Here is a 144,179-nt window from a genome sequence, read left to right on the forward strand (position 1 = left end):
CGTAGTTCAAGCCAGAAGCAGAACGTTTGTAGTTTCACCAAGTCCGAGTAGGGGGAAGTCAAGCCGTGGTCAGTTCAGTCCGAAATCCAAAGCAGGAGATGGCGTCCGTCAAGAAGACGACGGAAGGTCAAAGCTAATGAGATTAAGCACAAGTTTGCACAAACAAAAGCCCACACAATTCCTCCCGCCGTCTGACCCCAAATTCCAAAACAACTTACGTATCAGCACACGAAAACACACCAGTCTTCAGGAAAGCGTCCCACACAGATCCCAAGCGTTCGTCCAGATTACCTTGCCCAACGCAATTTGCAATTGCTCCCAAGCCTCATTTTATGCCAGTTACAAATCCTCATCACTATCAGCTGCCCTCCTTAACCCGGGCGTTTCCTCATCACTTTCCTCATCAGAGCTGGAACACCTCTGACTACGCCCCACAGCATCCCCAGCTGTGGATCCCGTCCCATCCCTCCAGCTTGTCCATGGGTCTAATCCTGAAGGTCCCCATTCATCTTCCATCCCATCATTGCCAGTGGCACCCAATTCCTCCCTCACCCGAGTCCAATCCATCTCATCCTCCTCCGAGCTAACCAGTCCCTCCTCCATTCTCTCCGTAAACCCCTCAAAAGACTCGTCAGATGGTGCTGCAAAGATATCTCGCAGTCTCTTTCTTTCTCGCTCCTCGAGAGTATCTGACTCTCGAGGAGTCTTACGCCCACGTCTGCCAGTAACAGAGCCATGAGGCTCAATCATAACAACAATATTAGCATTATATATTACTATATTGAACTATACCATTATACTATTACATAATATGTAATATATACCATATAATTAATATTATTATATGGTATTACTATTAGTAATTGTATAACGTAAGATTATTATCAATATTATATGTATATACAATATATTATATTATTAAAACTGATATAAAAATATTATATTATAAAACTGAGGGCGGGGGCCAGGTAAATGACCTTGGAGGGCTGCATCCGGCCCCCGGGCCTTAGTTTGGGGACCACTGATGTAGCCAATTGGTGTGCCAATCATAATCATATTTTCAGTGACCTCCCTTGGGCAAGTTTCAGCCTCAGAGAAAGCTAATGGCAAGCTACAGTGGGTTACCATCACAGAATTGGATTTTCACTTGCAATAGTGTCTTTGGTGGAAAATTCCCCCCTGGAGAGCTCCTTTGCACTATACTAATGGCCTTTGGTTTTGTTAATTCCTCAGGAAATGACACTTTGTCAATAGTTTTTTCCTGTTTTATAATTTGTATTGTTACCAAAGATTTAGTGTTAATCTTTTATGACTACGCTGTGTTTGTTACATTACCAGCTACCCTGGAAACTTTTATGTTGAGGAGTGGTACTGATCTCTTAGAACAGGCATCCACAAACTTCAGCCTTCCACCTGTTTGGGCCTCCAACTCCCAGAATTCCTGATCATTGAAGAAGCTGGCTAGGGCTTCTGGGAGTTGGAGGCACAAACTGCTGGAGGACTGGAGTCTGAGGATCCATGTCTTAGAAGGAAACAAAATAATAATATTGAGCCCTTCATATCTACTGGGGTTTGATTCCACCCCAAGTGACATTATGTATAGTGATATAGTAAAATGGGTATCATTTATATAAATCTGCAAAATAAAGCTCTGCTTTTTGAATTTTTTGGGAATACAGTATTTTCAAGCTATGGAGAATAGAATCCATGGAGAAAGAATCTACGGGTATGGAAGGCTGATTGTTAAATACGTACTAAAGGCCTAGGAACAGCATCCTGAATGAGAGGAGGAATGTAGGTAGGTATGGAATTGAGGAGAAGCTTGGGAGAAAGATGCAGTGTAGGTTTGAGGTGCATTTGTGAAACAGAAATGCTTTCTTTATGTGGACTATGGTAATCTTCACAGCAACCTTGGTGGAATATATTAAATACTGTAGAGTAAAATAAACTTAGTATATTTACAATGACATCTTGCAATTCAGGCCCCATCTACACTACCATATAAAATCCAGGTTATCTGCTTTGAACTGCATTATATGACAGTATAGACTCATACAATCCTGTTCAAAGCAGATAATTTGAATTTTCTGCTTTGATAGTCTGGATTATATGGCATTGTAGATCTAGGCTCAGTAACAGTGTGGATTATTTGGTCTTTTGCACTTCATGAAATCAAGGTTTTTCCTTCTCTCTAAATGTTATTTAATTCTTACATTTTTATTTATATTATTTGAATATATTTACTATGCATTATTTGTATGTACTTAGCTCTGTTTAATTATTAATGATATAATTGTCTAGAGTAGGTTTTCTGCTAATGAATCCATTTAAACTAAAATTAAATCCATCCCAATTTGTCTGGCGAACTGAGAACAGCATTTCAATTGAGTTTCATTTCTGCTGGCTTGTGTGGAATGATAGATATGTTTTGCAATATATTCAGTCTTAAAACAAATATTTCTTTACCAAACTGAGTCAAATTTCTATGAAAAAAATGCTAGTTTCCTAGAAAAGGAGAGTGATTATGATGAACTAGTTTTCTAAATCTTCCGTCAAAAGATCTCTCTCATAAAAGGATTCCCTAAATCCATCATTATCATAACAAAAGTGGGCAGGAGTATTACAACAAACACTGGGAAATGTTATTCAGTCACACTCAAAGTCTAGTCCCTACCATAACCTATTTCTATTCAGTGACAACAAAATGTAAAATTCTAGTAAAGACTGTATTGATCCAGTTGGCCCTCCCTATCCATGGATTCTACATCCACGAGTTCACCCAGCCACATCCTAAAAAATCCAAAAGGCAAATCTTTGTTTTGACATTTTATATAAGGGTTACCATTTTACTAGGGCATTGGATATAATGATTTTGGTATCCATGATGGGTTCTGGAACAAAGATGCAGTGAATACTGGGAACCCACAATATTTGGTTAGAGCATGTTAAATATATCATGGTTGAAACAGATATTTGAGTCAGAGAAACAAATGCAGAATGTCATAGAGGTTGTGCTTTGGAGGATTTCATGTTCTATAAACTATGGATCTTAGCTGTCCATGGAGATAGCTGCACATATCTTGTTTGTAGTGCAAAAAGGAAAGGAGGAGGGAACTGCAAAGCCCCTCCGTCTGCTTCGCGGAGCCCCAAGGCCTCCAATGGAGCACACCTGAGAACCACTGGCTTAGAGGAACGCTTTATGATGAACTGCTAATAAATACAAGACTGAAGAAATGACAATACAGTAATCCTTCTACATCTGTGGTCTTGACTTTTGCAAACTTGATTTTTCATGGATTGGATTTAAAATGTTTTCTCTAGCAATCTCGAGGTCCTTCAGTGTGACTCTATGATCAATTTCCTCCAGTCATGCTGGAAGACAGTTTCAGAAAGAGCACCTCTCTAGGAATTTCTAGATCTTCCAATGTGATTCTTTGGACATTTTCTAGTTGACCAAGGAGTTGTGCTGGAAATGACCTAGACATTCCTAGAGAGGTATCCTCAGATTAAAAAATAGCTATTTCTTTTTTGTGATTTTTCACTTTCATGGGATTCCTGTGCCCCTAACCTCAACAAATGTGGAAGACTGATTGTATACAGATCTCCAGATTACTCTCAGTTGATAAGAGACAACTTGGAAGAGACAACTTGGTTTTTGTGGCACAGTTGCAAAGGCAAGTCATCTGAATGATCCATTAAAATAATGCCTATACCTGAAATCTTAACTGTGAGTGCAGAGGGAGAGTTAAAGGATCAGGCAAAGAAGTTAACAGAAATGATGCCTTTCCTAAGAAATGAGAAAGCATCTATTTCTGTTATTGGTGTGGGATAAGTGGATATTTTGCGGCAACCTGCGCTAATAAAGAAAATCCACCAAGACTCTCCATAAGGTCTGGTATATACCACTAGGACTGTTGAGAGCCAGAAAAGATTATTGTAATCCACATAAAATAAGGGGTTTTGTCACAGAAGTACACATCTCTCTCCCTCTCCATAGAGAAGCTCCACAGTTCCTTACTCACATTCCCCCCCCCCTCCTATTCACGATGCATGTTCATGGGAAAGATCACAGGCCTTACAACAGTAATAACATAAACAGAGATTTAATGTCAACTGCTGCTAGCGAAAGAGGGGGAAAGTCTTCTGTGGAGCTGTCATTCCTAACTCTTTCCCCTTTCCTGTTCTGGCAGTGCCTTTGCAGTCTATAGCAGTATCCTTAGCAGCTGCAGTGTGCAGCTGAAAAACATATCCAAGCCAACCTGATCTCCAGAAATGGCTGTTCTTGCTACTATGTTCTGAAAAGGGAATTGCCTTTTTTTTGTCTCTGAAGCCACCCAATGAAGATGTTTTAGAAATTAGACACCTCTCAGAACATCAACTTTTTGCACCCTGCTAATTCTGTTCTTTTCAATTTTAAAAATCCACCAGGGCAATAGTAAGGCATTTCAATCTTAAAAATAGAACATGCTTCTGCATTGAAAGGTTTCGCTCCAGAGTTGACTCCAATTTATGGCTTATTTTTCAGTAAACTGAGGCTGTTGTATTTTGGATGTACCATGAGACTACATGACACACTGGAAAACTTGGTAACACTGGTAAAGTGGAAGGCAGAAGGAAAAGGAAAGATTGCACTATGTGGATGGATTCAATCAAAGAAGAATTATGTCTCAGTTTGCAAGGCTGAGGAGGGCATTTGGAGAACATGGAACACTTCCATTCATAAGGTTGCCGTAAGTCTAAATTGATTTGATATCAAATAAGAGTGAAAAAAACAATATTGATACGCCTATTTTATCATGAATTTAAAGTTAATTGCTCATTCTATTTTTAAATTGCTTGAATTGCGATTATTATTATTAACTTTATTTACTCCACCTTTCTCCCCATGGGAACGCAAGGCGGATAAACAATCCCATACTACACAAGTTTTTAAAATGCAATACAAAAGTTAAAAAACAATTAAATGCACTTACAATGTCCTTTAGAGCTCATCCCCCCAATTCCATCCAACCTTCCCAAAGCCTGCCCCTTATACTTCCATAAATGCCTGTTGGCAAAAGAAAGTCTTGACCTGCTTGCAGAAGGCCAGCAGGGATGAGGCTATCCTGGTCTCTCTTGGGAGGGAGTTCCACAGTCTGGGAGCAGTCATTGAAAAGGCCCCCTCCTATGTTTCCACTAGTAGATTGTAGATGTCTCCCAAGTTCATAAAAAGAGATACAGTAGAGTCTCACTTATCCAAGCTAAACGGGCCGGCAGAAGCTTGGATAAGCGAATAACTTGGATAATAAGAAGGGATTAAGGAAAAGCCTATTCAACATCAAATTAGGTTATGATTTTACAAATTAAGCACCAAAACATCCTGTTATACAACAAATTGGACAGAAAAGGTAGTTCAATATGCAGTAATGTTATGATGTAATTACTGTATTTACGAATTTAGCACCAAAATATCATGATATATTGAAAACATTGACTACAAAAATGGCTTGGATTACCAGAGGCTTGGATAAGCGAGGCTTGGATTAGTGAGACTCTACTGTAACTTGGACTGAAGCCATATAGGGCTTTGTAGGTCAAAACCAGCACTTTGAATTTTGCTCAGAAACATGTTGGCAACCAGTGGAGCTGTTGCAACAGAGGAGTTGTAAACTCCCTGTAGCCAGCCCCAGTTATCAGTCCAGCTGCTGCTCTTTGGACCAACTGAAGTTTCTGAGCACTTTTCTAAAGCAGCCCCATGTAGAGCGCATTTCAGTACTCTAACTAGGATGCAACCAAGGCATGTACCACTGTGACGTCTCCGAAAATGGGTACAGTTGGCGCACTAGTTTTTACTGTGTACTGTTCAGTCTTCTGTAACTCGCCATGAGGAGAGGCGGGTAATTAATAATAATAACAATAATAATAATAATAATAATAATAATAATAATAATAATAATAATACAATTAGTTCAAAGATCTGCAGCCAGATTGTTAACTGGGGCTGGTTACAGGGAGAGGTTAACTTCTCTGTTTAAACAGCTCCACTGACTATCATTAAGTTTCCGGTCCCAATTCCAGGTGCAAGTGCTTACCTATAAAGCCCTAAACGGTTTGGGACCGGCCTATCTTCGTGACTGCATCTTCCCCTACGAACCTGTGCGATCTCTAAGATATTTCGGGGAGGCTCTTCTCTCACTTCCTCCCCCTTTGCAAATGCGGTTGGTGCCTTTTCTGCGGCGGCTCCCTGGCTCTGGAATTCCCTCCCCAGAAAGATTAGGTTAGCACCAACCCTTACCGTCTTCCGGAAGCAATTGAAAACATGGCTGTTCTGTTGTGCTTTTGAGTAGACAAGTCCATTATAACCTGGTCCATATCTACTTGAAACTTGCCCTGTTTACTTTTTAGTTTGATTCCCGTTCAGATTTATCTTCACTACCTGTTGTATCTATTTGATGTATGTTCTATTTGTAATAGACACTCCCTAAATCAGTTTTGATTATCGCCCAGATGTTATCCTATATTGGACCTTGATGCCTGGATGATTGTTTAACATTTTAACTATGCCGATTTTTGCTATGACCTGTTTAAATTGTTTTTGAATTGTGCTGTCTGATGTCGAAATTGTTATTTTATGATTTTATGTGATTATATTGGGCTTGTTCCCAGTGTGAGCCGCCCTGAGCCCCCTGCTGGGGAGATGGAGGCAGCATACAAAAATAAATTTATTATTATTATATTATTATAATACATCTGGTCACTTCTGATACTTGGCCCTCCAGGTTCAGGTTGAAATTAGGTGGAAAGGAGTGATAGAATTGGGTGTCATCTGCATATAGATGGCACCACACTACAAAACTCTGGATGACCTCTCCCAGCGGTTTCATGTATATGTTGAACAGCAGGGGAGACCATACAGAGCCCTGAGGGACCCCACAGGTCAGTGGCCAAGGAGTCGAACAGGAGTCCTCCAGCACCATCTTCTGAGAACATCCCTCCAGGAAGGAAATGAACTTATAACCACCTGAAACAGCTATGATATGAAAAGATGGCAACTCAAAATGATAATAGTGAAGTTGATCTACAGCAGTAAGGCTTTGTCTAAAGAGGAAAAAACTACAGTAATATTTATACTCAGGGAGCCAAATGTGTTCTGATAGTTAGAGCATGGAACTGGAATTTGGAAGATCCAGGTTGAAATCCATACATAGCCATAGCTACAAAGGGTGCTAGCAGATAGGATTACCAGGCAAAATATTTGTGTAGAAAAGGTGATTTTAGTAGAAAGTGGCATTTTCCCCACAAAAGAGACTTGCTAAAATAGAATAATAGAATAATAGAGTTGAAAGAGACCTCATAGGCCATCTAGTCTGATCCCCTGCCAAGAAGCAGGGTGGGTACAGTAGCCCTCGGTCCACATGTAGAGCAAAGATACTTTTTATGACACCCAGGAAAAAGGGTATATTTTCTTGTTTTGAAAGCTGTTAGGAATGGTAATTCAGTTTTTAAATAGGTTTCGGCTGTTTCATCCTCATCTAATGTTTAATAGGCATTTTGGCAGTCCCTGACGCTCCCAACAGTGCCCAAAAATAGAAAACTGACCCTCAATCCTGCTCTTGCTCTTGCAGTGGAAGAGCATGTTGCCTGGGGGATACTGGGAGCTATAGTTCCAAAATGGCTTTTCTAAGTATTAGGCACAATATAGACAGGGTTGTGGAACTCATTTTATTTTTCATATGCATTAAGAAAAGCTAGGTGTAAAATACTTTTGGTGATAAGGCCAGATGCAAAATGATGGCCCAACTGGAAAACTCATTCCCTACTTCTTCCTAAGAACTACATTTACTATGATGTGTTGCATACACAAAAGTATGAATCTGTATTTGAATTACTGCTTATTGTGGAATCTATCAGCCCAGTTTCTGAGCACATTTGGAGGCTATTTTGAAAGCCTCAAGAACCAGATGGTTTTGAGGATCTTCTGCAAATAATCCAACTGAAGATCCCAATCTGTTGCTGTCGCCCCAATAGGAAAATTTTCCAACATCTTTTAACTGTTCCTAGTATGTGACCTTGGCTTTGATAGAAACTAGAGTCAGGTCTATATTGGGAAGGGAAGAATGAAGTAGGCTGCAGTTATGCTACTTCTTTCAAGTGCAAAGGAAAAATATGACCTAGCTATCAGGTATCTATAAAAATTCTTCCTTAGTCTGGTGTCTTTCAGATATCTTAGACCAGAGTTTCTCAAACTGAGCTCCTCCAGATATTTTAGACTTCAGCTCCAAAAATTCCTAACAGCTGGTAAACTGGCTGGGATTTTTGGGAACTAAAGTCAAAAACACCTGGAGGAGCACAGTTTGAGAAACACTGTCTTAGACTATAAACCCCTTCAGATAAGAGTTGTAGTCAAGCACATTTACAGGATGATGGGACAGGGAAAGATGCATCAACTCTTCAACTGGGATCAGCTTTGCTTGTTTTTCCTGCTGCTTCCCCACGGTCCTTTCCCTGCCTACACATTTTGTAAACAAAACAGATTCTTTTTGAAAGTAAAAACAAGAATACCACAAAGGTCTAAAGTCTCTGTGTTTCAGCTTGCCACACGCCTGTGGATAAGTTTCCAAGGAGAACTGGAAGGTATTTGTGTCTGTTTGGTCTCAAGATATAAACACCCAGCCTCTCCCGAAACTAGGTGTGAGAGATTCATCATTGCTGACAAGTGTAACCACAAAAGTACTACCACAAAAACAAATCTGGTAGCACTTCTAATTGGGTTTATGATTCACCCTGATTCCCAAATGTTGCCACAAGATATAAAGGCATTGGGTCATTGTGGAAATAAGGCATCGTCTGAGGAAAAGCAGAATGGCCCTGGAGTATGGTTGTGGCTTGTTATCAGACCTATTCTTTTTTTGTCTATTTCCAAGCACCAGATAAAACTACACTAAGCAAGCAAGAGAGTCTGTTTATCTTTAATGACATGTGCTGCATTTGCTCATTGGCTTGTGGTGACCAGTAGCTCTCTGAAGTTATGGGCTTCTACTCACACCTCCACAGCTGGACCCATTTAGATCTGGTAGAATCATGTGATGAACCTTGTACAAAAGGGACAAGCAGTTATATTCCTCCAGGAGTTTTTGACCTATAAATAATGGTAAAGGTAAAGGTTTCCCCTGACGTTAAGTCCAGTCATGTCTGACTCTGGGGGTTGGTGCTCATCTCCATTTCTAAGCCGAAGAGCCGGCGTTGTCCGTAGACACCTCCAAGGTCATGTGGGCGGCATGACTGCATGGAGCGCCGTTATCTTCCCACTGGAGTGGTACCTATTGATCTACTCACATTGGCATGTTTTCGAACTGCTAGGTTGGCAGTAGCTGGAGCTTACAGCGGGCGCTCACTCCGCTCCTGGGATTTGAACCTGGGACCTTTCGGTCTGGTAGTTCAGCAGCTCAGTGCTTTAACACACGTCACCACCAGGGCTCCTTATAAATAACTAGATATAGCCAATGATAAAGGATTATGGGAGCTGTAGTCCAAATAGATCTGGATTGGAGAACTATAGTTGCCCATGTATGTAGATCAACCAGTCCAACTCTCTGATTCTGGCAATCTACAGCTAGAGCAGAGGTAGACACGCATGAGCTGAAATCAATTAAGTTATCAATAAAGTTTGACATTTTCCAATTTTAATTAAATTTATTTTAAACTAAAGTGATTAACAAAGTGATACATGTGGAATTTTAGCATTAACTTAATTCTGGAATTAAGATATTAACTCACTTCTTGAGAGACAGTGTTAAGGAGCTAACAGAACGTTAAATTCCTTGCTAGTTATTTATCCAAAGATTAGTTCTCTTCAATTTTTGCAAAACTACTTGTTTTTTATTAGTCCTTCAAAACGGGAATTGCAGTGTTTAAGTCACAAGATCCAAACCACTTATTTCAGTTTGTGGTTAGATTATAGCAGATGGTTTAGCTAATTCCAAGGTTAAAAGATTTTAGACACTGAGGTAGTTAGGGCAGCTTGAAAGGGATGGCTTTTTGCATTTGAATGGTCCTCCTGTATTCCTCATCAGCCAATGCAAACCAGATCTTTATCCTTCTGTCCCAATCATGGCTCTTGGACTTTTTGGACACATGAGTTTCCAATGTTTACATATCTATTTCCTTCCCTCTAAAGCTCAAAATGGTGATATGGGGAATAAAATATAATGAGTGGTATGTTTTAGCTTCATTTTGAATTAGGCATTTAACTAAAATGAAAAAGGCAATATAATATAAGCTTAATACTTTTATTTTTCTAACATAAGGGTAGTATAGTGATTTCATTCTTGAACTAGGACAATGAGAAACTGGGGTTTGAATCCCTGCTGGATTGTGGTAACCCACTGAATGACCTTGGGAAAAGCACACACTCTCAGCCTCAAGGAAGACAAGGATGAACCACATCTGAACAAATTCTCCTGAGAAAACTCTATGATAGGTTTGCCCCTTAGGGTCACCATAAGTAAGACATGACTGGAAGGCAGACAACAATAAAAACAATAGAAGACACAACTGAATTGAATTTTTCGCTCACTAACAATGACACTATGTGACACATTTTTCCTGGGTTATAAATATTATTTCCTAATTGGTTCTATCATAAAAAAACATGGAAAAAAATTATTAAACTGCAAAAACTTTGTTTTTGTGGGACATCTTGCAGCAAATTTTGCTATAGTTTTTCAATTAATATCTCAACTAATTCAGCATACTTTGTGGCAGCCACAACAATGAAGTTTCTGGAGTATAACAACTACTTTCAAAGTAGGTACTGCACAATTAAACATGAATAAAACTTTAAAACCAGGAACAGAAAATCTTTCAAATTTTGTTCCACAGTGTTATCAAAACATATTCAGCATTTCCCATTAGTTTTTCTATCCCTGCATTAGAGGATCCTTGAAAGATGGCTCTCCAGCTTTTGCCTGAGGAAAATTGAGTAGAGATACTTCCTTGCATTTCCCAGTCCTTATTTCCATTAATGAAATGCTTTTAACATTTAAATCAAGATAGCAAACCTTTCTGAATTGATATCTTCGATTACAGCGCTTACAGTCCCTCACCATTGGCCATGCTGGCGGAACTGGTGGGACAAAGCATCTGGTAGGCCAAAGGTTGTCCTCCCTCTATTTAAGTTTAACCTAATGTTCAACCAATCTCTACCCTTCTGAGGAGCAGAGTATATTTTGCTGCCTCCTCTATGTTGACAGCCCTTTAGCTACTTGAAGAACGTTACCATATTCTTCTCTAGTATTTTGTCTCCTCCTCTTTAGGCTTATTTTCCATTTTGCCAATTGCTTTGCTGAGCCTGTTTCCATTTATCTATGTTCTTCTAAAAGTATTGTGTTCAGAACTGAACACACTTCTCCAGACTAAAACTTGAATTAATAATTAATAATTAAGTGATTCTTTTGCTTCTTGCAAATTAGTGCATGGTAAAATTACAGTTTAATCTCACTGTTGTACAACTTCAAGATCCTTTTCACACATACCAAAGCCAGGCTGAACATGCTCCATTTTAAACCTGTATATTTCCCCTTCTTTCTTGTTTAAATGCAGAATTTATCACTTATCTCAGGTGAATTGCATTTTCTTAGATTCAGGCCACTTTTCCATTTTATCAAGATCACGGAAAATGCTATTCCTAGCAAGCTGGCCCTCTCAGTTTTGTGTCTTGGGCAGATCTGATAAGCCATTGGAATATATGGAGTCCATGACAGAACCCCGAAGCACATCATTTAAAACCTCCCTCAGGTTTGATGAAGAACAACTGATAAAAACTCCTTTGCTATAGATTTCCAGCTGTGAACCCCCGAACTGGAACAGTGTATATGGAGAGGATTTGTCTCTGAACCTGACAGAACATTATTGGAGGATGAACAGAGCATGCTTCTGGAAGACCATTTTGACAGGGAAAGCATCCCACAGGACTCCTCTTTCTGTTTGAAATGGGTACTGGAAGATCCAATATTAGTTAGGTTCTCAGGGGAATCTCTGGGCTGGAAACAAAGGAAGGAGAGCTATACCAGGAGTCAGGTTGGTTTGTCAGCCAGGACATCAGGTTATGGGCAAAGTATTAAGGGCAAATCTCTAGGTTCACCAGTTTGACTCTATGGTTAACTTTCTCTAGTCATGTGAGAGGAACTAGAGATTTTAGAGAGAGCTCATGTCTAGAAATCTCTAGGTCCTGTAATGTAATTGTATTTTCAGTTTCCAGAATCATGCTGGAAGCCCTAGAAGTTCCCAGAGAGATGGTATCTAGGGTAAAAAATAGAAATGTATTTATTCATGTTTTTTCACTTTCACAGGGGGTGGCGTGGGTGGCAGTGGTCTTGCACTACTAACCCCAGTGATTGTGGAGGGCTGACTGTAGTACTGTGAAGCACAAAAATGTTTCACTGAGAACTTTTCCCAGTCTTTACAAATTTTAGTCTGTACTATAAAATTTCAAAAGATATACATGTTCTATACGTATGTACCCCAAACTGTTTTAATTGTCATTTTCCTTTTCTGGAAATGGCTGAGGGTTTTTTTTTAGTGTGAGGGTAGGATTAATAGAAAAATCCCCAACAGCCTCTCTAAACTATGCTTTCCCAGAGTTTCTTGGAGGTAACAATGACAATTAAAGTATAAAAGGTATATTAGTTTATAGTGTCACTCTGCCCTTAATATTCAGTAGTGTTAAGGAGAAAAGCAGAGGAAAATGGGATCAATTACTCTGGCAAGAATTGTAGCAAGCAAACACTGTACTGTAAAAGTTGCATTGTAAGGCTGGTGAATGCAGGCATTCTCAGTTGTTTCTTATCTTAATAAAAATATCTGGGAACATAACAAACTACATAAGAATGTTTAGGCTTGAGAGGTAGAAAATGAATGGTTACATATTAACTTGGCAGCTCTTAATACTGTCCTCTTGTGCAAATGCATAGATCTATGGAATAGCGTAATGGATTGGAAATCAGACTGGAAGGCTCTTTAACTGCATGGACGGAATTGCACAGGGGCTGAACTGAGGCATCATAGCTGAACCAAAGCATTTTGTGATTTTTAATGGTAGTGATAGTGCCACAGAGTCTTGCCTAGGGTGGCTACCTGTTCAATGAGTGTATATGAATTGTCGCTCACTGCTTCAGCGAGGCAAAGTCTCAGAGTGGCAGAGACTTTGCATGAGAGAAGGGCTTAAACATTCTCACAGATTCAGAAAGACACAGCACTACTTGCCCCTCTAACCTACCTTACAGGGTTGCTGTGAAAATGTCAAATGAATGTTGTCTGTATTGTGCCAAAGCACCTTTCTAGGCAGGGAGCAACAAGTTTGGCAGACTCTTAAAGGGCATATTTTAAGTACAGCAAATCCTGTGCCACACTAAATAAAACAAAAAACCTTGGGGGAGGGGGGAGCCCGCACTAAACCAGCATTACAGAGGGCAAACAAAGAATCAAATAATTTGGTTTTGATTCATAATTATAAATGGATGAATTGAAATTCAGTATAAATGGCATTCTTCCCTTTCAGTCCCACTCTTTGGGTGGCAGAGGCAAATAGGTAAAATAATGGAAGGGGACTTTAAGCCTCCTCCCCATGTGCAATGGTTCTGATCAGAATGGGGGATGCCTGGCTCAACAGCAGTACATGTGAAAAAGATCTTGGAGTCCTCATGAACAACAAGTTAAACATGAGCCAACAATGTGATATGGCAACTAAAAAAGCCAATGGGATTTTGGCCAGCATCAATAGGAGTATAGTGTCTAGATCCAGGGAAGTCATGCTACTTCTCTATTCTGCCTTAGTCAGACCACACCTGGAATACTGTGTCCAATTCTGGGCACCGCAATTTAAGAGAGATGTTGACAAGATGGAATGTGTCCAGAGGTGGGCAACTAAAATGATCAAGGGTCTGGAGAACAAGCCCTATGAGGAGCGGCTTAAAGAGCTGGGCAAGTTTATCCTGCAGAAAAGAAGGCTGAAAGAAGACATGATAGCCATGTATAAATATGTGAGGGGAAGTCGTAGGGAGGAGGGAGCAAGCTTGCTTTCTGCTGCCCTGGAGACTAGGACGCAGAACAATGGCTTTAAACTACAGGAAAGGAAATTTCACCTGAACATCAGGAAGAACTTAGTCGCTGTGAGAGCTGTTCATTAGTGAAACTCTCTGCCCCGGAGTGTGGTGGAGACTCTTTCTTTGGAAGCTTTTAAGCAGAGGCAGGATGGCCACTTGTCAGGGATGTTTTGAATGCGATTTCCTGTTTCTTGGCAGGGGGTTGGCCCACGAGGTCTCTTCCAACTCTGTTTTTCTACGACTCTATGACCAGATTGAGATTACACTCATGTCTTTCAGGAAGCAGCTGAAGACCTGGCTGTGGGATCAAGCATTTGGCCCATCCTAAAATATGAACTGATATGACCTGATGGATTCTATGAATTAATATTGATTCAAACGCGGACTGGCTCTGACTTTGCCTCAAAACTTCCCCTTTTGTAAAGGTCACATGGTTTTAATTGTTTTAATTTGATTTGGATACCGGCTTTTGTTCATGTTTATGTTTGGTTTTTACTGCTTGTTGTTTTGTTGTGGCATTGGATTCTGCCATTGTATAAAACCACTCTGGGTCCCACTGGGGAGAAGAGCAGTATATAAATTAAATAAATAAATAAATACAAGTACTGTTCTGAAGTAAAAAGAAAAGAAAAGAAAGTGATCTTAAGTAGCATGAAGAGTATTTAATATAGTATGTTTGTCCTCAGTTCATTCACACAATCATATGAGCAAGTAGCAGTCAGGCACAACATGAGTGCTGGTCTTTGCCCCCACCTCATGTCAACATGTAGTTGGAAATGCTGATATATAGGGATTACACAGCAGAGTCATGGACAGATGGAAGAGCTTCAAGTTCACATGTAGGGATCGAATCCAGAATTGCACCCTGTATATTCGGTTCCTCTGTATACACAGATGCTGCATGCATGGACTCAACCATTCACAGTTTGAATATATATAAATTTAAATATCCAAAAACCATTCTTGATTTTGCCATTTTTTTTAAAAGGACACAATTTTACTACACTGTTGTATACAGGACTTGAGCATCCACAGATGTTAGTATCCATGGGGGTTCTGGAAAAAAAAATTCCAGCAAATACCAAATACCTTCTGCATTAAGAAAAGTAGGGGAATCCTCCCCAGCATACTTGAGCCACTACATAAATCCTGCGTAACTCCAGCCATGCCATTTGGATCTTGCTGGCAACCCAAGTGGCCATGTGCCCTGCCCCTTCCCTCAGTCAACCAATGCCTCATGCCTTCTAGCAGCAGGACCCAACCCACTTCTGCATTCTGAAAGACCACTTGTCTAAGTGGGATCACTGAGCACAATAACCCACTTCCTTCAAAGTCATCCGGAGATCACCTGAAACCACCCTACTAGGTTGGGAAAAGGGTTCTCTAACTACAGTATGGCTCCCATATCCCTGGGACCAGTATTAATTTATCAGTATGTGACAAAATATATAATCTGTAGACATACAGTATTTTTGGACCATATGGGTTTGCTATGAGCTGCAGTTTTGCATAGCCATACAAAGTCCAGGAACATATTCCCTGTGGACATGGGGAATGAACGGTGCTTCTCCCTTTCCTTATCAGCATTGTGATCAAGAAGATCCTGAATGGAAGCCACAAATGGATGAATGCCAGCCTGCCCCCCCCCTCCCCAAAGCAGCCAGCTTTTGCCATGGGTTTTGGGTCCCTTATTGGGAGAAAGGCTGAATATAAACTCTCAGCTGTTAAATTATGAGGCTGGTCTCCATTGTAGTTTACATGGATAGGATGGATTCAGTGCTTGGGAGGAAGCAGGCTGTAGAGGGCAAAGAGAGATAACCAAGAGTTAGTGATCAGAATGCATATCTGCACTGTGGATATCTGCACAGGAGTGAAAGTGAACGTTGAGTGGTGGTACCTGAGTGCTTTGGGGAATGCTTCACCATCTCCTCTATGGTTCTTTGGAGGCACAGCAGAACCAACTTTTTCACAGGATTGCTCAGGTTGTCCCATGTCTTCTGTAGGGGTGAAGCCTCCTGTGTAATCTCAATCTTTTTCCTGCGATGAGCTTTTCCAAAGTTTGTGTTGGCTGGGAGCCTTGCTGTGGGACACAACCCTGGTATCTGAACCTTTTGAGTAAACTAATCACATTCTGGCCCAATATTGTGGAAAGGAAAGCTGGGTTGAATCTGAGGAAGGAGGGAAATTCAACCCCAACAAGTAGCCCTTCTATGTTACACTTCTATGTGTGTGGTCATGGAAAGATACTAGTGTCGCCAGAGTTGGCAAAGATCACAAGGGCCATCCAGCCCAACCCCATTCCGATATTCAGGAAAACATAATCAAAGCACTGTCAATAGATTACCATCCAGCATCTGCTTTCAAATCTCCAATGATGGAGACTCCGCCACACTTCCTCTGAAATGCATCCAATTCTTTGGTGTTCTTTGTCAATTTTTAGTCTTATGATGGGACTTCCCAAGTCTAATTTGTCAGGCAAACGCTCAGAAAATGGAACCACTCAAAAAGGATGCAGTCTGTTATTGGGCACAATTCAAAGTACTGGTCGTGACCTTGAAAGCTCTATACGGTCCAAGTCCAAGCTATTTGGCCGATCGCATCCCCTTGTATGAACATGCCCGGGCCTTGAGATCTTCAGGAGGCACTCTTCTCTCAGTCCCACCTCTATCTCAAGCTCGGTTGGTGGGAACAAGAGAGCAGGCCTTCTCACTGGTTATCTCTTGACTCTGGAACTCCCTTCTTCCCATAGGAAGTGAAAAAACATAGTAGTGGCAAAATTCAATAGGCGGGTTGAATGATTCCTGTACACCACTCCGGTGAGAAAACTGGCTGTCACTCGCTGGATCATTTGAAGCTCCCAAACAGTCTTCAAATGCAACCACACCTAGACTGCGTTGCAGTAGCCTATTCAAGATGTATCAAGAGTGTGGACCACCACGGCCATGTCTACTTCAGGGTAAATTCTGAGGATTGGGAACTCCTGGGTTGTTACCTACTGGCTGTTAGGAATTGTGGGGGTTGAAGTCCAAAACACCTGGAGGGCCGAAGTTTGCCTATTCCTGGTCCAGCCTCTGCTTAGAAACCTCCAGAGAAGGAGACTGCCACACTCCTCTGCAGCGAGTTCCACTGCTGAACAGCTCTGACAGTCAAGAAGTTCTTCCTAATGTTCAGGTGGGCACATGTGAATCTAAATCCCTCTACTTGGTACCTAAGCTGAACAGCTGAACCCCAATCCCCTCCTTGCTGAATTCTTGGACTTTTACATCTCATGTAAGTAACCACCCTTGGGGGTGTGTAAGCAGGACGGTTATTTCCTGAGGAGTTCCCCTCACTCTTAAGCCTCCCATGGGGCCAGCTGACAAGGTTGAGGGGGGCGAGCAGAGGCCTCAGGCGCAGCCATTGGTGAGACGCCCTCAGAGAGGGCGCGAGGGGAGACCGTTGACAGAGGCACCTGGGCCAGGAGCTGCGGGCCGTTGCCTTGGGAACGGAGGGGGCGCGAGAGGGGTGTGAGAGCGCGTGAGTATGTGCGCGCGACGAGGGAGGAGGCCGGGCACAGGGTGCCTGCCGTCTTTCTTCCCTGAGGTGGGCGCTGACGGACTTTTGCCCCTTTCTGAACGTCAACACTACTAGTCCTTACTGCCCCAGTTAGGCGCCTCCTCCCTCCCTCCCTCTTGCTGAGAGCAGCACCAGTGGAGGTGATGGTGAGGAGAGGGTTGGAAAAGGGGAGGCAGGGAGGGGAGAAGAGGAGGAGGAGGAGGCCGGGCTGGCTCGGCTCGTCCCCACCGCGCATGCTCCGGGCTCGCGGCGCCCCCGCTCGGGCGCGCTCGGCTCCGCTCGGCTATTTCCGCCTCTTTGTTGTACTAAACTCCCGACCGGAATAATTTTTCCCCCTTTTCCCGTCACCTTCTTCGGGGTCTTTCATTACTATTTATTTATTATTTCGGGTCAGGAAGAATTTTTTTGGAAAAAGGGGGGATAAATCTCCTCTTCCGGAATTGCCCCCTCCCTCCGAGTGTGAGGGGGAAGCGGGCTCTCCTTCTCCCTCAACCAACCCACCCACCCGCGTGGCCGGCGCCTGTCCTCGTTGCTGCTGCTGCTTCCTCCTCCTCCTCCTCTCCCAGCCAGGTCAGTGTCTTCTCCTTCCCCTCCTATCCTCGTCGCCTTCCCTTCAGACCCACCACCGAGGCCTCCCTCCCTCCCTCCTGCCTGCCTGCCTTTGGGCCAAAGAGGGTGGTGGGTGGAAGGAGGAGAAGGGGAAGGAGGAGGTGCTCCTGAGGCGCCCCCTCCACCTCCTGGGTGGCGGCTGAGACGCTGTGGGTGAACGTGTGGGGGTGCCTTGAGGTAAAATGGGGGGCTTCTTAGGTTGGTGGGTATTTCTGAGGGGCACAATGGGCCGACACCCCTTTTCCCTTTCCTCTGAGGTATTTAAGACATTATGGGGGGAGAATATGGGTTTGAAGGGTGTCTCTGGCTCTCTCTTTCTCTTTCGGTCTCTAACTTTCTGTGAATCCCCTCAAGGGGAAAAGGGGTCCCTTAACCTCAGTTGGAGACTTTCCTCTCTCTTCCTTGAGACCACAGAAAAAAGAAGCTTTTAATCCTACTTACCTTCAGTGAATTTCTTCTACTCCAACTCCTCTAACTCAAGGTTTTTTGGGTGTTTGTCTCTTCCAGGAATGCCTCCCTATCTATCCTCCACCTGACTCTTTAACTTGGGAGGTGGGGGATAGAGGCAACATTTAATCCTTGCTTTTCAAGGCAAAGTAGGGAGGGAGTCCTTAAAAGACTTTAAGGACTCTCTCCTTTAAGACTTTTAAGGACTCCCCTCCTGCTTTACCTTGAAAAGCTAGGAGTTCATAATCCTCAGAATTTACCCTGAAGAAAATTCACTTCTAAGGACTTCATCACACTAGAGCTTGGATCTACTTTAAATTCACTTTACATCTACTTTAGGGAGGGGGCTTTAAACAGCTCGGCCAGACAGGTCCTGGGCCTCACCAAACTACAAACCCCAAAATTCTGCAGTAGGCAGAAACCAGATTTAAAGTGGATTCATGGTCTAGTGTGATGAGGCAGTAAGAATGAGCTCAAGAATTAAGAATCAGCTTTGAAGCTGCAAGGCTATTCAGTGCTAATCAAGGTAGCCAATTGCAACATTCACACTTGCCTCAAGCAGACAAGAATTCTTTCTCCCACCCTGGACTTTCCACAGATATATAAACCCCACTTGCCTAGTTTCCAACAGACCTCACAATCTCTGAGGATGCCTGCCATAGATGCAGGTGAAATGTCAGGAAAGAATGCTTCTGTAACAGGGCCATACAGCCCAGAAAACTCACAGCAACCTAGGATTAAATGTTGCCTCAATTCCCATCTCCCCAAGTTAAAAGACTCCTTGCATGGTGTTCACCTCTGCATTGCCTGCCAAAAGTTTTGGTTTGTATATGCACTTTTAAAAGAGGGGGAGAAGTGTGTTGTCGAAGGCTTTCATGGCTGGAATCACTGAGTTGCTGTGAGTTTTCCGGACTGTATGGCCATGTTCACTGGGTTGCTGTGAGTTTTCTGGGATGTTTGGCCAGAGAAGCCACTGAAATCCACAAGCATGTGGACAGTTTCAACAGAAAGGAGGAAACCATGAAAATGAACAAAATGTGGCTACCATTATTAAAAAACTGTAAAATAAGGACAATAGATAAAGAACACCACTCAGAAAACAGAGGAATTCCAGACATGAAACGATCAGGGCCAGCTAAGCCTCCCAACAAAGGATGCCCCCGGCAGGAAGCAGCCAGATTTTGAAGCTGCAAGGCTATTTAATGCTAATCAAGGGGGGGGGGTCAATTGTAACATTCATACTTGTTTCAAGCAGACAAGAGCTCTTTCTCCCATCCTGGACCTTCCACATATATATAAACTCCACGTGCCTAGTTTCCAATATACCTCACAACCTCTGAGGATGCCTGCCATAGATAAAGGCGAAATGTCAGGAAAGAATGCTTCTGAAACATGGCCATACAGCCCAGAAAACTCACAGCAGCCTAAGATTAAATGTTGCCTACATCCCCTCCTCAAGTTAAAAGAGTCCTCGTATGGTGTTCACCTTGACATTGCCTGCCACAAGATTTGCTTTGTATATGGACTTTTAAAAAAAATAGGTGGAGAAGTGTTTTATTGCGTGGGTGGAGAAGGGAGTCCTGCCACAAGTTAACGATTGTGGATTTGCAAAAGAAAGTCTTGGCTCTGTTGGAGCAGCTTTGCCCACATTGAAACTGTGGGGACTTGCAAAGTGTCCATGGCTTCATGTGTCTCTGTGTTGTAATGTTCTGAATTCTGTAATCCATGAGTTCATAATCCATAGAATTTACCCAGAAGAAAACTGACTTCTAAGAATCAGCTAAATGTTTTTGTATAGTGGACTGGTTTTTACCATTTATCTTGGCTGTAGGGGGGAGAGCCATGACAGAAAGTGATTAAACCCAGAGGTGAGAAGAACTGTCAATAACTAATGAACTTTGTTTTAGAAATGGTTTTGATTGGTTCTGTTTTTTTCCGAAGATGAGCACACTGCAACCAAATTAATTCAATGCGGTGGTAACATTGGTTCACCTGAGAGTAACTGTGCATGTTGTGAACTGGAGAGTTCAGTTTCTAGTTATGGGATGTAGTTGCTGAACAAAGAAAATTTTATTGCCATTTCATCCTAGAAATGGAAAAAATCACTTTATGTTGGCGTTTAAATTTTGCATTGTTGTGGTAAATAGATGTTTTCACGACTAATTAAAAGTGCACTCTGTGTTTCATATGTTTTAGATAGATTGCTCCAAATCCTACAAACACTGATATATACTACATTTAATAAATGTATGTGCACTTTTTTGAGAATAATATTTGTTTTTCGTATGTCCTTTTTAATGAATTGCCAAATTTTATCTTGCCGCTTATCCCTAACGTGTATTTTAAATCAATACATCAAAACTTACATATTGACTTAAATACACATTTTAGGGATAAGCAGCAAGATAAAATCTGGCAATTCATTAAAAAGGACATATTAAAAACAAATATTATTCTTAGTAGTTTCTCAAAAAAGTGCACATTTTTGGATGTTTAGCATCCTTAGAAAAGGAACATATAAATAATTCTTATGTTTAGTGGTTTTATGACAAGCTACTCTTTAAGTTCTCTCTACTAATACACTAGGATTAATTCTAGCTTTCCTTTATACCTGATTTGCAAGTTTTATTTTACTTGTGACCGGTGGTGATTTTTTTGACTGAAAGATTTGCCATATAGTAGACATTACTGATAGTTTTTATTAGTTGTAGGTTAATCTTATCATTAGAAGAAGAATGACATTCACATTTACAAGGTGGGCCAAAAGGGTTTCAGTGTTTGATAACTCATTTAGTTTTAGTTTTTAATTTATAATACCATAGCATCATATACAGTAGATATAGAAAATACATTATACATTACGCGTGAAAGAGCTTTTGGCATAGCTTTTTAGAATCTTGTAATGTGGTCTTAATTGGTAAAAAGTGTCAGATACTCTTGCAACTAAATTTAACATATATTGCAGTGATATAAGAAATTGCCCAATTGAGGATTTTTAAAACTTTGTGCTCTGTCTACATGGCCCAGCTTGTCTCTTGTCTCCTCTAAACATTTCAAAATATTCTGGCCCTTGGTCTAGGTCAGTGGTTCTCAACAGTTTACCAGCTGTTAGTATTTCTGGAAGTTGAAGGCCAAAACATCTGGGGACCCACAGGTTGAGAACCACTGGTCTAGGTAGTAAGGTAATTCATGTGGTGTACTGGCCAGGTTGGTGTTCTGATCTATTACACGATGTGAGAATACTCCTTTGAACATCCTCATATGCCTGTCTGTGCCATGGAGAAGTGTCAGATGTCATTGAGCTGTCTTTCAAGCAACCTGACCCATCCCATGTCTTTTTCTGGTTGAGGAACTTCTGATAAGGCTGTACAAAATTAAGGATCCTCAACTATATGTGGTACACTAATCCAGTTGTGCTCACTGTCTGATGTGAAAGAAGGTCTCTGGAATTCTTTTCTGACTAGAATCAATGAGCTCAAAGCAGTCAAATGTCGTTGTTTAGGTCTCAGATAGTAGTGGGAAAATGCTTTTTGACATAGCATTGCTAGTCTTATGCTAACTTAATTTTCAGGTATCTTTTATGTGCTTGAAGATAAATGCAGTATACTTCCAAAGAAGGCTGAATTTGCTTAAATAAGGCTCTGCTACATACTCAGCATAGAAGTCCTGCTTGGGCATTGTGACTAGCAGATGGCATTAAAATATATTCTTAGCTAGTGAAACTAAATTATAAGTTTCAAATATATCCATAAAGCACATGCTTTAAAATTTGATTGTCGTGCTGGTTTTCATTGTTGCATGAGGTGCTCCATATGGGTGTTTGAGTGCTGACTAGCTTTGAACAGTACAGAGAGTGGTTTGTACTCGGATGGCCATAGAAACATCTGTCATAGGTGAGGAAAGTTCTGTTCTCTAATGCCGCATACGAACTGGACTCCCATTATAGCCAGTTCCAGTTCAGGCATACAGCTTTGTTCTGATATAAAAGACTGTATGGTATTTATACAGTGGGCAGTGTGGTGCATAGCCAAGGCCTTGTTAATGTTGCACCTAGCCCATTCCTACCACAGTTCATTTCTGGCTGCGTTTTGTCTATGAAAGGCATTTATAGGGACTAATTGTTAATATAGTGTTAATATTATGTTTCTCTTCTGGCACATTGTCTTGAGAGCTGATATGTAGCATTTTCCTAGTATAGCTTAAATAATGGAGTTGTTTGCCTACTTGTTTGTTCATAGGATTGGAGTCGGGGACATTGCTTTTCTGTGAAGCATTCTTGTTCAATATGAGAATATAGCCATCCCTTAGTTAATAAAGCCTCTTCCAAAGAAACTCCCCTTTTACAAAGTCTTTTTATGGGATTCCATCCCCTCCCCTTTTTGTCTACTGTCTAGCTGGACTTTTTTTGTAGCATGACATTGGGAGTATGATAAAAACAGGGTTGAAGAAATGCTGGCTTTCAGTGTTGGGCTGCAGCAGTGTGTCTGCAGTAAACAAAGAGACGAAATGTGGTCCAGAAAAGAATGGGATTCTATTCTAGGTGATTCTTTCATAACGGGGTGTACGTATATACAATAGGCAAGGTAAACAGCTGCCTCCAGAATCACTTACTGAGGAAAAAAGAAAGAAAAATGAATGCGAGTTAGGTTGCCTCATTAGCTACCCTATGAAAAAACATAGATCTATAGAAATCATAAGAAAACAGGAGGATCTTGAAAGAAAAAAACCATCATCCTGAAATATGTTTTGGAAGAGGCTTTCCAGTGGCTTCTAAAAGATTTTAAATATTTTGTTTCCACTTGCAAGGCTTTCCTAACCTGTTTTTTTCATTTCACATGTGGATATAAAGTTTGCTGAAACATGTAGAACTACTATTTCTTTTTTGTGATGTAGGAACCTGTTCCCATTCATTCCATGTTATTTCTGCCTCTGGTATCAAATTTTCTGTTGGAAAAGTAAAGCCTAGGAACACATATACTTTGTTTGTCGAGGTATACCTGTACTGAGATACTGAAACAGAAAGACGTTTAGCTTAGATAGAAATATTAAAGTGTTATTTTATTTTTCTTTACTTACAAGGAAATAATTAAGCCCATTTTTGCAAAATTTACCCCTAAAATTCAAAATGAAAACAATCCAGTAACTGCATATTTAAAATGATAGTGTAATTTTATATTTGCAATATACAATCACATGTTTCTTTATTGTTCACAATCCATATAATGTTTTTGTGTGGGCAAACTGACAGGTAAAATTCAAATAAAACCCTTACAAGCTCTGCTATTTAGAATGTCATTTCCCCATTTCTTTATCTCATTTTTACTTCCTACCAACAGATAATCTTGCCCAATAGTCTGACCTTGAAAAACTTTCCTGGACTTCCACCACTTCAGGCTGTTGGTGGTAGTGGGAAGTAATGCTTGAATGCTCCCTCAGGAATAAGGGTTGACCTACATTTTATGTGGAATTAAATGGTAGAACTATGGACAGTGTCATTTCAGACTCCCGATGAAAAGACTACATTTTTTATTCCTGTCTTTAAAGTTATGGCCACCTTTCTAACAGCACCTATGCATGAGTTAGGAGGGAAACTTTAATTATATTTTTGGAACTTTGAGAAGTTTTTTCAAAAATAAATGTTTAGTATGTGAAGCATTCCTAATAAAAGAAAGGGTATTCCTACATATTTCAGCTTGCCATGGTCATCTCCCATAATATTTTATATTAAGTTCTTGGCCAATTTTGAATTTAATATAAACCATTGAAAGCGAAACTTTGGTGTGAAAATGTAGTAGCTGTAAATGTAAAATGATTGTCATTTAAAAAGTACAATGGTTGTCTTCCCAGGATATTCAGATATTAAAACTCACTTTAAAAGTGAATTAAGAAAAAAAAACACACACACACACAAAACATGAGATACCTTACAGATCTGGGAATAGATGGTGAGATAAGACATTCATATTATGTTTCAAATGTTTAAATAAAAATAGTTAATAAAAGGAATTTTAAAAAATAATTAAAATAAAGAAAAAACACACAAAGTAGTCTGGAAGTACATATATGCATAGGATTAAGTCTGCATTCTTGCCAATTCCCAGGCCTGTAATCCTAGAGGCAAAAGCATCCCAAAGTAAGGGGAAAAGATACTGTGTCTGTATAAACAGTGGGTTGGGGCAGTCATGCAAAAAGGTTTGCTGCAGTATATATAGTTGTATACATGACTATACTGTACATTTATTTCCATGTGCATGGATACACACACTACATCTTGATCCCTCTGTGGAAATGTTTTCCAAGTAGGATTGTCTTGGCTGTAGAGTCCTTGAGATTTGGCACTTGACAGCTTTTACAGCAATATGCCTGAAGTCAAGAGCAAGGTATAAGGAGATGCCACTCTACTGTACTTTAGGATATAGATGTTATCTATGTTCCTGATGATGCTTCATGGTATTTTTGTCTCATACTAATGATCTGTGAAGTTGGCAGATGTAGATGCCTGGTTCTTTTAAATGTTTAATTTTATATATTAATCATTGGGTCTAAATACCCTAAAGCAGGGATCCTCAAACTTTTTAAACCAAGGAGCGTTACACAGTCTAGACTGTTGGGGGCCAGACTATAGTTTGAAAAAAACAAACAAATTTCTTTCTTTTTTTTTTTTTTTAAAATATTTTTTATTAATAACTTTTCCATGAAAGAAGGGAGGGGTGTAAGGAAGGGGGGGAGGGGAGAGAGGAGGGAAAAAATAGAACCCCCCCCCCAAAAACGTAATTATATGAACGAATATCTATGCATATTGCACATATCTTACTTGTAGTGAAAAAAACACGGAAGAACAATATAATATTTAAAATGAAGAACAATTTTAACCAATGTAAATGTACCAGTATTTCAGTGGGAAGTATGGGCCTGCTTTTGGCTGATGAGATAGTCAAGTTAATTAGGATTGTTGTTGTTGCCAGCCTTCAAGTTGTTTCAGATGTAGGGTGACCTAAGTCTAAAGTTTAGAGCGGGGCCCAGGTAAATCACTTTAGAGAACTGCATTGAGTCAGTAGGCCTTAGTTTGGCATTAGATCCACTCTGATATTGGAAGCTAGGCAGGGTCAACTCTAGTTAGAACTTTTCAGAGGCTATTTTTTCAGTGGAAAGAATTTGCAAAATAATCTCAGAATATTCCTTGCCTAAGAAAACAATGTGAAATTCATGGGGTCATAATCCATTGACAGGTTACTTGAGGTTGTGCTCATGCATGCATGCACATTAATAAAATAAATTTGTATAGGCTGTCTGAAGACGTTTTCTTGTCCAAGTGTGCCATAATCTCCATTAGTTTGTTCCAGCCTTTTTATAAATTGGCTTACAATGGGTTGGGCATATTGAAGAACAGATAGCGTCAGCTGTGAATATTTAGTATATGTTTTAACTTTTAAAAACACTAAACTTCCATAATGATGTGTGTCAATTAGTAAACTGGAAATCGGATCCTGGCATTCATTTACTAGATGGTAATGTGCTTCAGAGATTTAAAAAAGGAGAACGAACCAACATTCTACCCTGCCTTTCTCAACCCTGGAGGGGACTCATTGTGGCTTTACACATAGGCAACTATTCAGTGTATCAGCACAATGAACAATTAAAACAAACATTTTACATAGAATTATAAAATACATTAAAACATTTGAGAACATTTAAAATAATACCATCATTATTAACCACACTATCCACAGTTATAATTTGGACTGTTCCAAAAGTCATTGCTCATAATTCCCTATCTAGCTGTTGCGTAGTCTCAGAACTAAATTTCATGAAACCTATATAATTTATCATGGGTAAAGTCACTAAATTGGGTGTATATTAAGTGGCCCTCCCAGCAATCCTAGCCTAGCCAGTGTGAGGGATGCCAGGAATTGCTGTACAATAACATCTGGAGGACCACATTATTACCATGCCTGAATTAAATTCACATGAAAACATTATACTGTGGTATGATGTTGAAGGATATAGCTGTCATGCCAGCTGTCACACATTGCTGTGCTTAACAGCTGCTGACCACTTCAGATGCATATAAATGCTTGACCTAGCCATTGATATTACTTGAAATAAGTTCAATTTTCTGGTGTTTGATTTTTTTAAAAAACAGACAATTCATCAGTCTGTATACTTGTGCCTACAATAGGATCTGAGAAGGATGACTGAGAAGGTAATCTTCAAGTATGTAAACATATGTCTGATTTCTAGATAGGTTACCTAGTTAATGAGATGTAACTAACGGATGTTGCCCCTTCCTCTTAAGAGCCAGCCACTAGTTAAAGAAGTTCCTTTCAGCTGGTTATTGGGCTGCAAGGAAGTCAGTCTTTCTACCCTTCCATCAGTGAGCAAGCCTGAAAAAAAGACTTGTGATAGAGATCCTGCTTCTCAAGATTGCAGCCTCACTTGTGGGAGAGAAAGGGTGGAAACATCCTTGTATCCTGATAACTAGCTGAACAGATCTTTTTCTTCTCTTTTCATTGCTGGGTTGATTGAAGCGGCTTTTACATAGGTTCACAGTAAGACTATGAAGGCTTAATCTGTATGGATCAGTTACAGGTCCATAACTATACGTTAGGAATCTGTAACTGCAATCTGTGCTGTGTCTACTGAGTACTATCTAGAAGTGGAAAGAATTCATGTTTAGCTATCCCATGTCATTGACTCTAAGCCACTGCTTTATAATATAATACTTGAGGCTGTTTACTGAAAGACTCAATTTTGTATTAATCTTCCTCCTGTTCTTGAAAAGAGCTGCCTTCCTTTGTGTGTCAGGAAAGCATAGCCACCTTGATGCTGACCTCTGCATTCTCAGTTCTCCACTTCCAGGGTATCCCTTTTAGAAAAGTAGTATCAGAAAGATATAGTCTCACTTGGAAAATTGCATACTAAAATCAAATACAGAAAAGGTTAATGTCTTTCTTTTGGAACTACTTTTAACAACCATTGCTTAGCCCTGCAAATAGCCACACCTGGGATCAGGAACATTCTTTGTGGGTGAGTCGCTTGCCAAATCTGCATATGCATAGGTTCATACCAACAGGTGGCTTGGTAGAACTCTGGAGAACATTCTACTAATCTTCAGGGCTGACCTTGATAGCAATGATAGTTCAGAACTGAAGCAAACTACTCTTTTATCCTTAGGAAACTGCACAAATGCCATATAATAAGGGATTTAAGTTCTCAAGATAAGATCAGTGAAAGTAGAGATGTAAGAATGTTTTAAGTGAAGTTTTCAGTTTGAGCCATTTTTTTAAAATCATGGGTGATTTTAAAAAAACAGATAATGTAAAATACATTGGTGATTTGTAAAAGACCTACAGATTGCATTGTGCACTTTAGACAGGTTACATACATGACAACTGTGTGAATCCTGGGTACCAACCCTTCCAATTTTTTTTTTGTGTCAGGAGTGACTTGAGAAACTACAAGTCACTTCTGGTGTGAGAGAATTGGCCATCTGCAAGGATATTGCCCAGGGGACGCTCGGATGTTTTTGATGTTTTTACCATCCTTGTGGGAGGCTTCTCTCATGTCCCCACATGGAGCTGGAGTTGATAGAGGGAAGGAACTCATCCATGCTCTCCCTGGGGGGTTGGATTCGAACCGGCAACCTTCAGGTCAGTAACCCAACCTTCAAGTCATCAGTCCTGTTGGCACAAGGGTTTAACCCACTGCGCCATCGGGAGCTCCACCCTTCAAATAGAACAAATGCTGATTGTGCAAATAAAGCACTTTTTCTCCCATGACACAACAGGATACAAGTATAAACACATTATTAAAAGATAGCCCATACGATTTTTATATCCCTAGCAAGCAGCAGGCTTCTTTTGAGCTCTGTTATGGTGTGTGTATTGCTATTTGAAGTGATGCTAGTTGATGATGTGCCCTTACAGATGGCATTGTCTGTATGGAAGGCCTTACCAGCTGGAGTCACACTTTGATTTGGTTCATAACTTTGGTTTTTAGTTTCTTAATTTCAACCTTGGGGAATGTGGTTGTCTTTGAAAGAGGGTTTGATTCACTCATTGCTGAAGTGTGACAGATAGAATTGAGCATGCTTCTCATACTAGCTGATAATGTAAGCAGCTAAATTATCTGAGTTTTCATCATCATCTGTGAAAGGAGACAATATGACTAACCTGTATATGCATTGCCTCCAGTGAGTAAGTCTAGGGCAAATGATGATGTATAATTATGTGGCTTTAACTTAGATTTGTCAGATGTAGGAAATTGGTCAGTGTTGTGTATGAACCATGGAAATGGTATCTATGTAGTATGTGCATAGGCCTAGTGTGAGATTAATTGCATTGCTTTTGGGGTATTGGTAATTCTTCTGAACAAAGCAGGAGAACTCTTAGGACCTCGTCACACAGCTGGCGGCGATGGTCCTCTCCAGGGTGAGGCATGGCGTCCTTGTCTCACCTTGCCAGCTGGCAGGAAATCACATGGAGCGAAACGAGGAGCACTAGTAGTGAGCATGGCTTCACCCCATGGAGCTGTCATGAATCTAGCAACACAGGAAGGCTCCCATGTTGCCAGTTCCATGGGGGGAAGCTGCGCTCACTAAGGGCACTCCTTGATACCCTCCATGTGATTGCCTTGCCGGCCGGTGACAACATATCCCCACACCTGAAGAGGAGTCCTGCCACTGACCACCACTGGCTGTGTGACGTGGTCTTTGGTATGCTGTTCTTGCAGAAAGGTTATTTGTGGATTTGGTTTCCTGTGACAATGGCCAGTAAAGCTTTGCAAGACTTTCATTTCATTACTAGATGAAAACCTCACTGTTGAAATCTCAATCTGTACAGAAACTATTTCTTCTTGTGCGTGTTGATAGCTGAACTGTACAGAACTTGAAAGCAGTGCGTTGTATCATTAAGCATGCAAATCTAAACTCCAGATTAGGAAAAGTTTTGTTTCAAAAGTTACTTATAAATCTCTTAAATAATTAATTAGCCTTAAGTAGATACTGAATTGGTTTTGTATATTTTATATATGTAATTTCAGAAAGCAAAAACTTATCATTTGTTGTTCTGGATGATGTGATGTTTTGAGGATCACAGCTTACATGCACTTCTCAGGTCTCCCATCGAAGCTGCTTAGGAGTTTGTAAACTACTTTTTCTGCCTTTGCACTGTAAACTTAGTTCACTAATGTTTACACCATTTGTTGGACCATAGCTAAACAAGGATTTTTATGAAATGAACTCACTGTTGTTCCTGTTTTTGTTTTGTTTTTTAAAGAGAACTACTTCATTGATTCTTGTCAATATCTGTCATTGTCATCATAGGCTATCACTTGTGTTCAAGTATGATTGTCTTGGAAGGCAATCATACTTGAACACAAGTAGAATCTTGGTGGTGGGTTTGCAAATGACTGTAGAGGCCTATTCTGGATCCGCATAGTCTTTCGTAGTGAGGACACACATTTCCCAATGGAAGGCGGCCCCAACAAGGGTTTGCTTGATGCACCTTCCTCTTGGCACATTTTTCTCTTTCACCCTCTATTTGTGCCCCTTCAAAATCCACAGCACCATGGGTGATGACTGACCTTCAGTTAGAGTGCTTGAGGGCCAGGGCTTCCCAACTCTCTGTGTTTTTGCCACATTTTTAAGGTTAGCTTTAAGGCGATCTTTAAATCTCTTTTGTTGTCCACTGACATTCCATTTTCCATCCTTGAGCTGAGAATAAAGTAACAGCTTTGGGAGACAGTGATTGGGTGGTATTCAGAGAATGTGGCCAGTCCAGCAAATTTGATGGTGGAGAAGCATTGCTTCAGTATTGGTGGTCTTTGTTTTCAGAATGCTGACGTTTTTCCGACTGTCTTCCCAAGATATTTGCACAATTTTCTGATGGTAGTGCTGATGGAATCTTTCCAGAAGTTGAGAGTGATATTTGTAGACAGTCGGTGTTTTATGGGCGTACAACAGAGTTGGAAGGACAATAACTTTATAAACAAGCATCTTAGTATCCCTATGGATGTCCCAATATTTGAATACTCTGTGCTTCATTTGAAAAAGTGCTGCACTTGCAGAGCTCAGACGATGTTATATTTCGGTGTTGATATCAACTTTTGTGGGGAGGTAGCTGCCTAGTTAGTGGAAAATGATCAACATTTTCTAGTGTTGCATTAAGCTTAAGAAGTTTGGTGCCATCTGATGAGTGTAGAAAGTGTATGCCATGATTTGTTGGGATATACATTATCTTTGTGGATTTGAAGAATCCTTGTGCATCATGGACATCTGCAAAGTGTTGGATTTCTTCAGCCTTTTTAGTCTACTAGATGTTTTTGAGTTCTCTGGTTCTTCGGATCTCAGTTTTTGTACTAGCGTAGGTTCTTTTCTTAGCAGCACAGTTGATGTCTCTTTGTCATATTTTAAGTGCTTTTTTCTTATCAATTAAATATTGGCTCTCGTTATTTTTTATCAAGACAGTGTTGATGCTTCTTAGTTTGCTATCCTGTGGTTCTTTACAGACTGTAATGATAAAGGTCTTCAGTTAATTCCAGTGTTCCGCAAAATTTTCAGGGTGTTCCATGGATAGAGATTATCCTTAAGTGTTGTTTGAAGAAAGGCTAGTTTAGAGGATTCCTGGAAAGCTTGGGTGTTCATTTTATGCCTTATCTTTCTTCCTTGTAGTCTACGTTTAGGAGCAATCTTGATAGCCATTGTGGATCGAGTTAGTCGATCATCTGTCCAGCAGCCATCGGCATTTGTTATGGCTCTTGTGAGAAGTAAATCATGTCAGTCTCTGGCACGTATAATTACATAGTGTAAGAAATGCCAGGGCTTTGATTGGGGGTGCTTCCATGATGTCTTAAACTTATTCTTTGGGTGGAAGGGTGTTTGGAAATAACAAGGTTGTGTTCTGCACATTTGATGAGAAATTGGATGCCATTTAAGTTGCTGTTTTCAACCCCATCTTTCCCTATACCTGTGGCCGGGCTGTGGCGCAGCTGGTTAGTAGCCAGCTGCAATAAATCACTGCTGACGAGAGGTCATGAGATTGAAGCCTGGGTCGGATTAAGCTTCCTACCATTAATAGCCAGCTCGCTGTCGACCTAAGCAGCTCAAAAGACAGTTACATCTATCAAGTAGAAAATTTAGGTACTGCTTTATCCGGGAAGGCTAATTTAACTAATTTACAACACCATAAAATTGCCAGCAGCATGCGGAATGGAATGAGGAAGTACTACCATCAAGGACTCGTTGTCACAAGTGGACGATGAAACGGTAGCTCCCCCTGTGGCCAGAATTGAGCATACCCGCATGAAACCGTAAGCTGGAAAATATTAAATTGCCTCTGTGTCTGTCTATATGTCATATGTCTAATGGCATTGAATGTTTGCCATGTGTATGTGCATTGTAATCTGTCCTGAGTCCCCTTTGGGGTGAGAAGAGCAGAATATAAATACTGTAAATAAATAAATAATATAGTTCCTGGCCACAGGTTGAAATTTTACCCAACTCTTGCATTAAAATCACCCAGGAGGATGATTTTGTTCTCCTTAGGTATTTCAGAAAGGATGGTATCCAGCTGGCAGTATTTTTCCTTGATGTGTTTGTCAGCATCTTGTGTTGGTGTATAGACACTTATGATAGTTTCCTGCTAGTCTTTGGCAAAACTATTTCGGAGGGTTGAGAGTTGTTTGTTAATGCCGATGGGTGCTTAAGATATCTGTCAATATCTGTACCACATTGTTAATGAGTGAATAATATCAAGGGGAATGTGTTTTTTAGCAGATTGCCTCATGTAGCTCTGTTTAATAAGTGATTTTCTTTCCTCCTTCCCTTCCTTTACATCATTTATACCACACTCTTCTACCAAAAAGCTCTCAGAGCATTTTACAGATTGTGAATTTGATCTCAGGATTACAATCTAAACAAAAGGCGAAATAATGACTGACTGCTTTCTGGAGGATATTAGAGGCAAAGATGAAGTACTGTGATCACATAATGAGAAAACAGGAAAGCTTTGAGAAGATAATGATGCTGGGGAAAATGGAAGGAGAAAGAAAGAGGGCCTGACCAAGGGCAAGATGGATGGATGGTATCCTTAAAGTGACTGACTTGACCTTGAAGTAGCAGGGGGTTGCCATGGATGACAGGGAGCTCTGGTGTGAGCTGGTCCATGAGGTCATGAATAGTCAGAACGACTGAACAAATGAACAACAACAAAAGCCGGGCTGTGGCGCAGGCTGGTAAAGCAGCCTGCTGCAATAAATCACTCTGACCAGGAGGTCATGAGTTCGAGGCCAGCCCGTGGCGGGGTAAGCACTAGGCTTGAGCGATCCACGAAAAAATTGATTCTAAACTCGTTTCAAAAGTAGGGGGGGGGTAGCGTTTCGTTTCTGATGTCATTTCCGAATTTTGCCCTCAAAAAAATTCAAAAATAACGAAAATTCGTTAGTTTCAAAAGTAATTCGTTAATGGCGGACACGCATGCGCAGTGGCCCAAAACAGCCCGGGGGGGGGCTTTTATGGGGCTCTCCTGCACTCATTTTTTCAGCTATACTGATCAAATTTGGTACAGTGGGAGAACACAATCCACCCTGCTTTCTCACCAAATTGCAGAGCGTTTGCCCTTTCCTAAGATTTATCGCGCAATTTCATAGTTTATATTAAAAAACTTTATTTAACAATTGCAAAAATCTGTTCCTGCTTTTGAATTGTTATTTCCTGTTCAATAGGGGTTCCTTCACTGTGAAATACACCCTCCCTTTTCCCCAAACCAAGTTGTATTGCGGAGGATTATGGGACTTGCTACCTTTTGCCAGACTTTGCTAGGGTTGATAGGGAAAGAGAGTCACTGCTGCCAGCCCTATGAGCAGCTCAGAGAAAGGAAAGAGGGAAAAACAAATACACCCTCCCTTTTCCCCAAACCAAGTTGTATTGCGGAGGATTATGGGACTTGCAATCTTTGGCCAGACTTTGCTAGGGTTGATAGGAGAAAGAGATTTGCTGCGAGCCCAAATTGAGCAGCTCAGAGAAAAGAAAGAGGGAAAAACAATACACCCTCCCTTTTCCCCAAGTTGTTTTTCGGTGGATTATGGGGAGTTTTGCCAGACTTTGCAAAATGAAAATTGGTAAATTTGATTTCTTCTATTTGCAACTCACTTTAATGCCTATGCAAAGAAAAGTTTCCTAATCAAACGCCCAGAAAGCTGCTGAACTTCTCTTTGTCCGAAAGCAAAAAGCCCACCCCGCACCAGGCAATATGGCGCAGCAGAAAAGTTGCAGGGCTGCAGTGCTGGGCAAATGGCAAATGCCAAGCTGGTGGGGAAAAAAGCCCACAGGCCCTTTGGAAAAACACCCTGCACAAACACCCAACAGTTTCCCACCTCACCCACCCACCCTTTTCTCCCGGTCTTCTAATCTTTAGCTCAGCCAAGGAAGCTGTGACGCAGCAATGCAATCTTGCCTGCCTGCCTGCCTGGAATCTCACTCCCACCCTCTCCAGATTCCCGGTGCAAATGAGCCACGAGGCTCCCTGCTGGCTCTTTTCATTCAGGACGTACAAGCCCCTCCCCTGAGTTAAACGTACTCTCTGATTGGCCACAAGGTGGAAACAACACACTAGGTTGCCCCAGTGCACTGAAACAAGTTTGGGTGATTTGCAAAAGCTTGTTTTCCTAACGAAAAAAAAACGACGACATTAGAAAAAGGGCCTATCGCGGTTCGAAACGACTGGACAATCTAGGTCGAATATTGCTTCACAAGTTATAAAACTAACGAATTAGTAACGACAAACGGGGAAATCGAATTCTTTGAGCAAGCCTAGTAAGCACCCGTCAATTAAAAATAAAAAATAGCCCCTGCTCGTTGCTGACCTAGCAACCCGAAAGATAGTTGCATCTATCAAGTAGGAGAAAAAGTACCACTTATAAAAAGTGGGGAGGCAAATATAACTAATTTACAACGTTGGAATGAGGAAGTGCAGTCAGAGTGGATTATGAAGCAGTTGCTCCCCCTGTGGCTAGAATCGAACATCCCCTCAGGAAAAGGTTAAATTGCCTCTGCGTCTGTCTGTGTCTGTCTCGGTTCTATGTATATGGGCATTGAATGTTTGCCCTGTGTGTGTATCATGTGATCTGCCCTGAGTCCCCTTCGGGGTGAGAAGGGCAGAATATAAATGCTGTAAATAAAAGGGGATGGTCGTGTGGTAGGGCATAAGGTCCAGAATATACAGTCTCTTCTCTCCCTTTGAGGCCAGTGCAGTGACAGTTGGAATGGAGAGGGAGCCCTTGATCTGCCCCTGGATCTAGGTATGATGGATCTCTGTCTGCCATCTTCTCTTTCCTGCCAAAGCTAAGGCAGTTGGCAGGGAGGAGGGTCTTTTGAGAATAACATGTACTCCTAGGAGCTCTGGATTCACATTAGTTCATCAAAAACATCTTTTGACTATCAAAACTAGTATGAATTTTCCTGATGGAAACTTAATTTTTGGGTCTGTATTCCATGTGTGTTGAGAGAGAAAGAGGTTTTGCAGGAGTTACCTTCATACCTGACTGAATATTCTAGGGAGATCTCAGTTCAGAAGTTTTCTCTGTCAAAAAGCTGAAAAATTGTGTGGTGAAGATGTAATTGCAAGATAGAAGTGGCAGGTAGGAATAACTCTGAACTCATCTGTTATCTGCTTCCCTGTGACAAGTGCAATATAAACTGAATGATAACTGAGTGAAAAGCAGCTGCTAGTGAAAAACGGTGGATGTGGGAACGACTTGAGAGCCAGTGTTGCGTAGTAGCTTGACTGTTGAACTAAGTTGCTGGAGATCAGGGTTCAAATCCCTCACTCAGTCATGAAAACTCACTTGGTGATCTTGCGCAAGTCACACTCTCAGACTCGGGGAAAGCAGGGCCAAAGCACTTCTGTACAAATTCTGTCAAAACCCTGTGATAGCTTTACCTTAGGGTTGCCATATGTCAGTGTAGGAAGCAACTTGACGACACATAAGAACAACAATAACAAGAATAGCATGCACCTCCCTTCCATGGTTGAAAATTGCATATTTCTCAAAGTTTTCAGCCTTTGGGACACCTGATCTTTGAAACATGTTGTTTTGGCCTGATTTCTACTGCAAGATCAAGTATGTTTGTGTTGTATGTCTTCACTTTCTCAGTATTGTGATATTTATCTGTAATATGAGCAAATGACTTGAGTCTTAATTGTTTTATTCAGTACTAGCTTGGGGGCCCGGCGGTGCCCGGGTTATTTGAGAACGGAATTGTTTGCCTTTGTTCCAAGTTTAGTCTCGATCCAGTGTCAGTTGGCTTTAGTTGGTATGGGTGAACTACAACTCCCATATGCAAGTCCATGGTCGATCCCCCTCCAAACAGCTCCGGGATGTAAAGCAGGTCATGGGGACTCGATGTGTCAAGTTTGGTCTTGATCAGACATTGGTGGGGGTCGCAGTGGTCTGGGGAAGTGAGTGAAGATACTGTCAATCCCATCATCCATGGTCTGTTGTTCCCTCAAATGATAGGAGGACGTAAAGTGGGCCACATTGCCACACCAAACCACACCAGGACATAAATTGTGTGACATTGCACCTGTTGCCAAGTAAGGTACAGTTTCGTCTTTCATGGGTATCACAGTGGTCCGTGGGAGGTGAATCGGATAAGGGTACTGCAAATCCCATCATCCAAGGTCCATCCTGCATCAAACCAGATCAGGACGTAAAGGGGGCCACATTGCACCTTTGTATCAAGTTTGGTACAGTTTTGCCATTCATGGGAATCACAGTGGCCTGTGGCAGGTGAATTGGATGAAGGTACTGCAAATCCCATCGTCCCTGGTCCATCCTCCCTCAAACTGCTGCAACATATAAAGTGTGTCATTTGGGATATATATACCAGACTTGGTTCAGTTCTGTCATATGTAGCAGTTGCTGTGGTCTCAAGAAGCGAGTGAAGGTACTGCATGTCCCATCTGTGTGCCAAGTTTGGTCTGTGGGAATCGTAGCAATGCATGTCCCATCTGTGTGCCAAGTTTGGTCCAGTTCCATCACTGATGGGCATCGCAGTGGTCTGTGGGAATCGTAGCGATTGAAAGTACTACATATCCCATCACCCATGGTCCATCATCCCGCAAACGGCACCAGGACATAAAGCGCATCATGGGGTAGGCTGTCTGGAATTGTGGGAGTTGGAGTCCAAAACACCTGGAGGGCCCAAGTTGGCCCGTGCCTGGTTTAAAGGCTTCCATAGAATCCTAGAGTTAGAAGGGGTGCCCAAAGGCCATCTAGTTGAACCCCCTTCTGCCATAGAGGAAGACACCATCCAAGCCCTCCCGACAGATGGCCATCCAGTCATAAATGCGATTGGGAGATAGAGAGAGTCCTAGATTTGAAAGGGGTCTTTGAAGGTCATCCAGTCCAGCCCCTTCTGCTGTAAAGGAAGACACCATCCAAGCCCTCCCGACAGATGGCCACCCAGTCATAAATGCGATTGGGAGATAGATAGAGTCCTAAATTTGAAAGGGGTCTTTGAAGGTCATCCAGTCCAGCCCCATCTGCCACAAAGGAAGAGTCCATTCAAGCCCTCCCGACAGAAGGTCATTCCAACCATACATACAATTGAGACATTTATTTATTTATTTATTTATTTCTGATATTTCTCCCCCGCCTTTCTGCAATGGACCCAAAGTGGCTTGCAAGGTCATTAAGCCACGTGCTAACATCCACCATATAAATAAAACATAATAGCAGGGTTCAGTGGGGCAGGTGAACTACAACTCCCATATGCAAGTCCATCATCCATGGTCCATCCCACCCCAAACAGTGCCCGGGTGTATAGTAGGCCATGGGGACTGTATGTGTCAGGCCTGTTAGAGTGTGTAGGCCAAAGCCTGCTCTGTGGTAGTTTTTTGCCTCAGTAAAAACTGGGGGGGGGGGGGGGGGAGTAAACCATCCTTAAAAGGAAAGATTTAAAAGATAAGTCATTATTTTCTCTTTAGTGTGCTGTGAATAATACTATGTCCCAATGAGCCAGGGAAAACCTGTCTTCATTGGAACAGTATTAAGGGGTGAAGATGGCCCCCTCCTTTGGGCCTAGCCGGGCCTAGCAGCCTGTCAGTAGAAGCGCTGAAGGAGGTGAGGTGAGCGGGTAGAGTTTTCATAAACATACCCACAAACATTGTTGAAAAGGAAGCATTAAAACATAATTATTTTCCATCATTAGTTGGATTCAGAATGCTGTGAATGTGTGAGTGAACTGTAATTCTTAGAACCAAAGTTTTTTATTATCAGTCTGATAGTTGGGCATGTTGGGTCTATGTGGTCCAGATCCGTTGTCAGTGGGTTCATGGGTCGTAGGGGTTATGTGTGTCAGGTTTGGTCCAGCTCCGGCCTTCCTGGTGGTCCCAGTGGTGTTTTGGATTACCAAAGTGTAGGCCGAGGCTGTTAACTCTCCCAGAGCTAGCTTCGTTCTGAGGAGATAAGTAGGCCGAACGAAGCCAGTTGGTAGTAGTTTTTGCCTCAGCGGTCCCATTGGCCTGTGAAAGTGGAGGCCAATCAGAAAGCTGGCCAATATTCCGGCCAGCCAATCAGAAAGCTGATCCATATTCCGCCAGGCCAATCAAAACGCGAGCACATACACCGCCCGACCAATCAAAACGCTGACACAAACATACAAACATTCACTTTTATTATATATATAGATGAACTAATTTTAGCAGTTTTCTGATGAGCAACATAGCTTCAATGTTGTGTACATTATTCGGAACTACCTTAAATGCTTTGGATTAATTTCATGCCCCTAGTTTCCAAAGACGAAAGTGACTTTTTTCAGAATGTTACTGTTATCATACTGTTGTAGACAAAGTGTGGCAAACTGGATATGTGCCAGATAATCATATTGACTAGTTTGCAAGTGTATTAATAATTTGGCATATAATTTGAATTCTCTGGGAGGGAGGGCTTTTAAAGAGACTGGGTTTTCAGATTTCTGTAGCAATTTGTTTGTCTTCCAGTCCATTACCAAGATGTTACAATAAGATTGCATAGCATAAATCTCTCCATGCAGAGTTGTACATTGTGCTAGGTTACCTCTGCATGGAATGCATTCTGCAGTGGAATACACAGCCAGCAATATCAGCAGAGGTGGAAATGTACATATTGGCTGAGAATACCCATCTAAATGTGCAATGACATTGCACGCACAATTCTGTTTCTGGATTTGAACTGAATGTAGACATTGTACATATATTGGAACCTGCATATGTGTTAGATACCAGTGGGACCATATATCATGTGTTCCCAATTCCAGGCCTTATTTTTGATTGGGTGTGACAAACAAAGCTACCTGTTGAATGAATGTTGGTAAAAAGGTTCTTGAATCACTTCACACTTAAATTTGGGGGAACCTGAACTTTTGATAACAGTCAGAAACCTTTATATCTAACTGAAAAACGGAATATTCATTTACTAATTTTACTTCAGTAATTATGTTAAAGTTTCATTCACAGATAGGGGTTGTGAAATTTATAAAGTTCTGGGTTCTACTAGCACTTTTTTTAGTTCCATTAAAATTTATGAAGTTAGTTAAATTGGTCGGCTTGTGGAATGAATGATCACTTGATGTATTTCAACAGAATATTTGTAGGATGGAGTGAATGTCTTCATAAATGCACCAGGTAATAGTGGTGTGCTAACAGGAACACGGCACAACCATCTCTTGTGTTTTTGACATATTCTTAATTAGGTGTGAATTGTTTGGTTCAGAGCATCACAGGGAATGAGATTTGTTCAGATTTCCTGCTAATGTAGTTTATTTAATCAGATAGGTAGTCTGCTAATACCGGAGATTAGTCTAGATTGATATTGAGTTAACCTAGGCATTAATTAGTTTTTTGAAAAGGCTAAGAATTCATTTTTGCAAAATATTCTTCTCTTTTCAGTTTCAGAAGCAGTATGTGTTATTTGAAGCTCATGAGCAGCAGCATTAAGGGAGAGGTGGAATACTGAAATTAAGTTTGTTGTAGACTTAGAACAGAGCAAAATATTATCACAAATGTAGAAATACTGCTGAAAACACAAACCCTATATCAAGTCTCCCCTGTTTTCCACAATATTACACACTTGTGGAAAAATCATGTTACATTTTCCTTCTCCCATGCCTATTTCCAAGCATTAGTATTGTGGAGCAATGCACAGTGTGATGCCATCATGTTATGTTTTTTCATGACAGCTCCTTAAAGGCAGAGTAGAAAAAAGTCCATTTTGTTGTTGTTTCTTTTAACTTTCCAATGTGACCTGTTCATGTCTATACAGAAGGAAGTCCAGCTTTACTCAGTTGATGCTAGAGAGTGTTATCGTTTATGGTTGTAGTCTTATATATGCCTTTTGTAATGAGCAAGAAGAAATTATTTTGTGTTTTCTAAAAGTGACCAAAATAATTTTTTGCTTACTTTTTTGCATTATCACACCTTCTCTGTGTGACAATTAGTTACTTAACTGGTAGCCATTTCCTGGCATGCTGAATATTGTACCTGTTAACTTTTCTCAACATATAGTGAAGATCACAGCAGTCATGTTATATTTATATTGGTTTTTCTTACCGCATTCCTGTGAAATGCAACAAATATGCATGCTTAAATCAGTGAACTAGTTGAGCAGCTCTGATTTAAATAGGGTTTCTAGGTAATTGTATGTCATTTTCTATGGGTGAATGACTATTATTCTCACTTCACAGTTTACCAACTGTACTAGCAAAAACATTTCAGCATAAAGGCTGGCATCCTAGCTTATGCAAGCACAAGTCCAATTTGTCACTGCGGAGGTCAGAATTTTCTACCTTCTTTGTGCAATGGACAAACCTCACTTAGGTTGAGTCTCCTTTTGGAGAGAAAAAGTGGGCGGCTGCTGCTATCATCATCATCATCATCATCATCATCATCATCATCATCATCATCATTATTGTCTGTTGGGGAATCCTCCACCTTGTGTGACTGTGGAGCAGAACAAACAACTCCGCATATGTATGCTTGCCCACAATGTCCTGCCTCATGCACGGAGGAGGAGTTGTTTAAAGCTACGGACAATGCGGTTGCTATTGCCCGTTTTTGGTCTAAAACTATTTAGTTGCTTGTGATTTCCTTTTCCCCCCCTGTCATTTTAAAATGTATTTGTTATGCAATGCTTTTGACACGAAATTAATAATTGTCTGTTGGAAAGCAGGTGTAAATAACAGGTTTCTGGCTAAATGTCTGTATACTATAGCTGGGCACTGAAATAGTGAAGGCAATACCGATCTCCTGGGATGTTCAAGAGGTCCTCGAAGATGGTGGCATCATACTGCATCTGACTTGCAGTCCGGTTATGTTCAACATCTTTATTAATGACTTAGATGAAGGGTTAGGAGGCATGATCATCAAGTTTGCAGATGACACTAAATTGGGAGGGATAGCTCCAGAAGACAGAACAGAATTCAAAATGATCCTAACATATTATAGAGATGGGCTGAAACTAACAAAATGAAGTTCAACAGGGATAAACGCAAGATACTCCACTTAGGCAGAAAAAATGAAATGCAAAGATGCGGCAGCAAAAAAACCCAATGAGATTTTGGCCTGCATTAATAGGAGTATAGTGTCTAGATCCAGGGAAGTCATGCTACCCCTCTATTCTGCCTTGGTCAGACCACACCTGGAATACTGTGTCCAATTCTGGGCACTGCAATTGAAGGGAGATGTTGACAAGCTGGAAAGTGTCCAGAGGAATGTGACTAAAATGATTAAGGGTCTGGTGAACAAGCCCTATGAGAAGCGGCTTAAACAGTTGGGCATGTTTAGCCTGCAGAAGAGAAGGCTGAGAGGAGACATGATAGCCATACATAAATATGTGAGGGGAAATCATAGGGAGGAGGGAACAAGCTTGTTTTCTGCTGCCCTGGAAACTAGGACGCAGAACAATGGCTTTAAACTACAGGAAAGGAGATTTCACCTGAACATTAGGAAGAATTTCCTGACTGTGAAAGCTGTTCGGCAGTGGAACTCTACCCCGGAGTGTGTAGAGGCTCCTTCTATGGAGACTTTTAAGCAGAGGCTGGATGACCATCTGTCGGGGGTGCTTTGAATGCGATTTTCCTGCATTTTGGCAGGGGGTTGGACTGGATGACCTGTGAGGTCTCTTTCAATTCTAGGATTCTATGATTCTATAACTTGAATCTGTCAATCAGGCTTTTCTGAGCCGTCTTCCAGACTACACTGACAACTAAACGATTGTGAGTGTGTGGGAGTGGAGATATATTGCTGTTCTGGTGGAACTTTACAATATGTTTTCTGATGCAGGATCCTGACCAAACTGAGGGGTTGCTCTAGGAAGACCTTACTCAAAGTAGGACATAGGGCATTTTACTGTTTAAAAGATATAATCGGTACTTCATTTGTGGAAAAAGAACTTTGGAGTGCATTCTAACATTCAAAGACAGAAATTCCTACTCTTTTGTTTGCTTAGTTCATGTGTGCTGCCCAGTCACAGCTATGCTCAAATTCTGCATTTCTCCATTACTTTCTTTTAGCATATTTCTTCTCTGTTATGTGATTGAGAAAAAAGCCTTTAAGGAGTTAGACATTTGACTGACAGTTTGTGTATGTCATTTTATGTCTGAGAACAGATGAGACCTGGAATATTAGGAAGTCTGCTGAGAAACAGAGAAGGGGGAAGGGATGAGGAGGAATTTAAAGCAGGAGTGTGGTGGAGTGGAGACAGCTTATTATGAAAAATCTGAAAACAGAGAAGGGGGATAGGTGTAGAGAGGATATGTGCCATGCGATTTGGAAATCTTTGCTCCTTATGGCTTGAGGGCACATTTCAGGAGGAAGGAGTCAAGAAAAAATACCCTTCTGTTGCCAGACCTGGATATTTATAAAATGTTCTGAGCTGGCAGCTAGCCTCAGCCCTGAACACTCTAGTACTGTGATACACAGTAGAAGTTTCAGGGGCTGAATGGAAGTACCGTAGATAACATTTCTTTTTTTCTCTTTTCATAAGAGGCCAGAATATTATCATAGTAGGATTTCTGTGTCATGCTGGTTTGAGCCCTGCCACTTGGAGCAAGGGAGGGAGGTGACATTTTTATTATATGCTTTCAAGTATTTGATTTATAGTGACCCTTAAGGTAAACCTCTCATGGGAATTTCTTAGTATGATTTGTTTAAGGTGTAGTTTGGTTTTGGCGCCCTTTGAACTGAGAGAGTGTGACTTGACTGGGTTTCTATGGCCAAGTGGGGCCACAGTTGTGGTTGATTACACAGTGTACACCACTACACCATGCTGTTTTTGGGTGGTGGTGGAGGGTGTTATACAGTGTAACATTTTGCTGCAGGTTCCAGTGGTTAGGATTGTAGCACAGTCCAATCTAAAATCATTTTTTTAAAAAAAAAAACAACCCTTTTAATGTTATTTTTAAAGATTTATTCTGGGTATAACTGTCACGACCCAGGCTACAGAGCACCAATAACCATACGCAGAGGCCAGATTCTATCTAATATCTTTATTAAGGAAATATATAAGATTAATAAAAATAAATGTAAAAGTTAGTTCAGAAGCAGACCTTTCAGGAAAGGTCAAAATTAGTCCAAAAAAGCAATGTCCAATATGAAATATTATGTTCCAAAGTTGTAATCCAATAACCGAAACACTCACTTTGCCAGGCAAAGTGAGGGGAGATGACAAGGTCCTTTAGTCCATAAACTTGAGCAAGGCTAGGAAATAACTTGATACTTGAAGCAAGGCTTAAAATGTGGAACAAGGTAACAAGGAACAAGAACAAGGTCCGTGGAATAACTTGGTAAAATCCGTGATACAAGGCAAGGTATAGTCCTGGAAAACAAGCAAGGTCCGTAGGTAAACAAAGGCTGGAAACTGGAGCGAAGGCTGGAAAGCAGGGCAAGGCTTGAGCAGGAACGAGGCTTGAAACGGAGCGCGCTGTCCAGACACAACTCGCTCCGGAGGCTGACGAATTGACTCCGCGAAGTTACTACGCGGGTAAAACACCTATATAGAGTCTAACTTTCTCGCCAAGCAGTTCTCTGGGAACCAGAAACGAAAGCTAAACTCTGGGACCAGATGTTTGACTCCCTAAAGATTCTCACGGAAAGCAGTCTTAATTGGCTACATTCTTAGCTGCAATTCTAGCACTCCTGCGCGAAGCTGCTTCCAAACCCCTCTGTTGTTTACAAAACTCACGGCGCAAGAACACGGGAGATGTGGGCTCTGGGTTTGTTTGACATACTTCTGGGACACAACTTTCTTGCAGGTGCAAGGTTCCCAGATCTGCCTGGGAAAGATCTGGCTGAGAAGATTCCAGTTCTGACTGGGAAGGTAAAAAACCCAAGTTTTCTTCTTAATCAGGGATTACAATGTCCTGAGCAGGACTACAAGGCCCATGGGTCATCACACTATCCCCCTCCTCAAGGCCCCTCCCAAACTGGGGCCCTCTCCCCGAGGCGCGAGGTCGCGGCTTGGCGGGATAGGTCTGATGAAAGCGACGGGTTAGATCAGGAGCATGGACTGTGGAGGCGTCTTCCCAAGAGCGTTCCTCAGGGCCAAAACCCACCCAGTCAATGAGATATTGTAGGCGGCGGCGGTGAAAGCGAGAATCCAAAATGTCCTCAACCTCGAACTCCTCCTCCCCATTCATCAAAACAGGAGGGGGGGCCGGTTGGTCTGTATCAGGACGCACACCATCCGCCGGAAGGAGCAGGGAACGGTGAAACACTGGGTGGATGCGCATTGAACGCGGAAGTTGGAGTTTGAAAGTCACGGGGTTTAATTGCGCCACCACTGGATAGGGGCCAATGAAACGGGCATCTAACTTCCGGCAAGGGCGGTGGGAGGGCAGAAAGCGAGTGGACAGAAAAACCCGATCTCCTACCTTGATTTCGGGGCCCGGCTGGCGATGTTTGTCAGCGTGGCGTTTATAGTCCTCCTTGGCTTGGTCTAGTTGCTGGAGCAAAAGTTGTTGTACCGCTGTGAGTTCCTGCAGCCAATCCTCTGCTGCGGGAACTTCTGAAGTTTCAATGACAGGGGGAAAGAAACGTGGATGGAAGCCGTAGTTTGCAAAGAACGGCGTTTCTTTTGTAGAAGCTTGAACTCCATTGTTATAGGCAAACTCTGACAGTGGTAACAGAGAAGCCCAATTGTCCTGTTGGTAGTTTACATAACAGCGAAGATACTGCTCCAAAGTGGCATTGGTGCGCTCCGTTTGCCCATCTGTTTGGGGATGATGAGCTGAAGATAAGCGAGAGTCTATGCCCAATAGTTTTTGTAGTGCCTTCCAAAAACGAGAGGTGAATTGAGATCCACGGTCTGTGACTAAACTCTTGGGCAATCCATGTAGTCTGAAAACATGTTGAAGGAATAGATCTGCAGTCTCTTTGGCCGTGGGAAGACCTTCACAGGGAATGAAATGGGCTAACTTGGTGAAAAGGTCCACCACCACTAGGATCGTGGTGAATCCACAGGAAGGTGGTAGGTCAGTGATGAAATCCGCAGAAATTATTTCCCATGGCCGAGATGGGGTAGGAAGGGGATGCAGAAGCCCTGAGGGCTTCTCCCTTCTTATCTTGGAGCGCTGGCATACTGGGCAGGTGTTGACATATTTTTCCACATCTTTGCGGATCTTGGGCCACCAAAAATCCCTTAGGATCAGATGCATGGTTTTAAATAGTCCGAAATGCCCTGCTGGTTTGCAGTCATGACACAGACGAAGCGCTTTCTCCCTGCCCGGTCCGGGTGGGATATAAACATGATTTCTATAGCATAGCAGTCCATCTTTAAGCGAAAAGGGAAAATGCAGACCTTGACGAAGTTGGTCCTGCGCCCAGGCATCTGCTTGCTGACTAGCCCTGATTTCTTGAGCACAGATGGGTCCTGGAGTAGAGGAAGTTGAACCAATGGGAGTGGATTTGGTGTTCCCCACTGTGAGCGTGGCAAAGTTCTCGGGTTGTAGTAATTGGGATTCAAAGGTCTCCTTGCGTCCTGCAGCGTATTCCGGTTTACGTGACAGGGCGTCTGCTTGCTTGGTTTGGGCTGGGGTCACATAATGAATCTGGAAGTTAAAACGTTCAAAGAACAAAGCCCAACGTTGCTGCCTCTGATTTAGTTTGCGGGCAGTTCTCAGATGTTCTAGATTTCGATGATCAGTGTGGACTTCAATGGGAAATTTGGCCCCTTCTAGCCAATGTCTCCAAGTTTCAAAGGCTGCCTTTATGGCCAGTAGTTCCTTTTCCCAAATGGTGTAATTTCTCTCTGGTGTGGTTAGTTGACGGGAGTAAAAGGCACAGGGATGAAGGTGGTCTCCCACCGGTTGTAAGAGTACAGCCCCAATTGCCACATCAGAGGCGTCCGCTTGCAGAACAAAAGGGGTTCCAGGATCTGGGTGCTGTAGAATTGGCTGGGACGTGAATAATTTCTTTAGTTGCTGGAACCCTTTCTCTGCTTGATCAGTCCAGCGGAAGGGCTGTTTTCCACGGATGCAGCTAGTGATTGGGTCAGACCAGCGGGCAAAATCTGGAATGAACTTGCGGTAATAGTTCGCGAACCCCAAGAAACGCTGCACCTCTTTCTTGTTAGTTGGCGCCCGCCATTCCAATACTTCTGAAACCTTGGCTGGATCCATGGAGAGCCCTAGAGGCGAGATACGGTAACCAAGGAAATCTACCTCTTGTAGATCAAAAGCGCATTTTTCCAACTTGGCATAAAGTCCATGATCCCGCAATCGTTGTAACACCATTTTGACGTGGTTCTCATGTTCTGATTGTGATCTAGAAAACACCAAAAAATCGTCCAGGTAGATTATCAAGAACCTATCTAGATAGTCCTGAAAAATGTCATTGACAAAATGCTGGAACGTTGCGGGAGCTCCGCATAATCCATAATTCATAACTCGGGACTCGAATAATCCGAATTTGGTCTGGAAGGCGGTCTTCCACTCGTCCCCTTCTCTGATGCGAACTAAGTTGTAAGCCCCCCGAAGATCCAGCTTGGTGTAAACCTTGGCTCCTCGAAGCCGATCCAGTAGATCCGAGATTAAGGGCAGGGGATAGCTGTTCCGCTTGGTGATATTGTTCAATGCTCTGTAGTCCACCACCAAGCGTAGTTCCCCTGACTTCTTCTTCACAAACATCACTGGGGAGGCGGCTGGGGATTGAGAGGGTCTAATGAATCCCTTACGAAGATTTGTCTCTATGAATTCCCTGAGAGCTTCTTGCTCTGGTTCAGTCAGGGAGTATAGGTGCCCTCGCGGGATCGGGGCCCCCTCCACCAGGTCAATGGCACAGTCATAAGGTCTATGTGGGGGTAATTTCTCGGCTTCTTTTTCATTGAATACATCCCAATACTCGGAGTACTTCTTGGGCAGGGTGATGATGGGCTCGGTGTCTGTGGCATGGCAGACCTTGGCTACAAGGCAATGGTTTTGGCAGTACTGTGAAGCAAACTGCAGTTCTCTGTTGGACCAGGAGATGCTTGGGTCGTGGAGAGTCAGCCATGGAATTCCCAAAATCACAGGGAAATGGGGAACCTCGGTAACAAAGAAGGAAATCTCTTCCATATGTTCCCTTATCCACATCCTGGTGGGTTCCGACCACTGACTTACGGGGCCCGTCTTGAGGGGGCGGCCGTCTATGGCTTGCACCACACGGGCATTCTTGAAATCATGATATTGTAATCCCAGAGAGTCGGCATACTCTCTATCAATGAAATTGTTGGTGGCTCCGGAGTCTATCATGGCGTGGATCATGACGGGTCCCCTTTTTGCTGACCATAAGGTGACCACGAGAAGGAACAGGACCCCGGTTGGCGGCTCTTGAACGGGTTTTTTGACCGGGTTGGCGAGCCTCTCTACGCCCGGTCGTTGGCTTCCCCCGCCGGCTGTGTGCCAGCCGGCTCAGACGCCTTCGTCTCCGTGGAGGACGGCGCCGCAAGACGGGCGGCGGGCTTCCCTTTGGCTGGGCACTCTCTGGCGAAGTGGCCCCCGTTCCCGCAGTACCAACAGAGGTTTAAGCGTTGACGACGGGCCTTCTCGGCGGCATCTAATCTGGGACGCACGTTGCCCAACTGCATCGGCACCTCCTCGCTTCCTCTGGGGTATGGGGTTGGTGGTGGGGGTCTCCACACTGGACGTGGCTGAACGCTGGCGGGAGCGGGGGGTTTTGCCCCAGCTCTACCGCTCTGGCCTCGAACCCACTGTTTCCTGTTGGCAATCATGACTTCAGCCCGTAAACATTGATCAATGAGTGCTTCGAGGGTCTGGGGAGGATCCACCTTGGAGATTTCCTCCAGCATTTCGATGTTGAGACCCTCCCGGAATTGTCCTCTGAGGGCTACATCATTCCAGCCGGTGTTGTGGGCCAGCACTCGGAACTCGGCTATGTACTGAGACATAGGTCTGTCTCCTTGGAAGAGGCGACGGAGTTTGTGACCGGCTGCCTCCAAATTGTCCTCGATTCCCCAAGTCTCTTTAAGGTGGTCCAAGAAGCGTTGCGCGGATCTTAGGTGTGGAGAGGCTTGGTCGAACAGTGCCGTCGCCCAGTTGGCCGCTGGCCCGTCTAGAAGACTGTAAACCCATGCCACCTTGATGTCTTCTTGGGGAAATTCGGCAGCACGGGCCTCTAGATAAGCTTGGCATTGGCGACGGAAAACATGAACCTTAGAAGCTTCTCCAGTAAACTTGGTTGGCAACGCCATGGCCGGTAGACGGATTCCGCGTTCCTTCAAACCTTTTATTTCTCCATCCTGGGCATTGAGCTTATCACGGATTCGATCCACCTCATCCTTGTCGATGGTGTAGGTCAGGGGTCCTCAAACTTTTTAAGCCGAGGGCCGGTCCACATTCCTTCAGACTGTTGAGGGGCCGGATTATCATTTGAAAAAAATACAAACAAATTCAGATGCACACTGCATATGTCTTATTTGTAGTGCAAAAACAACAACAACAAGAACAATGAAAGAACAATACAATATTTAAAAATAAAAACAATTTTAACCAACATACATTTATCAGGATTTCAATGGGAAGTGTGGTCCTGCTTCTGGCCAATGAGATAGTCAAGTTAATTAGGGTTGTTGTTGTTGTTGTTGTTGTTGTTGTTGTTGTTGTGTGCCTTCAAGTTATTTCAGACTTTGGGTGAGCCCAAGTCTAAAATTTATTTGTTTATTTATTTATTTATTATTTACTGCATTTATTTACTACATTTGTATCACACCCTTCTCACCCCAAAGGGGACTCAGAGTGGCTTACAAATTATATGTACATACAATATATTATATTATTAGCATAGCACAATATTAGCATTATATATTACTATATTGAACTATACCACTATACTGTAATATTATTAGTAATATTATATGTAATATAGAATACATAATTAATATTATTATATGGTATTATTATTGTATTGTATTACATTATAATATTATTATCAATATTATATGTATATAGAATATATTATATTATAAAACTGAGGGCGGGGGCCAGGTAAATGAACTCGGAGGGCCGCATCCGGCCCCCGGGCCTTAGTTTGGGGACCCCTGGTGTAGGTAATCGGCTGGCCGCTCGGCCCAGGTACGGTTCCGGTAGACATTCTGGCCGAGGTTAATTGGTGCTTAGGGTGGCGGAGTCAAACTGTCACGACCCAGGCTACAGAGCACCAATAACCATACGCAGAGGCCAGATTCTATCTAATATCTTTATTAAGGAAATATATAAGATTAATAAAAATAAATGTAAAAGTTAGTTCAGAAGCAGACCTTTCAGGAAAGGTCAAAATTAGTCCAAAAAAGCAATGTCCAATATGAAATATTATGTTCCAAAGTTGTAATCCAATAACCGAAACACTCACTTTGCCAGGCAAAGTGAGGGGAGATGACAAGGTCCTTTAGTCCATAAACTTGAGCAAGGCTAGGAAATAACTTGATACTTGAAGCAAGGCTTAAAATGTGGAACAAGGTAACAAGGAACAAGAACAAGGTCCGTGGAATAACTTGGTAAAATCCGTGATACAAGGCAAGGTATAGTCCTGGAAAACAAGCAAGGTCCGTAGGTAAACAAAGGCTGGAAACTGGAGCGAAGGCTGGAAAGCAGGGCAAGGCTTGAGCAGGAACGAGGCTTGAAACGGAGCGCGCTGTCCAGACACAACTCGCTCCGGAGGCTGACGAATTGACTCCGCGAAGTTACTACGCGGGTAAAACACCTATATAGAGTCTAACTTTCTCGCCAAGCAGTTCTCTGGGAACCAGAAACGAAAGCTAAACTCTGGGACCAGATGTTTGACTCCCTAAAGATTCTCACGGAAAGCAGTCTTAATTGGCTACATTCTTAGCTGCAATTCTAGCACTCCTGCGCGAAGCTGCTTCCAAACCCCTCTGTTGTTTACAAAACTCACGGCGCAAGAACACGGGAGATGTGGGCTCTGGGTTTGTTTGACATACTTCTGGGACACAACTTTCTTGCAGGTGCAAGGTTCCCAGATCTGCCTGGGAAAGATCTGGCTGAGAAGATTCCAGTTCTGACTGGGAAGGTAAAAAACCCAAGTTTTCTTCTTCATCAGGGATTACAATGTCCTGAGCAGGACTACAAGGCCCATGGGTCATCACAATAACATAGGCTGGAAGGGGTTTCTTTCTTAAAGGCTTAAAAATTTAATCAGGTTGGGTTAACTTTCAGGGGCCATGTTAAACAACATTTAACTTTGTGTAGCTGAACTCAGTGTGACTTAAAAGGACTATAAAGCTGCAGTGCTATAAAATTGTTAATTTCATTCATGGCATTATTCCTAGCTTTTTTCTGGATTATGTCTAGCCATTTTTTGAATTAGGATTCATTTTCTGTTGTCAATCTAATCTGTTTAAAAATAATTCTGAATAAATTAAAAAACTAGTCTAAATTAAAAATGTGCCATAATTTAACAATATTTTGGCTTCTCTAGTTTTTCTCCTCCCAAAATATTTTTCTTTAAATGCATTGTAAGAACTTGAAGCAACAGTTTAAAGTACTGAGCTTATGAGTGTACATACCTGTCGACTTATGGCAACCTCATGAATTTTTATAGGATTTTCTTGGGCAAGGAATCCTTAGAGGTTGTTTGCCAGTATAGTGTATCTGCAAAGATTAATTTGGATCACATTAACTTACAGTTGATAAATCAACTATAAATTGAAATGAGAGAAGCCTCCCACAAGGATGGTAAAAACATCAAAACATCCGGGTGTCCCCTGGGCAACGTCCTTGCAGACGGCCAATTCTCTCACTCCAGAAGTGACTTGCAGTTTCTCAAGTCGCTCCTGACACGAAAAAAAAAAAATTAAAAAAAATTGAAAGCACAATATTTATCCTATTCTATATGAATAAGATTTTCCAGCTGTATAGCCTAATACTTATGGTTAGCATTCTGGTGATTTCAGTAACATGATTTTATTCATTTTCTGTAAGAAACCTACTTATTTTCCTTTTAGTCAACAAGCAGTGCTATTAGGAAATCATTCACCTAATTAGAAAATTCCCCATATAGACTTGCTAATAGGTCTATAAAACTAATCAGCTACATAGATTTTGACTAGCCTACCTGTATTCGAATGGACTAAAATGATCAAAAACATAATTTACTTGATCGTATTTGGGCAATTATTTGTTGCTCATCAAATGAACAGTTTAGTGATAAATGCCATGGCTGTCCTAAGTGTACATTTGGAAGAATGCATGGTTCTAACACTTCCTTAAGTGAAATTTTATTTGACTTACATCAAATGGTTTTTAACTCAATTTAATTTTGGCTTGCAACTCTTTTTATCTCAGAGGAGTTACCACAGGGGACCAAAGGGTTTTGTTTTGTGTTCTACCCCCACCTGCCAAGGAAATTCTAAATGGGAAAGTGGATAAAGAGCTTCCGGGTGCATCTACACTGTGGTATTAATGCAGTAGATTTGTAGTTTGGTGAGGCATTGGCACTCTTTGGTAGAGAAGGCTGAATGCCTTGTAAATTTACCTCTCCCATGATTCCATAGCACTGAGCTATGGCAGTTAAAAGTGGTGTCAAATTGCATTAGTTTCACAGTATAAATCAGATATGGGTAAATTTCGGCGCTCCAGGTGTTTTGGATTTCAACTCCCAGAAATCCCAGCCAACTTACTGGCTGTTAGGAATTGTGGGAGTTCAAGCCCTAAACACCTGGAGGGCTGAAGTTTGGCCATGCCTCGTGTAGATGCACTACTGGTAGGAGAAGAGAAATATTGCAGGAGTAGAGTTCAATGAATTAGTCAGTCACAAATAAGTAAAGGAAAGACATTGTGAAGGCAGGGATATGTAGAGGAGATAGTAGAATTGCTTTCTGTCCTGATCCAATGTTTGGCCAGCAGCAGTTCCACAGCCTGAAAATGACTAAGACCTTCAGCTGCATGTTAGCCAAGAGGCATAACAGGCAGCAGACATATTTGAAAAAAAAATCTTCTTTCTTAACTGTCGCTGATAAATTCATTGAACTCTTATCACCTTCCATTTTTTCTCTATAGCTGTACTTTACATTGTATATTTCTCTGAAATCCTGTTCTTTTTCCTCTTGTGTTTCATGTTCATCACATAAGTTCTAGCTTTCCATATCCCATTTGTGTTTTCAGAGTTCTTGTAAGCAACTTAATCAGTCCTTTCAGGGCTGTTGGAATGAAGTTATTCTAGGGACCCTGATCTTATTTTCTCTTCATCAATCTCACTAGAATTTTGAAGCAAAAGTGAACTCACAGCCAGGGCCGGCCGGAGATAAATTTTAATGTTAAGCGGGGGTGCTGAAAAGCGCCCCCCCCCACCCCCCACTGCCTCCCGCGCCCTGGCCCCGCCCCCCGCCCAGCGTGCCCTGGCCCTGCCCCCCACCCAGCGTGCCCTGGCCCCGCCTCCCATGCAGCGTGGGAGGCGGGGCCAGGGCGAATAGCGTGGGAGGCAGAGCCAGAGTTGGCCCCGCCTCCCGCGCTACTCGCCCTCACCCGTCTGGCCTTTTCTAGCTGGCCAGACCGCAGCGGAGGTCCCTCCAGGCCGCAATCGCGGCCTGGAGGGACCTCCGCTGCGGTCTGGCCAGTTAGAAAAGGCCAGACGGGCGAAGGCGAATAGCGCAGGAGGCGGGGCCAGGGCACGCTGGGCGGGGGGGCGGGGCACCGCCCTGACGGTGCCCCACCTCGCGCCCAGTGCGCCCTGGCCTTGTGGCAGCTGGCCGGGCAAGCCTTGTGGCCTGGCTGGCCTTACCCAGCCGGCAGCCGGCCGGGCAAGGCCAGCCAGGCCAGGGAGCACTGGGCGGGAGGCGGGGCACCGTCAGGGCGGTGCCCCGCCTCCCGCCCAGCCTGACGGCGCCCCCCTGGACCTGCGCCCGAGGCGGCGGCCTCAAGTGGCCTCCATGGTGGGGCCGGCCCTGCTCACAGCTGATAGTTTTTGCCATTCCAAGGAGCTGCTGTTAAGGGAAACTGGAGTTACACAAATATTGCATGCTGAAAAGATGCATTTTCCAAGATTAGTTTAAAAATCCAGAATATTTATTTATTCTTCTGCAGTCTAAAACAATGTTGCTTTATCTTCTGCTGTAAACCTTTTTAAGGCCAATATTGGGAGAAAGTCTGGATAAAAATAAAATAATGAATACACTTCTTATATGACAATCAGGAATTTCATCTTGTAATTGCATACCATAGTAATTATCCTTTTCTAACATCTTTCTTAAATAGACACTCTGAACATATGTGACACAATGAGTTAAACCCTTGTACTGGCAGGACTGCTGACCAAAAGGTTGGCGGTTTGAATCCGAGGAGCAAGGTGAGCTCCCATCTGTCAGCTCTAGCTCCCTATGCGAGGACATGAGAGAAGCCTCCCCCAGGAATGGTAAAACATCAAACATCTGGGTGTCCCCTGCACAATTTCCTTGCAGATGGCCAATTCTCTCACACTAGAAGTGACTTGCAGTTTCACAAGTCGCTCCTGACATGAAAAAAAAATTGCTGTCTCTTCATCACTGCTGTTGCACCTCATTTATTGTGTCCAGCTGGCATTTCCTGAGAGTCCAGACAAAGACGCTCTTTTTATAAACATTTTCTACACTCAGTCCTTTTCCTTACATCCTCTGTATGGCTGTAAGATTTTTTAGCAGCATTGGGAGGATAGTGAAACAGGGCTAGTAAACCACAGACTTTCAATGTCAGATTGCAGCAACACATCTAATAATATTGTAACCATTTTTTCTATGGTTTTTCAAACTCTGGTATAATTTTTCTATTTAATAAGGAATGCTCAGAAACACACTTACTTTGTTAACTGATGTATACCTAGACCTAGATCCTTTGTAAATTGGAATATGTGAACTTAATTATTTGTAGAAGTGCCATTCTGTTTTCCTTGTTTTCAACAGGCATGTGAAGTTTTGTCTTCTAGAGTGTCCCATGCCTCACAAATTTTACCCAGTTTTGGCCATCTCAGTGCCCGGAGACTGGAGATATATGGTATTGCTAAAATTAAGTCTTTTAGAGCTGTAAGAGTTCTCTCTTTCACCTTTTTAACATTAATGCTGAATTTGTTTGAGTTATTTGCTGCAAAAATAAATCCAGGGAATACTGCATTATTGAAAAGTACCAGGTTTTATGAACTAGTGAGTATCTGGACTCTGTTCTTTGAAGGGTTATACCCTTCTGGTCCCTTGTTGGGGGTGGGGGGTAGGGTGAGGGTATTCCTGAAAATAATTGATAAGGATTTCAAGGTGTGATGTCTTCAAACATTTTCTACCAGACCTACTTTGGGAAAGCCGGGGTCTTTACTTACAGATGTCTGAATAGCAGCTGTCTTTTATATCTTTATTACTTTGAGGTTAAGCTACTGCTATGTACAGCTTTTTTTTTCCAGTCTGGAGGCTTCAGCCTGGCACAAATAGAAGCTTGCTTTTGAAGGTAGTAGGTAGTTAGTGACCAGGATCTTATGGTGGCAAACTGCTTGTGTGATAGCTTTTTACATGAATAAGTTTTTTTTTTGAAAAAAAAAATACTTATGGCGTTTGCAGTGGTAGTATCTAGGCGAGAGGCAGACAGATAATTCTGAGCTACCTATTCCTTGAATCCATTAGGGGAGTGGATATCCATGGAGCTGAGGCAATCTGGTGGGGTGGTGGTGGTTTGGACAATCGTCTGCCCTGTCAAAGGTGACTGGTAAACCTATACTTCCCAGAGCTTCTTGGCTCCTCCCCCTCTCCAATTCCAGAATTAGGCAGATTGATGCATGCTACCTCTATCTGACATCACTTTTGCCATTAGTATCTCTTCTTTTCTTTGCTGTTTCTGTTGGGAGTTTTTTTATTTTATTCCTGAGGGTCTTCTTGCCACCGTTTTTTTTTTTCTTTTTAGTGTAAATAAAGGGATATAATCTCAACCAATAGGTGTGTCTTTACTACTTTTATTCTCATAGTGTTGAAGATTTATCAAATCATTATCTGGCCAGGGAACTTCCTTCTTTTCTGTCTCAAAATAAACTTCAATTGAAATGGGAGCTTACAGTAAGATGGGGTGAGTCTTTTCTTTTTGTTCCAGTTTGAAGGCTAATGTTCAGCAGATGGTCTCTGGTGAAAATGGGGACCACCTTATGTGCTACCACATATCTATGAGGTAAGCCTTATTTACATGGCCTTAGTCACTTTGCAAATAATTATTTTAGTCGAATATAGAAAGCACCACAATGACTGCATTTGTTGCTTGGAACCCTTGGGTAAAATCTTCCTCACTTTATTCAATATGCAAGTTAACCTTGGAGAATTCATTGTAAGATTTTCTGACTTTGAGTTTGGCTGCTCTTGAGGTTTTCAATAAGTTGTTTAATCCAGGAGCTTTTCCCTGTGAAGTCGTAATTCTGTCCTAAAGGCATTCTTTCCATAGCAATTTTAGTGCCACATATTCAGTATTGTTACTTTTCTTAAAGCTGAAATAGTAAAAGGTAGAGGCTAGGGGATTTTGAACATTTACAACTATAATTAAATATAGCTAGATTTTAACTGGATTAAGTTTGACTGGTGACATCCTAAAACTCTTGCAGTGAATTTCAAGTGTCTGTTAAGTGTTCAGACCAAATTTACCGACTAGATGAAACAGTCAAATTGATTTTAGATAACTTTATTCGTGTAAGATTGATGATTTACCATAGATGTGAGAATAAAATTTTCTTTTGCCTATGACCAATCATGGTTTGGCCCTCACTAATAAGGATGACAAGGGAAGCTGGAATAGAATAGCCATTGTCTTTGATTTGATCTACACTGCCACATAATGCAGTTTGGAATTGCATTATATGGCTAGTGTTGACCCATATAATGCAGTTAAACTGCATTATATAGGTCTACATTGACCATATAATGCAGTTCCAAACTCCATTATGTGGCAGTGTAGATCCAGCCTTTCTAACACTCCCATTTCCTTTTTGCAAATTTAGAAGCTGGAGTTAAGAGTCTAAGGAGGCAATATAGAGGTTCTGTTGTGTAGTTTAGTGCTGTTACTTTCCTGATTCTGATGCCCTTTGTGATGATTTCATTACTTTAATCCTGCAGCCCAGACAAAACATGTGTACATTTTCTTCTAAAACTTTACATTTTGAACTATTTTTTTGTAAAGTGTATATCAACTTTCAAGATGAAAGTCAGTCTGGCCCACTATTTACAAATAGAACATATCCAGAATTGTTTTATTTCTACAGTAATTTCTCTTATTTAATAAACAATGCTGCTATAAAAGCAAAGGTATAGTTCTCTGTTTTTTTTAAATAGTTCTTTGAAAACAACTCTTCTGAGTTTTCCAAGTATGGTAAAATAAAGTGCTGGGTTCCAGATTCAAACTCTACAGTGAGCCATGAAACTTGCCGTCTGAATTTGGCCATTTTAGTCTGATCTCAGAAAGTTATGGGGATAAAATGTTGAAGAGTAGAGCCATGTGCACTACTTTGAGTTCATTGGAGAAAAGGTGGTATATGACTATAACAAAATTGCAAGAATTGTATAAAAAGATCAGAATGAGCTGAGGCTAGCTAGGTAATCAAGGAGCAACAGGGGTTTTGAGATACATTTGACAAGAGAAAGACAAATGAGACTGTGGGACTGCTGTTGTATACAGATGGTAAAATGCCAACAGATCACAACAAAAAAGGCAGAACTGCATAATGACTATTTTGCTTCAGTATTCTTTCAAAAAGAGGGCTGGGTGCTTCTATGCAGGAGCAGAGGCCTTGGCCAATGCATCTGGATTGCTAATTAAGATTGACAAAAAGTTTGGAATCATCTAGCTAAATTAAATAAATTCAGATCTGCATGACTGGACATACTGCATCCAAAAGTTTTGAAGGAACTTTCTGATGTGCACTGAACCTCTTTCCAGCATTTTAAAAGAAAACTTGGATGATTAGTGAAGCGTCGGAAGATTGGAGAAGGGCAATAATTGCCCCTCTTCTTTTTTTTTTTTTAAGTAAAGATGAAAATCCAGGAAACTACAGACCATTTAATCTGAATATCAGGAAAAATATTGGAACAGATTATATAGGAGTTTGTCAAAGCAGGTATCAGTAGGAGCCAGCATGGATTTGTCAAGAACAGATCCCCCCCCCCCCCAATTAATTACAATTTTTTCCAGTGAGGTTACTGGTTTAATAGATGCCAGGCATACTGTGAATCTCATATATCTGGCTTTTAGCAAAGCATTTGATAAGGTCTCCCATAATATTTTGATTAGCAAATTGATTAAATGTAGAATAGATAGGAACACTGTTGGATAGATTTATAATTGGTTAGAAAACTGTGCTTGGGGAATTGTCATCAAAGGTTGCACTTTATACTCGAAGGAGGACTTGAGTGGAGTGTTTTGGGGATTTGTCCTGGGATCATTACTCTTCAATATTTTTATCATTTAATAATGGAGGGAATGGTGATTTTTCAGATAGCATAAACTGTAGAGATGGCTAACAATTGGAATAAGGGAAAATAATTTTAAAAGGCCTAGATAAACTAGAAAATTAGGCAGCTATTAATAAAATGAAATTCAATAGATATCCTGCAAAATTTTACATTTAAGCCGTACAAACCAAATGCATATGTAAAGGATGAGGCATATGTAGCTCTGTAGCACTATGGATGAATAGGATCTTGGGGTCATGGTTGATTATAAGTTGAACATGATCCAACAGTAAAATAGAGATTTTTGAAACCCTTGCTGAAATATGAAAGTGGAAACTCTTGTAAAATCAGTTTCAATTTCTTTGAACGAAACCAATGGCTATGCTATACAAAGGGTGGCTCTTTTTAGGTACAAAAAGGATTTGAAAGAGAGTTGGATAAAATTGCCACAAATTGTCACATATAGACTCAAAGTATATTTGATTTACTTGTTGGCAACTAAGATATTCACCTGTACTTTTCAAGTTTTGAGATCCTTTGTATTAGCTTGGTAGCAATTGTTGCTATTTGTAAAATCATTGTGTACCATTTATATTTTTTATATATTTTATTCCTTGTATACTTTTTGTTTATTTATTGTAGCCTTTTGGCAAGCATAATAAATAGGCTGGTGATGAGCACCGTATTTTTCTAGGATGAACTTGAGCACCGCCACTTGTGTTGTATAAGCATCATTTGAGGTGTCTCAGCTTGATAGAGCCTAAATAGGGGGAAACCGAATAGCACGGTGGTTCCCATTGGGCCTCCAGATGTTTTTGGACTTCAGCTCCCAGAAATCCCAGCCAGCTTACCAGCTGTTAGGAACTATGGGAGCTGATGTCCAAAACACCTGGAGGACCAAAGGTTGGAAACCACTGGAATAGCAGAAGGTACTGAAGAAACTTTCTCTACTTTTGAAATGTTGGTCAGCTATTCAGTTAGCCAGTCTAACATTATGAATAACTTTTGTCTGGAATTTAAACCCATTACCTCAGCCACATTGTGATGCAGTATACGTAGGAAACTATTTTATACCAGAGCAGATCCTTTGTCCAGTCAGCCCCATCTTTTATGTATGTGTGCCTTCGAGTTTGCTGTCAATTTATGGTGACCCTGTGCATTTTATAGAGGTTTTTTAGGCAAGGAATACTTAGAAACAAGTTTGCCAACAGATTTTTCTGAAATAAAGCCAACAACAACTGATATTTGTTGGCACTCTCCCATCCAAGTACTAACTAGCATGTTCTAATTCTTCAGAGTTTTAAGGCCCTTCCCAGGGCTATCCTGTCTGACTTAAAGTACCTCTTTGGAGTCTCCATCAAAGGTCTTTCTCAACTTCAGCCAAGTGATCCATAACAAGAACTACAGTACTAGCAATCGAACCAAGAAGATTTGACATACACATCAGGCTGCAGTCACCTCCACCGGTGTGAATCAGCGTAACAACATAGAAGGAACTGTTCATTTTTTGTACTCTTCTGCAAGACCAGCCTATATAATTAAAAATCCTAGTTACATGAGAGTCAGTGTCATATTTCTTAATTTAAGGAGCTTGAGAAAAAAGCTTGTGTAGCAATGCTTCCTGTTCTGACAGCTTCAAGAAACTGAAGCCACTTGCAGTTTTCTGTTCAGTGTTTCTTTTCTGTTTTTTAGTGTCTTTACGTTTACATAATTCACTTGTAGAACAGGTTTAGCTTAGTCATGGAGCATGCAGTTCAGTCCCACCAATGAAAAAGCTTTGAACATATCCTCAAAGTTCCTCTGTTTACTGGCTGCTGTGACAGGGATGAATTTTCATCCTTTCTGCTTCCTGCGGGTATATGGAGCTGCAGCTGGTGAAATAACTTAAGGTTGAGGTGTCAGCTGTAATATGTGGTAGTTTGGCAGGATTGGTAGGTGCGACCCACTGCAGTTGAAAAAAGAAGTAGGAATGAAGTAGGAAGAGAACAGCCCAGTAAAGGTCTTCTGTGAGCAGATATTTGATAAAGAAGAAAGATCCCTGGAATTTTTCACTTTGAATTATGAACAGTGTAGTGCTTCAGTATCATGTTATCTTCACAGATACGAAGTTTGTTTTGAAGAAGTGCTTTGGGGTCTCTTCAGCATTATTTTTGGCATATATTTTTTTGCTGAATGTTTATGCGAGTCTTCATGATGCTCTCCAGCAGTGCTATTTGAAGTGCTACTCCATGGTCTGGTGGTATGAACAATCATTAGCTTCCAGTCTGCAGTGGATTTCCTGGAAAGAAAGAATCAATGGATCCAAATATGGTATGGTACAGTAGAGTCTCACTTATCCAACATAAATGGGCCGGCAAAATGTTGGATAAGCGAATATGTTGGATAATGAGGCATTAAGGAAAAGCCTATTAAATGTCAAATTACATTGTGGTTTTACAAATGAAGCACCAAAACATCAACAAATTTGACAGAAAAAGTAGTTTAATACGCATTAATGCTATGTAGTAATTACTGTATTTACGAATTTAGCACCAAAATATCATGATATATTGAAAACATTGACTACAAAAATGCGATGGATAATCCAGAATGTTGGATAAGCAAGTGTTGGGTAAGTGAGACTCTACTGTACATTGGGGAAATACAACCAGTTCCATACATTAAATATCTAATAAGCCCCACTTTACAGAACCACACCATAAGAGGCATTCTATTGTCTTGATGAGTTTTCAGGGTACATTTAAAGTGTATCTGTAGGGAAGATCAAAGCCTTAAAGCCTTAAGACACCAGATCCTTTCTGTTCTTGGAAGTTAACACTGCTTTGTAGAATGCTCGTGTGAGATTCTTTGCTATTTAATCAACAGGTTGAGACATTTAGGCTCATGCTCGCAGTAGAATAAAACCTGAATGCAGAGTATCATTGATTTGAAACAGAATGCTTTGTAAGTATAGACATATTATCTTCTCATTATTTTATTTTTATCTACTCTGTGTTTAATGTATCAAGAGAACAACTTGTAAGCCACTGTATGTTCCCAATAGGTTCCACAATATCTATGAAAGACTTTATGGTTCATTGATATATTCTTGGATTGTTTGAACTAAACAACAAAAGTAAGTAGTATGTATTAATAGTTGTCAATTTTACTAAGCCAGAAAACACTTTGTACAATTGTATTAATGTTACCCAATACTTGCGGACCCTACCACCAGATGAAGACTTTAGGTAGTCGAAACCGGTTGTGGATCAGTGGTCTACTCATCTTTTATGAAGAAACATGAAAATAAACAAGGAAGTTTACTCTATTGTGAATGTAACTAGTACCATTCATCATACTGTGAATGCAACAATTTGTTTGTCATTTGTAATCATTTATCTGAAATTTATATTCATTTATTGTACATAATACACTGTTTAATGATATTTAATACATTGTTATTATTCCATTAGTGGACACTTGTTAGTTCAGAAAGAGAAGTGGTGTCACATAGGTGAAATTTGTGCATTCTTTGATGCATTAGATTAGAGGTAGCAAGAAAAAGGTACTGAATTTCTGCAGGGGATTCCCATTGTCTTTTATACTTTAATTTTTCTTTAAAGCATTTACACATTTCTCTTTAGTTGTAAAGGCAGAGCAGATTACAGTTCAAGAAAAGCAACATAGTTTCTACCTTCAGGCCTACTCTCTTAAAAACCAAATCGTTTTCATATTCCAAGACAGTTTTTGTGTGTCAAATAAGGGGGAGTCAGACTTGAAATCATATAATATTAAATATAACAAATCAAAACAGAACAAAACAATAACACTTTGAAGAAAGAGTAGAAATCTACACATCACATTGTTTCCCTAGAGAAAACGAATTAGCCAAAATTCTTAATAAAATATTAACTTGATAAGAAAACACTAAGTTACAAAAAGCAAAAACACAGCAATTGTCCCACAGTTTAAAATGCCAACTTTAGTCCTAATTTTCTAAGCATTGATACTGCTTAGTATGAATCCATTATTTTTCCATAGTTCTGATCTCATTACATTATGTAACACGATTTTTGTTCTTGGGTTATATAGTCATTTCCTAATTGGTTCTATTATAAAAAAAATTGAAAAAGTTTATTAAACTGCAAAAACTTTGTTTTTGCGGGACATCTTGCAGCACATTTTGCTATAGTTTTTCAATGAGTATCGCATTCTCAACCAATTCAACATAATTTATAACAGTTTTTGGAGAATAACAACTACTTTTAAATTAAATACCACACAATTAAACAGGAAATAACACTTTCAAACCAGGAACAGATTTTTTTTTCAAATTTATTACATAGTGTTATCTGTTCTTTCAAAACCAATAGTGATTTGAATGTGAAACCCAAGCTATTACTAAGCAGTAGGATGTTGAAAACCACTTTGATAGTGACACTTGAATGATACAGTATTTAATTTTTTCATGGTCTTTTATAACTATCTAGGAAAGAAAGCTGTCTTTCTAAAGGCAGAATGAAGCTTATTGGGGTGTGTATTTGTACTGTACATATTTGTTTATACAGGGTAGGCAAAAAGTCAGAAATAGATACCAGTATTTAATAACTCCTTTACTTTTTGTTTTTAATTTACAATACCATAGCATTATATACAACAGGTGTGAGCAAACTTTGGCCCTCCAGGTGTTTTGGACTTCAACTCCCAGAAATCCTAGCCATTTTACCGGCTGTTAGGAATTGTGGGAGTTGAAGTCCAAAACACCTGGAGAGCCGAAGTTTTCCCATGCCTGATATACAGTATCTATAGAAAATAAATGTACATTACATGTTAGAAATCATACCTTGTAAATGGCATCCATTTTTTGCTTTACGCAAATGTGCCCTTCCTAAGGCATTTTCCATCACGTCTGTTAGTGTGAATTTGGTCCAAATCTGGTTCTTTAGCTGTTGGAGTGTTTGAGGCTTGTTAACATAAACTTTTTCTTTGAGATACCCCCTAGTAAGAAATCAGGAGCTGTCAGATCTGGCAAACCTGATGGCCATTTTATGTCACATCGTGCAAAGTTATTCTTCCCTTTGGCCCTTGCTGTGTGAGCTGTTGCTCCATCCTGTTGGAATCTCTTATCATGTTAATTTTGAACTTCTAGGAATAAGAAATTTTCGATCATAGACCAATATTCATCTCCCATAATAGTTGATAGGGTTATGTGCTTAATCTGACATTATTAATTTGTGTATAACATCATAGAATCAGAGAGTTGGAAGAAACCACAAGGGCCACCATGCAGGAAAACATTGGGATCTCACCTCACTCGTTCTTGAACTCTTACTGTGTATTGCAGTCTGTAGGCTCCAATTGGACTTTATATGGAAACAGGTTCAAGGTATTCGGAATATACTGGAGTGACATCCATGTGATTCCAACTGGCCAATCTGACTTAGTATATATATGCTTGCGTCTTCTGTAACACTCTCCTTTCCATGCTCAACTGTGGCTTTATCCTAATCACAGTCTACCATTTAATGGAAGATCACTTACTGAAACCTGTTCCACAAATCAATTAATCAAATGGCAGCAGTATGCTCATTGGGTCATAATTATTGATCCTTGGTTTTGATTGCAAAATTTCACAATTTTTGTTCACTGTTCAGTCATGGAATTTTGCATGGTTAATCTCCAGGTCTTTTTAAAACCTATAAAGAAAAATAAAACAATACATTTCAAAAAGTTATTCAAAGATCAGAGCCCTTCGGAACTTTTGACTCATCCTGTATTATAGCAACTCCAAAGGATTTTGGAAATTGAAGTTTTGTAAATTGGTCAGTAATTCTGTGCATGATATCTGTGGTCTTTCACACAGCTCTGTGTTTATGTGGTAAAAGGAAATTACTGTTTCTGTATGATTGCAGGCAGTTGATTCTGAGATTCTCTAAATTTATTAGAAGTTCTTCATGTGAGAAGCTTTTCTTAATTTTTTAAAATTAAAGTTTGCATGTGTGGGGGGGGGGGAGTTAAAAACGGGTGGGATAAGGATAGAGCTGGGGGGAAAGGGAAGAATAAAAAGGGGATGGGTGTGAGGGTTTGGATATGGAAAAAGAAGGGGGGGAAGAGGGGGGGAGGTTTCCGAGAGATTTAGGGTTCATTTGTTGACTTCCATTTTCTCTTTTCAAGGTAATCTAAGTCTTTTATAAGTTTTTCTTATCTTGCGGCATTCCTTTTGTCTCTTCCGCACTTGGGTTCTATTCAAGTGCATTTTCAGAGCCGTTATATTACAAAATTCATTTTTTTCTTTTCTCATAAAGTCTTTAAAAGGTGTCCAGTCTGTTGCTTTTTCCGGGATTCCCTTGGTATTCTTTAATAAGTAAGTTAGATTGTCCATGTTCATTATATTTACTACTTTCATGATCCAGTCTTCCATTGTTGGAGTTTCCTTGGTCTTCCAATTTCTTGCAAATGTTATTCTCGCCACTGTCACCAAATAGTTGAGAATAATTTCTTTTATTTCTATCAGTTTCAAAGTTTATCATTCCTAATAAAAAGAATAAAGTTTTCATTTGTATTTTAATAAATAAGATTTTCTCTACTTTCTGGTGTACCATTTTCCAATAATAGTTACCACATGTGGTAAAAGGATCCCATATGCGAGTCGCATTTCCAGCATTTTTCTTGTACATTCTTATAACATTTTGCCAATTTTTGGGATGTGATGTACCACTGGTACATCATCTTATACCAGTGTTCCTTTAGGTCAAGGGAGTATGTATATTTTAATTTTTTGTTCCAGCATTTTTCCCAGTCTTCCATTTGAATCAAATGTCCAATGTTTTAGGCCCATTTTACCATACATTCTTTCACTGTTTCAGTTTCAGTGGACCACTGTAGCAACATCTTACATATTTTTGTGATTTCTTTCTTTTCCAATTGAGATATCTTATCCCAAATCGATTCTTTCATCATAAATCCTAATTTCTTATCTTTATTAAAGTACTCTTTTAATTGGAACCATGAGACGTTCCTGTACATCTTGGATTTCTTCTCACGCATGTGAGAAGCTTTTCAAGGATGTTGTAATGGACCAAACAAATTAAAAGGCCTGTTCTTAAGAATTCTTGATCCACCGTGGTTCTTGACTTCACTGCAAGTTAAATGCATTATTCATGTTTTCTCTTCATGTCACTACAACTTCCCATTGTTATTATTATTTATACCCTGCCTTGAAAGGGCCTCTGGTGGCACAGTGTGTTAAAGTGCTGAGCTGCTGAACTTGCGGACCAAAAGGTTGCAGGTTCGAGTCCGAGGAGCGGAATGAGCGCCCGCTGTTAGCCCCAGCTTCTGCCAACCTAGCAGTTCGAAAACATGTAAATGTGAGTAGATCAATAGGTACCGCTCTGGCGGGAAGATATTGGCACTCCATGCAGTCATGCCAGCCACATGACCTTGGAGGTGTCTACGGACAACACTGGCTCTTTGGCTTAGAAATGGAGATGAGCATCAACCCCCAGAGTTGGACACGACTGGACTTAATGTCAGGGGAAACCTTTACCTTACTATACTCTGCCTTTCTCCTTGTGGGGACTCAAGGCGGCTAACAGTCCCACTCTAGACAAGTTTAAAAAGTACAATACAAAAGTTTAAAAACAATTAAATATTAACAGTGTGGTCAAAACAGAATTAAAATATAAGAAATACATTTAAATGGCCTTTAAAACTCATTACTAGAAAGTCATACACTGCGCTGGAAACGAGCAAGTCAGAGTGGATAAAACTAGATTTCTGATGTGCATGTGTCAATATAGTTCCTGAATTCATGGACACAGCTTCCTTCTGTGCCATAGATTGCTGCTGTTAAAAGTAGTGTCAAGCCACAGTTTGCCATATTCTGTTGGGTGCACTCTGAAATGCTAATTTTGAAAGAATAAAGAGACAGCACAGTGCCTAAAAGCATATTTCAGGATTACATTATTATTGAGTCATTATCCAATGTGGACTTTCTTTTATTATCAGAATGGCTTTGTCAGAGGTTTCATTAGCACTGAACTTTGAAAAAGATGTCTGAATGCAGTGGGTTATCTGGTAAGCAGCATGAAGAACCATAACAGACAATAGCTTGGCCTTGAAGAAACTATCCTGGGTGAGGCTATACAAGAGTGGATTTCATGAACAGTAGAGGCTGAATTCTTTTCTGCACTTATGCATGATTAAATCACATTGCCCTCAAGCAGAGTTTGTTTGCTGGTACCTATGTTATTCTACTTTACTCCATTAGGTTTCCAGTGTAGAAAGCAATCACTGTATTATGCAGCTGCATTTCCCACATAACTGTTGTTTGAACCCAGTGCTTTTGTTACTAGGAAAACTCATCATTTGTGTACAGGGTGGAATGGCTTTAGATGAATAAATCAAAACCTTTAAGCAAAGCTATACAGCTGTAAGAGCTGAAAACTTTGCTTGAAAATAGTGTGATGAGAGCTGTAGGCATACATGCCACTGTCATGGACAAACTTTGGCCCTCCAGGTGTTTTGAACGTCAACTCCCACAATTCCTAACAGCCAGTAAGCTGGCTGGGATTTTTGATAGTTGAAGTCCAAAACACCAGGAGGGCCAAAGTTTGCCCATGCCTGCCTTAAGTTCTCCCTAGATAGAAATCTTCCTACTCCATTTGTGAGAGGGTCTGCCCCAGAGTCGTTAGGGATTATCCTAGAGCTCCAGGCCGCTGGTGGTGCAGCGGATTAAACCGCTAAACTGCTGAACTTGCTGACTGAAAGGTCAGCGGTTTGAATCCAGGGAGCGGAGTGAACACCCGCTTTTAACACCAACTTCTGCCAACCTAGCAGTTCAAAAACACGCAAATCAATAGGTACTACTCTGGTGGGAAGGTAATGGCGCTCTATTCAGTCATGCTGGCGACATGATCTTGGAGGTATCTACGGACAACGCCGCCTCTTCGGCTTATAAATGGAGATGAGCACCAACCCCCAGAGTTGGACACGACTAGACCTAATGTCAGGGGGAAACCTTTACCTTACCAGACCTCAGATTACTTGCCCCTGTTTTTATATGGAATTGCTGTATACTTAGGGAGCTTTGCAGGTAGTGACTGAAAATTGTCTTGCGGTCTTCAAACATACAAACATATTATTTTAAATTAGTACAGCAATATATGTTAAAAAAACCCAAATAGGTCCCAGCTGTCCAGTTCTCCTTGGTAACATGCCAAGTTTCAGATGTCTGGGTTTCGATGACCCTGAGAAAAACACAGATACACTCTCTTCTATTATTATAGATCACCACTTTAGAAATTAATCTAGGCTAGCATTGTTGTGACAGAAAATGAATCTAATATGGATTAATCTGTTTAAAAGACTACTAGTTTTTGATATGAAAAATGTTTGGTACCTCAATGAGGCTCAACTAAAACAGTGAGCAGAGGTGACAGCAAACAGTTATATTAACTGGCAGATTGGAGGATTTTGGACAATACTGTTCACCTCACCCTTTTGTCTCCAGTTAATAGAAAGGAGTTATGGGATAGAGGAAGAAATGTTTTTGAAATGCTTTGAAAACTGTATACCCTATTGCAATTATTCGCTGCTATAAAAATATTTTGTGTTTTTCTATAATTGTCTTATAATTTTATTTTATTTTACTGTTAAGTACTGCCCCTTGAATTTTGCAAGCCATTTAAACTGGCATGCATACCTACTGACAGAATTGCATTGTAGATAGAAGTTTGGAGGGAAGAGGTGCAAAACCAAACTTAAACTAAACATGATTTGTGCTACTTCTGGATTATATTCTAGATACAGAGAAACCAAGGCTACAGCAATTTCTCCTTCCATAGAGTTATAGAAACATAGAGTTGGAAGTTGGCCTCATGGGCCATCTAGTCTAGCCTATTACTCAGTACAGGATCTGCTCTGTTCTTGAGAATATTTGGATTTTATTTCTAAACAGTGGCTATTAAGGGCCAAAAACTTTCTTAGATATGGTTTGCTTTCTGCGATGTAATACCAATCTCCATCTTTTCCAAACTGTTTTCTTCAGGTTAGCCCCAGAACTCACTTTTAGATCTTATTCTAGTGAATAGTCCTGAACAGTGATTTCAAGGATGAATATAATATTATCTAAATTAACTTAGTGCAAGAGCTTCCATTACCACACTCCTCTTTGTTACAGCTATTTCCTAGTTTTCTTCCAGGGCAATTAAAATGCACATGTGGTACTTTTCCTCTTTTATCCTCACATCAACTCAAGGAGTATTTGGCAGAGAATGTTAAAGGCCCTGTAAAACTACAACTCCCATGATTCCACAGCATTGCACCATGGCAATTAAATTTGTGCCAAGATACACTATTTCTACAGTGTACATGCACCTTTACAAAGAGATCATCCCAAGTAGGTTCTCTGTCCTCAAATGGTTATTGCCTTCCAGCAGTGGCATCCCCCTTTTAAGAAGTGTTGAAAGCATTGCTCTTTTAAGAAGCATTTGCCCTCTAAGAAAGTTCCCCCAGTTCTTTCTTTCCCTCAGTCTTTTCGCCTTGGGAATTAGAGAAAGCAGCTCTAATGGTCTTGAAGGAAGACTGGAGATTGAGAAAAGCCCTCCACTGGAGCAGCCAGTGGAAGTAGCAGTGGCAACAGCATTATGAAGGAAGGCTCTCTGATGCAGCCTTCCAAGCAGATGCATTTCCTGGAATGCAGGAAGTGTGGGAGATTGCATTGGAAATTCATGTGCCGTGGATGGGCAAGAAAGAAAAAGATAAACACTCGGCAGCCCTGTAAGTAAGGCATCAGGACCTATAAAGAGATGGCAGTGCAATTAGAGGATGATTTGGAAGGGTCTATAAGCTAAGTTCAGCCTTGGGATGGAAGTTTCCCTTTTCCTATCTTGGATAGTTGGCTACAACATTAAATGGTGGTTTGCTATTTGCAAAAACCCAGCTTGTTAGGCGAATGTGTAGTACAGCTTTCCAGATTTGCAATATTGCATTCAAATAATATGGGATATTTAAACACAGTGGACTTTTAGCAATAGCGCATGTCTTCAGATGACATCAAATGCTTTTATTCATCAGTTACAATGTTCTGCATATCCGTACACCTAGACTGTAGTTTCCAATACCAGAGCAGGCACTGAACTTTGTGATTGTTCGTGTTTTATCCGATTTTTTAAAAACTTATCAGTCCCAAAATTCCCAGCAAGCATGGGCCCTGGTCTTGTTGTCTGGGGGATTATGGCGATTGTAGTTCATAACACTGAAGTGTCTGTTCCAGCCTCTGCTACTGATTTGTTCTGTGACACACTAGAAATTCCAGCCTACATCAAAAATGAGCCATAGGTAGCAATCACAAGATAGGGCTTAATGTAAAGGTACTGGTGAGAAGCAGTAAATGGGCAAAGCTTCTTAGTGTGAGTTTAACAATTCTCTAGGTCTAAATATGATCAGTGGCATTCTGAAATGGGTTTGCCCTTTGATTTCACAAATCTAATCCATAATGTTTGTTTACACCTTACTGTTGAGATACAGTATATCAAATAGTGTACTTCTATTTACTCTAAAAAATGTTGATTCAGACTATGATGAAGTATGTGAAGTTATATGTTCCAGGGTGAAATAAGTAAACATGTTGCCTGTGGTTTACAGCTGGTCGCAGTAAAGCAAGTTTTTTTTTCAAGCAGTTAGGATGGCTTTTAAGACTCCACAGAATTTGGGCTTTGCATATTATACCTACTTGTGTGTACATAGTATGGGTTCAGTGTTAAAAAGTTTTGTTATTGGTGGTCTTCTGCTTTGGTTTATATGTATGTGTGCATTCCATCTCCCATAACTAGGAGTCTAAAGGTTTAAATATAGTGTAAGGCCATTTCCTTGTATTAAAATCTATTTAACATTTTCTCTGCTGTGGCTACTTTTGTTGTTGTCTGATGGCTCTGTATACTTCATATTTGTCTAATTATCTTTTTGGTAATTTTCTTTGGAGTTCAAGTTGGACACTTTGAGTGATGAAAATTATATTTCAAAAATAGATCTGGTAATTTTAGAAAGCCAAATTGACAGGGTTTTAAAATAGTTTTCATGATGCAGTGCAAGGACTGTCATTGCTTTGAGCAGTGTGCTGCCTTTCTTCTCTACCTCTACTGTGTTAATGGTGATGCATTTTGGAGAGTATGATCTAGATCCGGCACAGTCTGGCTTTAGGCCGGGACATGGAACCAAAACAGCTTTGCTCGCCTTACTAAATGATCAACGGCAGGAACTGGACAGGGAGAGTGTGTCCCTGTTAGTTCTGCTGGACCTCTCAGCAGCCTTTGATACCATTGACCACAGAATGTATCCTTCAGGGATGCCTTGCAGGAATGGGGCTCGGAAATACTGTTCTGCAGTGGCTTCAGTCCTTCCTGGAGGGTCAGTCCCAGAAGGTGTTGTTGGGGGACACCTGTTCGGCTCTGAAACCATTGTCTTGTGGGGTCCTGCAGGGCTCAGTACTGTCCCACATGAAACCGTTGGGAGAGATCATCAGGAGTTTTGGAGTACGATGTCATTTGTATGCACATGATGTCCAACTGTCACTCCTTTCCACCTGTCACTAAGGAGGCTGGCTGTGCAGGTCCTGAACCAGTGCTTGGTAGCTGTGTTGGACTGGCTGAGGCCGAACAAATTGAAATTGAATCCAGACAAGACAAAGCTCCTCCTGGTCAGTCGTAAGGCCAAACAGGGCATAGGGTTACAGCCTGTGCAGGATGGGGTTACACTCCCCCTGAAGAAACAGGTTCACAGCTTGGGAGTTATTCTAGATTCATTGTTGAGCCTGGAATCCCAGGTCTCCGTGGTGGCTAGGGGAGCTTTTGCACAATTAAAACTTGTGCGCCAGTTGCACCCGTACTTTGGGAAGCCTGACTTGGCCACAGTGGTCCATGCTCTTGTCACGTCCCAAATAGACTACTGCAACACACTCTATGTGGGGTTGCCTTTTAAGACTGTTCAGAAGCTCCAGCTAGTTCAACGAGCGGCAGCCAGACTTCACTGGAGTGGCATACAATACCATATTGTCTAGAACTGCTTCTTTCTTTCTTTCTTTCTTGGAGATTAATTGCAGACTGCTATTAACTGCTCATAGCCTATTTCTTCAAACAACACTACTTGAAAGCATCATGAAGATTTTTGTAGACATGTAATATTCAGACTGGCCATTGCTTTTCTTTGAAATATAACATATAACATCTGATTTTCACTGAGAGTTTCCCATCCAGTTACTAACCAGGGGTGTCCCTGTCTTGTTTTCAAGATCAGATAGGATCTGGTGCCTACAGGGTACCTAGACCTATTCTATAAACTTCTCTGACAATGATGCACACAAATCCCTTAGAATTCCATATACTATATGTGGCTTCTCACCTAGGGGGTCTATCCATTTGCTGGCTTCTATGAGAGTGGTATTCACTTGGGCTCTGCAAGGGAGTGGAGTTGTTCTATGATGTGAATACTGTATAGAATAGGGAGCCCTTGTGAAATGCTGTGTGTTCTGTATGTTCAGCATTTCATTTGAGACTGTCCCAAGCTTTATCTTACAGTGATAGTCTAACCCGTGCTTGATGCTCTAATACAGAGTCTAATTACATCAATCCTGACAGAGGAGCACCCCGTCTCAAACATCTTCATCTTTAAAAGCCTGTTTGAATAAAAAGATCTTACCTTGCCACCGGAAGGACAGCAGAGAGGAGGCCATTCTGGCTTCCCTGGGTAGGGCATTCCAGAGTCGAGGGGCAGCCACTGAGAAAATCTGCTCTCTCTTTCCCACCAACCAAGCTTCAGATGGAGGTGGGACCGAGAGAAGAGCCTCTCCTGAAGAACTCAGGGCCCGGGCAGGTTCATACAAGGGGATGCGGTTGGCCAAATAGCCTGAACTTGAACTGTTTAGGGCCTTAAAGGTCATAACTAGCACTTTGAATAACAGTCTGGCAGCCACTGCAACAGCTTCTGCAATGAGGATTGTCCGCTCCCTGCAGCCAATTAGCAACCTGGCTTCAGCTCTTTGGACCAGCTGAAGTTTCCGAGCACTCTTCAGAGGCAGCCCCAAGTAGAGCATGTTACAGTAATCAAGATGGGATGTAACTAAGGCATGTACCACCGTGGCCAGATCTGACTTCTCAAGGTATCCAGTTTTCTCTCTCTCGCTTAATATTCAACTGTAAACCTTCCTGAGAAGTGGAGGAAACTGGAAAACTGGGCAGCATGCTGATACTTGCTGTCTGGGTGAAAAAGAGCCACATGTAGTGTGCAGCAACCCTGGCCCTCTCCAAACTATATTTAGCATGTTTCCTGGGTCTGAGTCAGAAGTTGACTACTGTGTCTGCCTGCCACTGCACCCTGGCTTGGAAACATGCCTTTTCTTCCTGTCTTCTCCCTCCTCATGTGAGCAAGTGGCGCCTCTGGGCAGAGGGGTCTCAATAAAGATGGCAGCAGAGGACCAGGATTCTTCCACTGTCTCTCCTCATCCCTCAGCTGCTTCATTTGGGCTACCACCTCAACCTCATGTGACCTGGCCGGTGGTGTCAAGAAGGAGCCAACACCATCTCAGCTGTGCCCGTCAGTTCCCATTGTGCTCAGGGAAAACAGGGGAAAAGTACCATTTGTGCCCCAGATAGCATTTGTTTGTGTTTTCTCTGGGCAGAAAGAAAAAGAAGAGCAGGCCCTGGCCTGTCTAAGAAATGAGGGAAGGGGGGAGCAGGAGAGCCTTTGATTCCTTTCTTGTATTCTTTATTCTACTTGTAGTAATTGAATATATCTTCCTTTGGGGGGGGGGGGGGAGTTGAACCAGAGTAGGATCCGCTTGAATAATTCGACCTTTGCCATATTTTCTAATCAGTGTAACTGCTCCTTCTTTGATTATCTTCTTGTTCATAGAGTCAATTATGTTTCAGATAAGGTAACCTCTTCTATAATTCTTCCATACTATTTGCATGTCTTGAATTTAGCCTACTCCCAGTCTACTGAGAAACATAGTACTTCCATTTTTAATAAAATCAAAATGTTATATTATCTCACTGGCTGTTTCTTCTCATCATAACTTTGAACCATATCAGTTCAGATTCACTGTGGACTTGTTTCTTCTCTCCTTTTGAAAAGTGACAGATGTAAGCTGAGGTCAACAGTCAAATTAAGTTCAGTGGCTTGCATAGTGTGGCATGGAGAAGTATGTGGCGGAGGCAAAAATGGGCTGGAGTATTGTGTTTCTCCTCTCTCATTGCATGTCGACTTTGCAGCTTTAGCAGCGAATGAAGTTGGACTTCCCTGCACAACTTCATTAGCTAGACAGCTCTGATTCATTCCCTTGGCACCATCTGCTCACTAAATGAAGCTGGGGAGAAGGTGAAAGAAATGACACATGATTATGTAATAATGAGTGTTTGAATGAACGATGCTTAATTTGTCACTTGTAGTTGTCTCTTCAGTCTTAAAACATTTTAAATTTTTTATATTTAACTAGTGTATAACTAGTGTATAACATGAATTACAATAGAAATGAAACTGTCTAAGATAAGTATCAGATAGCTAGCTATCTTTTAGAATAGCTACTAATTGATTGACAGTGCTTTTGGAAATAATGTTACTAGAATTTAGCCAGGTAGCGTAAAATATTTATTTAAAAAGAGTGCTCAGACATGAGTGTAACAACTTCATCGGTGCACATGTATTTGTGTTGTACAAACTAATGAGCATTGGAAGAACTTATTTAGCCTTTTCACATGGGCCAAATGCTTCAGGCCTTTTCATTTTTATTGCCACTTTCTGTTGTTATTTCAAGTGTTTGAGATACTTACAGTATAATTTGGTTTTACCTATCTTTTTTGGTGAGTGTAAATGTGTGAAACATGCAGTTTGAACTGTTCATGTGGTACATATTTAAGTGTATGTTTTAAGTACATACAAAAGGAAGTGTGTTGTGATTTTACTGGATGAGAAGCCAGAAGGCAAGTACAAAGGAGGCTGTTATCGCTGATCTTCTCAGCACCATATATTTTTTTGCATGACCTTGTTGCAGGCATTGTAGAAAGTTAAGAGAGACACTCTCATGGATACACTGATTCATTGGCACTGTCCCTCTGATATGGTGGCACGGTGGACTGAATCAGATGTGACAAAATGTATGCAGTGGTACAGGTCATTATACCATCTAGTGATGAAAAACAGTACTTCATAGCAGTCCAACAAAACTGTAGCTGTGTTTTTTTTGTGTGTCAAGAGCAACTTGAGTCGCTTCTGGAGTGAGAGAATTGGCCGTCTGCAAGGACGTTGCCCAGGGGACGCCCAGATGTTTTTGATGTTTTTACCATCCTTGTGGGAGGCTTCTCTCATGGCCCCCCATGGAGCTGGAGATGATAGAGGGAGCTCATCCGCACTCTCCCCGGGTGGGATTCGAACCTGGCAGCTTTCAGGTCAGCAACCCAACCTTCAAGTCACTTAGTCCACTACACCATCTGGGGGCGTAGCTGTGGTAAACCAGAATGTTGTAAATAGTTGAGTGTCCTTCACGACACAGTTGAAGCCAAAGCACAAGACACGTTTTCATGGATAGATTCTCTTTGGTCACAGATGGGAGAATCATGTGGTTGTTTCAATAATATTCTATTAATCTAAAAGTATAAAGACTGAATTCAAACAGTCACTTTGAGTCTCCCTGAGAGAGAGAGAGAGAAAGCAGAATGCCAAATACTATAAATAATAACAACAACAATAAGAACAGTCATTATTAATTTCCCCCCTGTTTCTTTTCCTTTTCCTCATCCATGTGTTTTATGAAATCAGCTTATTCCTGATAGGGACTCATATTGCTAAATGTACAAAAACCTATTTCAAAATGTACAAAAACCTGTTTTACATTTTGTTGTTATACTGCACTAAATGTGTCCAGTTACACACGAAAACATTACCTAATGTGTCAGTAGGCAAATATAGGAGCAGTTCAGCAGTGCTTTGCTATTGGGAAAAGAAATATATAACAGCATCAGTATGGTATCATGGTTTGAGATTCTTGAGATCAGGGTTCAATTTCCCACTCAACCATGGAAATCCACTGAAGACCTTGGGTGAGTCACACTCTCTAGGCCCCAGAAAACCCAATGATAGTTTTGCTTTAGGTTTGCTATTTTGTATTTCATTAGACCTTATTCTGATTCTAAATATGTATGCTTTAGTGTACTTTACTGTAGGAGTTAATACATAGCTAAAGGACACCTGGAGTCATTTCTTATCTCTCATGGTGGTACAGTAGAACCCCGCTGAACCAAGCTCTGTTAATCCGAGCGTCTGTATTATCCGAGGTGCCTGAGGAAGTTCCAATGCACTTCCCCCCATGCCTTCCTTGTTTACTTTTGAGGAGCTCAAAGGCTCCGACCAGTTGCTCTTAGGCGGTGGCCGGCAGGGCGGGCTCCATGCAGATGAGGGCGCGGAGCTGCAAGGAGGCCCAAGAGGAAGCTGCCACCACCGCAGCTCGAGAGAATGAGAGGGAGAGGGAGGAGGACTTTTCTCTCCCTCTTGCTCTGGCTGGAAGATGCGGAGGAGGAGGAGGCAGCAGAGGGGGAAGCAGAGGCAGCCATGAGCGCGGCGGCGGCGGCTTCCTCTCGAGCCTTCTTGCAGCTTCGCGCCCTATTCTGCATGGAGCCTACCCTGCCGTCCGCCACCTCAAAGCAGCTGGTGGGAGCCTTTGAGCTCCTCAAAGGTAAACAAGGAAGGCATGGGGGAAAGAAATCTTGCATTGGAACTTCCTCCGGAACTTGCCTCCCTTCCTCGAGGCACCTTCTCTGCGGCCTGGCCCAGCTCCCAGCTTGGATAATAGCCCCCCCCCCCCCAATTATCCATCAAATTCATTTATCCAAGATTGGGTCCGCCCGGTTGACTCGGTTAAGTGGGGCTCTACTGTAATCTCTTTTTGTCATTAGTGCAAAAATGGTTTGTTTCCTTCATGTTCTGTATAGTAAATGGATACACCTTCTAAATGTCTGTAACAGTGGAGATTTGGACCTTGGTTGTTGCAAAATAATAGTAATAGGTATGAAAAGGCTCTAACTATACGGCAGACAACTATTTATTTCATGGTTTCAGGAGGTCCATGTTTGTATGAAGAGAGTACACAATTCATAGAACAGCTGTAGAAGAAACTGGCAAATCATAGCCAGTCTTGCCCTAGAAACAATCTTTGGGAGAATGATTCCTAAATGTGGCTTCAGTTACTGTATTGGCTCAGTATATCTAACATTTCTTTCCTAACTCTAGCAAATACACATCATTTCAATGGCAGCCTCACCCCACATGTGTATTTAGATATCTATTTAAAAGACCGAATTCATTAAGATTTGTTGTGGCAGTTGTAGTATTAACTCTAAGATTGTTTGTTTTTCTTGTCGTTTAAGGTTTCTGGATGGCAGACTCTGAAAAGAAATGCAGTTTTAAGAGGTATGTATTTCACAGCAAAACCATCTTGTCTATTGATCGTGGATGGTATCCGAACTACAGTAGAGTCTCTGTCAGGACCCAGGCTGCAGAGCACCAATAACCTTACACAGAGGCCAGAATCTATCTAATATCTTTATTAAAGAAATATATAAAGTCAATAAAAACAAGTGAAGAATATAGTTCAGAAGCAGACCTTTCAGATGAGGTCAAATATAGTCCAGAAATGTATTGTCCAATATAAGATATTAGAGTCCAAAGTTTTAATCCACTTGACCGAAACACACACTTTGCCAAGCAATAGTGTGGGGAAAACAACAGAGTCTTTAAAGTCCAATGTAGCTAGACAACAAGGCTGGAAAATAAACTTGATTCTTGGCTGGATCCGTGACTAGAAGACGAGGTAAACATGAAACATGAACAGAGTCCAAGGAAGTCCGTGAGACAAGACAAGGCTGGAAACTTGATCCGGGAAACAAGGAACTGGATTACGAAGTCCACACACGATCTCTCTCCTCAAGCTGAACAATTGACTCCGCAAAGTATCCCTGGCGCTAAGCGCCTATATTGGGTCTCGTTTTCCCGCCAACAGAACTCTTTCCCTAGAGAACGAGAAGCGAAACCCAACTCTGTCCAGATGTGTGACTCCTTAGAATTTCCCAAGGGAAGCAACCCTAATCAGCTTGATTTCTGGCAGCAATGCGTAAACTCCTCCGATGAGCCTCTCTGTTTCCCCTTTCCCGGGAATAAGATTCTTTTCTGGGAAACGGGGGGGGGGGGGGGAGTTCTGCCCAAGGCCTGTTTGGCTGAATTCTTGAGGACAAACATCAACATCCTGCAGGTGAGGATACTCCGGCTCTGGCTGAACCGGCAAAAATTCCATGTTTTCCTCTTCGTCTGTCACAATAGTACTAGGAACAGGACTACAGGGCCCATGAGTCATCACAGTCTCACTTATCCAACGTAAACGGGCCTACAGAACGTTGGATAAGCGAATAAGTTGGATAATAAGGAGAGATTAAGGAAAAGCCTATTAAACATCAAATTAGGTTATGATTTTACAAATTAAGCACCAGAACATCATGTTATACAACAAATTTTACAGAAAAAGTAGTTCAATACGCAGTAATGCTATGTAGTAATTACTGTATTTACGAATTTAGCACCAAAATATCATGATATATTGAAAACATTGACTACAAAAATGTGTTGGATAATCCAGAACGTTGGATGTGAGTGTTGGATAAGTGAAACTCTACTGTATTTGAAAGAGAACACTTCCATAATGGAATTGTACAACTTGCTTCAGACATATCAAAGAGAGGAAATGGAGACTGAAAATGAAAACAGTTTTTAAAAACTAAAACACTGTTGCTTCTAGAAATATGGTGAACATTTTAAATGAATGTTAATCCTCGAAAATTGCTTGGTTATATATGAAAACTGCTTTTGTAACCCACTTGCATATAACGAGTTGTAACATTAGATTTGTACTAGATTCAGTATAATCTTGTTTTATGGTGGCTTTGTTATGGCATGACAGTTGTATAGACATGCAAGAATAAGACCACTATTTTAATTTTTTTATTTTGGGTTTTATGTCTTCTGTTTCAACTGGGACAATTTGATGTTTTTCCAGGCATAAAATGGCTATGGCGAACCCAAAATCTATTGAAATGGAATATCACACAGTTCAACTTCACTCATCGGTTTGGAACTAGGGAAATGCTTTTTTATATAGGGAATTTGTGGGTTTTTTTCTCTCTCTTCATGCTTAAACTTTGTAAATGTGACAGAAAGGTTTTTACTATTATGTCACAATTAGAGTTTAATATTCACGAGTGTTAGAGATGATGAGCAAGAATACCCGATTGATTTATATAAGCATCACATCTAATTTCCATGACACTGTTCTGTTGCACGAATATTTTGTTGCACTAATATGTAGCCAGAAGGTTCGCTCAACATGCGGTTAAGATAAGGTGTGATTTTTCAATGAACATGAATTAGGTTAAATCCATCTTGCCTTCTTGTGGGCTTCTGTGTGCATCCCTCAATTTTCCCTTGTGTAATTGAATGCTATTCCATTGTAAATGTAGAATGCTACTTTTGAGAGGCCAGGCTTAGCACAGCAGGATAAACTGCTGTGCTGCAGAAAAATCCTTCCCATCAAAAGGTCAGCAGTTCGAGCCCAGGTTGGGGTTGAGCACTTGCATTCAGCCCCAGCTCACCTGCCCACCTTGCGGGTCGAAAGCAGAAATGCAAGTAGATAAATAGGTACCGCTTTTAGCAGGGAGGTAATAAAGGCATCCTTAAGGACATTGATCAGAGGGAAGCTCCTCAGCGTGGAAGATGGAGTGACAGCCGCCCCCCCCCCCCCCGGTGGCCGGAGTTGAGCACATCCTCCAAGATACTGGAAATAAGATGGGAAAAACTGCCTTTACCTCTGTTGTGTTGTCTGTCATTGTTAATTGTATAACTGGCATTGAATGTTTGCCGTATGTGTGTTCTGTAAGCCTCTCTGAGTCCCCTTCAGGGTGAGAAGGGCGGGGTATAAATAATGTAAATAAATAATAATACTGGAATAGCTAACAGGCATCTCATAGAGGGGAGATTCACGCACGCACACACATCTCGTGCTGGTTGCTCAATTTATAAGAGTTTTAAAACTATATCATATTATTTCACGGAGCCACAGCTTGAGAATCAAGATCACATGTGGCTGCTGCTCATATTTGAATTTCAGGACATCACCATTTTTGTTTTGTTTTTTAATAAAAAAAACGAATAGCCAAAACCTACATGTTTATTAATTATGTGAAGAATATCTTGGCAACCACACTCACAACATCTACTACATCCAACATAAATGTATAAAGTATCTGCTGCCATCTGGCTTGTTGAATACTGTACTATGTACACAGTGTGCTTAGTACTATACAAAGTATTTGATTGGGGTTGTTAAAAATAGAGGAAACGTAAGTTTCTTCCAAAAATACATTTTTAGCAGTAGGAGATTTTTAGATTTTACAAAAATTCATGCAAATTAATAGACTATAGAAGTAATTAGAATAAATGTTGCTGGGTTTTTTCTGGCCAAATCAGAGTATTTAGAAGGAAATTATAAATGTGGAATGTAGTTGAGGGGTTTGAAAGTGCTGGTTATCCCAGGGAGAGAGGACCATGAGTTAGCCAAAGCAGAGAAATCCTGTTCCTAATCACATTTAAAGAATATATCTCTCTGGTTTGGGAACACACACCTACTATTCCGTGGGGCTAGAAGATAGCTACGAGTATTTCAAGGAACACAAGATGCTTTGGTTCTGAAGGAAAATCAGATGTGATAGTGGGAGTGGATCAAGTCTCCCCACCTCTTTTTTAGCAGTTTAACGTAGGTCTGGGATTTCTGTTGCTACTGATGTGGATTAAATCTCTGTTCCTCAATTAGTCTTTTCCTCAGCCGTAATCAGGGCCGGTTTAACCTATAAGGCTGCTGAAGCGCCCGCCTCGGGCGCACGCCGCTAGGGGCGCTGTCGAGGCGTCTGCACCGCCGCCGTTTGGCTCAACGGCCTTGCAGCCTGGGCTCAACACAGGCACAGATCGCCAGCCGATCTGTGCCTGCATTGAGCAGGCAGGGCAGAAATGGGCGATCTGTCTTGTGCGCACACGCGCAGGGCAGATTGCCCATTTCCATGGAGCCTGCTCAACACAGGCACAGATCGCCAGCTGATGTGTGCCTGCGTTGAGCAGGTAGGGCGGAAATGGGCGATCTGTCCTGTGCGCATGCGTGCAGGGCAGATCGCCCATTTCCACGGAGCCTGCTCAACGCAGGCACAGATCGCCAGCTGATCTGTGCCTGCGTTGAGCAGGTAGGGCGGAAATGGGCGATCTGTCCTGTGCGCATGCTTGCAGGGCAGATCGCCCATTTCCACGGAGCCTGCTCAAGGCAGGCACAGATCGCCAGCTGATCTGTGCCTGCATTGAGCAGGCAGGGCAGAAATGGGCGATCTGTCTTGTGCGCATGCGCGCAGGGCAGATCGCCCATTTCCATGGAGCCTGCTCAACGCAGGCACAGATCGCCAGCCGATCTGTGCCTGCGTTGAGCAGGCAGGGAGGAAATGGGCGATCTGTCCTGTGCGCACGCGCGCAGGACAGATTGCCCATTTCCGCACACAGGGTAGATCGCCCATTTCCACGGAGCCTGCTTTCTTGGTGATTGGGGTTTTTTTTGGGGGGGGGGCACCAAAATCCTTTTTCGCTTACACTTGAAAATTTCCTTGGGCCGGCTCTGGCCGTAATACTTACTCTTCAAGGGAGAACATAGAAGTACTTTTATAATGAACTAATTTAAAGAGATGTTTTTTGTGCAGAGTAAGGAGATACTCCCCCATTCCAGTCTCTCAGCCTTGTTCCCATTCCCCAGTAATAATAACCTGAATAATAACTTTATTTGTAGCCGTCCTATCTCCCTAAGGGGACTACCATTACAGCTGGGAATAAGGCTGGGAATGCACAGATATAGAGTAGGGAAGGGGGAAAGAGAGAGAGATTGTGTGTTGGACTCCCCATGCATGAAATTACTGATACATGAACTGCCAGCCTTGTTATTTCGAACTGCTGGTGGTGCCGTTTTTCCCTGAAGCACCTTATTTATCTGTTTTTGTAAATTAGCTAGGATTATGTTGTATATTTTGAGGATTACATACGATTGTTCAGCTTTACCTCTGGGAATTAGTTTTCTTAGATCTGTGGTACACTGTTTATGTGTTTTTAGAAAGTGTACTCCATCGAAGAAAAGAGGTGAAGACTGAATTTTGCAGGCAGTAAAGAAAATGAGAAAGAATTCTGGGAGGTTATCTACTTAGCTGAATATGTTCCCCTTCTTTCCTCTAACTATCTCACTAGTACAGAATGCTGGAAATAGTGATTGCTATGTTTAATAATAAGTGAAAGTGTGTGTATGTTGCTTTGTCAACCCAGTCAAATGTTGATTAGTTATTCTGTGATTAGTTGAGGATCTATTTTTACTTTAAACTGTTTTGTGTTGATAGATGTATAGCTTTTCTATTGAGCATAAAAACATTGATATGATTTACTTTTAATGATTTCTATTGTACTTTGCAGAAAGCTGCCATAAAAGGAATGGGGATTGTAAAGAATTCAATTTTTTTGCTTTTATTTAAGGCAAGAATCCATTCTTTTGTTTGACACATGCTAGGTACTTTTACTGAATTGCATATATGTGCAACAAGTGAGGAGAAATGTAATTTGTGAACAATCATCTTAATATAGTTGAAGAGACACAAATATACTAATTATCTTACCGCAACCAAATTATGATTTATATTCCAAAATGAGAATTAATTGCAATGATTTCTGAGCCAAAGTGTTTCTGCAGTTACTGAAAAGTGCCTTAATTTGTTGACACCTGCTGTGTAAGCATCTATTATAACAGATGGTTAAAAAAGAGCATTTCCTTCATTTTAATACATTCTTTTGCTGGTGCAAATTTTCTGAGTCAAAAAAATATGAGCCACTGTTCTATCCTCTTCCTAGTAGTTTTTTTTTTTAAATTAAATTTAAAAAATAATGTGTCAAACTTGATCTGTTTTTCTGAAATGTTGAGGATTGAATACTTTATTTCTACCTGTAGTTTAATCTTTTAGTGAACTCTACTTCTTCTGGCTGAAATGGAAAGATTTTTTCCCACAGACAACCCTCCTCCCAGCTCATAGCATTATTTTCCACAACATTTTTTATTTGCTAAGATACTGCTTAGAAAGTTAGACTTCAACAAAAATCACCGCCACATTGGAAGGAAGGAATGGTTCCTTTTGCAGAAAGCAATTCTGTTTGTTTGGATCTTGCCCAATATTTTTCTATTTGGTTGCTTAAATTTCTTGAGAAACTCTTCTGTTTTATTTATTGGATCCTTCCCCACTTCAAAACTTAGGATATCTCAGACATAGAGGCTTTTCCTTAGTGAAAGTATGCATACTAAATTTTTGGTGACACAAGCTAAATCTATTATTCTGATCTTCCTGAAAAACATCTGAGTAAATCAGTAATTATATTGAGATCTGTGGCAATTTGTTTTTAATTTTGTAAGAAAAGAAAGCCTTGATTTTGGCAAAATATCATGTTCTGGATTTAGATTTGTATAAATTCTTGTTGGATGTCATTACCCAAACTTATTTTTAAAATACCTTTTCTATATTTAATCCTGTTTGAATGTTTGTATATTTGTAGATTTTAAATGGAGAGAAAAAGCAGGTTTTTGGAGAGAGAAAGCAGGCTATAAATAAACATTATTATTATTTTCACAACAAGATGAGTCCACAGCAGATACTCTGCTGGCTGTTGAATTGGATCACACATCGGACACTTCCCAAGTGTCTAGGACTGTGTGATGTATCAGCGAATAATGCGAGCAGATCCTAGTAAGGTAGCTTTCTGCAGCTGGCAGATGGTAATTTTGTCAGCGCCGATTGTGTTTAAGTGCAGGCCAAGGCCTTTTGGCACTGCACCCAGTGTGCCGATCATCACTGGGACCACCTTGACTGGCTTGTGCCAGAGTCTTTGTAGTTTGATCTTTAAATCCTCGTATCGTGTCAACTTTTCCAGTTGTTTCTCCTCAATCCTGCCGTCACCTGGGATTGCGACATCGATAATCCATACTTTTTAAATTATTATTATTATTATTATCATTATTATCATTATTATTATGACACGAGCAAACAAGATAGATATGCTGGATTTCATATCACAAAATCACAAGTCGAACACTTCCCAAGTGTCTAGGACTGTGTGATGTATTTTCGGATGATGTGTGCAGATCCCCAGCAGATCCCCAGCAGGGATCTGCACACATCATCCGATGAAAGGGAAATTATTATTATTATTATTATTATTATTATTATTATTATTATTATTATTATTTTCCCTTTCATCCATTACTGAAAGTTAGGAAGCTCACTTCTGCCATACATATTAGAACACACTAACCCAGAGGACCAAAGACTACTTGTCCCTCCATGGTTCTATTAGGAGAACAGTAGTATAGCTTCTCCTTGACATAATTTTATAGAAAAATATTTGTGGGACAAAATGGATTGAGTAGGTGAGGATATAATTAGCATCTTGCAGCTTCTTTCTGAGAAAGATTTTTTTTATTTAGTTAGTCCTGTAGTTGTCTATAATTGTTCCATCTTTTGAAAGAGAATGAGCTAATGACCACCAGTATGATTCAGAAGAACAAAGGAGAATGAAGATAGTTTCATAGCATGGGATTGTGATCATAAATAGATGGAGTTATTTTTTTACTAATATGGCTTATTTGGGAAAAATAGATTGCATTAGTTATTCTATTTTCCATATTTTTTTTCTGTCTTGATTTCTATCTCGCAAGAGCCATCTATAATGTGATTATTTCTATAGCTGTATATGATATACATTGGAAATAATAGTGCACAACGTTACATTATTTTAAAATTATATTTTGAGCAGTGTGTTTCTTTTATTTCATTGCTGAATGCCTTATGAATGTTCTTTGACCAAACAATTGTATATGGATATATAGGAATGCTGGCGTATGGCATGCATCACCATATGCCGTATGCCAGCAAATATGGAAAACACAAGATTGGCCATCAAATTGTAAAAAATCAATTTATATCCCCATACCAATGCTCAAACTTCTGTACAGTGGCAGTTATTTCCCATGCCAGTAAGGTATTGCTCAAGATCCTGCAAGGCAGACTCCAGCAATACATATGGAGCAAGAGTTGCCAGATGTCCAAGCTGGGTTCAGAAAAGGCAGAGGAACGAGAGACCAAATTACCAATATCCGCTGGATAATGGAGGAAGCCAGGGAGTTTCAGAAAAACATCTTCTTCTGCTTTATTGACTATTCTAAAGCCTTCGACTGTGTGGATCATAATAAACTATGGCATGTTCTTGGTGGTATGGGGATACCAAGTCACCTTGTCTGTCTCCTGAGGAATCTGTATAAAGACCAAGTAGCCACAGTAAGAACAGATGACGGAACAACAAGATTGGGAAAGGAGTGCGGCAGGGCTGTATACTTTCACCCTCCCTATTCAACTTGTACGCAGAACACATTATGCGACGTGTGAGGCTTGACGATTCCAAGGTCGGAGTTAAAATTGCTGGAAGAAACATTAACAACCTCAGATATGCAGATGATACCACTCTGATGGCCGAAAGTGAGTCTGAGGAGTCTTATCACCAAGGTGAAAGAAGAAAGTGCAAAAGCTGGGTTGTAGTTAAGCATCAAGAAAACCAAGATCATGGCAACTACACCTATTGATAACTGGCAAATAGAAGGAGAAAATGTGGAGGCAGTGACAGACTTTATATTTCTAGGCGCGAAGATCACTGCAGATGCAGACTGCAGCAAGGAAATCAGAAGACGTTTACTTCTTGGGAGGAGAGCAATGGCCAATCTTAATAAAATAGTGAAGAGCAAAGACATCACACTGGCAACGAAGGTCCGCATAGTCAAAGCAATGATATTCTCCATAGTAACTTATGGTTGCGAGACCTGGACCATAAGGAAGGCTGAGCGAAGGAGGATAGATGCTTTTGAACTCTGGTGATGGAGGAAAATCCTGAGAATGCCTTGGACCGCAAGAAGATCCAACCAGTCCATCCTCCAGGAAATAATGCCCGGCTGCTCACTGGAGGGAAGGATATTAGAGGCAAAGTTGAAGTATTTTGGCCACATCATGAGAAGACAGGAAAGCTTGGAAAAGATCACGATGCTGGGGAAAATGGAAAGAAAAAGGAAGAAAGGCCGACCAAGGGTGAGATGGATGGACGGTATACTTGAAGTGACTGGTTTGACCTTGCAGGAACTGGGGGTGGCGACGGCCGACAGGGAGCTCTGGTGTGGACTGGTCCATGAGGTCATGAAGAGTCGGAAACGACTATACGATTGAGCAGCATATAGGAATGGGCTATGTTGCATGGGGTATTGGCATCTGTGCGCTCCCCCCACTGCCCCATCTTTAGGGAAAAGGATTTTGGCTGACAGTGGCCATATGTAGGTTACATTCTAAACTAGTGTAACATATCAGATTGTAGAATGTGTTTAGTATTTACATGGCACATAAGCGAAGGCCAATTTCCATGCATTTATTGCATGATTAATACAATGTCTTGTCTCTTACACCTAAACAAAATTCTTAATATGCTAGAAATTATACTGGGATTATGTTTGCTTAGTGTGTTGAGGAAATAATATGTAGGCATTACAAAACTTACTTGAATTGACCTTGGAAAAAACAAGATTTTTGGCCTCATTCTTACAAACTGTAGAATTTGTGGTGAACCTGTAGCTAAAGTGTGGTGTTTCAGGAGAAGCCCAAATTTTATATTTTCTTCTCTTATCAATGACCAAATCCTGTTTCCCTGGCTCATTGTTTAATTAATGCAGCCCCCCCCCCCACATCCCATCCATTCAGAGGCTGGTGCAGAGAGACAGGATCATAGATATGTTTGGCCATAGTTCAGTGGTTCCCAACCTTTTTTGACCAGGGACCACCTGACCAGGGACTACTTTGACCAGGGCCCACTCTCCAAAAGAGATTAAGAGTCAGTTTTTTGTCAACTCTAGATTCGGTTTGGTTATTTGGGGTGCTGATTCAGAAAACTGCATTGGATAGACCACATCGGCTCTAGTTTCTGATACAGACAATATGCCTTCCAGTTGTCACTATCTGCTCGCCCATAGAAAACCATATTTAATAATTTAGACTTGATGTGTTCTATCCAATGCTTTTTTTCTGAATCAGCACTCTAAATAACCCCAGGAACAGACCTAAAAACAAAGATACCAAGGCACCACATGGAATCGCTCCTCTGCTCAGGGGGAGGGAGGGGGAAGAGAAGCAGCAGTCAGGAGGCTTGTTGTCATGCCTTTCATGGGTAGCCAGCCTTTCCCCTCCCAACATCCCTATTGCCTCAGCACTATAAGAGCGTTTTGCGAGACGAGTTGCATTTGTTGCAACGGTGTAGTAACGATGAGGCCGCAGACGATTTTAATTCTTGGGGACCACTGGTGGTTCATGGACCACAGGTTAGGAAGCACTGGCATAGTTAGATACATGATGGTTGGACCATCTTGACTCTGGCATATCTTAGCAAATGATGTCATCAGTCTGCTTCTAGTTGTTGGTTTGTAGTCAGATGCTTTCCTGATCTCGTTACCTTCTTCCTGTCCCTGAATGGCTGGGTGATGTTGTATGTGCGTGTATATTGCAGGTGGAGGAGAGGGGCTACAACTGCAAAATTGTGAGTTGGGATGGATAAGTGAAGAGATGTTCTTCCAGAGGAATCTTCATGTAGGCTCTTGGCCATAGTTTCGTTTTTTTTTTAATTTGGAACTTTTCTAGAAGCTTTTCTGGAAAACAGCATATCAGTCTTGCATCTTATATAAATACATCAAAAGAGTCCACAACCCCAATTTTTCCTCTTAGATGGAACAAGGAATTCTACGGGTATATTCTTTTGGAAATAGCAACAACAACAACAACAACAAAAACAACTTTATTCTTACATCCTGTCCCATCTTCTTGAAGGGAGTCAGGGCAGCTTACATGGGGACTAAGCCCAGTAATGCATCGATAAAATACATAAACTTAAAATACATTTCAATTACAATGAATTAATACATAAAAACATATAAAATATCATAGAACATAAACCCAACAACAACGAATAACCAATATCCGGGCACAATGAGAAAGAGAAATTAGTGGCATTCCTTGTGGTTTTAACTAAGTTTATTTAAAGCTTTGCTTCTTAACTGCATTTCTAAACATTTCTAAAATATTTCTAAGCACTTCAATACATTCTTAGTGTCAGAAAAAAACTGAAGGCACTTGAAATTTAACACAGGTGCATTTATATCGAATTTAGTCACCTGAAAAAAGTCAGATTTTGAAAATGTTACATTTTCTGCACTGATAGCAGTGCAAATATTTTCTGGAAGATGTTACATCACCACTTCCACCTACTGTCTGAAGTGGTACAGTTCATTCACTTCATCTGCTATTTTTGAGAACAAATCTTCACTTAAATCTTGTTGCACATAATTCTACAAATGTTGTTGCAAAATAATTGTTCTGGATTAGGTCCAAAATACTAAATATGGAGTTCATTTTGTAATTAGATTACAGGTTGCATAGTTACATGCTTCATCATTCTGGATTCTCTTGTTAATGAATATCTTGTTATCAGGAACACTTGTCCTTTACTATATTACAGGTTTACTGTGGAAGTCAAGTATCTAAATTAACTAATTTTCTTACAGACACCAAAGATGCTGACAAGGAAGATTAAGCTTTGGGACATCAATGCCCATATAACCTGCCGTCTTTGCAATGGTTATCTTATTGATGCTACCACTGTAACGGAATGCTTACATACCTGTGAGTATTAAAATAACTGTGTCCAATAACTGAGTAATTTGAAGTGCATTGGATTTTGGACCTTATTTCTTTTTGTTAAGATTGATTTATGTAAGGGAACTTTGATACATAACAATGTTAGTTTCAGTTTAAGTCTGACATTAAAATATAAGTGTGGTCTGCCTTGCATTGTGTCTTCCCCCTCTATCCTCTTGTTCTGACTTTGTCATGTTTGGCTGAGCCAAATAATGGGCACCCGTTTCTCCTCTGGTTGCCACCTAGGGATATATTATAAATGTAGAAAAATTCAGATTACAGGCATTCTGCCAGTTATGAACATCCGACTCATGTACAACAACTAGTTAGGAATAGGCCTCTCTCCATCCCTCCCTCCCACAAAATCTTAGTGCTGAGCCAAAGTGTGACTATATCTTTCATCACCTCTTTTCTTTCCTTAGTATCTGTATCCCCCTCCCCCAGTTTTTTTCCTTGTGTCTGATACCACTTTAATTACTCTGGCTCAATACTATGCAATCCTGGGATTTGTAGTTTGGTGAGGCAGCAGTGTTTTTTGGCAGAGAATGTGAAAAATCTTGTAAATCTACAGTCTCCAGGATTCCTTAGCATTAAGCCAGGGCAACTAAAGCAGTGTCTAGCTGCATTCATTGTACAGTAAGGAAGTTGATGTTGGATAAACAGGAGAGTTTCCGTGAGTTAAAGGCTACCTATTTCTCTGGTTTTCCTTTCCACTGGTGGAAGCTTTGGTGTTCTAACATTTTTGCATTTAAAGAAGGAATCCTAAGGCCCCTTCCGCACTGCTGTAGAAAAGTGGAACTGGATTATATGGCAGTAGACTCAGATAACCCAGTTCAAAGCAGATATTGTGGATTATCTGCCTTGATATTCTGGGTCATATGGCTTTGTGGAAGGGCCCTAAGCGTGCAGCAACTTTTTTGGCCAAATTACAAGGTTGCACCTTTTGCCATTGCATAATCCTGGGAGTTATGGCATTCCCTTCATGCGCCAGCCAGTAGCGCCTGTTCTGACTTAGATACAAATGTACCTTACTTACAAAATCAACTTAAGAATGAACCCACAGAACCAATCTTATTTGTAACATGGGGATTGCCTGTATACATAAAATCTAGCAGTTGGCTGATCTCATATTACTTTTTGTGAGAAGAACCCCAGCAAGGATCTGTCTTAAGCCAGGAGCTAGCTCTCTTGTGACTACAAGTCTTATATTTGCCACCAAGATGCTAAGACTTGATATCTAGTAGTAAGGAAACACATTTAAATCAGTGATGGGATGAGGAATATGACATTCACCAAATATTCTTGAATCTCAGTTTCCATTACCTTTGGATTGGCTTGCTAGTAGTGATGTGAATTGCAGTTCACTTTCCCTATTATATGGCTTATGTGCATTCCCTTACTGCCGATCCCTGTTCAACATGAAACTATTGCTGATCTGCTCTAAACTGACAAATAATAAATATTTTCATGAATAATAACTTTACATTCCACTGCCTGTCCAGATCTTTACCCTGATATTTTGGTTCATGGTGCAATAGGGAAACTAGGCAATCAGCTATATGTGAGTTTGTTTTGGATTTTTTTTTTTGCCAGATGCTTCTCATTTTCTTTGCACATCCTTCCTCAAGCTTCTTTGTAGGCTTGAGGTGTTTTATTGAAGCTGCCATTAAATACTGTCCCAGAATGTGCTTTTAACTGGGATGCACCTTATATTCTAAAACAGGGGTCCCCAAACTTTTTAAGCAGAGGGCCGGTCCACAATCCTTCAGACTGTTGAGGGGCCGAATTATCATTTGAAAAAAAAATACAAACAAATTCCTATGCATACTGCACATTTGTAGTGCAACAACAACAACAATGAAAGAACAATACAATATTTAAAAATGAAAATAATTTTAACCAACATAAACCTATTAGAATTTCAATGGAAAGTGTAACACAATATTATTTATTTATTTATTTATTACATGCATTTATACCCCGCCCTTCTCCCCGAGGGGACTCAGAGCGGCTTACATTCTGCCACGAGGGCCAGCAACAAATATACTATAAAATCAAAACAACTAAAACATGATAAAAACATGATAAAAACATGATAAAAAGTATACAAAAATTAAAATGCTGCAAAGCAGCGATATTGCACCATCCTCAGTCATTCACTACTGCTACAATTACAGATTTGCGACCCGATTACAACAGCCAATGAGCTTATTCGCTGAATGCCTGGGCGCAGAGCCAAGTTTTTAGTTTTCTTCTAAATCCTAGGAGGGATGGGGTTTGCCGGATATCGCTGGGGAGGGAGTTCCACAGCCGAGGAGCCACCACTGAGAAGGCCCTGTCCCTCGTCCCCACCAGCTGCACCTGCGAGGCAGGTGGGATCGAGAGCAGGGCCTCCCCGGAAGATCTTAAGTTTCTAACGGGCTCATAGGAGGAGATACGTTCGGATAGATAGGCAGGACCAGAACCGTTTAGGGCTTTGTAGGTCAAAACCAGCACTTTGAATTGGGCTCGGTAGCATATCGGCAGCCAGTGGAGCTGGCTTAGCAGGGGGGTTGTACGCTCCCTGTAAGCCGCTCCCGTTATTAACCTGGCTGCCGCCCGCTGCACCAGCTGGAGCTTCCGGGCCGTCTTCAAAGGCAGCCCCACGTAGAGTGCGTTGCAGTAATCCAGCCGGGATGTGACCAGAGCGTGGACCACCGTGGCCAAGTCAGACCTCCCAAGGAACGGGCGCAGCTGCCGCACAAGTCTTAGTTGTGCAAATGCCCCCCTGGCCACCGCTGAAACCTGGGGCTCCAGGCTCAGCGATGAGTCCAGGATCACCCCCAGACTGCGAACCTGCGTCTTTAGGGGGAGTGCGACCCCGTCCAACACAGGCTGTAACCCTATTCCCTGTTCAGCCTTGCGACTAACCAGGAGGACCTCCGTCTTGTCTGGATTCAATTTCAATTTATTGGCCCTCATCCAGTCCGACACAGCGACCAGACACCGGTTCAGGACCTGGACAGCCTCCTTAGTGACAGGTGGAAAGGAGTGACAGAGCTGGACATCATCTGCGTACAGATGACATCTTACCCCGAAACTCCGGATGATCTTTCCCAGCGGCTTCATGTAGATGTTAAAGAACATGGGGGACAATATCGACCCCTGCGGGACCCCACAGGACAATGGCTGTGGAGCCGAGCAGGTGTCCCCCAGTGACACCATCTGGGATCGTCCCTCCAGGAAGGACCGGAGCCACTGCAGAACAGTGCCTCCAATGCCCAACCCGGCGAGTCGTCCCAGAAGGATACCGTGGTCAACGGTATCGAAGGCCGCATTATTAGCATTATATATTACTATATTGAACTATACCACTATACTATTATATAATATGTAAAATATAACATATAATTAATATTATTATATGGTATTACTACTAGTATTATATTGTATAACATATGATTATCATCAATATTATATGTATATACAATATATTATATTATTAAAACTGATATAAAATATTATATTATAAAACTGAGGGCGGGGGCCAAGTAAATGACCTTGGAGGGCCGCATCCGGCCCCTGGGCCTTAGTTTGGGGACCCCTGTTCTAAAACATGTATCATTTTTGTGATAGATTGCACCATTTAATTGTGGTAGCCAGACTTCAGTACTATGAATGTTTAAAGGAGCTGTAGTATTTCCAACTATGGAAGGAGGCAGTGTTTGTGTTAGGTTCAGAACTGTTAACAGTTATAAAAACATTTATAACATGTTTATAAAGGCATTAATGAAATGTTAACATAATGAAATTAAATAGCCTTTAGCTTGTTGTTTATTATCAGAATATAACAGTTTAAAAAACCATCTTGATAGCCCTAAACCAATTATAGCAAACTGTTGAATGTTATCTCAAATTGACAATAAATTCAGAATGGTATTGCTCTTTCATAATCAGAAAGCAAATTTAAGTTGGTTTTCTGCATTGAAGTGATTGCCACCAAATGAATGACTCTTCTTAATTTTAAGCAGAGTTGCAGTCAAACTCACATCAGCTTTTTTAAAACAACTTTTCATTTTCTAAGGATTTATATTAACATTTCTCAGATCTTACCAATGTGGTGGCATAATCTGAAGAGGAATTCAGATCTCTGATGAAAAGGGATGAGAGTGCTAGAAATTAATCTAGAATATCGGTTAAGTATTGCTGTGCTCATTAAAATTTCAAAATGGAATACATTGTAACATAGAATTTTATTTAGCAATTGATGAAGCAATTTTGCAAGTAATTGAATGGTGAGTAAAAACATTTCCTTTTTCTTGGAATCATCTTAACTATAAATATTTCTGTAAACAGTCTGCCGAAGTTGCTTGGTAAAATATTTGGAGGAAAATAATACCTGTCCCACGTGCAGGATAGTTATACACCAGAGCCATCCACTACAATATATTGGGTAAGTATGCTATTAAAGTAATGTGCATAGAGGTCTGCTAGGAATTCCTTACTAAACAGTGGGCTAATTCATAACTCCATGCATAGAAGTTATTTTTCATCATATGATTGCTCAGCCCAATGAAACTGATTTAAAAACTACGCATTTGTCTTGTTCAAGCTACATTTTTTCAAGTTATTGTCTTCATGATTTATTATTGTTATTAATTATATAGGAAATTTCTATCCCGTCTTTCTCCGCTTGCAAACTCAAGGTGGCCTATAGCATAAAAACATACAAATTCCAACAGTTAAAATATATGTACAACAATAAAACCATAGTAAAATAACAGCCAGAAGATTAATAAATTAAATAAAATCTGTGACCTCTTCCTCTATAGACACCCCACTATATACAGACTTTAAAATTCCTAGATATCCCTGTTTTAGTTAAAAGCCTTCTTGAATAGAAATGTCTTGACTCCCCCCACGAAAGCTTAGTAGGAATGGTGCCACTCTTAATTCTTCTGGGAGGGAGTTCCAGAGGGCTGATGCTGCACCCTTTTCTGGTAATGCGTAAATGCATACCAGTAGGGGCTCATGTGGCAATGCGTGTCTCCCCGCTAGATCTCAGCGCGCGCCCTGGTGTGTATTGGGGGACACAGTGCTCCAGGTAGCTGGATGATGCTATATAGGGCTTTATAGGTGATAGCCAGTGCCTTGAATTGAGCTCAGAAATGGACAGGCAACCAGTGGAGCTGCTTCAGGATAGTCCTAGTACTGAAGTCAGATCCCGTTAGAAGCATGGCCGCAACTCTTTTTACAAACTGTAATTTCTGGACACTTTTCAAGGGCTGACCTACGTAGGGCATGTTGCAGTAGTCCAATCGGGATGTAACCATAGCATGTATCACTGTGGCCAAGTCCGATGTCTCCAGGAATGGGTGCAATTGGCACACAAGCTTTAGCTGTGCAAAGGCCAGCCTAGTTACCACTGACACCTGGGCTTCCAGGTTTAAAGGCGAGTCTAGGATGACCCCCAAACTATGGACCTGAGATTTCAGGGGAGTGTTACCCCATCCAGCTTAGGTTGAAATATTGTTCCCAGGTCTATCTTCCCGAGACACCAGTAGTACCTCCGACCTGTCTGGATTGAGTTTGTTCACCCTCATCCAGTCCATCACTGCCCCCGTACAGTTTTTCAGGTGGAGAACTGCTTCCTTAGCATCAGGAGTTGGGCATCATCTGCATACAGATGATACCGAACTTCAAAAGTCAGGATGATCTCTCCCAGCGGCTTCAGGTAGATGTAACATAGCATTGGGGATAGTGATGAGCCCTCCGGAACCCCAGAGCCCACCAGTCCTCATGTTGTTATTCAGTGCTGATAATAAAAATTCAGCACAGGAATTTTGTGGCAGCTCTTTAACTTGTCTTTTTAACATTTTCCAGTCATGACAGAACAATGCAAGATATTGTTTACAAACTTGTTCCAGATCTTCAAGAAGGTAGGTGAATATTATGATGTCTATTATTAAATGCCCATTCCTCATTTAAACGCCTCAATGTGCAGTTGTGGAGGCATAGTTCTACTTTTTATACAATTATAAACCATGAATAGTTCAACATAGTGCCATACTTGGTTACTCTGGAATATAAACACCAGGGTGCTGTTATGCTAAAGCTGAGTATAAATTGTTTTTGTTAAAATGGTTGCATGCTTCTTAATATATACTGACGGTGATGTCCCAACTCTCTGCCAAGCCCCTTTCCCTGTGCTCTAGATCACTTTTTGAAGAGATTAGTTAATTGGAGGGGAAAATGTTTTCCCCTTCCTCCTAAGAAGATGTGATCTTGGTTGCTCTGTACACGGACCAACATAATGTGTATTTGGTTCATAACAGCATGCATAATTCCTGATTGCTCACATGTTGCTGAATATAACACAATATTACAGTTATGGGAAATTGTGATGTTTATACATAATTTTTAACAACGTTTAAAATTCTATGGAGAAATATAAGACATTCTTAATATTTATCCAGTAAATATTAAACCACATAAATCTTCAGAAAATGTTCAGATGTTATCCTCATTATTCAAGTGGTTGATACTTATCCATTGAATAAATATTAGAAACAAATCTTTTGATGCAAATATCTCTATCATTTCCCAGTGTACTTCCTGAATCTAGAGAACTGCTACTAAATATCAGTTATGTCATTTTTTTACCATTGTGATGCATACTTGATAAAAAGTCTGGTATTTAGGCTTATTTGCTTTAAAGATGCATTACACAATTGCATTCCAAACATTAGGCAGACGACAAAAGACTTACAAAAATGTTAAGTTTTTACCTCTCAGTTCTTAGACTTTCTATGTGCAGCTGATCAAGTATGCAAGACAGAACGAAAGTATTTTAAAATAAGATCCAAAAAGCTTTTAGAAGTTCATAAAGGTGGAGAATGAAGTCTCATAATGAGATGACTACAGAAAAGCAGCTGAACATTAGGGGGTGCTCTTGATACATTTTCTGAAAGAATTAAGAGATTTGTTTCTTTGAGTTGATAAAACTGATCTTAGCTTAAAGACACTATTTTGAAATATTAAACAGCGGAAATGAAAAAGCAGAGGGAATTTTACCACAAACTGGGCATGGAAGTGCCGGGTGACATCAAAGGGGAGATGTGCTCAGCCAAGCAACATTTAGAAGCCCATCGGAATGGTAAGTAGACGTTGCTTGTGTTTTCTGCATCACAGAATTATTATGTTTCCCAAAAGATAACATTTTTCTTTTGTTTCTTGTCAATTTGAATGTTTTAGTGGAGTTTGTTGATCATTCTGTATCAAGAGTGGGTGCTGTGTTTCCAGTCAGTACTCAAAAAGCATAGCTACTGCGACTTGGAACTGCAGTTAAGCAGCATTTGAAAGGCCACAGAATTCCCAACCTTGTTCTATGTTGTGTTAATTAAATAAAATGTACATCTCTGTTTGTGCTGAAAATTCCTTTTCACTATGAATACATGATTATCTGCTTGATACTATATTCAAAAACCTCCTGACCTGTGTACTTGTAACAAAATTTGTTTATCTTACTCTTCATAATTTCCCCCTTCATTACTGGATCTTAGCCTTCTGCTTCTATAGTGTAGGAATTGGCCTCATCATTTTCACAGACATACATTGTTAGGTGTAGACATTGTCTTTGCAGAAGCTAGGTAGCTTCTAAAAAAACATATAAGTTTGACAAAGGTTTCTGAATAAATAACTGGTTTTGAGTTTTTGGAGCCTTGGTGAGTCTGTTTCTGAATGATAGCTCTTGCAAGTGAAATGATGAAATGATTCTCATGTAATAGACCTTGTTGTCAATAACCCAGTGCTGAGAACTGTAGCAGCAAAGCAAATTCCAGCAATGTTTGTCTCCTTGTTACTCCAGAAGGAGTGCTATGACACTTAAGTGATATATTGCGGGAAGAGCCTGCCTCAGCGAAGGTGATCTCTCTTTGAATACAGAGTGAAGACCCTATAACTAGTTAAAGAACACAAGTGTTATCCTAATGCCACTGCCATTGCTTGTGTGAGAGGTTTTTGGTGTCAGTGATTCTTATTATTCAGTTTCACTATGTACTGCTCTGACATCAGTTTAGAAAAGACGGGTTCCTTTCTCAGTTTACATTGTGTGTTATTCTGCAGGTCATTTTGTGATATCAAACCTTTGCCGTATATTATGTGTGTATGAACCTCCTACCCATCAAGCAAAGTTGACTTGTGTCCCACTGACTAGGAACGTGATCTTGCATTATTCAAAACTCTGCCAATAACCGGTTGTGTCACTTCAACAAAACTGCTCCATACAAGGAAGCTCTAAAATAAATGCCAGACCTAATCCTAAAATTGACTGTGTGTGAGGGATTGATTGAACTGAATGTTGCCATAGCAGTTTGTCAAAACCCAATACCAATGTTGCAAGAACCTTGACAAAGAGACAAAGCAACATAGCTTTGTCTCATAATCAGCTTTGTTGAGTTCTTACTGTAACTTGCAAATACAGTAGAGTCTCACTAATCCAAGCCTCGCTTATCCAAGCCTCTGGATAATCCAAGCCATTTTTGTAGTCAATGTTTTCAATATATCATGATATTTTGGTGCTAAATTTGTAAATACAGTAATTATTACATAGCATTAATGTGTAATGAACTACTTTTTCTGTCAAATTTTTTGTATAACATGATGTTTTGGTGCTTAATTTGTAAAATCATAACCTATTTTGATGTTTAATAGGCTTTTCCTTAAGCCCTCCTTATTATCCAACATATTCACTTATCCAACATTCTGCCGTCCCGTTTATGTTGGATAAGTGAGACTCTGCTATAATAATAATAATAATAATAATAATAATAATAATAATAATAATAAGAAGAAGAAGAAGAAGAAGAAGAAGAAGAAGAAGAAGAATATCTTACAATCATAAGGTTAGGAGACACCCCTAAGGATCATCCAGTTCAACTTCCTTCCACCATGCAGGATGACACAAACCAAGCACTCCTGACAGATGGCCATCCAAGATCTGCACAGTAATAATACAAATCAAATCATAGTATCAGACAGTTAAGGAGAGACCCCTAAAGGCCATCCAGTCCAACCCAATTCTGCCATTGGATGATACAATCCAAGCACTCCCAACAGATGGCCAGCCAGCCTCTCAATAATAATAATAAGAAGAAGAATAAGAATATCATACAATCCTAAGGTTAGCAGATACCCCTAAGGATCATCCAGTTCAACTTCCTTATATCATGCAGGAGGACACAATCCAACCACTCCTGACAGATAGCCATCCAATATCTGCACAATAATAATACACATCGAATCATAGCATCAGACAGTTAGGAGACACCCCTAAAGGCCATCCAGTCCAACCCAATTCTGCCATGCAGGACACAATCCAAGCACTCCCAACAGATGGCCACCCAGCCTCTCAATACGAATACTACTACTACTAATAATAATAACAACATCATCATACAATCCTAAGGTTTGGAGTGACCCCTAAGGATCATCCAGCTCAACTTCCTTCTACCATGCAGGAGGACACAATCCAAGCACTCCTGACAGATGGCCATCCAGCCTCTACATAATAATGATGATGATGATGATGAAGAAGAAGAAGAAGATGATGATGATGATGATGATGATGATAATAATAATAATAATAATAATAATAGAAGCATAGAATCCAAGAGTTTGGATGGACCCCTAAGGGCCATCCAGCCCAACCCTTTCTACTATGCAGCAGGACACAATCCAAGCATTCACAACACATGGACAACGTATAAATACTATACAATACTACACAGGGACATAGACCCCCTCTACCCTCACCACTTTCACAGTACACAAACAACCAAATGCATACTAAACATAAAGACATCCATACAACAGACATTCAATACCATCACTACCTCAACAAGTTCTCACCAACACCACCAGACAACGCCACAGCAATGCATGTCCGGGCACAGCTAGTACAATATAAAACACACCATTAACATCCTATATAAATCATTAAAATGCTACATATATCAATGTTGAGATACATCCTTAAAATACTGCACCTCCACAAGTCATGAGAATGACAGAGAGCTCTGTAGTCCTATTGTGAACAGCTGGAAAACCTTGAATTCTTACTGCAGTCTCTCTAGCTGCTCACACCAGATGTTTGTGTCTTCCCTTGCCTGCAGGAAAAGTAAGGTGCTTTGGTACATGAGAGAAAATCTTTAACACAACCTTTTTTTTAGCGGATAAAGGACTCTTTGTCCATGCTTCAGATGACTCAAAGGTGCGCACTGTGCATCTGTAGAGGTGGGAGATTTATGGGGAAATAAACCTTGATCTATCTTGTGGCCTACTTATCTTGTTCTTAGGTAAATGTTAATTGTTCATATGTTTCAGTTAAAAACAGGAAATTGAAGTTATGTGCTGCATAGTTTTCAGCTTGAAGGCTACTGCATAGCTTTCAGACATATTTTGAAATATGGTGGGCATTGTGAAAAGAAGCATGAAAGCATGTTGGAAAGAGAAATGTGAGCTTTGGTAGTTTGCTAGTAAACAGAATACATCAGTTTTACTGCACCTGGCACCCTTTAGATGTGTCTGCCTACAACTGCCATGGATTTAGGAGGTTATACTTAAACACATTAGATTAACTGTTGTACATTGAAAGCAGTGAAAACCCAGTTGATTTGTTGATGGTTTATGCAGAATTATTAATCCCTTAAATTAGTAAACCACCCAAAATTCTGAGTCTATGACACTGAGTTCCTTGCGAAATACTTCAGGCATAATGCATCTCACCAGTTTAGCTTGCATTATCCTCGATATTACGCTTTTGATTTGAAATCTATGTAGCTGATTCACTTCTTTAAAGGGCTGTGGATTTTTATTGCATTTTATTTCATACGTGAATTTGTATCTTTAGAGACTTCCACTTCATCACAGATGCTCTATGCTTTTTTCATAAGGGGAAACAAAAGCGGACGAGAATACAAACAAAGAAACGTCAGAAGAGAAACAGGAAGAAGATAATGATTATCACAGAAGTGATGAACAGGTAATAATTAGGGTTCTTAACAACAGCAACAGCAAAATGATTGGCAGTTCAGAGATAATTTTTTTTTCAAATTATATTTCTGGAAGTGGCAGCATGGGGTTATTTGTTTTTAAGACAAACATCCATGCCATGAGTTTTGAAAGATGCACAATGCTTATTGAATGTGATGCCTTGGAGGTGGCAGTCCTTTTAATGTGGGCACCTATGGAAAAATTTTGTGGTCAATAATTTTAGGCATCATTATTAATTCCATTCCAAACCTCATCCCTTAAAGTAGGAATGGACAGTCATATGCGATAATATTGGAGTTTGAAGAAGTATGTGAAGTAGCTACTATGTGAAGTGATCTCTTTGATACTTGGAATTGGGCATAACTAGTACCATGATGTGTATAATATCCGGTTGTTATACACATCATTGCATTCATGGATCACAGAAGGTGCTAAAAAGGACAGTTTGTTCAATTTTATCAAGAAGTATATGATATCTGGAGATTCTTTAGATCCATATTGTCAGGAACTATTGGGAAAAATGGCACTAGAATTGGTAGATAGCCTCTAGCATGGACAAGTCTTTAGTTAGGGTGTTGTGTAGTTTCCAGGCTGTATGGTCATTCTAGTATTATTTTCTCCTGACGTTTTACCTGCATCTGTGGATTCTCTGAAGATGTCAGCTACAGATGCAGGCGAAAAGTCAAGAAAAAATACTGCTAGAACATGGCCATACAGCCCAGAAACCAAACAACACCCCTGTGATTCTGACTGTGAAAGCCGCCTTTTGTTTCTTTGAAAGAACCTGAAATTTCAGTTGAGGGATCAGCCAAACTTATATAGACCACAATCATTGTAGGAAACTATATAGTTTGGGAGGGATGGTGGAGAGTCCAAATCACATACTATAGTTTTGTAGTGAACATTAATTTCTGTCTTAGTCATGTGGAAATGTTTACTTAGGGGTATCTCCATAGGAACATGGGAAGATGTATTATACCACCATTAGTCTATTCATCCAACCAACCTTGTCTGTGCTTCCTTGCACTGATCTCAAGGTAGAGAGGCCTTTCACATTATTGGCTACCCCCCTTTTTTGTTACCAAAGATGTCAGAGATTGAGTCTTTAGTGTTATGTTCAAAGATAGTTTTCTGCTATTTGCATAAAAGAAGCACTTGTTTAGTGCAGACTTCATTCTGGTTTTGTTCTTGCAAATGGAGGACTTAAAAGGGATGCATCTTAACAAATATCGACTATTTACTTCCTTCTAAAGGTAAGCATCTGTTTGGAATGCAACAGCAGCAAACTACGTGGACTAAAGAGAAAATGGATTCGCTGCTCTGCACAAGCTACAGTCTTGCATCTAAAGAAGTTCATTGCCAAAAAACTTAATCTTTCTTCATTTAATGAGGTAATTCATGAGACTAAACTCACCCAAAAACATTTTATAAAGAAAAATGTGCACTGAGACTTTTAACGATCTTGTTGGTTTTCTTTTTTTTAAAAATTAAAAAATAGTTTACTACCTACCCAATAGGAAATGATTGTGCATTACACGTCCCCTTGATTGTGCATTACACATTCCCTTAAAAGTGGTTTATTTTTAAAACATTAGTCCTGAGGCTTTCAGTGTCAGCTCTTGTTTTTAATAAAATATTGTTAGCCTGCCGTATATCATCACTTAATGAAATAACCTATTACAATAAAATGTACCTTTCTGTGCTTTCTTCATCATCAGTTTCCAGTTGAAGCATTTCTGGTTGTGCCTCACGTGATTGTGAGGGCACCTCAAGTAGGTGGTAGTAATGCTCCCCAACTACTGAAATAATCCAAACAAGCATGGTACCTTCAGTCTTTTATTTGCACCTGAAGAAACCTGCTTTGAAAAAAAAAACCCACAGAGCACCAACTGCTTGATGTCAAGTGTTTTATTTTGTATTAGAGCCCAGATGATTTGTGATTGCCAACACACTGTTTCAAAGCATATGGTTAAAAAATAATCTATGTCATAATGAATGTCCACTGAAAAATGCTTTGCCATTAATTGAAATAATTCCTGGACATAATCACACAATCTGTTTGTGTTTTATGGATGGGTGTTCTGTTTTGTGCCTCCTCCCTTTCATCCAACTAATTTTATTACCTGTGTATTTACAAAAAGGTCTTGTCTGGTCTCCATAAGCCTATCTGGCATTCTACTAGTAACATCTCATTTGTAAGGAAGAGTTTTATGGACTGGAATGAAGTGAGATATGAACTTTTAATTGGCTCTCAAAGGATGCTAAATTGCATGATAATGATGATGATGGTGATGATGATAATGCTTGTTATTATATTGCAGTATTATATTATAATGTATCACAAGTTAATTTAGAGTCTCCTTTCATGAACACATTTTAAGATGTTTCTGCACTGCACCACCCCTCCCCCCCAGTACCAATCTTATGCTGCTTCTCTTAGTTATTGGCCATGTACCTGGTTCTAACAAACTGAACTATAGAGCTGATAACCTGGCTTGCAACAATGGGGGCTTCTTTGCATGACACTTTTTTTATTGGAGGATGCACTTGGCAGTCACGGAAGGTTTCGGTTTCTTGGCCTCTCTTTGTATCTATATTGGATTGAACTAACCTTATTACCACAGTTTTCCCCAAAACATTTTCTTTGCTATTCTGTTGCTTTTGCACACCTTTCTCCTTGTTAATAGTGGAAGTAAGATACCTTTGGAAAATGTATCCTTTGAGTTAGAGCAGAGCTGTACAATTGCATGAGAAGTTAAGGGCCAATTTCCCCAACCCTGTAAGGCCAGTCCCACCCCTCCACAAGCCTATATATTTCTGTTTCCCCCTGTAAAGTCCCTCATAAAATGGTATGGAGAGGTTACTCCTGTCATTATTTTGAGAGGGGACTACAGAATGCTTGAACTCTATGCAAATTGTAGAGCAGCACCTTGGAGTTGTGACATGCCAGAGTAATCCAGGCCAGGTAGAAGTAATTACTGCACCAAAAAAAGTTGGTAAAGGTACAAATAGCTTTCAGTTAGACAAGATGTCTGAAATGTGGAGTATTTTGGAAACATACATTGCAATGATTATAATAGTAATCAAAAATCTAGACAACTACAGTACTTTCAAACTAGATCATAGCTAAGCATCAGAGGACTAATGAGGAATTTTGTCATAAAAGGCTATTGTATTGTGTTTGGGGGTGGGGTGGAGGGTGTCTTTATTCTTGCTGATTAGTCATAGAGCTGGATACCTTGAAGGGGACCATATAGTGTTTTTCCTATGTACAGTTAAATCATTATTGGCTCCTTTTTCATACTCAACCCTACCTGGAAACTCATGAATACTCAAGTGTTTAATAAGTCAGTCCCTCATTCCTTTTTTCCAGGATCATTTCAGCAGGCATTCTATGAGCATGTACTCATTTTAATACAATCAAAAGCAGGTACAGGTGTTATTTTCCATAAAGATGAAGACATGCACCTATTGTAGACTGATCACAAGCAAACATTTAATTTTTCTGCACATCAGCAGAAAACAGTGTGAAATTAAAGTTCTACAAATCCTGAAGCAAGTCTGAACAACCCAATTTAAGTCTGGAAGTATTACTCCATACAACTGCTACTTTTGTGGTAGGATATAAGTATTGTGTATCTGCCAGCTTTGTTATATTAAGTGCTCCTACTACTTGGAGATTTCACTCTTAATGAGTTTATTGTACTTTAAAAGATTTTTGATTTGTGTCCATAGGAACCTTGTAGGATTCTTTGAGGAGACACGTGTACTTTGCCTGCAAGGGAATTTGGTGATATCAACAATTTTGTCTTTAGGCTGCCATTTTTAAAAGTTTTTAATTGTCTCATAATTTGGAATTGTTTAACTGAACTGTTTGATCAAAGAACTAAATACTTATTGTTTTTGTTAGCTGGATATATTATGCAATGAAGAAATTCTGGGCAAGGACCACACTCTCAAATTTGTAGTTGTTACAAGATGGAGATTTAAGGTATGTAAAATAATAATAATAATAACAACAACAACAATAATAATAATACATCACACAGTCCTAAACGCTTGGGAAGTGTTCAACTTGTGATTTTGTGATACGAAATCCAGCATATCTATCTTGTTTGCTGTGTCATAAAATAAAATAATAATAATAATAATAATAGTAATGTATTACTCATCTCTCCCTGCGGCTCGAGGTGGGTTACAACATTGTTAAAACACTATTAAAATGCATGCAGCAGGATTCACAGTGTTAAAATATAAGTTAAATTTCACTGATGAAATGCAGATTAAAATTCTGAACTCGACTGGATAGGCTTGGTGGAAGAGATGGGTCCTCAGTTGTGTCTTAAATTTTGACAGTTGATTTAGCTGTTGGAGCTCTTCTGGCAGGTCATCCCACAGTCTTCTTTGGCTGGCCAATGAAAAGGTCCTCTTGGTGATGGTGATCAGTCGGGTTCTGGAGGCTAGAGTAGATGCCCCCCAGGTGAATTCAGTGTCTTAAGGGGTGAATTGTATCGGATAATGTGATCCAGTAGGTAACCTGGACCCAAACTATGTAGGGCTTTAAAGGTGAAAAACAATACTTTTTATTTTGTCCAGAAACTAATTGGCAACATTGCTGGTTGATTGATGTACTTAAAATCTTAGCTTGATTTTCTAGACTTTTTTGTAGTTGTTATCAGGGATAATCAGTTGATGGCCCAAGGACTGCATTGGCTTTGATTCATTGGGACTGTCATCTCTTCTTGCATGTGTGAATTTTTCTGTGATGTTTAACTTGACAGACCTACCTAGTAAAAATTGAGAGGAATCTCTAGACACATTTGTGCTAATGTGAAGTTTTTCTGTATCTTCATGTTGGGCATAAGGTGGCAGAGCACTTGCCAATTTTCCAGGCTGGAAAGTTCAGCCCTGCTCCCAGACAGATACTTTGGAGATATAAATATTGTGGGGGTACTCCAGTTTACAAGTAACTTTGCTTCTCATACTAAAGACATTGGCCATCAGTAGTTTAAATCAGTGTCAAGTTTGATACATGCACTTTGCTATGTTTCTTATCTTCTCTATATTGCTGTGATTGAAATAGCAATTTCCTCAACCAGGAATGTTATTTTATCTTTCAGAAAGCACCTCTACTGTTACATTACAGACCCAAAATGGACTTGCTGTAAGAACTGTTTTGTCCTTCTGGACGGTTTTTTGCAGAGACTATCATTGGGCACCTTCTTAGTGCATCACACAGTTCACCCAAGACACAGACCAGCAGAATCCATTCTGGAAAAAAGCCGTGCTTGCCCGGTCAGCCATCTTGAATCTTTCTCTGAGGGATGCATTAACCTAACTTTCTGGATAGAAAAATATTTATACTTTTTTTCTACCAAAAAACCCACAACAAAAATGGAAATCGTAACTTGAGAAGATGCTACCAGCATGAAGTTTACAGACACTGAAAACACTTATGGTTTCTCATGTGAACCTTAGTTCGTGATCATCATCTTGCAAAGATAAAAAATAGGCTTAAGATGTGAAGAAGATTGTTTAAGATTAAGATATCGTTTATGATTGGTTGTCACCAAACGATGTTTAGATTGCTTCACAACTTAGATGTGGCATATTTTTGCAAGGTTTTTTGTTTGTTATACCTCATAGCCCTCTTGTCTGTTAGCTAGCCCTCTGTAGAATATATACATTGACAAAGATCTAATAGTTGGCAGTGATTTTGCTGCATGACGCTATTCTTGATTATGCTCTTGTATTCTTCTGCAGGTTCATCTGACTGAGGTTATTGGAAGAGTTTTAGCTCATTCTGTTCTGTTGCAGTTTTTATCAGCTCGCATAAAAGTGCTGAGCATTTAGAAGGAACCTTCATTTAGGATATATGTAGCTTACAGAGCTGAGGGAGCTATTGGATTGGAAAATTTGCCTTTCAGTAAATGAAATACAGCAGAGGCAGCCTTAACCACATGAATTTCAGTAGTGTTCCTTTGAATAACACTATGCTAATGCTGTAACACACTTTCTGTGATGTGCATTAACAGGTTGAACTTTCTGCTGATTTCTAGGTTTCCCTGAACTATAATATTATGTTTGCCTGATTATTTATTTACGGTCTGAGTTCTCAGTCTTAACTCCAATAGAAATACCGGTATTAATAATAATAAAAATCCAGCTTTCTAGGGACACATGGTCAAATCTGAACTGTACAAGTGGTCATCCAACAGAGGACTAAATAACTTAAAGAGGTAAATGCTGTTTTACTTTAAGCAATTTCATATTTTTAAAAAGGGATTAGTTCTTCAAAAACTCATTTCCTTTATTTAATCCATTATATGGTCCAGCATGAAATTCAGACAAGAATGTGCATAGGCCCACTCACTACTGCATGTATCCCTACATGCGCTTATGTTTTATTTCTTCCTTAAACAAGGGTTTTTCTTCTCAGTCCTTATTTTTCCATTGCATCGTCTAGAGTAAAGAATCATTATTAACCTTTTGCCAAATGTCACCACCCTTTAAGCTTGCTTCTCCGGCTCCTGCTGCCAGCACATATGTTTGCTGGTAACATCTCTGTCCAAGGTGAGTTCTGTGACTTCTTTATATTTAGTTTCATACAGGCAAACATGAATAAGTGAAAGCTGAAGGAGTCAAATGGAGGGCAAAATAGGAACAAGTTCAAAATGTTGGGATGAACATTCAAGGGGGAAACACAGACATAGGGTGCTTTGACTACAGAATTTTTTTCTGGAATGTCCTAGTGAAATGAATGGAAGTTGGAAATAGTACATTAAATGCCTCGGGTGTTTACCCATCTTTTATGGGACAGTGATTTCTCAATGAATGTGACTAGTGCAATTGCACTGTTGTGATCCCATTCATTTCAGCACTGTATGTGCTGGACAGTATTCCACTGGAAAGTGCCCTTAAAATATTTCTAGCTTTTACATCATCTTTTTATGTAAATGGTGGTTTATGTCATGGTAAAGTAATGCTTGCCATCGCTCAGAAAGTATCTTAAAAGAAAGGTTAATGAAAAACTGCAGCGTCATAGAATTTGGAGCTCTCTACGGAACACATTTAGTCACAGAGTCTTTAAGTGTAAGGATTCCTTCTGCCCCAGTTCACCGGCCATGTGGTGCTATATGCAAACATCTTGGCTAACACTTTTTAGTGAGCCTTAAACTTGGTGACCCTGTCTAATACTCCCTTGGTTCAGTTAAGCATTTGGAGTGCTTAATGCCCATATCCAACTATCCATTCTACCTCAGACTAGATACACAGATGAACTGTATATTAAATGCCATCTTGAAATACCGAATACAGACAGCATCCTGTGTACCTTGAACTGAGGGATTAAATAGTATCATGATGCAGACTACAACCCCGCAACTCTTGACTGCAACAGTCTACAGAATCTGTATTGCTAAGTTTCTAGCAAATTTTTGAATCACTTGAATTTGATACGGTGCTATATAAATATATTTAAATATATATCTAGTCAGGTGCATTGAAACCAAAGCCAGCACTTGACACCTCTGTTGGCTTTGTTGCTCTTAAATGAGTATTTATCTCTGCTTTTATAACAACCTGATTGAAAACATCATTGGCAGAAAATACTTGGTTTTTTCTTTCTTTTCAAAACAGCTTCTCAGAATACTTCTTTTTCTATGGAAACTGTGTCCCTTGGGGTGTGTTTGTTTCAAAGACCTAGCTGGCTTGTTTTATCAGGAAAAAAAAAACCTACAGTGAATACCAACAGAGCAGATCCTTGTGATAGAAATTGTCTCTCTTCTGTGAAGTTTTTAAGGGACAGGTTTCACAATGGTTATGTTGGCAAAGCATTCTGTTGATCTTTCTGGCTTAAGGTCTTCAAATCGTATTCCACTCAAGTGGCTTGGCCCTCCTCCGGTCACCACTGAGTTTGTGTTGGTTGATTAAAATGATATATAAAATAACTGTGAAGTCATTTTTTAATTTTTTATTTCTTGGTTTCGTTTTCTTTTGGACTGCTTACCGCTGGTAAATAAATGCAGTAAAATTGTCTTGTTGCATTATCCTCAGCAACAAAGAGGTGAGCATAACAACACAGGTTTATGGTCTCGCTTGATATAATTTTCTTTTAAAATAGAGAAATCAGAATATATAATATTGAATTTTAAATAAGGTTGGGGGGTTGAAAGTTAACTTTATAAAATTATTTATTCTATTTTAAGCCTTCGATCATACTTTTTACCATCTAAGTATTTTTTGTTTCTATGGTCCAGCTTTATTTATGGGCATATAAAATGAAATTGTGAGATGTTTTTTACAAGCTTCTTTTTTTTTTTTGGTGAGGTCCAAATCATATGTTGTACTACATGAGTGGCTGTTACTAAAAGGGACAGCCATGTGTCTAGCTCTCTGCCCCATACTTTATAATCTCTACTGTAAATTACCTCTGGTCTGATGTCCTGACATTTTGCATCTCCTTTATCCTCTTCCTGTGGCAAACGGTGTTGAGGAACAGAAACATTGAGGATGATATAATATGAGACCTGAGTAAGATATACTAGAGCAAAAGTGAAGATGCATCCATTTTTGCATTTGGTGGCAACTACTTATATAGGACAACATTTAGTTTGGCCTTGTTCGATTTTTTGGTATGTTTTTATTTTGTATGGATAAAGAGCATTAATTTATGCTTTTTGTGCAATAGGTTTGAAACATGCTTTTGTTAGGCATACATTTTAAAATGGTAAATGTAGCATCTACTAACCACATTTCCCCCTTCCCGCCTTCCTGGTTTTTTAAAATGTTATTTTAAAGAATGACATTTGGGAGTTCTGTCTGTGTGCAAGGATTACCTGTCAGCAATATTTTAAAGATGGTTTGGCAAGAACTCTTAAATGTGAAATGTAATCGGCAAGGCTTGCAGCCTATCAGAAATGTATGTGTGTGCCATTGGTATGTCTGGTATTTTTCTCTCTTTGTATACCATTAAACCTGGAAATATTTATTTCTTAGTGGTTGTGCAATGCTCCAGATGCAAATTTTTAACCTTTGGGGGAAGGAAAATACAAATAGTTTTAAAAGTATCAGACTATGAACTATGATGGTGCTAATTTTTGTTTCCTCTACACTATTTGGGCCTTTGAAACCCTACCTGGCTCTTACTGTTTTCATAACAATCTAATCAGTCTTAGGAGATTCACACTCCTGTTTCTTTTCCAATGAATGACAAATCTATTCTCAAAGTTAGCCTATTTGCAGTTATTTGAAACTGAGCTGTATGTTTAAATGCAACAGGAGAAAGCCAACCCGTTTGTACATCTAGACTATGACTCTTTGATAACTTTATACTTTAACCAGTAGGTAAGAAATGCATTTCCTGCAAACGGTTAAAACTGTATTTGACAGAAAAACCGTGTTTCTGTATTTCCTCAGGTAATTGCTCTGGTTTTAAACACTTCACATGATACCTTAACTTCTCATATATTTGTGTGTATGTGTGTGATCTCAGACTTAAAACATAAAAAGATGGGGCACACAAGCAGACCATTGCATGTCAGAATTGCAAGTGGATATATTCACCTTGTAGTCAAAATGTGCACAGGGAACACATTTTTCTTAAAATACATACAGTTGGCTTGGAACCACACTTTCCTCTGGTAGTGGAAAGTGACAGCAGAATACACATTCTCCAGGAATTTGTTTCTAACCCTAAAACTGGCAGATGTCATTCGAGCTTGAAATTCTTTCATTTTTACTAAGCGCAAGCTATGGCCTGAACATGACTTAGAAAGGCTGTAATACACAATTGGCAGCAGACCTGGCTCTGAAGGATGGCAATTTATTTGGACGAAGTGAGAGGCTCTTCACAATCACCTCCCTCCCTCTGAGTTGAATAGGGATGGGAGACCGCAAAGAAAATATGGTATGAGTAATATTAAGGGCTTTCTGTCTTGCCCACCCCTGTTTACCCCTTGTCCCAGTGCTTATATGTTCTTTGGCAAATAACTGGGTTCCAAGATCTGAGTTTGGTAGATGCCCTGGTCTGTTGCTGACTGCGTAATGTGGCCAAATGTATCTGTCTAGATTTCTGTTGATATCCATGAACACTGAACCTATCAAAGATGATTATGCAGCCTCATTATACTTTACATGAATGGGCATATGTCCTTGCATGAGGAAAATCAAGCAAGATGCACTGGGTATGGGTTGCTGCAGAAAAGTCCTGTTTCAAAGTGTAACGACAGCCAAATGACAGGACAAAGGTCAGGAATACAATTCATTCACAATCAGATAAATTTAGGGTTATGGAACAATAAGCCAGTGCAGCTTTTTAAGCCTTTATTCTCACTGTATGGCATAATTGAACATTCTTGCCGTATTTTTTTAAAAAACATATTTTTGGCTTGGTTTCATTTGAAAGTTTACATTAAAATTTTTAATGCTTTGTGTTGCTGTGTAACTTTTGTACTTTTGGTGGCAAGTTTTTGTCTGACTAAGCCTTTTGGGGGGAGTTATTGCTTAATGTTTTGATTTTATGATAGTGAAGCTTGTATTCAGTGTTCTGCCAATTAATATTATATGCTTGTAATAAAAGCCAAAAAACCCTTGTCAGTTTTTCTCTGTTTTTCAATTATAAATACAGGTTATCACATAGTCTTATAACGGTTTGATACCAAATAGTAGTGGCTAGCTGAATGGGTCCATGCACACTACCCTTAAATTGAAAGGCTACTAGTTGATATCTTTATCACTACTCTACTGCTGCCTTAGCATTTCAGTGCCTGAGGTGGCCACCTGCAATAACTGGCTAAGAAATAAAACATTATTCTCTAATGTAAATGCTTTGGCTGTGTATGCTGCAAAAATAAACTGCTAGCAGACGTTCTAGCCATCACTTCACACCTTCATTTCTTTAGGATATCCTCTGAGTACCAAAGTTTGCATGCAAGAGGAGGGGAAGGTCAAAGCGAGACAAAAAAAAAAAGGGGGAATATATATGTGAAACCTGGGTCTTGACAAATTAAAACAGCCCTCCTAACCAGGCTGCTGAGAAGGCTGAGAACGAAGGCATCCACATGACCAAAATGGCCATGGTCCTCCAACATAGCAAATCTGGCAGTTGACAGTCTACCAACCAGACCAGCTCTTCTTATCCAGGATAAAGTGTTCTATCCGGACTGGCTCACACATGACTTTTTAAACACAGCTCTTGAGAAACTATGGGTAGTTGGAAAAGGTAGCTGAAACGTGGCCTCATGGAGGCCCTTTATGAATAGGGCGTACAAATACATAGTGAGAATAGTCTGGCATTGGTACAAGTACAAATACCATGATGTGAACAAGGACCATATAACACTACTCCATTATTATTTGCACGAGGGAAGTCTGAAGCCCAATACCACCAAGATAGCAATCTTCACTTCTGTCCTACGCCTGAAGGGGAATGGGATATCATGATACAGAGAATTCCAGCCTTTTTGCATCCCTTTACAGTCAATACTAGAGCTGAGCCTCCAGACAAATTATGCACAGACTCATCCCACAGCTGGAAATCAAATCAAACCAAATCCCAGTTGCTGGACATAAATGGAGCTTTGGCTAGGATGAATCCTCAAGATGAGACCAGTTGGGCAGTGAGTGTCACAGTGTGCAAAATGGCCCATTTTGCCTCCCACCCCCCAATAGCTGTGAGGACTACAAGTGAGGACTACAAGATTGCTCCGGTGCATATTGGGCACTTCTGGGATGCATTGGATACACTTGTTGTGCTCTGTTATTTCCTTATTGGTGTCCAGATGTGCAATAGGGAGTTCCCCAATATGCATGAAACCATTGCTCATTTATTTATTTTGTGTTAAAAGCTTTGCATAATAATTAAGTTTAAAACTGATAAAATAAAGGGATCACAAGCAACTAAATAGTTTTAGACCAAAAACGGGCAACAGTGACTGCATTGTCTGTAGCTTTAAACAGTTCTTCTGTGCATGAGGCAGGGCATTTTGGGCAAGCATACAGATGCAGAGTTGTTTGCTCCACAGTCACACAAGTTGGAGGATTCTTCTAGATAGTGCCATTTTGATCTGCCAACTCCACTTCTGAGTCTGTTCAGGGACTTCCAAGTTGCCCATTCTTGGTTTGCCCCTGGAGGAAGACCCTTATTGGGGGCCCATCCAGTTGGAATTGTCTGATTTAGCTGTTGCTGGAGGAACATTAAGTGGTTCTCATGAAACTTTTCCTTGATTTAAGTCTACTGGGTGAAGGCTGATAGCCATACAGTGGGTGGCTTTCACAGTGTTCAACCTTATTTCTCTCGCAATTGGCAGCAACTTCCCATCACACATCAGGGGGAGGGGGGGGGGAAGGCAGTGCCAGCTAGCTTATAGAGTCTATCAACAGGTGTAGATTTAAGACATCCTGTGATTTTTCTACATGTCTCAGTCAGTGCTATATTCACCTGCTTCTGTGGGCAGATTTATGCCAGACAGGGCAGGCATACTCAGCAGTTCAGTATGACAAAGCCAAGGCTGGTGTTCGTATTAATTTTAGGTCTGTGCACCATGAGCTATTAGTAAGTTTCCGCATATGGCTGTCAAGATATCTTAAGTGGAAAAAAGTGCAGAATACATGAAAAAAAACAAAATTAAATCAAACCCACATCCACTTTCCAAGCTACTGGTGTGAGAGAATCAGCGGTCTACTCACCTTAAGAATAGACAAGCATCTTGAGCTCTGAGGATTACCTGGGAAGGAATCCCACTGAAGCATTGCAATACACTAAAATACCTGGGAGTTACCCTGGACTATGTTCTGACTTACAAGAAGTACTGCTTGAAGTGATGTGGTTTCTATGACACGAGCCACATTTCAGCAAACTGACACTGCGAATCTATATACTGAAGCAGAGCCAACAATATACAAATTGAAAACTATTTGCTGCTTATCCATTACCGCTTACCAGAAGAAGGACAACCGAAACTGGAGTAAACCCGGGAGCCAGTAGTAAACGGACTATTGCAATCTACAGCCAGCTACTTAGAAACAGCATTGTGTTCTCCTAGCTGGGGCTCTTTTTGACAACTACTCAGAATCAACATTCATGCATAGTTTGTTCCCCAGACTTGGGATCTTACTCTTGAGAAACTGAACTTACTTCCAATAGACTGTAATTTCAAGAGATATGATATACATTTGATGTCATCAACACAGGATCTCAAAGAATCAAAAGAACTTTTGGTCAAGGTTTTTTTTTTTTTTGGAACAAGCTTTTCAATACCTGTGAAGTCTTAAAAGATATATTAACCAATATTATTTTGCAAAGGTTAAATGTGTTTATATTATTTTGGTTGCCAAATTCAACTGATGTTTAAATAGTGGAGACTACTTGATATTTTTTGACTTTAGTTCACATTTAAGCCTTGATAATTACAGTTTCCTTTAAACATTACAGTCTGGAAGATACTACTGTGGATTATAACAGTTGACTGTACTTATTATTTTCATTATTGTTGTTAACTCTCAGGTAATATTGTATGTATATGGTGCTCTGAATTACATAGTGCATCTTGCGCTTTGCTACTCTGCTGCTGAATATACATTCCCCGTGTGGAATCTCACCACGTTAATCAGGTGAATGTGGCTCTTAATGAAACATGCCACATTATCACAGAATGCCTATATCCTACCCTTCTGGAAAAATTATATTGTTTAGCTGGTATTGCACCACCTGACATCCGTTGGGAAGAAGCAGACAGTGATGAAAGGACCAAGGCATTGACATCTCCGGCCCATCCTTTATTCGGTTATCAGCCAGCATGCCCACGCATTAAACCAAGAAATAGCTTTCTAAGATCTACAGAGATACTCACAGGAATATCTCAACTAGCAAGAGTCCAAAAATGGCAGGTTTTTTGTGTGTGTGTGTCAGGAGCGACTTAAGAAATTGCAAGAAGCGAAGAAGTGGCAGGTTAAAACCTGTAACCTCAATCAGTGTCTCATACCAAGTGAGAAACTCCCTCCTGGGCACACAGAGTACTGGATGACTTGAAAGGCGCTAAACAGACTGCACTCTAGCACCATGAGATACAGAACCAATCTTAAGAAATGAGGCTACAAAGGGGAGTCTGCAACATCCGAGTGTGGAGAAGAACAAACCACAGACTACCTACTGCAGTGTGGTCTGAGCCCTGCCACATGCACAATGGAGGACCTTCTCACAGCAACACCAGAGGCACTCCAAGTGGCCAGCTTCTGGTCAAAGGAAATCTAATACAATGCCAAGTTTTTAACTCTGTGTTTTTAAAAATACATTATAACTGTACTCTCAATTGGCTTCTGACACGATAGATAAATAGTAATACATCTATCTTTAGCTATTTTATATACTGCCAGTAAGTGGTGCTGTTGCTTTATGGGAAAAGAGACTTCAGACATATGGGGTGTACTTCTGTTTTTCTACCAGCACTGCATGCAAAGGACGCTCATTTGGAATTAGACCATTTCAAACTCATGGCTCTGTGCTAAGTATCAGATCTGAATAGATGCCAGAGATTTTTAAAATAGAAATCCACTCATTGTTGCCTTCTCTCATGTAGTCCCCCCCCCCTATTTCAGCAGTATGGTTTAGGATGGGAGAGAGTTATTCTGGAGTTGTGACTATAGTCTAATTGGGAATCAGAAATTTTTGATAATCTCCTAAAGATCACCCAAAAACCAGTCAGTAGGTTCAGATCTCTCTTCTCTCAAGCCCTGCTTTGCAAAAACATGCAGGATAAATCCATTCGGCTTCTTATGCAGCACCCCTTTAGCAGGATTGTATTTGGGTGCATCACTGATCATGGCTACTGTATATCTATTCAAGCCATGGAAGAGGGGAGAATTAGAAACATGGTGTAGCAGCTCTAGCGACTCTCACCTGCCGAGATAAAGATATCTTTCTTCTCTCCACAGAGCACAAGGTTGTCAGAACTGCAATCACCAACATCTTCCTACCTTGTTATGATTTGTACAGAAAATCAAAAGGACTTCAAATGAAGCTCGGAAAGTTCTTTAGATTGCTTAAAAGTTCCCCTTTCTAGTTACTCATCATTGTTGTGTGCCTTCAAGTTGTTGCTGACTTACAGGGATCCTAAGGTGAGCCTATCCTATGGTTTTCTTAGCCTTGGCAAGATGTATTCAGAAGAGGTTTGCCACTGCTGTGATTTCTATGGTCGAACGGGGATTTGTACTCTGACTCCTAGACTCCAACACTCAGACCATTATACCACATTGGTGCTCATTGTCATTCATTAAAGGTAAAGGTTTCCCTTTGACATTAAATCTAGTTGAGTCCGACTTTGGGGAGTAGTGCTCATCTCCATTTCTAAGCTGAAGAGCCGGCATTGTCCATAGACGCCTCCTAGGTCATGTGGCAGGCATGACTGCATGGAGCGCTGTTACCTCCTCGTTGAAGTGGTATGTATTGATCTACTCACATTTGCATGTTTTTGAATTGTTTGGTTGGCAGAAGCTGGGGCTAACAACAGGAGCTCACCCCATCCCACTGATTTGAACTGCCAACCTTTTGATCAGCAAGTTCTGCGGCTCATCGGTTTAATCTGCTGCACCACTGTGGTCATTCATTATAATGATGAAAAACAGTTGTCTTCCTTGTTGTGTAATTCATTCTTTCCCCCATTACTTTTGGTTTCTTGTTGCAGGAGGAAAAAAATAAAACCTTAAAAATGGCACAAAGCTTGTCAAAATTGACTTTTCAAAATCGCTAGAAAGGGACTCATTATAACTAATGAAGCAACATGGCTCTTGTTGAGTGCTTTCAAAACATATCAAAGTCAACCCTCCTTAACCCCTAAAGTCATTAGTTTGTAACTCCTTATGTTTAAGCTCTGAAATCTGAGACAAGCATGAAAACCATGTAGTTCTCCAAGTGTTGAATTGGGGATGGATACTTATCGGCAGCCAATGGAGCTGCTTTAATAGGGGCATCGTGTGCTCCTTATATCTGGCTCCGGTTAGTAGCCTGGTTGCAGATCTTTGGACCAGTTGCAGTTTCCAAGCTGTCTTCAAAAGCAGCCCCACATAGAGTGCATTACTGTAATCCAATCTTGATGTAACTAAGGCATGGACCACCGTGGCCAAGTCCGGCTTTTCGAGGTATGGTCGCAGCTGGCGCACAAGCTTTAATTGTACGAAGGCCCTCCCAGACACCACCGATACCTGACCTTCAAGCGTCACGTGACCTTCATGAGGACCCCCAAACTGCAGACCTGTGTCCTCAGGGGACTGTAATCCCATCGAGCACAGGTTGCTACACTATACCCGATTCAGGAAGTTCATGCAGGATCTAATGGAGGTGTTTGTGGATGATGAGACCAAGTTGACACTCCATGGCCTGCAGCAATACTATGTGAAGCTGAAGCACACAGAGAAGAACCTCAAACTCTTTGACTTACTGGATGTGCTGTGGCGCAGACGGGAGAGCAAGCCAGTGCAATTAACTGCTATGAATCACTGACCAGGAGGTCATAAGTTCGAGGCCCGCTCGGAGCTATGTTGTTGTTTGTCTTTGTCCTATGTTAAAAGGCATTGAATGTTTGCCTAATATGTGTAATGTGATCTGCCCTGAGTCCCCTTCGGGGTGAGAAGGGCAGAATATAAATGCTGTAAATAAATAAATAAATAAATGTGCTAGCTGTTCAACTTCACGACTGATTGGGAGGACCTCTGTCTTGTCTGGATTAAGCTTCAGCTTGTTAGCCCTCATCCAGTCCATCACAGCAGGCAGGCACTGGTCCATGATCCGAGGGGCTTCCTTGGAAATTCGGTGGAAAGGAGTAATAGAGTTGTGTGTCATCTACGTACAGAAGAGGCAAAGAAAGGCTGGTCCTGATGATTGGACTCCACAAAATTAGTCTATGGAGCCCTAAGATCTTCATTTGCCAACCCCTAAACTGAAAGGTAGCTCAGTAATACAACTGATCCTCAGTATGCACAGATTCTGTACCCACGAATTGAAAACATTCCACACAAAAAAATCCCCAAAGCAATTTTGTATAACTGACACTTTGATTACACCATTGTATACATGGGACTTGAGCAACCACAGATTTTAGTATTCATGGGGGTCCTGGAATCAAACTCCTCAGATACCAAGGGCCTGCTGTACTGCCCTATCATGGCATTCAGTTTGAACAATCATCCAGAGCTCAGAGATAGGACTACAGCTCCGGATAGTTTTGGTGCTTCCGAGTTTTCCTAAGGTATCCTCACCTAAATGTATGAACAAGTAGAAGAGATCCATCTGGAGTATTTCTAACAGAAACTGGCACAGAAAGGTGATGCATCTGATTGGACATAGCATGGATTTTAAGAATCTTTGCATCCCTGGTTTTTAGACCTTGATTATAGAAAAATGCTCAATTTTTCCAAATGGTGGCGCCAGAAGGCTACTGATAATACCCACTTGGCCTGGGATTAGAGGGCACGCTTAGTCTGCTATGGCGAGCTATATAATATAGATATGTGGATTTCGATACCCGACATCTTTAAATCTAGATGCATTATCTTTTCCGTTTCTAAGATGTTTTCTTTTGCTTTACTTTATTATTAGATTGTAAAATTGTACAGAAGCACAGATTTTTTTTCCTGCGTGCAATTCTGCTTTGTCTGTATGTCTGCAGTCACCCACAAATCAAGCTATTTTATTGACTCTGAATCACACCCAATTAAATTACCTGAACAGGGAAGGGTGTAATTTCTATTCTATGACATCTTAATGCTGATTTAGTTTCAATAAATTTCCTGCATGTTTCAAAGTAGACTACAAGATGGCAGTTGAGAAAAACAATGTTTCCAGTTTATTATGCTAAGATGAGGGGAAGCTGATACTTATGGAAAATTTCAAATTAAGAGGAGGAAAAGCCAAGCATTCAACTAAGGACTGATACACCATAACAAGTGATATCCGGCAGGCTCCATCCCTTTTGAGTTTTAGGAAAAAAGTGAAGACATGGCTTTGTTTAATGAATGAGTTCTGTTGGCTTCGACGCAGTCTGGATTAAGGTTCACATACAAGGTTTTATGGATGAATGGTTTAAGTAATTTGCATTGTATTGTTTTAAATTTTTTTATTGTATATGGCTAATCTGTTTAACTGTTTTAATTGCCCATGTTTTAATCCTTTGTATTGTATATTGGCATCGAATTCTGCCAGATTGTGAGCTGCCCTGAGTCTTTTCAGGTGAGAAGGGCGGGATAGAAATGATGGAAATAAATAAATAAATAAGTGTTGACAATTGAAGCAGGTTCAAAATGAGTAGATAAATTTGATTGGAGAACAATTTGTTATAAATGCTAGCAATAGCATCAGAACACATCAGAGCAGTGTTTTCCAACCTTTTTTTGACCAGGGACCACTTTGACCAGAGACCACTCTCTAACATTAGTACCAAGAGGATTACAAATGGGTTTTAGGTCAACTTTAGATTTGTTTTGGTTATTTGGGGTTCTGATTCAGAAAATTGCATTGGATAGACCACATCAGCTCTAGTTTCTGATACAGAACATAACCCATCCAGTAGTTGCCATCTGCTCGCCCACAGAAAACCATATTTAATAATCTAGAGCTGATGTGATCTATCTAATGCAATTTTAGGCCCAGATAACCAGGCCTAAAAATGAAGACACCACGGCGGCCCTGCTTTCAGCCACCTGGAATGGCTCTGCTCGGGGGAGGGGGGGGAGGAGGTGGAGAAGCAGCAGTCAGGAGGCTTATTGTCGCCCCTTTTGTGGGTAGTCAGCCTCTCCCCTCCCAATATCCCCGTTGCCTTGGCATTATAAGAGAGTTTAGCAAGACCAGTCACTCTCATTACAACTGTGTGGTAACAGTGAGGCTGTGGACCATATTTTAATTCTTGGGGACTACTGGTGGTTCAAAGACCACAGGTTGGGAATCACTGTATTAGAGCTTTGAAAGGATAATATTTTTGTCTTGTATATACTAGCATGGCATAAAGGTTTGAGTGTTGGACTAAAACTCTGTGGAGAACAGGGAGCAAATCCCTGCTTGGCCACTGGATAACCTTGGTCAAGTCACACACACTTAGTCCCCTTCTACCCTGCCATATAATGCAGTTAAACTGCATTCTGAAACTGCATGTTATGGCAGTGTAGACTCATATAATGCAGTTCAGTGTAGTTAAACTCCATCTGAACCTGCATTATATGGCAGTGTACAAAGGGCCTCAGCCTCAGAAAACCCAATGATAGATTCACTTTAGGATTATCCTAAGTTGAAAATGACAACTACAATTGCTGATCTTAGAAAATCTTGGCCCACAACCTAGGAGAATTTCTCCCACTCAGCACTGATCTTAAGTTGCCAGTAATCTGCCTTGTTGCTTGATAGGCTTATATTTTCATACTAAAACACAGGTTTTATATGGGTCCCTCAAAAAGCACACTGCTGAAATTAGGTGGCAACCTGAGTCCTGACTGCCTTAAAGGCTTGAACACTTCAATACCATTTTAATTTTCATGACTTTATCCAACATAATCTTGGGATCTGTAGTTTAGTGAGCAGCTATGGGCACACCTCTGAACCCCAGGAGCCTCCGGTGACCTAGGGGATAAAAGCCTTGTGACTTGAAGGTTGGGTTGCTGACCTGAAAGCTGCCAGGTTCGAATCCCACCCGGGGAGAGTGCAGATGAGCTCCCTCTTTCAACTCCAGATCCATGCGGGGACATGAGAGAAGCCTCCCATAAGGATGGTAAAAACATCAAAACATCCAGGCATCCCTGGGCAACGTCCTTGCAGACGGCCAATTCCCTCACTCCAGAAGCAACTCCGGTCGCTCCCGACACAAAAAAAAAACCCAAAACAAAAAACAACCTCTGAACCGCAGTTCCCAAGATTTAACCATCAATCTTTCTTTCCAATGTGACTTGAGTACTTTATTTCAAGAGAGAGTGTACTAAACTTTTCCAGGAGACCATTCTTAGATCCTTGCCAAAATATAAATTCCAGGAATCCATTGGATAGGACCTCTGCATTGAAAATGGTATGTCTGCAACTGCTATAATTGTTTAGTGTAGTAAATTGTAAACCGTACATTTTGCTTGCTTTCTATGACTTGGAATGGGTTGCTATGAAATTCAGCTGCAGTATGCTGCAAGCCATTTACAGCAAGGAAAATGGTTGCTTTAAGTGTTTTTTCCCTAATGGTTGCTGCCGTGCATGGTGGGCGTTGCGGCCCCAGCGGGAAAATCGGGCATGCCTAAACTGTTTTCCCTGACATAAAAACCAGACAGCCTGGTTCCTGCCCATTTAGTCTGGTATTCTGTTCCCCAGAAGCAGGATAATATCCTCCTACACATGGTCCCTAGTTAGTGGTAATCAGACAACCGTACTGTTTTTGATACTGCAAGTGATATATTTAGCTATTGTGATTAGTCGCTATTGGGAGTTTTATCCATGATGAATTTGTGTATTCCTATTCTAAAAACCATTCTAATTAGTGGCTAAGGCTGTCAGGTTATGCTTCAGGCTCTTACGAGGCATCCAGACTGGACCATATGCACTTAGGGTCACTTTTGTGAACAGATAAGGTATTGTTTTAATTGTTGGTCTTGAGTCACGTTTTGCTCTTGAGCTCTTAAGAGCAGTGTCCTCACTATCACTTCCTATCTCTATTAGACAAAACAATAACTTCTACCATGGCAACCGATTTTAATAGAAAAAAACCTCTGTGGCTTTTTTTCTATGTGATTTTTTTTTACTTTGAATAATTTCTGCTTGAAGGTTTATTTTGCATACTGGTAATTGAGTCTTTTGCTGGCTTTGGAGGAAGGGCGGGGGGAGTCACAACTTCCATATCCTCTACCCTTTTTTGTCTTTCCTTGAGTGGAAGGTATTATGTATCCAATGATCTCCCAAGAACTTACATGCTTTGGCCAAATGATATGCTCATACAGTGAGGTTTGGTTCCAGGACATACCAGGGATACCAAAATCAATGGGTGCTTAAGTCCCATTATACACAGTGGAGTATTAAATTGGTGTTCCTTATACAAAATGATGATGATGATGATGATGATGATGATGATGATGATAATAATAATAATAAGTCAAAAATCAGAAACTCCTCAAAGCACAGCAGACAAAAAATCAGTACAAGAAAACCACACTACAAACTAGGGCTGACAGCTGGCACAACAAAACATTGCATGGAAAGTTTCTTGACAAAATTGAAGGAAAACCTGATAAGGAGAAGACCTTTCTATGGCTCACAAATGGGACACTGAAGAAGGAGACAGAAGGCCTGATCCTTGCATCCCAGGAGCAAGCCATCAGAACAAATGCAATTAAGGCCAAGATCGAAAAATCAGCTGATGACCCAAAATGCAGACTGTGCTATGAAGAACTGCACTTACAGAATTTCATAGACAATGCAACAGTTTTACCAGGATAATAATAATAATAATAATAATAATAATAATAATAATAATAATAATAATAATAACCCAAAATGCAGACTGTGCAAGGAAACTGATGAAACCATTGATCACATCCTCAGCTGCTGTAAGAAAATCGCACAGACAGACTACAAACAGAGGCACAACCATGTGGCCCAAATGATCCATTGGAACTTATGCCTCAAGTACCACCTCCCAGCAGTTAAGAACTGGTGGGATCACAAACCTGCAAAAGTATTGGAAAATGAGCACGCAAAGATACTGTGGGACTTCCAAATCCAGACTGACAAAGTTCTGGAACACAACACACCAGACATCACAGTTGTGGAAAAGTAAAAGGTTTGGATCATTGATGTCGCCATACCAGGTGACAGTCATATTGACGAAAAACAACAGGAAAAACTCAGCCGCTATCAGGACCTCAAGATTGAACTTCAAAGACTCTGGCAGAAACCAGTGCAGGTGGTCCCGGTGGTGATCGGCACATTGGGTGCCATGCCAAAAGATCTCAGCCGGCATTTGGAAACAATAGACATTGACAACATTACGATCTGCCAACTGCAAAAGGCCACCCTACTGGGATCTGCTCGCATCATCCGAAAATACATCACACAGTCCTAGACACTTGGGAAGTGTTCGACTTGTGATTTTGTGATACGAAATATCTATCTATATCTATCTTGTTTGCTGTGTCATAATAAAATAATAATAATAACAACAACATCAACAATAACAACAATACTTTATTTGTATTCTGTCTTATCTCCCTGAGGGGACTCAGAGCGGATTCCAGCAAACACAGATACAAGGCTAACATTCAATGCCTAGAAACAACAAATACAGATTAAAGTAAAGGTTTCCCTTTCCGGCTCTGAGGAGTGGTGCTCGTCTCCAGCTCTGGGGGATGGTGCTCATCTCCATTTCTAAGCCGAAGAGCCTGTGTTATCATAGACGCCTCCTAGGTCATGTGGCCAGCATGGCTTCATGGAGTGCCATTTACCTTCCTGCCGAGGCAGTACCTATTGATCTACTCACATTTGCATTTTTTCGAACTGCTAGGTTGGCAGAAGCTGGGCTAATAGTGAGAGCTCATTCTGTCCTGTGGATTTGAATCACCAACCTTCCAGTCAGTAAGTTCAACAGCTCAGCGGTTTAACCTATTGCGCCACCGCGACGGGTTGGCGGACATTTGGGTGGAAATATTTTCAAGTCATGGATGGTTGAATTTGTGGATACAGAATTCATGGATACAGTGTTGTCGACTGTACTTTTAAGAGGCCAAGGTGTGGTTTTTCTCTGAAGGACAGGCTTAATGGAAATGCATAGCTCTGCTCTTCAACAGAGGGTAAGGGATGCAAGAGGAAAGCCAGTGTGGCTGCTGTTACCCTTTCTCACCTTTGCACTCAAAGGTGGCTCATTTTGCCAAGTGGTATGCCCACCTTTTTTTCTTCCTCCTTGCCACCATTGCCCCCAATAATAATGCCATTTGAACAGATGGAGTGAACCTCTACCTCCAAAGAAATAGGAAAGCACATCATTCCTTGACATACAAAAACCTAGCACTTTCTTTACCCATTAATGCTCTTTGGCCAAACTGCCCAAGCTTAATTGTTAACTGCCATCAAGTTGACTTTGACTTTTGAATGAGCGATCACCATGTCATCTTATCATCAACAGCCTTGCTCAGGTTCCACAGAGTCAAGGACATGGTTTCCTTGAGTCTATGCGTCCGGAATGCAGTCTTCCTCTTTTAAGCCTTCTACCTTATCAAGCATTACACTATGTAACACGATTTTTGTCCCTGGGTTATAAATGTCATCTCCTAATTGGTTCTACCATATAAACATGGGAAAGGTTTATTAAACTGCAAAAACTTGGATTTTAAGGGACATTCTACAGCACATTTTGCTATAGTTTTTCAATGAATATCTCAGAGTCGCAACCAATGCAGCATAGTTTGTGGAAGCCACAAAAATGAAGTTTCTGGAGTAGAACACCTACTTTCCAAGTAAGTACCACACAATTAAACAGAAAATAACATTTTCAAACCAAGAATGGATTTTTTTGAATGTTGTCATTGTATTTTAGTGCCTTTTCATGATATATCCAAAATAAAACAGTTTCTGTTTATCTTGGTTGCTAGGAAGAGTTTAGATTTGAGGTACTGTTCCATTATCTGGGCGGAGGCCACAAGGGGGAGCTAGAGAGAGAAGGATAGTCAATTTTATGGGGATGGAAGGTCAGTTGAAGGAGTAAAACCATTTCCCCTATTTTCCTGTTATCCCCCGCCCCATGTCTCTGTCGTGGAAACAACCCTAGTTTATGATTTGGGAAGGGGGGGGAGCAGAATAACTAGCAAAAATAGGGGAAATAGTTTTCCTCCTTAAACTCCTGGTCTCTGCTTGGATAATGGAACAATACCAGATTTGATTTGCTCAAGGACCCATCTAATTTGTCTTTTTTTTTTTAAAGCAGTCCATGGTATCTGTAAAACTTTTCTCAGGCACCACATTTAAAATGGGTGGATTTTCTTTTTATCAGTTTTCTTCACTGTCCAGGTTTCACAACCATAGAATCATAGAGTTGGAAGAGATCTTGTGGGCCATCCAGTCCAACCCCCTGCCAAGAAGCAGGAAAATCATTCAAAGCAGCCCCAACACATGGCCATCCAGCCTTTCCTTAAAAACATCCAAAGAAAGAGCCTCCATCACATTCCGGAGCAGAGTGTTCTCCTACTGAACAGCTCTCACAATGAGGAAGTTCTTCCTAATGTTCAGGTGGAATCTCCTTTCCTTCAATTTGAAGCCACTGGTCTGCATCCTAGTCTCCAGGCCAGCAGCAAACAAGTTTGCTCCTTCCTCCCTATGACTTCCCCTCACATCTTGATACATGGTTATCATGTCTCCTCTCAGCCTTCTCTTCTGCAGGCTAAACATGCCCAGCTCTTTAAGCCATTCTTCATAGGGCTTGTTCCTCAGACCCTTGATCATTTTAGTCACCCTCCATACATAGAAATTGGCTGAATGTAGCATTTGTCATATACCGTTCTGCCTGTGTACATACAGTTGCAACTCAGGGTGTAATGTAGCTATGGGTTGTGTGTATTCTGCTTAAAGAACTGCACTACGGAGAGATAAAGTGGCCAGACCTGGCTTTACCATGAGGAAGAATGAAGCAGCTATGTCAGGTGGCAGGAAATAAAAACCAAAGAGGACAGAAATAGTCACAGGATGAATAGAAGACTTTTTTCTAGCATAGATAAGTCAACATTGTATTTCGTGGCAAGGGGAACATGTCCATTGGTTTGTCCTTTGCGTCAGGAAGCTAAGTTGCTTGGATGAGCCTTGGGCGGTTTATTTGTGATAGAAAGCACATCTGCATTGTATCTCAACTGGACCATTAAACTTGAGTGGATTGTGGCAAAGAGCATCCTAATGTATTGGGATTCAGACACATTATTTTTATGTAGGTTGCCTCTTTGCAAAATTTTGTTGCAAAATAAATATTTTTATTAATTTTTTAGGTGTGTGTGCACCTTCTAGTTTTGTGTTAACTTATGGCCAACCCTTGGAATTTTGTCAGATTTTCTTAGGCAAGGAATATTCAGAGGTGGTTTTTCCAGTTCCTTCCTTTGAAATATAGCCTACAGCACCTTGACTATTGGTGGCGCAATGGATTAAACCCTTGTGCCGGCTGAACTGATAACCTGTAGGTTGCCGGTTCAAATCCATGAGATGGGTTGAGCTCCCGTCTGTCAGCTCTAGTTTGCGGGGACATGAGAGAAGCCTTCCAGAAGGATGGTAACACATCTGGACATCCCCTGGACTTGCAGTATGTTCTCAAATTGTTTCTGACATGATTAAAAAAACTGGGATTAATCGGTAATATCCCATCAAGTACTAATTGGGGCTGATCCTAGTTACCTTCCAAGATCAGAAAGGATCTGGTGTTTGTAGGTTATTTAGACCCCCTTTTTAGCAGATGCAACAACAATACAAAAGGAAAGGGGATGGGAATAGAAGTAGAGACAGTTTACAATTGTGCTTAGGAGGATGGAAGCACCATACTGTAAATCAGAGGTCCTCAAACTTTTAAAGCAAAGGGCCGGTCCACAATCCTTCAGACTGTTGAAGGGCCAAATTATCACTTGAAAAAGAAATACGAACAAATCCCTATGCACACTGCACATGTCTTATTTGTAGTGCAAAACAACATCAATGAAAGAACAATAAAATATTTAAAAATGAAAACAATTTTAACCAACATAAACCTATCAGGATTTCAATAGGAAGTGTGGGCCTGCTTCTGGCCAATGAGATAGTCAAGTTAATTAGGATTGTTATTGTTGTGTGCCTTTAAATCATTTCAGACTTTGGGCGAGCCTAAGTCTAAAATTATTTATTTATTCATTTATTACATTTATTTTCTACATTTATATCTCGCCCTTCTCACCCCGGACTCGGAGCAGCTGTATGTACCTACAATATATTATATTATTAACATAGCACAATATTAGCATTATATATTACTATATCGAACTATACCACTATATTGTAATATTATATGTAATATATAACATGTAATTAATATTATTATATGGTATTATTATTAGTATTACATTGTATAACATGATAATATTATCAATATCATATGTATATATAATATATTATATTATTAAAACTGATATAAAAATATTATATTATAAATGAGGGCGGGGGCCAGGTAAATGACCTTGGAGGGCCGCATCCGGCCCCCGGGCCTTAGTTTGGGGACCCCTGCTGTAAATGAAACCTGTCGATCAGTTGGCGTAGTCCAAACATCCAAAAGCATTTCCAAGTTAAAAAGAACAATTATCCACATTCCCCTGTAGAGAGACTAGAGAGCACTTCAAAACACGGAATAGGGGATAATGAAACAATATCCTTGTTGCCCTTCTTGGTGTGTGGGTGTAAAAAAGCTGTGCAAAATGGCATGGCAAGTACTGTAAAAATGTTTCCAAAAGGTCCCCTCTCAGCCTTGTTCTTCAGTGCTAGTTAGGAACATTTCTTGGCTTCCCAGGTGACTGAATAGCTTTTAATGAATCTGCCACATTATTCCCATATGGTTCCTCCCCCTCCCCCATATGCTTAAAATGTAATTTAATGCAATTTATGGGGATTTCTATGAGATTAGTTCATTTTTCTGGTTGGCTTCTGTATTTCATTTTTGGTAGGCTTCCAAAAGTAGAAAGGGGATAAGAACACAGTGTTGTCCTGCAAGAGTTTAGCATTCCCTTGCAACGTGTGCTAAAATGAGCTTGTAGCAAATGATCTGCAAAGTTCCCCCTTCCAATTAATTCTTCTTCTTCCATAGAGAGCAAGAAAGATAGAGCTAATGCACAGCCATGATTTGCAGCACCATGAGCCAACCTTTTTCTGAAAACTTTTCAGGCTGTTTAGACCTGAGTTCATTATACATTACAGACCTGGAGATTTTAAGGAAATCCTTGGTGAGGATGGGTGGTAGCTCTGGGATAGAACATGCAGAATATTCCAAATTTGATCAGTTCTGTCTCCAGGTACGGCTGAAAAAAAGACTCCTAGATGAAGCCCTGGACAACATTGGCCAGAAAGTATCCTTGCTTTTCAGTATTGCCCTGCCTGGATACTTTTCAGACCATTTCTCCCAACAGCCCCAGCCAACATGATATGGATATTGCAGTGAAGCATCTGAAGAAATTATCAGGAATAATGAGTATAGATGGTATTGAGTTATTTAATATTTCATAGTTATATTTGTGTTTACTTTTTGGTTTTTCAAAACTAGAATTGATCTAAAATAAAAAAATGGATTGATAGTGCAGGACCACAAATTGGTGAGTTGACATAATTGTGCAACATAAGAGAAGTGTGATATTGAAAGTGTCTGATATGGTCCTCAGTCAAACACTCTTCTACTAGTAGTGAAGAGGTGGTCACTTACTTCACTGAATGGCATTCCTGTGTTGTTTTTGAAAAAAAAGCCTGATGAATCCAGGCTAACTCACACAGGGAGAAGCACATTATGGTGCTGTATGTATTCCAGTACACTGAGAATTCCTTCTTAACAGAGTCCTTTTTCTTCTAGTACTCCACCTCAGTAATGTAACTTTGGGAAAATTATGCTGTCTCCGACAACTGTATTCTTTCTGGAAAGCCATTGCTTTGACGGTCATCAGCGTTGCTGGTGCTTTTAAATCCAGCTGTCAACAACAGAGCTTCTAGTTTGGATTTAGGAAGATAAAGGGAAAAAACCAAGTGAAGAAATTGTATCAGTTATTGGACTACATTATGCCCTGCTTGTAGTGATGACAGCTGCCAGACTAAAGGGTTTTTTTTAGAGAAAGAAAGGGCTAGATCAGTATTTGCTGTTGCTTCTCAATGGTTCATGGTTGTGAAGAGACAGAATGCTGGTTCACTTATTCACAAGTATGGTGCATTCATCATCTATCTGTGTTTTCCCCATCATTCTCTATAATCAGTCACTGAAGTAAGTGTAGTCAGTTAGCCATGCAGAAGGGGGTCTTTGTTCATCCCCAAGAAGTGTAAATAGCTTTTTGATAACTTCATTCTTCAATAACCACACATTGCTGTAGCTTTTGCTGGAATTAGAAATAATGGTTCATATGTTTTCAGTTGCTACCATGTTGCTAATCATTAGCACACTTCTGGAGTGGAACACTTAGCAAATGGAACACTTCTCTTTCTTTTGCTTCTTCCCAGAGCTTATAAGAGGAGGGATCAGCCAATACATTTGCCTAGCCCCCAGTAGGTCAAGAAGGGGAACACAAATTTCTGATGACAAAAAGAAGATGGCATGCATTCTTTCGCCCGCCCCCCCCCACCGTGACGTAGTCTTGTTCTCTCTTGTCTCTTTTGAAGGACTTGCATCTTCCCCTTACTTGACAATTTTGCCCAGCATCTTAGACATATTTGGCAAGTTCACTGCATCCACTTCATTGTCACTGTTGAAGCCCATAGTTTCTGCCCGTGGTTCTTGGCTCTGAAAAGCGTTACATGCTTTGGCAAACTTATGAGCCATTGTAAGCAGTACTACATGATGTTTTACTGAGAGTTTAGAGCTGAATATATACATTCTGAAATAATTTCTTGTTTTATGAATCCTATTACTTTTAGGCCATCTCTGAATTCCCTTTCTCTTCCTGCTCTATTTCTCCTTTTCTTCCAGCTGTCCATGATTTCTCATTGCTATTGTTGTTGTTGTTATGTGCTTTCTTGCTGTTTCCAGTTAATAGTGATCCTAAAGCAAACCCATCATGAGGTCTTCTGGGGCTGAAAGTGTGTAACTTGCCCAAGGTTCCCCAGTGGGTTTCCATGGCCGAGCAAGGAATTAAATCCTGGTCTCCGGACTTGTAGTCAGATATTATGCTTCTGCGGTTCTCTTGCCTCCACTGCCCTTTTCTAGTATGCTATCCTTCCTGTCCCTCCCTCTTTGATCCTTTCTTACTTCTCTTGCTTCTCTGTATGCCTCTCTATCTGATCACTCAGTTTTGTCTTTTCCTTCTTCTATGTGCTCATTTCCTTCCTGCGTCTAGTTGTGGGTGTTTCTCACTTTATCCTCTGTGTGCCTTTTCTTCTCCATTCCTTTTCTCTTATCTTGTCTGTTGTGTATCCACTTCCCCTTGGTCTTACCTTCTAATGTGTAGCTCTGCACCATGAGTCACTGCACTGTGGTCTTCCTATTTCTGCTCATCCCTCCCTCTTGTTCTCTACTGCCTGTTGAACTATACAAATTTCAGTGAGAACATTATTCCAATTTTCAGATACTAATGGGATTATTCTTATTATTTTTGTTTCTTTGTACTCCTTGCAATACCTGCACTGTTACTTAATTTCCCAAAAAAATGCATTGTAAGTGATACATATCATAGCAGAATACCTTTAAACACAAAAGTGATTTTACTGAAAGAATGTACAGTTTTTGTCTAAGACTATGCTAATGCTGTTATGCCAGTGGTTGCAATTCCCCAAAGGTTGTGTACAGTTAGCACACTATTCAAGGTTTTGCTAACCTCGAATGGGAATGTTTGTAAAAAGAAGATGAAAAGAGACCTGGGAAGGATAGGATATATGAAAAACAATATATATATAAACCTTTCTTGCTTAGTTTCTCCATACCTCACAACCTCTGAGGATGCCTGCCATAGATGTGGGTGAAACGTCAGGAGAGAATACTTCGGGAACATGGCCATACAGCCCGGAAAACATACAACAACTCTGCCATGAAAGCTTTCGACAACACAGAGACCTAGTTCTTCCAATCCTGGACATAGACCATGCCACAACAGAGTAGCAAAGGAAACCATTTGGATTCTGGGAGGTAAAGTACCATTCCATGAACCACACACCAGCCTGCCTCAGGGGAGTGTGCTTGCTCCATCATTGTTTAACATTTACATAAATGACAAGCCACTGCCAGAAGGGACAGAGAGTTTCATCTATGCTGACGATTGTGCCATCACTGCCCAAGCAGGGAGCTTTGAAATGGTTGAACAGAAGCTCCCCATAGCTTTAGGTGCTCTTACTGCGTATTACAGGGAAAGCTAGCTGATTCCTAATCCATCTAAAATGCAGACATGTGCTTTTCACCTTAAGAACAGACAAGCATCTTGAACCCTGAGGATTACCTGGGAAGAAATCCCACTGGAGAATTGGAGCTCATCAAAATACCAGGGAGTTACCCTGGACCGTGCTTTAACTTATAAGAAGCACTGCTTGATTATTAAGCAAAAAGGGGGGGCTAGAAATAATATCGTACAAAAGCTGACTGGCACAACCTGGGAATTGCAACCTGATACAGTGTAGACATCTACCCTTGTACTTTGCTACTCTGCTGCTGAATATGCATGCCAGTGTGAAATACATCTCACCATGTTAAAACAGTGGATGTGGCTCTTAATGAAACATGCCACATTATCACAGGGTGCCTACACCCTACAGCACTGGGGAAATCATACTGTTTAGTTGGTATTGCACCACTTGATATCCATCAGGAAGTAGCAGCCAATAATAAAAGAACCAAGACAGTGACACTGCCAGCCCATCCTCTGTTCGGATACCAGTCAGCAAGCCAATGCCTTAAATCAAGAAACAGCTTTCTGAGATCTACAGAGATACTCACAGGAACACCTCAGCAAGTGAGAGTCCAAAAGTGGCAGGTTAAAACTCAGAACCTCAATCAGTGGCTGATGCCGGATGAGAGACTCCCTCTGGGGCACACAGAAGACTGGGCGACTTGGAAGGCACTGAACAGGCTGTGCTCTGGCACCATGGGATGAGAAATGGAGCTACAAAGCGGAGTCCACAACATGTGAGTGTGGAGAAGAGCAAGCCATAGACAACTTACTAGAATTCATCTGAACCTTGCCACATGCAAAATGGATGGCCTTCTCACAGTGACATCAGAGGCACTCCAAGTGGCCAGCTTCTGGTCAAAGGAAATCTAGTATAATGCCAAGTTTTTAAATTTGTGTGTTTTTTTAAAATACATTATAACTGTACCCTCATTTTGCTTCTGACATGATAAATATATTTAATTTCATTTTATTTTTAGAGATAAAGGAGGGGAAACACATGCATTCAGGAAGAGAAGACTCAATTAGGTGCTGCATAAGGAACTCATCCCAGGGAAATCATGTTCCTCATGCATCAGTAATATAACCAGATCAAAGGGTCAGTTTATGTCTGAAGACTTACTTCTTTCTCATCTTGCTATAGGCTGGCACATGATGCGCTCGGAAGCAGTGTACAGCACTCTAAGTTATGTTTTGACCCAGATAATCTCCTCCTATTTTGCCAAAAGCCTTAATGCTTTTTTTGCTTTGTGTACATTGAAAGGTAAACTGTACCAAAGCAAAACGAAAGCCACTTTGTATTTGCCCTTTGCTCTTTTATAATGGATTTCATCTGTCTCTCAGCTCCAGGGTTGCATTTTGTTTTTCAAGCTGCGTTGTTTAAATATCAGGCATATTACCTCCATTGCTTGCTTTTTCTTGTAGTTTTGGAAGATGAAAGAGCAAGATGGCAGAAAGCGGAGCTACCATTAGAAATAGCACCATTATACTGAAATCTTCGCCTTTCCTTCCATATCACTCAGTAAAATGTACTCTGATAGGATCTAAAGCAGGGTTGGAAGCTGAACCATGAAGCTTTATATTTTTATTTTGTGCCAAAAGCATTGCGCAAATAAGTATAAAACTGATAAAAATAGAGGGAACACAAGCAGTTAAATAATTTTTGACCAAAAACGGGCAACAGTGACTGCATTGTCTGTAGCTTTAAGCAATTCTTCCTCTGTGCATGAAGCAGGGCATTGTGGGCAAGCATACAGGTGCAGAGTTGTTTGTTCTGCTCCACAGTTGCACAAGATGGAGGATTCTTCTAGGTCAGTGGTTCTCAACTTTTCTAATGCTGTGACCCCTTAATACAGTTCTTCCTTTTGTGGTGACCCCCAACCATAAAATTATTTCTGTTGCTACTTCATAACTGTAATTTTGCTACTGTTATGAATTGTAATGTAAATATCTGTTATGCAGCATGTATTTTCATTCATTGGACCAAATACCTGATACACTCTAATTTGAATACTGGTGGGGTTGGGATTGATTTTGTCATTTGGGAGTTGTAGTTGCTGGGATTTATAGTTTCAGAAAATTGCATTGGATAGACCAATCAGCTCTAGTTTCTGATACAGAACATATGCCATCCAATAGTTGCCATTGTTGGGTTGCTGTGAGTTTTCTGGGCTGTATGGCCATGTTCCAGAAACATTATCTCCTGATGTTTCGCCCACATCTATGGCAGACATCCTCAGAGGTTGTGAGGTCTGTTGGAAACTAGGCAAGTGGGGTTTATATATCTGTGGGATGTCCAGGGTGGGAGAAAGAACTCTGGTCTGCTTGAGGCAAGGGTGAATGTTGCAATTGGCCAGCTTGATTAGCATTGAATTGTCTTGGCAGCTTCAAAGTTTGGCTGATCCCAGCTGGGGGGATCCTTTGTTGGGAGGTGCTAGCTAGCCCTGATTGATTCATGTCTGGATTTCCTCTGGTTTTTTTTTAAGCGTTTTTCTGGTTTTACTGTCCTGGTTTTAGAGGTTTTTTTTAAAAATACTGGTAGCCAGATTTTGTTCATTTTCATGGTTTCCTCCTTTCTATTGAAATTGTCCACATGCTTGTGGATTTCAGTGGCTTCTCTGTGTAGTCTGACGTGGTTGTTAGAGTGGTCCTGCATTTCTGTGTTCTCAAATAATAAGCTGTGTCCAGGTTGGTTCATCAGGTGCTCTGCTATGGCTGATTTCTCTGGCTGAGTTAGCCTTTCATGTTCCTTGATTTGTGTTAGGGCAATGCTGCATTTGGTGGTCCCTATGTAGGTCCCTTGTCCACAGCTGCATGGTATACAATAGACTCCTGTAGAGGTGAGAGGATTCTTCTTGTCTTTTGCTGAACGCAGCATTTGTTGGATTTTCTTAGTGGGTAGTTTGCAGGTTGTATTTCTTCATCAGCTTTCCTATGTGGTCAGTGGTTCTCTTGATGTATGGTAAGAACACTTTTCCTCTGGGTGGATTTTTGTCTTTTCTCCTGTGGCTTGTTCTTGACCTTGCTGCTCTTCTGATGTCTGTGGTGGAGTCTCTATTGGCCTGTAGAGCCCAGTTTAGGTGGTTCAGTTCACCTTGGAGGAAGTTGTCTTCAGAGATTCTTTTTGCACAGTCTGTCAGGGCTTAATTTTGCTTCTCTGTGTCACATTTCTGTTTTTAGTACTGTGGATATGGATGTGCCCTTGCTAAAGTCTCTTTCCAGCAATGGAAACTTTTGGATCTGCATGGAAATGTGTGCCATGTGACTTTTTAAAGCTTAAAAGCCTTCAATGAACCTAACATGCAGAAGAAAAAGGCAGGCAGGCAGGGAAGCCATTAGGCCAAGCAGCTGATCTGTTCTCTCTTTCTAATAGAAGAAGAAAAGTTGGTTGATGTTGTGTAACAGAATGCAACAGGCCCATGTCTTCCGAAGCAGAAGATCTCTATGGTAATGTGTTGCAATTAATCATCATAGTAGCACTAGCCTGATATATGAGGGAGGAAAAAAAGGGTTTATGAAGGACAGATTCTTGTTTGGAAGAAATGTTGATGGATGAGCTCTTTAAAGAACAATTCCAAATCCATTTAAATATACATTTGTTCCTTTTCATTTGTTACAGTGTATATGTTGTAATGACTGCTTCTGTGGATGTGTGCAATATTCTACTCTGAACACTTCCAACACAGCAATAGCCTTCAAGGAATGTGTGTAAAATCCCCAAACACACATTTTTAAAAGAGCCTCACCCCTCTCTGCTATCTCTTTAGCCATTCTTCATTAGTTAGGTCTCATCTACACTGACCAGTTAATCCAAGGCCAGACTGGAGCATAAATGCTACATCTACCCTACTGAACCTACAGCAAATCGGAGTCCCAGACAGTCCGGTAGAGCTGAGAAAGCATTGGCGTCGCTGGAACAGACACTGTTTGTGTCACCATCCCTAGATGGCTGCAATGGTCCATGAAAACTTCTGGCCATTATAGGTACACTGTGCTGATGTCAGCAGAGGTACCCATATGATCAGGAAGATGGAAGAGGCTTGTGATGCTGATGGCCTGATGTATCTCCTTTTCCTTGCTCTTATAACCTTAGAGAAAGCAGGATGGCAGCATTGGATTATGTGTACAGTGGATCAGACCAAGTAAGACCTGATCTTGTTTTCCACACTATGCTCAAACTAGCCCAGTGGTTCCCAACCTTATTTTGACCAGGGACCGCTCTCCAACATTAGTACCAAAAGGGTTACAAATCACTTTTTGGTCAACTTTAGATTCAATTTGGTTATTTGGGGTGCTGATTCAGAAAATTGCATTGGATAGATCATATCAGCTCTAATTTATAATGCAGAACATATGTCATCCAGTAGTAACCCTGTTCGTCCACGGAAAATCATATTTAATAATCTAGAGCTGATGTGGTCTATCCAATGCAATTTAATGAATCAGCACCCCAAATAATCCCAGGAACAGAACTAAAAACAAAGACACCAAGGCATCCCCGCTTCCAGGCATCACATGGAATGGCTCCGCTCAGGAGGAGAGAGGAGGAGGAGAAGCAACAGTCAGGAGGCTTGTTGTTGCACCTTTTGTGGGTAGTCAGCCTCTCCCCTCCCAACATCCCTGTTGCCTCGGCACTATAAGAAAGTTTTGCAAGACCAGTTGCTCTCATTGCAATGGCATAGTAACAGTGAGGCTGCTACCATGTTTTAGTTCTTGGGGACCACTGGTAGTTCATGGACCACAGGTTGGGAACCACTGAATTAGCCCAATGTGGCAGGAACAGTCCCGATAAATCATCTGCTATCCCACTTTTTCAGCTGCTATTAATATAGAATTATAGGGCTGGAAGAGACCATATGGGCTATCTAGTCCATTCTCAGGTTCTGACTCCATATACCACTTGCTTCCTTTTATCCATGACTTGCTTCAGTTGCTGTGAACTGAACTCAGAGCACAAACGTAATTTGCATTCATTTAACTTAGTAATGGGGAAAGTACAGGAGGAGACAGAATCTACCCTGCCCAGTAGTAGTCTCAGGCAAAAGCAAACTACTGCCGTCAGTCCTAGCTCATGGGTTCTTCCTTATTCATAACTTTTCTGATCTTGACCATGCTCATATGTTGCTTGGCCATATGTGTATCAGGATAATACAGTATGGAAATCATTGTCCCATAGGCTTCTCATGACAGGGGATAGTGGCTACTTACTAGAGTTTTGATGACAGACATCACACAGTGAGTTGCAGTTTATTTATTTACAGTATTTATATTCCACCCTTCTCACCCCAAAGGGAACTCAGGGCGGATCACAATGTACATATGCATGGCAAACATTGAATGCCACTAGACATACAAGTACAGATAGAAACACAGAGGCTATTTAACATTTTCAGCTTCTGGTTTCATGAAGGTATGCTCGATTCTGGCCACAGGGGGAGCTGCTGCTTCATCATCCACTGTGACACCGAGTCCTTGATGGAGTACTTCCCCATTCTTCTGCACTAACGCTGCTGGACATTTTTATGGTGACATAAATTAATTAAATTAGCCTCCCTGCATAAGCAGTCCCTAAATTTTCCTTCTTGACAGATTCAACTGTCTTTCAGGTTGTTTGGTAAACAACGCACTAGGCTATTTAATGATCAGGCACTCAATTCGACCTGGGCTGGTTTTGAACTCATGACCTCTCAGTCAGTAGTGATTTATTGCAGCTGGCTACTAACCAGCTGCGTCACAGCCTGGCCCTCGGCTGGTTTTTTAATTGCTTTTAATGATAATTATTTAATGCAACTGTTTATTTTAACTTATTGTACAACTTATTGTCTTTTTAAAAAAAATTGTATGGTTTTCTGCTTATATAGGCATTGAATGTTTGCCTGTTACTATGTTGGAAGCTGCCCTGAGTCCCCATGGGGAGATAGGGCAGGGTACAAATAAATTATTATTGTTATTATTATTGTATGACACAGCAGACAAGATAGATATGCTGGATTTCGTATCACAAAATCACAAGTCGAACACTTCCCAAGTGTCTAGGACTGTGTGATGTATTTTCGGATGATGCATGCAGATCCCAGTAGGGTGGCCTTTTGCAGTTGGCAGATCATAATGTTGTCAAGGTCTATTGTTTCCAAATTCTGGCTGAGATCTTTTGGCATGGCACCCAATGTACCGATCACCACCGGGACCACCTGTACTGGTTTCTGCCAGAGTCTTTGAAGTTCAATCTTGAGGTCCTGACAGCGGCTGAGTTATTCCTGTTGTTTTTCATCAATGCGACTGTCACCTGGGATGGCAACATCAATGATCCAAACCTTTTTCTTTTCCACAACTGTGATGGCTGGTGTGTTGTGTTCCAGAACTTTGTCAGTCTAGATTCGGAAGTCCCACAGTATCTTTGCGTGCTCATTCTCCAATACTTTTGCAGGTTTGTGATCCCAAAAGTTCTTGACTGCTGGGAGGTGGTACTTGAGGCATAAGTTCCAATGAATCATTTGGGCCACATGGTTGTGCCTCTGTTTGTAGTCTGCGTGATTTTCTTACAGCAGCTGAGGATATGATCAATGGTTTCGTCAGCTTCCTTGCACAGTCTGCATTTTGGGTCATCAGCTGATTTTTCGATCTTGGCCTTAATTGCATCATCATCATCATCATCATTATTTGCATGACTATGATGCCTTGGCAATGTGAAAGTGCACTTCTGGATGAGTGGTGTAACTGAGCTACCAGTGTGCTGCTTCTGCCTTTAATTTTTGAAATATATCTATATCTAAGTAATATACCTTTAGCTAGATATATTCTGTGAGGGAAGAAGAGATGATACTGCCACAAAAGTGCCCAGAACACATCACAAAAGGTAAGTCTCGGGACCATGATATCATCAGGGGGTATTGACAAGCTTCATCACATGGAGGTGGTGGACCAGTAACAGGTATTACACAATGTCATGTGGTAGGCACTGTTGTCAAAGGCTCCTGTCAGTTTCTACCTCTGTGTGATCATGTTTAATCTGTGAAATGTCGGTAGAATCAGATGGTTCTTGGAATTTCTTGTCAGTGGATCAAATCTCCGGCCAAATGCTTTAAGATTTGGAGCAAGTGTACATAAAAAATGCTACAAGTGTACATTAAAAAATTGACTTCCTTTAAATGCCAAAGGATCTGCTAACGGCCTGTACAGGAGTGTCAGAGATGTATGCTGCATGGTTTATGGAGGCAGTGAGTGAATAGGCTCTAAGCCGAATCTCAAAACAAAAAAAATCTTCTCCACCATAGCAGCAGGGAAGGATGTTCCTTCTCCTCTGTGTCAGAACCGTACACACAGTCCCTTCCACCCTCCTAGCAGAAGGTAGGCAACTGTACCAAGACCTCAGTGACATTAGAGATCTTTTGAAATAACTAATTTTAACAGTGAGCCAGTGTGCATTCTGAGCTTGTTTCCTTTTAAAAAAATTAAATTATGGTATCTTTCAACATAATTAGTGTGGGGAATTGTTAATTGCTAGTTTTTGTTCTTCCCCATTTTGATATGTGTACACAGTTTTTCAGTAATTGTATCTTTCTCTTTCTGACTTTGTGTTATGAAATTAAATGAAGTTATGCTGTGTATCCACGAACACTCAGAGCTTCTATAGTCATTTACTTAACCCTCAAAGCCTCTGCTCACAGTCCAGTTACCTGATGTTTGCAAGGACTGAAGTCAGATGTGGAGTCTATCTGTCTATGGCCCCTTCCACACAGCTGAATAAAATTATCTGCTTTGAACTGGAATATATGGCAGTATGGATTCAGATAATCTAGTTCAAAGCAGATATTGTGGGGTTTCTGCCTTGATATTCTGGGTTATATGGCTGTGTGGAAGTTCCTATGTCTTCCTCTCCTCCTTGTATGTATTTGTGTTAATGCTCAGTTCTCACTGATTTTATTCAATCCACCGTCAGGCTATATTCATACTGGAGAATTATAGCATTGACTGCCATGGCTTAATGCTATTTTTTTTTTTCGTGTCAGGAGCAACTTGAATTGATTCTGAAGTGAGACAATTGGCCGTCTGCAAGGACATTGCCCAGGGGATGCCCTGATGGGTTTTTTTTAATGTTTTTACCATCCTTGTGGGAGGCTTCTCTCATGTCCCCGCATGGAGCTGGAGCTGATAGAGGGAGCTCATCTGCACTCTCCCCATATGGGATTCGAACCTGGCAGCTTTCAGGTCAGCAACCCAACCTTCAAGTCACTTAGTCCACTACGCTATCTGGGGGCTCCTATGCTATGGAATTCTAGGATTTGTAGTTTTGAGAGATATTCACCCTTCTCTGTCAGAGAGCTCTGGTGCCTCAACTAATGCCAAATCCCTGGATTCCCAGCAGGTAAAATGTTTTCAAACTTCTATAAATCTGCAGTGAGGACAGTCTAGTTTTCTGGTTCAGTCTGGGCTAATAAGGTGACTACTAGTGTTGTGTATTTGTATGGAATTGCTATCTGTTTCTGTATGTTCCATTCGTAGGGCCCCATTTTCATTTTTGGGCACTGCTTCCGAAAATGGGCACTTATACAAATGGCGTTTCGGAAAAGGTTTGAAACAAAACAAATATTTTTGTGTCTGCCAGGGCTGCAGGCCCTGGGAGGCATGGGCGCTTCTATCTTCTCGCTACTTAACTGTAAATCAAAGGAAAAAACCCTGACTGTAACTCCATTAGCGTGTGTGGACACAGCGCATCTTCAGGGCCTGGTGCTCACATGTGTTTTGGGTCTGTTCACCACTCTCCTTGGGAAAAGACTGCATCTGGCGAGCAGGCCTGCCAGCAGGCCCTGAAGCGGAGCGCAGAAATAGTGCATCTTACTCGGCGCTCCACTTCAGACCTTGAAGGTACACTTGGTGTTCGGTCTGAAGTTGAGCACTGAGTAAGATGCTTTATTTCTGCACTCCGCTTCAGAATGTGTCTGGTGAGCAGGCCCAAAATGCATGCTTGTGTCAGACCTTGAAGATGTGCTGTGTCCACATGCGCCGATGGAGTTACAGTAAGGTTTTCTTCCTTTGCTTTACACAGTTAAGGGGGGAGAAGAGAGAAGCGTCCATGCCTCCCAGGGCCTGCAGCCCTGGCAGGAATGAAAATCAGATGACAAACAGTTACCGTTCCCAATTTTCATTCGTTTCACTGGTGTTTCCGAACTGGAGGAGGTGTATCGTTTCGTGCATTCTGAATAAACAAAATGGTACAGAAACACGAATGAAATGGATGAAACAGTAACCGAGCCCATATATAGTGACTACCCTCTATTATAAAAAAGTAACCTGTCCGGTCTAAGAACATTATCACACATGGCTCCTAAAATGGTTTCTGCTGTGGTAAATCCATTTTGCTTGAGATAGGTACATGTCTGCCTAGCCCCTCTTCTTGCGACACAAATATGTGGTTCCTCCCAATCTCTCTTTATATATGTCTAGCTTGTTTTTTTTAAAAAATATAAGAACTCCACAACTTTGAGAGTTTACAGCGTTGAAGCTTCACACCCCTGAACTTCATGAATGTCAGTGTTCTGAAAGTCCAGTCATATGCATCTTAAAATATTTTTTAAATCCTTTGCAATTAAGATACTTTTTGTGTTATGTTTATTCAGTATGTGGGAGGTGTACAAGTGGGAAGTTCTGGAAAATGTTGTTGTTAACAGGGAAATTCATAGTAGAGGCATGGTGCAGGCAAGAACCATAAAAAATAATAATAATAAACTTTATTTATACCCAGCCACCATCTCCCACCATGGCATTCCTTCATTTAATTTATTTAATAATAATCAGCATTTCATTACATTTCCTGAAGTCGGCACTCCTAAAGTCTAGAATGCGTGTTTGACTTCTCTTAGCTTTACCCTTCCTTTGTATAACAAACTCTAGGAGAACATGGTCACTCCCACCTGAGGATCCCACCACTTCCACTCCATTGACCAGATCCTCAGTGTTGGTTAGGATCAGATCCAGAATAGCTGATCCCATTGTTGCCTCTTCTACCTTCTGGACAATAAAATTGTCTGCAAGGCAAGTGAGGAATTTGTTCGACTGTGTATTCTTGGCAAAGTTTGTTTTCCAACAAATATCAGAGTAGTTGAAGTCTCCCATTACTACTATGTCTCTTCTTTCTGCATGTTTGGTCATCTGGTCAAGGAAGGCTTCATCCAGTTCTTCCATCTGGCTTGGAGGTCTGTAGTAGACCCCTACAACTATATATTTTATAGTCTTTATTCCCTTAATTTTTACCCAGATACTTTCAGTCTGGTTTCCAGGATTGAGATCTTGTATCTCTGATTATTTGAACATTTATTCAGAAGCTTTAAGATGGAGGAAAACTATGGTATTTGCATTTAGTACAACTCTGACATGACTTGAAGCTTGGTTTGGGATGAGATTAGAATGATGTTGTTCAGAAGTAAGTGGCTTATTCATCTCTAAGAAGCCTCCAATGCAAACTTGTGTGACAATATCCCATATCTCTTCTCTTGCTCTTTGAGAAGGAAAGCATGTTGCAACATTTACCCTGCTATCCTTTTCTCTTTTAGATTTGTCCAGGAAGGATCAGGCTGCTTCTATCCAGGAATGCATTTCTTTAATAACTGTTCCTCCTGTTGAGGATTCTAAACTTATTTTCTTCTTGCTATATTGGTTCTTTAAACTCATCATCCTAAAACAAGCACATCTGCTGATACCAGAATAAAGACTCTCATAGGCCTTTCATTCATCTCTCTCTCTACTTCTCTCTAAACCTTCAGCCATGCTTCATTCCTTCCTTGAAAGCAGTTAAGAAGACTATTTAATTTTTTCAATAACTAGTTAGGACATAGGCCCCCTATGTACATGCATAGACTCATAGAGTTGGAAGAGATCCATCCAGTACAACCCCATTCTGCCATGCAGGAAAAGCATAAAATATACCCGATAGATGGCCATCCAGCCTCTGTTTAAAAGCCTTCAAAGAAGGAGCTTCCACCACACTCCAGGGCAGAGAGTTCCACTGCTGAATAGCTCTTACAGTCAGGAAATTCTTCCTAATGCTCAGGTGGAATCTCCTTTCCTGTCATTGGAACCCATTGCTTCGAGTTCTAGTCTCCAGTGCAGCAGACAACAAGTCTGCTCCCTCTCCCTTATGATAGCCTTTCAAATATTTAAACATGGCAATCATGTTTCCTCTGGACCTTCTCTTCTGCAAGCTAGACATTTGCAACTCTTGAAACCACTCTTCATAGGGCATGGTCTCCAGACTTTTGATCGTTTTAGTTGCCCTCCTCGGGACACCTTCCAGCTGGTCAATATCCCTCTTGAATTGTGGTGCCCCGAACTGAACATAGTATTTCAGGTGCGGTCTAACCAAAGCAGAATAGAGAGGTACCATGACTTCCCTTGATCTAGATCAGTGGTTCTCAACCTGTGGGTCCCCAGATGTTGTGGCCTTCAACTCCCAGAAATCCTAACAGCTGGTAAACTGGCTGGGATTTCTGGGAGTTGTAGACCAAAACACCTGGGGACCCATAGGTTGATTACCACCGATCTAGATACTATACTCCTTTTGATACAGCCCAAAACCCCATTGGCTTTTTAGCTGCATCATCACACTATTGGCTCAAATACAATCCATTAACAAACGGTAGTACAGTAGAGCCCCGCTTAACCAAGCTCCGCTAATCCGAGCGTCTGTATTATCTGAGGCACCGCCCCTTCCTCTCCTTCTCTCGAGGGCAAGAGAAGGAGAAGGAGAGGGAGGAAGAAGCACCCTGCGATTGCTGCTGCCTAGCAGCGATTGTGAGGCACTTGCCAAGGGGCGAGGGCTTGCCGAGGGACATACCTCGGCAAGCCCTCAATGAGCCCACATTTCCCCAGGCAAGTGCCTTAACCGGAGGGAATAGAAAACTCTTCCCTTTGGTAAAGGCGCTTGCCTGGGAAAACGCAGAGGCATTGCTCTGCATTTCCCCAGTCTCAGCCCTTTACCAAAGGGAAGAGTTTCCTCCCTTCGGTAAAGGCCTGACTGAGACTTTGGGGAAACGAGGAGCACGTTGCTAAACAGCAACTCGCCCCGGGTTTCCCTAGGCCGGGCCTCCCTATTATCCAAGAGCTCCGGTATTCCGAGACGTGGCCTATCCGTTTAACTCGGATAACCGGAACTCTACTGTAAATGTTAAAAATTTGTAACCTGATACAGAAAATCTTAAAGGTAAAAATTCGATTGAAGCCAGAATACTACTTGCTGGGTATAATCGATGATAAAATGGCTGAAAACAAAGAGAAACTCTTTCACTTCTTATCAACGGCGGCCAGGATCAATTACGCCAAGGTGTGGAGATCAAAGGAGAAACCAACAATAGATCAATGGATTTTGAAGATAATGGATATTATGAACATGGACGTACTGACTCAAACACTAAAACACTTCCAAGGAATGACATGCAAAAAAACAGACTGGTCATCATTAAAGAAATATATGTTGCAAAGGAAAATGAAAATGATAATAACGATCTAGAAGAGAAAGTAAGAATGATATAAAGCAAGGTCTAGACAAGAGTAGGGGATGCCACAGTGAATATTAATGATGCGAAAAGTATAGACCGCAAAGGAGGAGATTGGAAGTTGACGAAACCCCTCACCCCCCCCCCCCCGGTTCCCCGTACCCCATTATCCCTGGAAACAGACATATAGTATAGAGTAGATAGACCCATAGAGTAGTTCTATCCTTTCCTACTTTCCTATCCCTATGATTGTTCCCCCACTTTTTAATGTATTTTTTTTTTGAAAAGAGGTTTCACAATAAAAATTTACTTGAAATAAAAAATTTGTAACCTGAAACTGTCTTCTTTGTTTGTTTCAGAGTCTACGGAAGCTCAGGAAGACAACAGAAAAATTGAGCCAAATTTTACTACTTTGCTAAACGAAGGCTAATTCCTAACAGTTTTAATTTTCATGTGTCCCCAAAAGGGATAGCATCCTGGGAAGCTCCAACAGTTTTAGACTGAAAATCCCATCAAGCAGCATGGACAAAGGTGAAGAGTGCTAGGAGTCGCAGTCCAGGAGCCTTAGGTAAAGGTAAAGGTTTTCCCCTGACATTACGTCTAGTTGTGTCTGAATCTGGGGGCTGGTGCTCATCTCCATTTTTGAGCCAAAGAGCCGGCGTTGTCCATAGACACCTCCAAGTTCATGTGGCCAGCATGACTGCATGGAGCACCGTTACCATCCCTTCAAAGTGGTACCTATTGATCTACTCGCATTTGCATGCTTTTGAACTGCCAGGTTGGCAGAAGCTGGGGCTAACATCGAGAGCTCACTCCACTCCCCGGATTTGAACTGCCGACGTTTGGGTCAGCAAGTTAAGCAGCTTGGCGGTTTAACCCACTGTGCTCCAAGAACCTTACTTCCCTGGAAATGGCTTACACTTATTAACATAGGGAGAAAAATGGCAGATTTAGCTTCTTCATTAAGTTAGGTTCACCGGCTGCAACGGCTATACTGGTGGAGAGATTATGGGAGATGTAGTACAAAAAGGGTCACTCCCAAGCTTTGAATTAACCTGTTAAGGCTATATTGTGCCTTTGTCTGCAGGAAATTCACATAGGGTATAAAACTACTCCTGTCGCTTGATACTTCTAGCGATATGTCCGTCCCTTGTCCGTCATAATACTTGGCATTCTGCTAGTGAAGCAATAAAAACACTCGACTGGAATAAAATAGGCTTTAATGCCATGGAATCTGACAGCTCAGTTTGCAATCCAGTGTGTCATTGTGCATCTGGGTGCCTTTGATCTCGATCAGCTGATGAATCTTTTGAGACTGAATTTCTTGAACCGATGCTTCCATTTCTGGGATAGGATTTTTTTAATGCTGTTGCAAAATTGAAATCTCTGAATCATTAAACTGAATTTCAGTTAAATTTTATATAACTGAGCTGTCTTTGGAAAGATTAACTTTAATAATGTCTCCCCTTTGATCTCTCCTTTGGGCTTCACATTTTTGTTCTAATTTAACGTTATATATCTGTGTGTGCTTTATATAAACATATGCTTACACGGCCATACTGTCCCAAATCCTGTAAATTCTGTAGCATTAAAAATACGCAGGACCATATGCTGAAAAATGTGAGTGGTCTAACTTTGTTTTGCAACACTGAAATAGCAAAGAGATGCATTTCTGCTCTGCTTAACATTTATTTCTAATGTAACATGTCATTAATTTTTGTTTTTCTGATTGTTACAAGAGCTTTGCAATAAATATTTGGGGGGAAAAAGAAGAAATACCAGCAAGAACATCCAGCGGTTAAACTAAATACTTACAAATGATTTCCACTATGACAACATTCAAACAAAGCTGTTTAAAAATGAAACTAGAAGCTCTTGCAATTCCAAAACAAAGGAATGGCTGTTCCAATTCTTGCAGGAGGGTAGGTAGCTCTCCAGATGCTTGAACTATAATACCCACCAACATTTTCCACTGTCTTTGCTTGTGAGGGGTTGCTTTAAATGTTTAGATTAAAGGGTCGCACAACAGTTACTCTCACTAAAAGCAGGTTTGAGAGGTGCTGCTTTTCCTTATCACTACAGAGCTCAGTCTGTAAATCACACAGCTTAGACCTAAAGAGATGAGTTGAAAGGTAACGGTAACGGTTTTCACTTGACATTAAGTCTAGTCGAGTTTGACTCTGGGGACTTGGTGCTCATCTCCATTTCTAAGCCAAAGAGCCAGCGTTGTCCATAGACACCTCCTAGGTCATGTGGCCGGCATGACTGTATGGAGCACCATTACCTTCCCACCAAAGTGGTACCTATTAATCTACTCACATTTGCATGTTTTTGAACTGCTAAATTGGCAGAAGCTGGGGCTAACAACAGAAACTCACTTCATTCCACGGAGTCGAGTTGCTCACTTTTCAGTCAGCAAGTTCTGCAGCTTAGTGGTTTAACCCGCTGCACCACCACGTCCACCGGTAGGATGGTAGGATCCCCCAATATCGGGGTGTGGCAATTCTTTTCTGGCATTCAGGATGAAGGGGAGGAATCTCAGAATAACAGCACTGCCTTGAAAAATATATGCATCTATATACAGTATATATTTTGTTGGACCTGGGCATTTTTCACACGATACTTTAGTAGCACTGATATTCCACTTCAACTGCCATAGTTTCATCCTGTGGCTACGCCTTGTAACATCACCCTTGTAACATCAACAGGGTCTGCCTCCTACTACATTGCAAGAAGATATTCCTATGTTTCAGGTTTTGAATCTGAAATATCAGGATGTAGAAACATTTTGACTAGGCCAGGGCTTTTAAAACATTTCCACATGGGAGCCCTCTGGACCAGAGAAATTTTTATGTGACCTCAGGTATACAAAACTGGCATAAAAATCAAACATTTATTGATAACAAATTTGTAAGGCTTGGTAAACTGATTTTCCTTTTTATGAAGTACAGCTGAAGCAGACTGAATTATGTAGGTAAAGGTAAAGTCTTTCTCTTGACATTGAGTTTAGTCGAGTCTGAGTCTGGGGAGTGGTGCTGATCTCCATTTCTAAGCCAAAGAGCTGGTGTTGTCTGTAAACACCT

The 144,179-nt window shown here is 40.8% G+C and overlaps 1 protein-coding gene across 10 annotated transcripts; it reads left to right on the forward strand.

Annotated features, from left to right (window-relative positions):
• Window positions 1-17,575: 17,575 nt before the first annotated feature.
• pcgf3 (polycomb group ring finger 3) lies at window positions 17,576-109,137 on the forward strand. 10 transcript variants are annotated; one of them, XM_062971553.1, is made up of 11 exons: window positions 17,860-18,206; window positions 60,480-60,557; window positions 76,007-76,049; window positions 87,382-87,499; window positions 91,850-91,946; window positions 93,377-93,432; window positions 94,539-94,649; window positions 98,446-98,534; window positions 99,799-99,936; window positions 102,456-102,536; window positions 103,666-109,137. In XM_062971553.1, exons 4-11 carry the CDS (start codon window positions 87,391-87,393, stop codon window positions 103,711-103,713), a joined length of 729 nt encoding a protein of 242 aa, XP_062827623.1. In that variant the 5' UTR covers window positions 17,860-18,206; window positions 60,480-60,557; window positions 76,007-76,049; window positions 87,382-87,390; the 3' UTR covers window positions 103,714-109,137. The 10 variants fall into 10 exon arrangements, with proteins under 10 accessions (XP_062827627.1, XP_062827623.1, XP_062827621.1 ...); XM_062971554.1 differs by lacking the exons at window positions 17,860-18,206; window positions 60,480-60,557 and adding exons at window positions 20,223-20,560; window positions 31,892-32,000; XM_016995037.2 differs by lacking the exon at window positions 17,860-18,206 and adding an exon at window positions 20,223-20,560.
• Window positions 109,138-144,179: the final 35,042 nt, after the last annotated feature.

This window comes from Anolis carolinensis, chromosome 2, assembly GCF_035594765.1.
Source record: "Anolis carolinensis isolate JA03-04 chromosome 2, rAnoCar3.1.pri, whole genome shotgun sequence".
NCBI classification, from domain to species: domain Eukaryota; kingdom Metazoa; phylum Chordata; class Lepidosauria; order Squamata; family Dactyloidae; genus Anolis; species Anolis carolinensis.

Excerpts from the sequence above, each read along its gene's own strand:
- pcgf3 (XM_062971557.1), top strand. The coding sequence starts at position 87,391 with ATGCTGACAAGGAAGATTAAGCTTTGGGACATCAATGCCCATATAACC. Across the intron at positions 91,947-93,376 it reads CATCCACTACAATATATTGG|TCATGACAGAACAATGCAAG; the intron begins GTAAGTATGCTA and ends AACATTTTCCAG. Across the intron at positions 94,650-98,445 it reads TTTAGAAGCCCATCGGAATG|GGGAAACAAAAGCGGACGAG; the intron begins GTAAGTAGACGT and ends TTTTTTCATAAG.